Here is a 144,179-nt window from a genome sequence, read left to right as displayed (position 1 = left end):
GCGACTGACAGTAATTCATACTTACATTCACCGACCAGCACGTCAGGAGCAGTTTGGGGTTCTGCTTGCCCAAGGACACTTTGACATGCAGACCGGGGGAATCGATTTCCGATAACAAGATGCTGGCTCTACCCCTGAGCCACAGCCGCCCAAATATGCTGCTTGCTCAGGGTTAGATTATATTTTTCCTACCTCTCTTGTGTTTGTAATCTTAACAAAGCTTGCAAAGTAAAACGTAATATTTGTAATATAATATACGTAATGTTTTTGGGATTTTATTATATGGGACTACTTCTCATATAGGAACCTCTTGTAGCAGGTCCGCTCTGGATGGAAAGGCTCGCTTTTTTTCCCCTTTTTTTCCAAGTTCAGAGTTTAGTGTGCAGACAAGAGGGTTCTATCTCAACGCTTTCTCGTCACGTCTTCTCATCCAAAGTGGGCAAACATCTTTCTCAAAATGTCAACTGTTCCTTACAACATAGTGTATATTGTCCATGAAAGCAGCATGTAAGATTTGCAAAAAAATGTTACATTAGCCTTTATTTAGAAAGAGGCTGCTTATAAAGCTTGAGCGAGAAAGACATTGAAAGGAGAGCTCTCCAGTGAAATAGTTCGAGCTGGATTTTATACATTTACTTCTACTAACATGTCTACGTAATACAACAGTTCTCTCTATTTCAATAGGAGCATAGCTATTACAAATAGTGGATGAACTGACAGACTCAGTAAACTGAAACGAATGGTTTTAGTTGATCCTATTTACTATGTAAAATCATCATTTTTGCTCATTTGTGTATGTACAGTCTGGTTTGGTTTTGATAAACTCAGAGATGTCTCACCTTCTCCCTCTGTTCTATTTCTATGTATCCGCTCTACAAACTCACTGACCTCCTAGCCCATATATCCCATTTAAGTTGTTTACGCAGTAATGAAATAAGGCCCCTGCCTGTATTTAATAAGGTTAGAATAAAATTACGTCGTCTCACTGCATTGATCAGTAATGTCTCTCGAAAACGTGCGGGCAGCCGGGCAGTGAACAGCATCTGGAGGAGGGTCTGAAAATGTGACCTGGTGCTGTGAGACAAAGACACGTGTGGGATCCTTTGAGTATATCTGTGTTAGTAGAATCTCCCAAAAAATGAATGAAGTTTGGTGTATTTTTCGCTCGATTTTGATATCAGTCAAAGTCAGATGCTTTATCAGAGAATTCATAAATGATGCTGCTGTCAATGCTCAGCTCTGTGTTTTACGTTCAAACTAGCAAAGAAATCATGATTGCTGCTGATTGTTTTGATCTGGATTTGTTTTAAGGTCTTAACTGCATTTTCATATTCAGTCAGGGTCCAGTGGTTTAGTTACTGTTTGACTCGACATAAGAAAGTGAAACTCACGGTGACGGATGAACGACGTCCTTGCTCCTGGGATTCAACTTACTAAAATGGTGTCACAAACACCTCTGGGGAAGGTGGGAGGAAGTAAAAACAGCTTCTTGTTTGTGTTTGGACTCGATGACGGCAGGTTAAAACTCTGGTTAGACAGCAGTGCGATGACGTGACGGCTGGTTTCTCGCCCTGAGGCTTGTTGTTCACAGAGGGTGAACTATTGCTGCTGACCACAGCATCTATTTTTTTCAACGGGTGAAGGAGATGTTACAACACACTTTTCACTGGTTATGAAACAGTTTCAATTCATCACTGATGGACCTTTATGATGTATATGTCAACAGGACCATCAGAGAGAAGATTGTCCATTTCTATGCAGTTATTTTAATGCCTGTCACCAGGTTGGCTTATATATTATGAAAATGTAAAGTTTTTTATGGTGGAGTATTGAGGATGAATTGAGGAGTCTCCGCCTGGGGAAGGGAACTGCTCTGTAGTCTGGTGATACAGCAGTGGGTACTTCTGTATTGCCGGACAGCAGCAGAACAACTGGTTTATAATATATCACTTTGCACTTGGGTCGCTAACGAGCTCTATCTTGCTGTTGCTGTTGCGTCCTCCCCTCTCTTATTGATAACGATTATCTGATGTTTTATCGTGATGTATTATGGATTCTGTATAGTAACCTCTTTTATCTGAGTATGTTTTTAAGATTATATTTTATTCAGAGGATATTTATGTACTATGTGCGCTGATATCTTTGATATCTGAGGATTGATGTGCAAGCGGATGTTTAGTGTATCTGTGGCTTTAGAGACATGAAAGTAAACAGTGCAACCAATCTTCATATTTTTTTCTTCCATGGAGAATAAACAGCATGATGAACGATTTCTGAATTCTCTGATGAAGCAGCTGCTTGTGCCGCTTTGGTATTCAAATCTAGTGAAAATACACCAAACCTCATTCATTTTTTGGGAGATTTATTTATGTTGTTTATTTCGGGCATGTCAATTCATAAGCATCACATTTCATCATTGTTCAAATAATACAACACACATGGCCGAAAGGGAAAAGCGGGAGAAGCCAAAGCTTATCAAGTCCCGCCCCCATTACCCACAGGATAAAATCTTCATCCTGATCTTTTCTTGTCTTTTGCAATTTACTTTTTTCTTTTCTTCTCTTTTTTTCTTTTGTTATGACCTTTGACAAAACATATTACAGCAGTAGCATACAGAGCTGAATTCAAGCTCTAGACAGTACATACAGATTACATGTGTGTCTGCACATGTGTCCATATTAGTCCATCATGAGTGAACAACAGTCTCATCTTATGGCTTATTTATAATACTTACTGGCATTCTATAAATTCTAATTTTGCACTGTGGTGAACTGTATTACCCTCTTCTTTTTTTAATATTTTTTTGGCCTTATTGATAGAACAGCTGAAGATATGACAGGAAACAGGGAGAGAGAGAGGGGGAGTAACACCCAGCAAAGGGACCCAGGCCGGGAGTCGACCCTGGGTCCGCTGCAGAGCCTCAGAACATGGGACGCACACTCTATCCACTGAGCTAAATGGCACCTCAGAATTACCCTCTTCTATTTAAATGTTTTCTACTGGTTTGATGTACTTTGACTGGTTCCACCAGACTTTGAATTCTGATGTAAAACATTTTTGGGGATCTCACTGTCTCGTTCAAAATGCTAATGTAAGATTATAGTTTTGTACAGTGGAATTGTCTTTTTTTTTAAGTTGACTTGTATTGGTGAATGTAAGAGAGTCTGATGAGGCTACATGGGAAATCGAAGTGTGCGCGGGAATATTGATTTCTTTATGGACATACTGTATATCGAAGTGAGTCACACATAACCCCGGCAAGGTGCAGAAGAAGATTGGCTGGGTGGATGTAATAGATGTGTGAGATATGATGTGAGAGGCTTTGAAGTTTGGAGTGTAGAGCGCACTGATATTTCACTGGATGGGTTTATACGTGAAACTAATGTTTAGATTTTTATGGGGCTTCGAGTGTCACGTGTGCTGTACCGTTAATCAATCCATGCAGCCTGTGCTGTAATACAGAGGATGAGCAGCACTCGCCGAGAATATTGTAGAATTTATTGTGAGATGAGATGAGATGCATTTTCTCAGCACCTCATCATAGATTAAATGTGTTTAATGATGTGAAGTGCTTCACTGCTGAGCTTTTGCAGCTTTTTACCGAATGCAAAATGGCAAATTGCCTGATTACTTCTGCTAAGAAGCGTTTCTGGCAACATTGGAGTGCATCAAAGTGTCATGAAAGTAAAGAATATCTTTTGTGGCACAGAAGTGTCAGATAAATGTGTTTAATTTCAAGGGTTAAGATGCTAATTAAGATGCCAATGCTTTATTTTAATTACATGATAATCGTTCCAAATGCATCTTCGCACACTGAGTGGCACGAAAGGCTAATTATAAGCTCAATTCTGAAACATTCTGAAAGACGTGGTTTTCCAAATGTCACAGGTTCGTAGTTTAGTGCAGAGATCTTCGCTGTGAGTGTCAGTTTCGTTTTGGCAGCACACCGAGACACATCATTTCAGCTCCAGTGGAGCTGGAGGCAGCTCTCGCAGGTGAAACATCTTTGTCAGGTTTTTTTTTTTTTCTTTTTATCTGGGATCCCGTTGTGAAGCGACCCGGAGAGGTCAGAGACTGTGACAAGAACCTGCAGGGGCCAGACTGTCTTTGTCCCAGTCGTACTTTGTTAACCTCCACCTTGATCCTGTCAGATTCCTCATCCAAAAGAATAGAAGAGAGGGGGACTTGGCACCAGCTTACCTGCCATTTGCCCTCCCGCGCTATTACGTTAACAACCGCAAAGGTGAACATCTTCCTAAAGGACGGGGCCCAAAGGGGAGGACTAGATGAATAAATGTCTCTGCTGCCAAACATTGGGGGGGGGGGGGGGGGGGTCAGAACAAGTTTACTGGGGCGGGCCGGCGACAAATTAGAGGAATTTTTTCAGGGGGAATGGTCTCCTAGTTTCAGAGAGGAATTCCCAGACCAGGTTTCATCTGGTATTTTTCTGTTTTACAATATCATCAGTGTGAACAATTCTTATCAAGTTTTTTGCTATCAAAATGCTATTTTAACATTTTAAAAATGTTTCATACAACTAATTTCACTCCTATTACAAAAAATTTCCTGTTAACAACTATCTGCACCCACAGGTCTTGCAGACACGTGTAATTGCTGTGAGAAGAGCATTTTTACTGTGATAAAAGCAGTTTTTTTTTTAAAATGTGACAGCTGGAGTTCAGCGTCAGGACGGACACAGCACCGCTCTCGGGATGAGAGGAGGCGGATCCACTGAAGGTTTTCTGGCTGATTTAAAAGTCTGAGCGGAATCATTTCCACATACTCGCACAAATGTTGGCCAGATTTTCCAAATATATGAGTCAGTACTTGGTCCCGTGGTATTATGCTGGAAGGAAGTCTATATTTACGATCCAATCCAATCCAGTCCAATCTAAAGTGCATTTGCTTGAGGGAACATGGACGCCCACAGAAAAACGGACATTTGTAAGGCAAGTGTGTGAACCAACAACAGCAGGTCATTAATAGATAAGGCCACTTAGGAGAGGATGGGAGGAAGAAGGCTCAGACTGCATGTCAACTGAACAGAAATAACAATGGCAACTTCAAAGTTGTTACAGCCCGTTTCACATAATGCAAAAAGTGATGAAAAAGTAAAAGGTCACTGCGTGCACTGACATGTTGCCGTGATGTCATGTGTGTTCGTGTCAGCCTTTCTGCATCTTGCCCGACTTTCAGACTTAGATTTCCAACTTGGGTGAGCGTTCCATCTCACCTGCACGTCAGATTTCGTTTTGTTGCGAGTGCCATGGATTGCAGCGTTGGATCACAAGATCTGATTTTACGTTCCAATTGCGATACGGAAAGTTGAAGGCATTTCAGCAACTCCGACCTTAAAAATTCAAGCTGGCTTCTTTTGAAATCAACAGCTGTGAAATACACCATTTACAGTGCAGAAAAAAAGCACCTGCAAATCAGAAGTGAGTACAAGTAACGATATCATGCTAAGATATCAATTAAACGTACTGTCTGGACGACTGTTGTGTCCGATATTCAGTGTTTGTTTTCTCTTCATTGCTGGAAATCAAATGTTTGTCTTTTGAAGAATCAACAGGAATGAAAGACACACTTTGGTCAACATTTTATGCTTTATTTAAGTCCTCGTCGGCAATAAAACATGGTTCAGACAAACAACACCAAAAGTACATGAGCCATGATCAAGTAATTAGATGTGAGGGGGCTCAAAAATATATATGTATATATATATTATATATATATATATATATATATATATATATATATATATATATATATATTATATATATATATGTATATATATATACATATATATATATATATATATACATATATATATATATATATATACATTATATATATATATATCTATCATATATATATATATACATATATATATATATATATATACCATATTATATATATATATATATATATATATATATATATATATATATATATATATATTAAAACACTCAGTTTGTTCATTTTTACAGTGTTTAGACTTGAATAAATACAAATATGTAGGTTTTACTCTCCAGGAATAGATGCACTTGATTGGGCAGGACACTCTTCAGTCACTTTTTCCAGCAGTAGAAAAGTTTCTTTTTGTTTTTGGATGTTATCTTTGGTCATCAACGTAAGTGAAGGCACAGTTAATTTGTGCATAGAATTTCTTTCAATCTGACGCCACGGCTGGTTTATTAAACATCGTCTCATCAGTCTCGTGCGGCTTGAAGTGCTGTCACCAGAAAACACCTGTAACCTCTGTGACATTGGCTGTCTTCATCTTTTCTCGGGCTTTGTTTTCTTCCCTGAGTCTTTTCATGCTTCTTAGAGAAACACAGCTCCCGTCTCTGCAGCGTCTCGGCCTCAAGAGACTTCCCTGTTACCTCTAGTGACACATTCGGCAGACCGTGACATCCACCCAGTCAAACAAGCGTAATGTGTGACCTCTCTTCTGCTGATTCATAGAAGTCTCCCTCCTCCTCTGTCGTGGTTTCTGCTAAAAGGAGTCTGTCCGTCTCCTTGCGAACACCGCGGACATGCTCTTCACAATGCCCCTGAAGCCCAGAGGCCTCTTCATCGTCAGCTTGGCGTCCTTCATCCTGTCCACCAGCCCGTGAAACACCATGAGCACGCTGTGGTAGTTCTCGGCCGCCGACACCTCGTAGAAGTGGCAGTCTGTCTTGAGAGCCAGCATCCAGCCCTCCTCGCTCAGCACCGTCCGCCTGTGGTGGAGGTCCCGCTTGTTGCCCACGATCACTATGGGCGTCTTGTCTGTGCTCAGGTAGTCTTTGGTGGACTTGATGAACTGAATGAGCCTGCTGACGGTGTTGAAACTGGCCCTGTCGCAGATGCTGTAGACCAGAACGTAGCCGTCTGCCCACTGGACCTTCTTCTTCTCGAGGAGTGACGCCTCCACTGACAAGTCCTGTCAAATCAGAGATCCAAGTTGAGCAGCCAGTGGTGGAAAGTAACAGAATACATTTACTCAAGTACAAAGAGACCCACTGGAGTTTTACAGTTTAATGTCACTTTATATTACTGTGCTTTTGCTGACAGCTGTTGTTCGGTCACTCTGTTGTTGCTTACTGCAATGATCAATTTGTTCATTTCGAGGTGCTCGATGTTACTTTTTTAGTGAAAATGTGGGTTTTAAAGTCGTACGCCCTCGAACCGCAGAACTTCTAGGTGAGAAATGGACTGTTTTTGTACTTATATCTCAAAATACATGCCTGTTTCGCTCTAATGTTTTCAAATTAAAATGTCAACATACATGCATCTTAAAGGTGTCAAAAGTTGCACAGTTCACCTTTAAACTAAACGTTCCTCCTTTTCCCACTTTTATTAAAGTAACAATTTTACATGAAATCTTTACTTTTATACAAGTAATTCTACGTTTGGGTACTTTTTACAACACTGATAGAAATGCATTATTGAAAAAATGGAGGAAAAAGGAAGTCACCTATATGAATAACACTTGAGTAAAAGTCTTAAAGTTACTGATATTAAATGTACTTTAGTATCAAAAGTACAAGTAAAGGGGGTAAAAACATATATTTACATCTACTCAGCATTTTTCTGATTATCAAAATCAGCATTTTTTTATTTGCTGGCCCATAAAATAATTCCATTTTAGAATTAAGCACATATTGCTGAACTTCCACTGAATTTTAAATGAAGTTCTTTTGTCATTTAAGTATTTTTTTACTTGTACTTTATTTGAGATTTGAGGACTACTTATTTTACCACCGTAGACACTGACAGGTAGTGATTAACGCCTCCTCACCTCTGTATAAGGTGAATCCCAGATGTTGAGAGTGAGTTCTCTCCCATCCACCATGAAACTGTGACTGTAGATGGACTCTGCGGAACAAAGAATTAAAGTTAAGTGAAAGTTAACGGAGGCTGAAAAAGGGCTGTGTTGCATCGATGTGAATGAATAACAGGGTGGCGGACACTCACCAATGTCTCCGTACTCTCCGATGAACCTCCGAGTCAAGAGGCGCACAGTCAGAGCTGAAACACAGACACACACTCTTTAACACACTGTGCGGAACAGGAACAAATACATTTAAGTGTTTTCACAGCAGAAGACGTGTTTTCACCAGATTTCCCGACGCTTTCAGTCCCCATGACGACAATGTTGGCATCCATTCTCAGTGAAACAGCTGTGTGGAGCCGCTCTGCTCCATGTGAGGAGGAGGTGAAGGAGGAGGGGGAGAAGCTGCTGCTGCTGCTGCTGGCTCAGAGCGGCTCTTATAGGACAGAGCAGTGGGCGGAGGAAACAAACCACTCACCACCTCCTCCTCCTCTTCATCACCTCGACAACATCAACAACAGCAGTAATTGAATGTGTCTCGCGCACGTGGTTTCAGCTCCTCGCGCCACACGCCCCGGGGTCTCGCTCCAGTGAGCAGGTGAATGAAGTGTCCATTTACCTCTTTTACCTCTGAGCTCCGGTGTTCATCCGCTCTGAGTTGACACAGGACGGATACGTCTACTTCCGGGTGGAAAAGTAACTGAGTACATTTACTCAAGTACTGCACGCAAGTATGCATACGTCAGCATTTCCATTTACTTCTACTAAACTGCAGCTCTTTAGACATCTACATCTTTTTTTTTTTTTTTTTTTTTTTTTTTTTAATCCCACTACATGTGTTTGGCATTTTTACTCGTTACTTTGTCGTGCCCTCCCAGTCCAGAGAAAAAACATGAATCTCCAAATGTAAATGTTTTATTCAAAGTTCTCCTTCTTTATCAGCAAAAAAATATGTACATTAAAGGAACAGTTCACCAAAAAATTCAAATTCAGTGATTACTAGATAGATAGATAGATAGATAGATAGATAGATAGATAGATAGATAGACAGATAACTTTATTTATCCCTGAGGGGAAATTATGTCATCGCTGCAGTGGTACAAATACAATAAAAAATACATCAAGAGGTAAGGGCAAATATTGATATTAAAAACAGTACAGTACACAACATGCAAACACTATACAACATATACAGTGAGATGCTTATCAGTTCCAAGAATAAGATTAATTACTGAGCAAAGTGGAACTTAGTGGATTTTTAAGGTGCAAGACAAAGAGAGATAAGGTGCAGTTTTAATCACAGTGATAAAATTTAAATAATAAGTCATTCGAATTGTGTGTGTGTGTGTGTGTATTGCGTGTGCGTTGCTGTGAAACGTTGTACAGTCTAATGGCACCAGGTAGGAGTTCCTGTGCCGTTCTTTAAGGCAGCGGGGTTGAATGAGTCTGTTGCTGAAGCTGCTCGTAAGCTTGTCCATAGTTTCGTGGAGGGGGTGAGACTCTACTGTGATAATTTTATTTTTATAACACTTATCTAAACAAGGTTATAAAGTGTTATTACATGAGCTTCATAGAAGAAGAGAAAGGCTGATGTTTTTATGCCTAAACAAACTAAATAAAGTTTTTTTTGTTTTCATTACTGAATAAACTGAATAAGCAAACTGCTTTACTGGACAACACGGTTTCACACTGTTTTGCCAATATGTGGCGGACCCTGCCACCTTCATAGCTTCAAACAGTGTCCCGGACCTTATTTTCCTCAGAGAACAGCTTGTTTCTTCAGATATGGAAAAGTAAATATTCCTGAGTTTGTATTTTTACCTCATTAAGGTTGTAAATGCATCTCCAAAACTACACAGTGCCTCTTTCAGGCTTTCTGTTGCACCAGTTTTTGTTCTTTTCTTAATCATCAACTTTAATCCCATGAGACAAAGTGAGTCTCTCCCTCTCTCTGTAATATTAACTGTAAAATTCGCAGCCACCACAAGGGGGGAGTAGACTTCAATAAATGTCACCCACAACAGGCGACTTTATTTTGCTTCCTGGTGCCAGAAAAGGCAGTGGGGAAGCAGAGCGGGCTCTGATTGGCTGAACAGAGACGGACCCTCAGATAAATGGCTTTTGGTTTTTGTGTGTGTGTGTGTGTGTGTGTGTGTGTGTGTGTGTGTGTGTGTGTGTGTGTGTGTGTGTGTGTGTGATTTGTCTTTATCACTTCCAGCTTTACTTACTCCTCTGTGGGCAACAATTTCCTGCTTTAAATCTGATTTCTCGCAGTAACCTGGTTTCTTGTTTGCACGTAAACAAGCAAATGCAGAGACGTGTAAATCACATAGGAATCACATCAGGTATCATTTTCAGATGCACCTTTACTGAAGCATGTTCTCCTGCATCACCCTTTGATTATTTAATCCACATTTCACGGTCGCCCTGCAGTAAGACGAGCTCAGTAGCAGCTTTTTGTTTTAAAACCAGATCACAGAAAAACCCTCATATCATCTGTGATATCACATCCGCTCTCTTATACATCTTGGAAATAAGATTATTCCGAGGCTGGAAGCTCCGTGGAAGATTCAAATATGTCTATATGACGGTTGTGACTGATTCTCTGTCATAAAGTTTGCGCACCATATGTAGAAACCTTCAGAGTTTTTTACCCTTGAGGGGGTTTTGGTTGAGAACACTGCCAACACTGTAATGTTTTCGCGTGTGACAAGATAAATGTGTTCATTACTTATTTAGTGCATGTGTAAGTTGCAGTAATTGTTTATCCTTGCTTATGGGTGCGTTAACTGTGAGTGTACTTATTATAGGGAACAAAAATGAGTCCCGGTTTAAAGGAGAGGGTACTTAAGATGGTTTTTTAAATGACTATATTCATCATTTCTGAGAGGTTTCGGCACATGCGGCGCTGACTCATTGAAATTTAGAGATATATAAGCCCATGATGTACGCAATTATGTAGCCCATGTGGGTTATATTACAACCGAATGCATATTACAACCTAACCCATCATTAACGTCATGTCCATATGATAAAAAAAAAAAAACCCTGTTAATTAATGTGTGTAAAACCACTCGAGAGTATGAATGTGCATCATCGAGTCGAGGAGCTCCTTTAAATGTTTGCATGAGCCCGTCGTCACGTCTCCAGAGCTGTCAGCGTCCGTCAGCTGTATCATTACGACGCGTCTGTGTGAAATTCGTCAGATATCAGCGGCACATTAAGTTTCCTGGCCCAACCAAGGTGCCACATTCATGAAAATTCATCCTGCACAGCTGCAGAGATACAAACAGTGGTGAGAAATGTTTTCTGGTCCCGAAGGCAAAACAATCACCAAACATATTGTATTATATGTGTTTTGACGATGAGACCAAAAAAAATACATCCGTCTGTGATTGATTTTTGCCCGTCTTACAGCACTTTTGCTAATGTCCTTCACTGGAGAGAATACTCGCCTCATGACAGCCTGTTTAACTGCAAGTCCTCTGTGTCCCAATAAAACTTTATTTGTCTTAACAGATGCTTAACGACACAGTTTGAGCTCCAGCTGATTGCATTATTTCCTTTATAGTTCTCTGAATCTCTATTGTTTGTTGCCGCTATTGTCTTTTCCCACATCATTCAAGATAACTGAATTCCTCCAAAGGGAAGAAGATCGAGCTGAATGACAAACTTAACAGCAAACAAATTGAATCCAGTCACTTGTAATTAAATAAGTTATGCAAATGACCCCTCAGTGCCGAAGGTTTGTGAGGACGCTGTCAACCGTCAAACTGGACAGCTAAAGGACGTTCGACTGGTTCCTCCATGTGATGGATGCTTGAATATATTAAAAGTGGAATCTTGGGGCTTTTACAAAGCCAAACATTTTTATCTCGCATGCTCTACATTTAATTTCTCAGCGCCTTAATGCCCAACAAGAGACAGTTTTGGGTTGATCGTTTCAAAAGACCCAGGTGTTGCTGCGGGTATTACGTTAATACCAGCCATTTTTATTAGCACATTAAAATTCACAATTTTTCATAATGATTTGGAGGAATAAAGACTCAAAATCTCTGCAACATTCAGAGGTATAGTAGTTATGGACCCCCCAACAAGGTGTTTTCACATCCAGAGCTGTTTCACAGGAAGCTGCTGCAGCGGCAGCAGCTGTGTGCTTATGCAAATAAATCTTCTTATGGACTTAACTTAAACTCACTCTATGTATGTGATAATTCCACTTTTCCTGTTTCAGGGCTGCGATAAAGAAAAATAAACTGCAAACCATCCTTCAGATAAAAGACGTCCGATTGGCAGGACTTATTTAAATTGACTCTTAATTTGCAATTCCAATTGAAACGGGCCAGAAGGATGAAACTGAACTGATGCGAGGCAGCAGTGTGAGATGTGTACACATTTAATTTAGAGCCACGTTCAGCTCATTTTAAAAACTATTAAGCGACGTAAGTGTGTTATAGGTTGTCGGTTAGGAAGATGTTCACATACCGCATGTTGAAAGAGATGGTTCATACCCATTGAAAATATGTTTCACCTCTCTGAGAACAGACTGCAGTGAGAAACATGGAGGGATGTACAAAGTCTCTGTTAACAGTCAAGCAGCTGCGCATTTTCTTCTCTTCACAAACAGCCTTTCTTTTTTTTTGCAGCCGAGAGACGATTTCTTCTGTCGTACAGAGAACATGAAGAGAGTTTCCTTACAGTGTTCTTTGCTCAAAGCCGTGTTGTTTGTCTGCTTTCGGCTGCTCGGGGGCAGCAGAACCAGCTTTTAACAAAACATTGACAGATTATCACTTTATAAATGTTTCCCGTGTGTCAGCAAACAGTCGCCTGTGTACACATCCAGCAGAGCAACATTTGCATTCATCTGGAGTTGTGTTTCGGGCGACCTGCCGACCTTGCAGCAACCTAAAAAAGGATCAAGTTGAGGGCCTTAAAACCAAAACCAGAAGCTGAAAGATTCTAAAACGTTTTGTAGCGCTGGCCTCACACACAAAGGTGTTGAGCTGTAAACTGGTTCTTAGTTAATGTAAGCTCTGTGGACTCTCTAAACTAACTTTAGCTACTGTTACACACCAACTGTAACAACTCGCAATACTGGTGAACCTGTCGTTTGTCATCACCTTGTATTATATAACAAAGGACACACAATTACAAAGACAATGTGACAAAGATGACTTAGGGTGCGCAGACAGACCGCTATACATGCAGGTTTTACCGACATCGAACTGAAGCTGTTTTATCTCATTAAAATCTGCCAAAAAAAGGCCTTTTTCCCTTTAGACCACCAGTATGAAGCAGACATCTGTAAAACTATTGGCAGGAAATCAAGGACTAAAACTTATAAATACATTTTTGATCCATTGAGTCTTTATATTTGTCCAACTTCCAATAAGCTGAGAATAGAGATTTAAAAACCGGTGACATCATCACGATGTAATGTCTATGGGCCTGGCAGGAACTGGTGGGCGGGGCCAAGCAAGGGAAACTCCAATGTGCATCTTCAATGGGCCACACAGCCAGAAAGCCAGAAAGCCAGAAAAGGGTTTGGAGGTATGAGCTAGATGAACAATTCTCATTGGTTTGAATGGGAGCCATTTTTCCTAATGCTAATGTTAATGTTAATGCTAATACTTTGGATTTATTGGGTGTAATGTTTAACATGTCCACCATCTTAGTTAAGCGTGTTAGTATGCTAACATTTGCTAATTAGCACTAAACACAGAGTACGAATGAGATTGACGGGGATGATATTGGGTTTGGAAACAAGCTGTGATGATTCTTCCTGGAGGGAACATGAATGTATAACGAATTTCATCGCAATCTATCCTGTAGATGTTCAAAACCTAAAATGTAAACCTCGTGGTGGCGCTAGAGGAAAGTTGAGGGTCACCAAAATCTGTAGACTTCATCTTCTGGAGACCACAAATGTCTCTACAAAATAGTTGTTGAGATATTTTAGTCTGGACCAAAGTAATGGAACGACCAACCAGCTATTTCCATCTCTAATGCCACACGGCTAGCGCGGCTTAAAACATTTGATCAAAGCAGCTTGAAATACCGGCCTTATCTGAGCAGCAATGTCTAGACTGGAAGTGCTTATTTAGTCTGCGTTTTGTACAACAATGAGCTATTAAATGGAATATTTGTATCAGCGGAGGATGCAGAACAGAAATCTATATTTGGACGTCTGCAGGCAAAGATGGATTGAGATTTCAGTCCAAAGCAAATGGATAATTTCTTCAGGACTAATCAGTTGCTTGCAGCTGATAAAAGTGGAAGCATCCATCATCAGCGGCCACTTATACTCTGATGCTTTCATTAGACAGCTGCAGTACAGGACTGGAGAAGGGGGGGAAGAGCAGGCCATTAGCATGTCATTTCCCAGGCAGGAAGGAAGCTTTCAGACTCGCACTGTCAGAATTACAGGATGAGGAAAAAAGGACCAGGGCACACCACCTTTTATATACAGAGACTGAAATAAGTCCTCCACTAACCCTGCCAGCATCGGCAGGGGAGGAGGAGGAAAGAGACCGCTCCAAACAGAGCTAGCAAATATATAAAGTGGTTAATAAACAACTGTAGTTCAACCAAATCCTGTTTTTATCTTACATCCGATCGAAGATATGAGTTTGAGTTGTTGTTCCTGCAGATACAACAACATTTAATCCCTCCACATCTCATTAAACACGTGACTTAATGACTTAAACACAGCGCTGACGCCACTTTGCCAACGTCCTCAATGAAAACGCAGCTCTTCCGGGCTGCTTGTCCCACCGCAGCCCACCGAGTATGTCAGGCAACCAAATGTTCAGGTGTTGCTTTTAGTTTGGTTGCATTTGACTCTACGAATGGTTATGTGCATACTGGGAAAAGTGCTGCCTGAATATTTCATGGTATAAATATGGTAAGTGGTTCGTAATGGTCCCCGGAGGCTCTTCAGAATTTCACATAATGTCCTCTCCATCATTTCCTACTCGGTTTTGTGCCCCTGGGCAGGAGAGCCACTGACATGTTTCACCACACCTAACCCACTTTTTTTAGGAAAATAATCATAGATAGAAGAGCGTGTCAGTCATCAACACAAAGAAATTTAACAAAGAATGACCTTTTAGGGAAATGAGGTTTTGATTGTGTGTATAAAGGACTGAAGAAGAAAGCAAAAAAATAAATAAAAAATCAGATAAACACATGATAAAAAGCACCGTGAACTGATATTCTGAAGCTATTCTGAAGAGTTTAAAAACGTGAGCGTGTTTTGCAAGTCTTATCTGAGGTGTGCTTCTTAAGCACACAGGATAATATTTACTCACCCATCTTTAGATTGGCTGCAGACGAGAGGAGAATTAGATCCGTCCTGTGATGCAGGAAGGTCAGGGAGAGGCACTGAGTAGCTTCCTGCTTATTTGCATATATTCAGTGGATGCAAATGTGATCGAGGCAGACCGGGACAACAATACCGGGAATTAACAGCTCGAGAGAGATCATACGCAGCTAACCTGCTCGCTCCTGGTGTTTCTTTTTGGTCCATGTTTTGACATTTCTAGCTAGTCTTCTTAGAAATACTTTAAAAGGTGCGCCTATACTCGTGTTCTTATGAGAGCAAATGTGGCGATAACGATATTTAATGTGGCGTTGCTTGATGTATGGTCTTTACTGTGACTAGGAGCACCGCTGATGCCAGAGAAGTCACATGGGTATCTTGTGCTGTGCTGAGCAAAAAGTGAATTATCTCCTCAGTTGCATGAAATCATCTTAACTCTGGACAGCCTCCAGTGACAGAGAGCCTTTTGGATGTGGCGCCCAATTAGTCAGCTTTTCAACGTGAATTATCAGCCCACCACATGCCAAACATTGACAATCAAAATGTCAGCGACTAAAATATCTCTCTTGCAAAAAAGGGAGCGATTGAAAACTGCTGAGTGAGGGGATGAAGCCTAAGAAAATGCTTTGCTGTTACAGCGTACTGTTTCATGTTTGAAGCCCGTGCTGCAGAGGTAGTGCCGGTTACTGTTTCTCATGAGGGTGGCTGCCAAAATCCCACCCTGTGGATAACCCCACCCGTCCTAAACAAAGCTTTGCTTTAACTTCGCCTTTAAAGTCCAGCACGGCGACGTTTGAATTATGAGCCTTTTCCTCCGTGGTTGCCAGTTGCAGCTGAGCCATAGCAAGAAGGCTTTAATTAAAGGGATTATAGGCCTGTGGTAAACTCACATCTTAAGAAAAAACAGGTCGCATGACAAAACATATACTTCTGTCGCTAAAAGCTTTCCACTTGTACCCTGCAGCTGCTGGCGCTGTGTTTCTCCAGTATTTCAGCCTCAGGTGTTTATTTTCAGTCAGATAACTTTCACCTGCGATAACTGATGTTTTTCATCAACACAATGCTGATATTGCAACATGTTCTCACTCCCAACTCATCAAGTCTGGCAGCTTTGGCAGTGTACTTCTCACAGTGATGCACTACCTACACCCATAGCGTCAGTTTTGCACATAAATGGGTCCTCGGTCAAATTTGGCAATAAAACATATCCAGCTACCTTTCACAATAAAGTTTGTTGACAGATGGTTCACATGTTGGGACGTTTGCACTGTTATTGACGGGGTGCAATGGTCAACGTTTGGTTGGGCCTCATACAGACGTACAAAAGGTACTTCTAGTGTCTGTAACTCACTGACAGTCTTCCCGCCGGACGCTAAACGGCACCTTGTGCATCTGTACGAGAAGCCAAAGGGACGTGACAAAACACTGGTACCTGATGACCTGGGAATAAGAATGGTCTGAAAACGCCAGCCTCATCGCTAGGATGAACTATGAGCAGTTAATGTTGACAGATACATTGTCATTTATATGTGTCAGGAGATACCTAGCATATTGACGTGTCTACAAAAACCTGTGATATCAAGTTCACATTACATGTTTAAGGCCTGACTTTCAGCGGGGATGGTGGTGGAGTTACAGGATGGAAGGCTGCCAGGCCAGCGACCACAGTGGCCACAGCTGGAGACCGCTTCAACAAACGTAAGTGTGACAAGGAAATCTCAGTGCATCTCCAGCTGTGTTTGCGGCAGACATAGCAGGTATTTCAAGCGAAAATGTGATCTTTTTCAAATGCTTACCAAGTGGTTTTTGTGCCTAAACCTAACGAGCATAAAAACAGCATAAAAATAAAATTGAACCTAAAGAAAAAGTTGCAATATATCCGTGGTTTGTCGAATTGCACATTGCCCAAATGTAGTCTGATCATAGGGAAATCCATGTGCTACCTTCTAAAACACAAACATAGAATCAAATCAATTCAGCGTGTGATTTGCAAAATAAAATACCTGCCATGTCATGAAGCAGGCAAATCTTGCAGTCATCAAGATCAAGTTATTTGGGGTCATATTCTGCCTGAATGATGTGACACATCCAAACCAAGCCAAGAAAGAATGTTAGCGTTATTTGTACCTCCAGACATGTGATCAATGTTTTTGAACAAACATAAGGATCTCCTGAGGGCAGACCACATTAGTTTGGGCCCAGCTGTAGCATGTGACTGCTGCTGTTTGAGGTTATATAAGGTTTATTTCTTAAACTTCTTACCATGAGATGCACAGTATACTGTACAGTCTTATTTTAAGCCGTTTAACTAAGTCTGAATTTCCCTGCTCAGATCTGTTTGCCTCCAGCCTTGGAACACTTCAATTTGTACAGCAAACATGGGATTATCCCGCGACAGGGGTATTTTCAGGAGACATTGGTACATATTTCTGGTTTCATACATTCGTTATGAAAGCTATAAAAAGAGGCCCAAAAGGTCATAAAAGCTTGAACATGAGTCAACGCTGTGCAGTCGCTCCAGGTTGGACGTGTTGATGACATCAGGGTGCCTCAGCTCTGTGGTTTTCTCGCTTTGGGAGCGAGTTGTTCAGGTTTGCAAATATTGTTTTGACAGACAAAAAAAAAACAACAACTGTGACTCGACGAAGTCTGACTTAAACGTCCTCTCCGCGGTTCCCTGGGGCCATCTATTCTGTCCTGCCGTTGTTTTCATCTCACCCCACGTGTAACTCAAAACGTATTCCCTTTTTTCTTTCCCATGCTCAGCTGGCACACAGCGCTCCCTCTTCTCTGCCGGCCCTTTGTGTGCATGCCATCCGACTCGTCTTTCTGGTTTTAGCTTCATTTTTTCCCCCCCCCCTCCCTGTTCCTGCGTTCATGTTGCACTTCAAACTTTGTGTCTCATTCCCCCGGTGAAGCAGGTTGGGCTGGGTGTCTAAAATGACCGCACAGAGATGACAACAATATTTGCGGGTTTTTTTCCAGAACGCCCGACTCTGCTGGGTGGAGTAGCTTTTTTGATATCGCACGTTCCAGGAAAGATAGGTTGGATTAAAGCTGAGTGAGCAGCAGCTTCTCTAGGCGTGGTTGTGTCTGGATAGAAGCACATGGCATCTTCAGGCTTTATTTACCCCGGGGGGAGGGAAGTGGACCACGTTGCTTTCTACGTGCTATGTTTAAAAACTACTTCTCCCCAGCAGCGCAGACAATATTACTCTATTTTAAAACCACACGCTGGCCCCTCTGTTGATACCGGTGGTAAAAATAGACGGCAGAGCGGCGGCATGAAATGGTTTTAAAATGTGGAACAGACAGCAGCCAGCTATATTTAGACAGGACGCAATAAAAAAAAAAATAAAAAAAAAAAGTGCCTGGTGACATTTTAGTAACTCCACATTGAAGCTGCAAATGCCTTTTGACTGTCCTAACATTCATGCAGTATTCATGCGGCCTGAAGATCCGCTGATGTCTGAGGAGACACTTCACTCCCGGTAACTGTGATCAAAACGGACTATGGCGGTGAATGTCGGTGCACTGTTTGAGCCTGACCTCTCAATTACTCTGCCTCTCCTCAGTGTTGTTACGAAGGCAGTATAAAAACTCGACAGTCACAGTTGATTATAAAGCAAAGTGCCGGTTAAAAATAAATCAGACACTTAACGCAGATGGCTTCTAATTACGTGGCTTTGCTCCAGCAGGCAGAGCGGTGTCTTAAAATCCGTGTCTTTGTTTTGCTCACCACATGATGAGACTGAATATGGTCCAAGCGCTCAGGGGTGACGAAGTTATGTGAGGGAGACTTGACCACGCAGGCACCGCGCTGGGCATTTTTCACAATATTCCCGCAGTATCTGTGAGTTTTAGGCGAGCGGCGTCCTCTGCAGAGGCTGCCAGGTGACATTCCAGCTCAGCAGCACTGCACGGCTGAGTGATGCAGCGCCTGAGGCCGGAGCGACGGATCATTGGTCTGAGGCAGAAAGCTTTGGGTTCGGTGTGAATGAGGAATTTGGCACTGTCTGTACATGCAGGGGAATTATTGGAGAACTGGCTTTAGTCAGACGCTGTTACAAATGAGGAAACTGCTCAAACATGTGTCTATTTTCAGACTGCACGTGTTAGGTGATTCTTCAGGCTTCATAAAAATGAGTGTTGGAGGTGATCATTATCAGTAATACCAGGTTGTCTTGATGTAAGAATATTTTTGCGCTTTCTTGCTGAGAGTTAGATGAGAAGAACAACACCCCTCTCACCAGGCATTCGCTGAAGCCAGAGGGCAATCAGGCGAGCCTAAAGTCTAGAAACAGGCAGAAGCAGCTAGCCTCTGTCCAAAGTGAGAAAATCTGCCTACCAAAACATCCAAAGCTCAGAAAAACCCTTAATATCTTGTTTGTTGACTCCGTACAAGGAACACTTAGAGGCACGCTTGGCAGCCTAACAATGACGGTAAGACTCCAGGAAGACACCGCCCTTAGCCAATGTTTGCCAAATAGAAGCGGCGCGTAAATCCCCTGAAAAAAACCTGCTTCTCATTTTAACGTCTTGATTTTTTTTCTAAATTAAGCCAGTGAGACACACCGTTCATCAGCGAGCTTCAAATGTGCTGTCAGCCGGGGTTTTATGCATTGAAGAGAGTCAGGCTAGCTGCTTCCCACGCTTCCAGTCCAAAGCTAACAGCTATGCTAACTGTCATTTAGTCCTCCCAAAGCGCTTGTACTATCTTAAAGGTACACTTATGTGTTACAAATGATTTTTGTTTCAAATTAAACATCCACAGAGGTTGTAGGAAGGTGCAGAATAAAAAATCTCTTTTCCTTAAAAACATGATTACGATCTATTATTATCTGTGTTTCGTTTGTTGGGGGAAAAAAGTTTAAAAAGGACATTTCTACAGGATGAACCCAGAATACTCTACTGCTCTAATGTTAGCTAGCTGGCATTAGCAATGTTAAAGTTAGCGAGCATTACAGATGCTAAAATTACAAAGCTACCGTTTGCGATGCTCGTGTTAACGTCGGCAAGCTAGCGTTAGCAATGTAAGGTTATGCAGCAAACTGGAGAAACACATTTAGCAGCTGGATGTTATCAATAACACCTTTAAGACATCTGAACAACAACTGTAATCCCAAATCTGTGCGACCACTGGCATAACGCCATGTCCTGTTGTAGGTCTCACCAGAAAAAACAGAAAAGGGCTTTCATAAAGTTTGAGTAGCCTTTCAGTCATAATACTTCAGGATTCATATTGTTTCCAACACACCCAGTGACAGTGGCACTTCCATTTTGGCACGCATTTTCCCATCCTTATTTAGAACTAATAACAAAGCCATTCTTCAGTTTGGATGGTTCTGTTACTCTGAAATTGCTATCCAAAGATGGGACGTTTTTGTCGTAAGTGCAGTTACGGAAACATGTTTCTGCAATACTGAACATCTGATATGTCCTCCTAAACTGAGATAAATACCGACTGTGTTTTTACGCTAACTCACACAGTGTCACTCACAAAATCAATAAGTCCATAAGTTCAAAACATAGGCAGAAAGTCCTTTTGCACTGTGCCTCTCCTATCCTCCCGAAAACTGTTTCCATGGCAACCGCTGTGGCGTAAGGGATTTTTGGGACGGATGCCGAGATGTAATGACAGACGAGTGCTGTGAAACCGTCGTTTGACTTTTCTTTTAAACAACCACGGCACCGGTGTGTGTTCGCTGTGGAGGCATCCAGAGTGACTGAATCCGATGTTTCCACTGCAGCTCAGGTCTGAATTGGATTGGGGTTTTTTTTGTGGGAGCACAGAAAAAAAAAAAAAAAAAACTGTTCTCCTGAGACCCTTAAAGTGCAGTAGACCGTTAAAGTCAGAAACACTGTTGGGTTGTGGAAGTAACGAGTTATGTCTCGTTGTGTGTAAGAAAAAATACAGTTAATAAACAGAAACGATCAGATCAGAAGTATTATTTTGACTGGGCTGAGACGTAAGCTTCACCTGATGTGCTTTCTGCATGACGCAATGAATACAAGTAAAAAAGTGTGAGAAAAAGTACTGCATGTGCTGCTAAAAGAATAACCTCGCTTTTGTAAACACTGTGAATAACAGGTAGTGCAGGCGTGCTCTCCTCAAAGGTTTAAACAGGAAAAGTTTCTGTAAAGCAGCATTGTTTGTGCTCCCAGTTGTCCCTCAAACTTCTCCCATTTCCCAGTATCTCCCAGCAGACGGGCTGGGCTTCGTTTTTTTCCACAATCCGCCCTTTTCCAAATCCTATAAATAGCAGCTGTTTCACAGGGCCGAAACAATAGTCTGCAGGCTTTTCCATTCATACATTCCTGGCACTGGACCGAGCCATCTCCGCCCACCACTTGTTACTACCTGACTCATGTCCCTGCACGTCTACTGTATGTAAACAGTGCTGCACACACACACAAACACTGTTGGATTTATGATCTCACACACACACACACATACACACACACACACTCACACACACACACATTTTTCGGCATTATGTTTCAACCCTGCTCTTTTTTGTTAAACTCAGAAACTGATCCAAGTAAAGAACCACTCGACATTAAAAGATCTACACAGAGAAACATGGGAGCAAGAGAGAGAGGGGTATGATATATGACATGGATGAAATGTCCCAGACTGGAATAGAACTGGGAACGCTGCAATGGTACGGCATGTCTCTCTCCCCTATAGGCAACCAGGAGCCCTCTTCAACACGTATAGTTAACCTGCTCATGACCCAGATTCACACATTACATCGATTCATTTTTAAGCTCCTACACACCTGAAGTCCACCAACCGGGTGTGTTCTTCAAGGCTGAGTTTCACCCACATGTCCAGGACTGTCCTGACTTCAGTTTTTAAAGCAAGGTTCAGACCCTGAGCCTAAACCAAACCCCTGTCTGTCGACAAGAGGTCAAATCAGGAAGAGTAACTGAAACCACCTGTGTAGGTGTGCAGGGGCCTTAAGGGACGGGGTATATTTAAGAGCAACGAGTTAGTACGTGTTGTTCGACCACACAGGACGTAGTTTAGTTAGCTTTAGTAGTTTCTGACCTCTATTCAGCGGATCAATCACTACCCGAAGTGGGTATAAATATTGTATCATTTACATTTAGGGCATTTACCGCCATACACTAATGGCATTGGCTACCATGCAAGGTGCAGATCAGGAGCAGGCTGGGGTTGAGTTCATTTCAACATGCAGACCAGGGGAATCAAACCAGCAGTGATGGATGAACTATAACTATGCTCAGTAAAACACAACACAAAACACAAATGCAGACACGCAGCTTTTTAACAGGCTTTCAACCATTAATCTGCTTGATTTCAAACAATCCCTCTGAAACCAACACGTGGCCCCAAACAACACTACATCAGATTTACATGGCTCATTACGCTGTTCGTTAGCTTCCAGTGTTTACATACTTATGTCTCCGTTTTGGCACGTCAGCGCTCGGTGGGATTTTAACACTGCAACACACACACAGCTCGTGTGAATCGATGCTTCTGACTGCCAGCTTGACAGTCTCTACGTTTTGTTTTTTTTTCCGCTTCTCCCGGCAGGCCGGACGTAGGAAGCAACATGCAGAAGTGTGGGAAGGATCTTCTTGTGTGGGAGTGTGCTGGTCAAGAGCGAGAGAGCGTCTGTGATTAATGATCAGTTTGCATTGGACACCTGCCACGACTCCAGTCTGAGAGTCAGGGTGCTGACCTGAATCACAGCCGACTGTTAAATCATGCAGCGATCGATAATCGGCCTCATTGTGGAGCGGTTCATCTGTAGTTTTAAGGGAAGTGAGACAGAGTTTGTTTCAGGTCCTCTGAGTTTACTATGGTTATGGAACTATGGGTCAGGTGGACAAATCTGAATAGAAAATATCTGGCAAACAATAATTCCTCTTTCATTTCACTGTGGGGTTACGACAAGTTTTTAAAATCTTCAGTGTGATTCAAAAACATATTCCACAGTTCATCAGACTACTAGTTCATCTCCTTGACCTTTACGCGTCCTCGTGCCGCCGCCGCCGCTCATAAAACCCTTGCAGCCTCTACTCAACATTTGTTTATCATCCTGTTTAGTTCCACCCCATCATCATCACATTATGTGGTCACATTACATCATAGCCACTGCAGTACCTCATTCCAGACATGCTGACAACATTATAATCCAATAATAAGTGTTGGAAACATGACAGCTCCTGCTTTAACCTCACCGAAGCATGACAGAGCAGGAGCTGCAACGATTGGTGGATTAGTCGATAAGTCGATGAGCTGAGTGACAGATTTTATCGATAAGTATTCTGATATTTGATTGAGTGTTTTAAGGAATTGTTTTGGGACAGTTAGATGACAACATTGTTGTCTCCTGTTTGCTGCGATGAATATAAAGCTACAGCTGGTTGGCTTATCTTAGCATAAAGACTGGAAACAGAGGGGAAATGGCTAGCCTCACTCATTAGCATCCATGGACCTGGAAAGTTAAATAATTAACACACTATATCTGGTTTATTTCATCCGTACAGACACCAATATGTTAAGAAAACATATTTTGGTGACACAGGCGGGTACGTGCCTTATTATGAATGTGATAATTTCAGAAACATTTTGATGTTATGACTTCTGTGTATTATTCTGAAGAGGTATCTACTGAGGTTGGCATGCTAACCAGCTAGCCCTTGTGCTAACGACGTAAACGCCTAGTTCCCGATCTGAACCGCTGCATGGAAAACTGAGCTAACTTGTTAACAGCAGTTGCAGTTAGCAGCAGTTAGCGGTTACTCTAGTGATGTGTTATTTGTTTTGAGTATGAATTCAAAGATGGTCAATTCTTACATATTGCACCTTTAAATCAAATGTAATTCATGAATGAATTGTTTAGTCTATGAGGGCCGAGTAAACCTAGTAAATACGAGGGGTGTAACAATACATCGATCAGGTTCAATATATCGATTCAACGATCAACAATCCAACAGCATACATGAAAAGTGAAAACAATGTTAGGATACACCATTTTGAAAATCCCATGGCACCTGTCCGTTTATTCGCAACTCCTTTCTGAACAGAGCTCCTTTTTCATTAAAAATAATAGATTGTTTTCCATTTAATTGTCTGGAACCACTGATACAATAAGATTTTCCACTGAAGACTTCAGTGATAAAATTGTCAAATCATATTTAAGTTGCTTTTTGTGAGTTGATACATATGTGATTGTGTTAAATGGGCAATGATATAATCTCACATCGATCACAGGCTGCTGTATCGTATCAAATCAAATCAAAATCGCATTGTGGAATACTTTGTGATATCGGCACATATCGTATCGCGATCCAAAGATTCGATATGATATCGTATCGTGATGAAAGTTGCGGTTTACATCTCAGATCCAAAACATATATCAGACTGTAAAAATCCAATGATATTCTGTGTGCAATGACATAAAACACAGAAAAGCATCACATTCTCACAGTGAAGAGGCCTGAACAGGAACATGTTTAACATATTTCCCTAGTAAACAACTTAAAAGCGATTCATTGATGATCAAAATAGCTGAGAGATATTGTCTGTCGATTGATTTCATGACGTATGGGGCCCAGCTCCAGCTCTAAAATAATCCCCACGCAGCCCTGAGACTCCACAGACAATAATCCCTGTAGATTTATTGTGTTTTGTGGGGGGGGGGGGAGACATGATCAGACAAAAAAAAAAAAAAAACAGCAAATCACTTTAAAACTCGCTGTGAATCTCGGCAACACACGCACACACCGCGTCCCGCAGGACTAGTGGAGTGATTTATTTATTTTTTTTCAGAGGGAAGCTGAGCAGACTTGCGAAGCTGCTGCACAGCGCCTCTAGGGCCGCGAGGAGGAGGAGGAGGTGGAGAGGAGTGGAGAGGAGAGGTGGCAGGCAGCGCACAGACAGAGAGCGAGTCATTGTGCGTGAAGGAGCGTGACAGTCCGGAGCGGCAGGAGTTAGAAGAGAAGGCAGAAGAAGAAGAAGAAGAGAAGGAAGACCAGACCTCTTCACCTGCTGCTCCAAACACATACACACGCGACAAGACATGCGATGTGACAGAGGTCCGCGCGCCCGTGCTTCACTTACACCTTCGGGGAGTTCACATGTTCCTGCTCGTCGACGGGGAAGCGATGTTTAGGCGCGGACGAAGCCGGCGCAGCCCCGCGGAGAGTTTGGATGCGTGTTTCGTAGCTTGTCACATGTAAAAGAAAATACAAAATTCTAGAAAAAAAAGAAACCCCGAGAGAAGGAGGAGCGCTCCTCGCGCATGTAGCCTTCAGGCGCGGGAGGGAGGAGAGTTACCAGCCAGTGTCTTCATGCGGTCATCCTGCTCTCGTGTGTTTCGGTTTCTCGCAGTGCTGTGTGGGTAACAAAAAAAAGTGAGCGAGGATGCAGGTGAAGAAGCACCGGGACTCGGACCGGAGCGGCGGGAACATGCTGGAAGGAGACGGCCTCCGGAAAAACTCCTCCTGCTTCTCAAATATCAAGATATTTTTGATATCGGAATGCGCCCTCATGTTGGCACAGGGCACCGTCGGAGCGTACCTGGTGAGTGCAACACACGGCAGGCAGGTGTCTGATCTGAGACCTGCTGTAGTCACAGTCACACTTGTGTTTTGGGTTCTGCTGCTCAATGAAACACAGACACAGAATAGCAAAGTTCAGCTCGTAGGACACATTTCATGCTGCTGTTTGTTGTAGTTGTGAGCAAACTGTGCCGCTGAATGTCTGATAATCTGTCTTAATTCATCTTTTTAATGGATTTGATTAAAACTGAGTCACACTTATAGCTTTAAGCTCTGGTTAGTATAGTAATAAGAGTCGTATTATGTTCGAGAAGGCTAGTTTCTACCAAAAATGTCATTCAAGGTCAAGGACCCCTCTTCTAGCTTTCTTATCTCCTGCTTTTTTTTTCCCCTAATCACTCTAATCACTCTTTCACTTTTACTATTATTCTGCAGGGTTTAAAACAGGACTCATCTTCTTCTAAAACCTCTAAATGTGAGATTTATGTGATAAAAACACCAAAACACAGTAAACGCCACTCGTGTAGACGCTCTAATACAGACTTTGTGGGATAAAAGCTCCCAGAAGCGCTCCAAAATATTCCTCAGAGCGTCCCAGAGGAGCACTCCGCAGCCTCGGGCAGCTCCCCCCCTGTGAACTTTTAGTTTCGACATTAGTGATGTTTGTTCTCCAAGAAACACTCAACAATTAATAGACTAAACCCTCTCCGAATGCCTTGGCCATATTTGGAGTGGAACATCTTATCTTCTCTGTGAGTGGACCTGCTGAGCATCAAGCAATCCCGCCAGCGGTCCGAGCACGGCGGTTCAAGCCACCACGGAGGATACTATTCCTCTTTTGTGGTTGCAATTCTGATAAAACAGGTAGTGCACTTTGGTTCTGCTTTTGTGCACGTTGGTTCAGGACACCTGTTCAAACAGCTCGAACAATAAAAACCAGGAGTTTCAGGTGAGCTTTGGAATTGAAGCGCGCAAACACACAAAGGCTTTCCGGTCGGTTTCTGTCGGACAAACACAACAGAGCCAATTTACATGGAGCTTAATTTACATGGGCAGGACATGAGGTGCCGGGGTCGGTGACAATCTGATGAACTGGTCTCGACCTGCGTGAGCTACTCTGCCCCTGATTGGATGATGGAGCTTAAGAGTGTTTGCTGGCAGCGGAGGGACAAAAGTGAACTATCATGGTCGTCTTGCTTTCTGTGAGCTGCTTACAGTACAAGACACTTAGCAGCGTGCTGGGTCGTCCTGATTTAGCAGCCTGGCCGCAAGTGAACAGACGAGAGACAGACAACCTGCACAGGAACACACCACAGAGGTGCAGATTTGAGTCTGTTCCCTGATTTATTCGGGGGGTTTTCTCAGTTCTCTTAAAGTCACTTTGATATTTTATTGTTTTTCGGGTCAAAACAAAGGCAGACCTGATAGACATCTGAAGTAAAGAGTTAAATTAATTGGCTTACAGGAGGTTAAGGCTGCACTAAATACCATATTTACAATTATTAACAATCTGGAGACTACTGTGATAGATCATTTCATCTATAAATGTCATAAAAAATAGTGAGAAGAGTCCGAGATGACATCTTGAAGTGTTTTTATTTCTGACTTGGGTCTTTTAAACAAAGAAGTATTCAGTTTACTACGATTTGTTACACAACAAAGCAGCAAATCTCCAATTAGAAGCTGGAAACTGAGAAACTGTAGCTTTTCTCCCCTCAGTTTTCACTTGACGACAGGTTTAAATGACTAAATTATCGAAAATAGTCGTATTATTAGAGGCTTTAACACAACAGATCAATACAATCCCATATCTACAAACGATAACATTGATAAACTGGCTATATGCTGTAGTTTTAAAGCTGTATAGTTCTAGAAAATGTGACTGCTCTGATAATTTGTTTTTTGACTTCCCCAAACAGCAAACGTTCTTTTTCACTGATTTCTGACATGAGAAAATCGCTATCGATAGAGTGAATAATCGTTGGTTGGAGTCCGAGCGCTGCTGGATCAAACAGGAAATAATGTTGAGCTGAAGAGTGAGAGGTTCACTGATCCCAAATCCATTATGTGATTGATTAGATCTGGTTCAAATGGTCTCATTTTCAGATGTGTTTTGCACCTGTGAATATTTCCTTTTGACGTACGACTCAATGATGTTTCAAAACACGATGACCGACTCACATTTCTCTGATGTAATTTCATCCGACTTTAATTGCAGGAGCTGACATTCACATTGTTAAGTACTCGGAAGCTCTTTTTGTGACTTCTGTGTTTGCAGCTCCTGAGTGTCGGTGCTCTGCTGGTGATAGTAACACCTCGCTGATAAGAACCAAATCTGACACTTCAGAGCTCGGGCTGAAAAAGACGCCTGAACCTGAACTGTGCTCGTCTCAGCTCAAATATCAGATGTTATGCCTATTTAGTTTTTTTCATCCATTTGTTAATCAAATGTATGAGGAGACGTCAAACACTTCAGTTGTATTTCAGGTTAAAATACAGCCGATAAATCAAAACCAACATACTTTATTATTGGTGCGTCTGGCCTTGTTCATTACATAATGCACAGGTGTGACCATTAACAGATCCACTGCCTTCAGGTGACTTGAGAAAGTGTAAAAGTTTAAAAATGAGCATGTTTATGATTAATAAACAAGTGAAAGTAAAAAAAAAGGAAATAGGTAGTTTTTTTTAAAATCCTCTGTACTGTATGTGAAAAGCTCTCTGAAGCACGTGCATGAACTGGAAAAACAAAAATGCACGTGTCCAAACTTCGCTCATGTGCTCGAAACAGTCTAGAACACGCCACATCCACACGACTAATACTGGAGATGTAGCTTCTTTTAGACGCCCATAAAAGAACAATTTAAAATAGCTCTTTGAAACCTCTTATTCGGAGCAGTGAGCAGCACCTTTAGCTAACCTTTAGTCAACCTTCAGCAGGTTACACCCCATAAAACTGAGTGGAAATGTTTCCAAATAGCCGCAGCTTCAGTTATTAACAGCCGCTGTGCCTTTGCAAATAGCCCCATTTCAGCACTTTCACGTCAGCGCTAAAACTTAATGTGCTGAAGTAAATGTCAGCATCGAGCTGATAATACTGACTCTGAGTACCTCCTGAAAACTCTGTGGAAGTTGGGATTCCATGTGTTCAGACGTTTTTTCGGACGACAGCAGCGTGACGTGGTTTGTTTTGTTGCCATGCAACAGATTAAATATTTCCACCGTTTGAGTCAGTGTGGCTGTGACCACTGACCAGTAAGAACTCGATTTTTCCTATATAATTTATCCCTGGTATAATCCTCCTGGAAAGGCTGCCTGTTTTAAGTCAGAGTGGACAAAACACGTTGAAAGTGGCTTAACTCATCCAGAGTGTTTCCACCGCCGGTCACGTCGCTCACTTGGGCCGCCCGTGATGGGATGGGGGGGTGACTGGATTGGATCATGGCTCCTCTGCTTTGTCCTGTGGTGTAGCTAAAGCCACAGCATCAGCAGGTTGTTGGGGCTCGGCTAGGCGTCGTTTTCTGAGGACTGGATGAGAGCTGAACGCTGCGATCCAGACCTCAGCCGGGCGGAGCCAGCCAGGCGTAAATGCTGCCCGTCCAGTGTGTTCGCATTTGTGAGAAAAGAGCCACCCAAGGGGCAGAGTCGTCATGACTCATTGTGAAGTTTTCTATCTACTCAACTCCACCAAAGGCACTCCGGCATGACAACTCCCAACAATCATCCTCCCCGTGCTTTGATCTGGAGTGAAGGAGTCTCTGCAGTTGTGTTGAGAGCAGCTGCAGGAGCGACCTGCTGTCACTTCTGCTTCTTAAAAGTCACAGAGGACAATGTTTTCTCAACCCTAATGACAAGGCAAACTGGCTGTATACTGTTTGTTCATGTTGACAGTGTTGCCTGGTCATCTGCTGTTCGCCTGTTGTGCATTAAATATGGCCTCAAAGGGGACAGTACAGAACAGAATAGAGAGGAGAGTTGTTACTACAGCAAGCGAGGGCGTGATCAGGTGGCATTGTTAGAAACAGGTGACAGAACTGAAGCGTTGATGGTTTCTTCTCTGAGAGATCAGCAAAACTGCTCCAGCGAGTCACACTGCTTCATGCCACAGAATCAAGTCACAGCTAAAACTTTTAAGGTCTTAAATGTCAATTTCATGGTCATGACTGATTCAGCGGCAAGAACTGGAGTGTTGATTGCAGCTGCTCACAGACATACTGGAGGAAACAAAGAAGACCCAGTGCTGAAAATGTCACTGAGGTCAAAGGCTGATGAGGCATGCTGAATTTAACACAAGTAAATGTTTAAAGGACAAGTTCACCCCGAGAAAAGTTGTCCACAAAACATTTCGGATTTGATTTGAAAAGATGTTATTTATACCGATTTTAAAGCCACATTCCTCACTGTGCATCTGAAGTGGGTGCACAAGCTCGACAACGTGTCAAGGATGTAAAGATGATCTCTTCAAATCAATTTGGGGTCTCGGGGCTTCTGGAGATTTGGACGGGGTTGTGTAGTTTTTTGGTCCCCATCTACTTCAGCTGTGTAGGAGAAAGCTGCAACGCTATTTGGCTGTGACTCTCCAGACATGTTTTGTGGACTCTGAAACTTCACATGACTTTCCGTCAGCACGAGGCTGAGAAGATAATGATTTTTTTTTTGTTTGGGTGAACTTATCCTTTAAGAACACTGTGGTGCAGGCAGTGAGCAGTGTTTGAGCTAGATCAGAGTTGCAGTGATTTGTCAGTCCGCCAATAGAAAAGAAAATTAGTCGCCAACTTTTTTGATAACCGATTAATTGTTTCCGTCGTTTTACAAGTAGAAGTGTCAAACGTCTGCCAGCTTGGACCTTTAAAACGTAAGGATCTTCTGCCTTTCTTTGTCATTTGTAACAGTAAACAAAGAGTCTTTGGGTTTTAGGCTGCTGGCTGGACAAAAGAAGCAATTTGCGGACGTCACTTTGGGATATGGGAAATTGTGATGATAGCAAAGTATCTCACTTAATGTCAAGTTAAAGGTGAAACTCAAGTGCATGGAAAAAAAAAGAGTACACTTCCACATTTTTCCTTGAAGTGCCGTGTTCAAACATAGCTCCATCCAATCCCTAATCAACTGTGTACATCAAGCTGGCATAATTGAGCATTTGATGGAAAAAATGTTCCAGCGGCAAAAAACGCGAGTCGATTCATCTTTCAGTGAAGTCACTCTGTTCAGATGGAGATGTTTGTGTTGGCAGGAGGCTTTTATTTTTTTTTCTAGAGCTCAATCAAAACTCTTTAACGGAACCATGTGGGAAATGGAAAATTGTGATGCCTTCTCGAGGACAGTTTGGGACAGCTCTGAAAATAGCTTGACAACCGTTTAAATGTGACTCTGCGGTTCACATGGCACAAAGGCTGTTCCCACGTTGCTCCGCCTCACAACAGATTTGTTATAAAGTCTTTAAAATACAGTGCAAATAAACATTTTAACAGTAATTAATCTCTGACAACTGCGGTTAACACACAAAAACCTGATTGGCGCTAAACAACCGTTTTCGCTGTGTTTGCTTCAGCTGGAAGTTACTGGTCGGCTCGAGCTCGTGTGTGGCTGACAGCTGGTGAGAGAGAGACAGAGAGAGAGAGAGAGAGAGAGGGAGAGAGAAGCTTGTGATGAGCTGTTCTCACTGAAGACATGGAAGAAAAAAGATGCAGTGCCCAGCTAATCAGAAACAGAGGCCTGTTTCCAGGGAGAAGCCGCAGCCTGTTATTCCAATGGAAACGGCATGGTTGTAATGTCTGATGACGAAAAAACACACACTTTCTTCCAAGAGCCTGTCCAAAAGAATCAAAATACAGTACAGGCCCCATTTAGTAGTGTGTGTGAACTGTATCTGGGTATAATATCTGTATAAGGGCACCTGATCCGTGTGCTTAAACCTGGTATTGTTGAGTGTTTCTGTTCTCTCCAAACTGTGATCAGATCTAAATATAGAAATTAGTGGAGCTGGCAGACTTATCGGCAAAACATCGTTCAAGTCAACCATAAATGGGAGTCGTGCTTTCACTAGCTTTGGCTGTGCTTACGGAAAAGAAAAGAGTTACTTAAAGGAAAATTCAGTCATTGTGTACTCGGCACTAGATGGCGAGTCAGGTGAAGTTTTAGTGGTAGTCCACAAAACATTTCTCGGAGCTTCACGGCGAAAAGGTGTTGCAGCATTCTCCAAAACAACTGAAGTATGTGGGGACATGTTTCAGAACGCTGTAAACATTTTTGAGTGAACTTGTCCTTTAAGCTAGCAGGAAGTGGTAGTTTGGTGACGACTGAACATATTTCACAGCTTTTTTTTCTTCCTTAGATTGTGGTCACGCTGTGCTTTCACACTTAGTTTAGATACGAGCACAATGTGAGACAGACCACCTTTGTGAGCCGTCTGATTGCGAGACAGTCTGTGTGTATTAATACCACGCCATTTGTAAAGGGTACAGAGTAAATTCTTATGACACTGTTCATATGAATCATATGATGAATATTCTCATTCATTTGATGGGATTAGATTCCCTCGTTTATGGTTTTGTATGTGTTTGCACAGAAACTTTTTTTTTGCCTCCTTCAGCATCGTTCCCATGATCCTGGTTTGATTTTGTGTCTCTGTCTTGTTTTCAGGTGAGTGTGCTGACCACCCTGGAGCGGCGGTTCAACCTGCAAAGTGCTGACGTAGGAGTGATAGCCAGCAGCTTCGAGATAGGCAACCTGGCACTGATCCTGTTTGTCAGCTACTTTGGGGCCAAAGCACATCGACCCCGTCTGATTGGCTGTGGGGGCATCGTCATGGCGCTCGGCGCCCTTCTATCAGCTCTTCCTGAGTTTCTGACTAATCAATATGAGATAGGGGAAACGTGGAGGACTGACTTAGGTCGGGATGCTTGCTCCAACAACACCATCAACGAGGCGGAGGACAGTGTGTGCGCCAACAAGGCCAACACTAACATGATGTACCTGCTGCTGATTGGAGCCCAGGTCCTGCTGGGGATTGGAGCCACGCCGGTGCAGCCCCTTGGGGTGTCCTACATTGATGATCATGTGAAGAAGAAAGACTCTTCACTCTATATAGGTGAGCCATGTTCAGAAAACTGTACGAAACACAATGTTACCAGTCTACTTTCTGCTTTCTGCCTACTTTGTTGGGGGGGGGAAAAAGGTTTCCGAAGGCCACAGCTGTTGAGAAACATTAGCAGAGTGAAATTACTGTTCAAGAAAAAAAAGATGATTATCTCGCTGGAAATTAATAATCTGTGTAGCAGCACACTGATTTCCCAAGGCAACTAAAACTGGTGCAGCACAAAGTCAACCGTGAACGTGTTTGTTCATCACCTTCAGGTGCAATGTTTGCACAGTTTGAGTCAACACAGTATATATGGTATGTGTGCTCTTCTGCTGCACACCATCTCCCTTTGTTCCATGCATGGGCTGGTTCACATGAGCGCCAGGTGAGCAGATCTTGGAGCTTTTTAATCTCCATTACAGCGGCTTCAGTGGCGAAGAGGCCAGATGCGGGTTAAATGCGTCTGCTTCGCTCAATCCTCTCTCAAAGGCAAGATGCTGCTGATGCGGCTCTTCGCGGTTTAAAGGTGCATTCAAAGTGCTTTCTGTGCAAAGTTCTGAACACACAATGGCTGTTCAGGGATATGTATTTGCTGTGATGTGTATATTTTGCTATTTTGGCACACAGAAGGTAGCTTTACTTTGCCCATTAAGCCATGCAGGGTTTTTTTACTCCTCTTGCTGTTTTCTGTGAATCCACGGCAGAAATTTAACACCAGTGAGATATGTTACTGTGCTAATACACACAACAGTGTATTAAAGAAGACTGCTTAAAGAAGACTGACAGATGTTTGATATTTTGGGAAATATGCTCATTTGCTTTTCTAGAGAGTTAGATGAGAAGGTTGATACAACTCTTGGCTGTATGCTAAAGCTAAGAGTTAGCTTAGCTTCGCACAGAGACTGGCAATAAAGGAGAGTTAAAGAGTTAGCTTTGCTCTGTCCAGCACAGTTAATGTGATTAATCAATATTAAAAAAAAAAAAAACTATGAATTTGCAGTTTTATGGAGGGTTATGAGCTGGTTATGCTAAGCTAACTGGCTGCTGGCTCTTGCTCCATATTTATCATACACACTTGAGAGCGTTATCAACTTTCTGATGTAAGGCAATGAAAGCAAATAAGTATTTTTCTCAAATGTCAAAATGTTCCTTTAAGTCTGAGGCTTACACTTTTAGCTTTAAATCTGTTGCTCATGGGAGCAGAGGAGTTGCCCCACGAACCACAGCCACAGATCCATTTAATAGCATGTTTCCTTGTTTTGACGCGGACCTGCCCGCTTGTTGTCCAGACTGCCACATCAGCCTTTGATGGAGTGGATGAGATGCGTCTGCATAGTGTTTGCTGTTTGTTATCAGTGTGGAGCAGAGACAATGAGGGGCTGAATGGAGCATGAGTTCAGGCTGGCACTCGCCCTCTTCTGATACATTCGCACAGCAGCATGCTGTGTGGCGACCTTTTGTCACTCAAATACAGATGTGACCCGCGAACAAAGGCCGCAGTGTGTTCTGTAATCTCAAGCCCAAAGCTGGTTTTCTTAATTGCCTTTTGTTGTGTTTATTTGTCCAGAACATGAGCGCGTTTTTTTTTTACTCACACACAAAAAAAAAGCACCTCGAGCTTTGTTTGAAACAATAAAGCGGCCGGAAAAAAAAGTACCACAAAAGGGCTTTGACGTCTTGGCACCGGCGTCGTGGCTTGTTTGCGGGAGGGAAGTGGACTGCGATTGATTGAAGTTTGGCAGGCGTGCATGAGGGGAGATTTGGTTCTGTCCTCCTCTGATAAGCTGCAAGGAGAGCTGGAGGAAAAACAAGCGGTGAGCAGCGAGGAACAATGTGGTATTGAGTCGCGCTCAGCTGATCGTCCTAATCCTTCTGCTGCAGGCGTGTCATGTGCCCCCAGCTGCATGAATGGAGTAGATTGTGTGAAATTTCTCTGAGATTTCCTTTCACATACTGATAATGTATTTGGATTATTCATCAGTTTACGTTAACAAGTTCACATTGTTGTCGCAGTGGCGCAAAGTTTTGTCTCGAAACACAAAGTATTTGCCTATTTCCTGCAGGTTTTGGAACAGGGTCTGTCGGCCTCCAGTCTCATATTCTAGTTTGGTTTCACTGCAAACACACCTGGATTTAAGTCCCGCAACATGTAATTCAGGAGATAAACGTCGTCTCATTGTGGAGAGGATCTATCATCTTCAAATTCGTGTTATTTTGTGTCTGCAAACAGGTTGTTTTTTTTCTCAGAAGGTATGAGGGGGAATTTAGGAGTCTTTTGAAGCAGCCGCTAGAAAGAAAAACACCTCTCAAATGTGAGACCAGAAACTTGACACGTGTCTCTCATAACAGCAGGAGACAGATGTGCCTTATGCACACGTACAGTAAAACTTCCTCTGCTGCGACTGTATGTGATTACCAGTGTGTGTCTGCGTGCTTATGTGCATGTGAAGACTCTTTCACAACTTTGAGAGTTGAACCTGCTTCACACACACACACACAATTGGAGGACGGAGGATTCACCGCTCACTGTAATTCTTTTAATTCACTTTAATTACGTGCTATCACATAATTTTAAGTTCAGCGCGAGGTTAAAAACATCCTGATTAACCCTGATTCACGACACATGACACCAAGCGTAATAGAGGCAGGTTTTTTTTCCCCTCTCGCCCCGCCTGCCGCTGTTGTCGGTGCACATTTTCGCCGGGTGATGTGTTATTGTTAAAATTAGAGCCTGAGCTAAATGGCCAGGTGAGGAAGGCGCGTGTTCGACGGAGGCGAGTCCCCGCCCCTTTAACAGCGCGGCGGTGTGAGGCAGAGCAGAGCCGAGAGCCCTGGAGAAGAGCCATAATTACAGAGCGAGGCAGGAATGCCAACCAGCCAGCAATGAGGTGGGTCTGAGTGGGCCGGGACGCACACGCATACCACACAGGCCTGTGAAAAACAACTCCTCCAGAGGCTCCGGCTGCCTGCTCTTACTGTGTATACTGCAGCAGACACGGCTTACTGCTGTTTAAACAGCTGTAAAACACACTGAAGTAAAGTCTGCTGTGACTTTGGAGCGAGCATTTTGTCTCTGTCAGGCTGAGATATGATCACCGTCACTGTTTAGATTTTAGTTTAGTTTTTTGGAGGACTGTGCCGCCAAGTGGTGGACGTTCTTCTTAAAAGGAAACACTTCACCGTCGAATGCCACCAGCATCAGAGTCACACTTAAACTCGCATACTTTATAGGGTGGTGTTGTTTTGGTTTATTTCCCATGTCTAGACGTAGGCACTCGTCTCTGGCCAAAGGAAATAAATATGATTGGACAGATTGCGTCAACAGGATCTCTGTTCCCACTGCTCCATGACCTTTCACTATCCACTGCTAATTCTGGCTCTTCCCACAGGACCCCTGCCTGCATAAATATACTGTACAGGACACACAGAGAAGGGCTTCGGGCTGACGTTGTGTGTCACACAGCACAAACTCCACCCTGGCTGCCGCTACAGGTTTCCCTTTAAAAGAGCCTGGATTTGGTCATTAAACTGTAATGTGCAGTACGTCACGCCTGTGATACACTGTAGGAGAGGACATTAATTAATTCATCAGCATCATAGCTTTTTTTATGTAGAATCCCACAGATTTGGACATATAAACGTTGGCTCGTTGCATAATACATATAAGAAATGTATGATCAGATTTAAAAGTGCTGATGGAGGAGAGGCTTAAAGTGCAATTTACCAAAGCAGCTTCATCTACTGCGTGGAGAGGAAGCCGCAAGTGACAGTCTTGCTAAAGTTGTCGAAAAATATGTTCAAAGTGAAAATGTCTTACAACATATAGACGTGTACAGTGGCAGACTCGAAGATGTTTGAGGGGCAGGGGATGGCATAAAATAAAAAGGGCATCATGCAGGGGGGCACCAGCATGCAGAGAGTCAGGATGTATTTATGGTAAAAACGACCTCACCACATTTTCTCCTTTGGAAGGGAACGTCAGAGGGACCCTTTATTGTGTTTTATCTAAGTTGATGTCTAATGTTGGCCATTGTAGCAAGATTTGCTAGCATTAAAACACAATGAATTTGCATATATTTGGCGAAAAATCACAGTTTTATTCAACATGTCACGATATTCAAAACGGTAGACTGACCGACCAATACTGCCGTGCCAACAGATGTAAAAAAAAAACACATATTTACACAAAGTATTATATTTATTGGTTTCATGACACGCCCCCATCTTTGCATTTTGACTGTCACTGTTTCTCCATCTATGTAACTGAATGTTGACTCTATATGGAGGCGGCTGGATTTCTGTAATTCAATTTGGGGACATCCAGTTCGGTGGTCAGTAGATCATTTAAATATCCAATTCCATTATCTCTGAAAACGGAGAAGACAGGCAAGCCACACAACAAAACACTCCACAGGCACACTGTGATTACAGAAACACTTTAGATAAGACATTATTACTCCTCGACTATCCTTAAAGGTGGGTCGAGTGATTCTGAGGAAAGATAGTTAATTGTCTGGTCATTAACTGTCTTTCTCCAGAATCCATCTTTACGTAAGGTGGGGCAGTGGTTTGCATAGTTGCCTCTCAGCAAGAAGTCCCTGTGTTCAAATGGCCTTGTAGTTTGCTCTCCCCATTCTTGCGTGCCGAGCTTAAACGCATGGTTGTGGTGATTTTGTTGATTCACTCAACACTTCCTGGATTTTGGAGGGGAAGAAGAAGAGTATTGGACCCCTGTGTTGGCAAAAAGAAACACAACACATTTAAACTTAAAACAGGTGGGATCTGTGGCCCGGTCTTTATTGCAACAAGAAATATTACTTCACTTTGTGGTCTGTTTTTAAACACTTATGCCCCTAAAAACAAGGACATTTCCAGGGACAGGCAACCAAAAATGGGCACTATCCCTTTAAGAGAGGGATGTATGGTTGCTTTACACTATACAGAGCATACCCAACAAAATTAGCTTATTTTAAACTGCACAAAGCAATAACATCACTGCTCTGTCTCTTTTTAGCTGATGTCTCCTTCCATTCTACAAATAAAGACATGTCGATTGCGACACTTTGGCTGCCACGACATCTACTTAAAATAGGTGTTTAATGTCAGTTTGGTTAGGTAGTTAGCTCATGAGCTCACTGAGCATCTCAAAACATAACCTGCTAATGTTAACAGTGGTTAGTGTCGAGGTTGATTGTTACGCTCCTCACTCTTCAGTACCACTGCTAAATAAAAAAAAACGGCCTCTGACTCGTAAACTGTGGTTTGTTTACATTTGGTCTCCGAGCCTCGCCGGCTTAGCTGTCAATCAAACACACACACAAACACACACCAATCCACCCACTCAGAGTCTTGAATGCTAAGCGAGCATTTCTGAAATGTCCAAAGACCTTTTTTTTTTCCTTTTCCTCATTTCGTTATTGAATAAATTAACAGTGAGAAGGATGACTCCGTGCACCGACGGCAGACAGCAGTCACAGGATGCAGCCGCTCCAACAGCCGAGAGCGTGCTTCTGAGTTTTACTGGCAAACACCAGCCTTCCGGAGCGTCTGTGGCCGACATGCTCTCTCTCTCTCTTTCTCTCTTTCTCTGTGTGTGTCTCTCTCTCTCTCTCTCTCTCTCTCTCTCTCTCTCTCTCTCTCTCTCTCTCTCTCTCTCTCTTTCTCTCTCTCTCACAAACTACCAAACTAGGAATGACAGACGAGCTGTGGGGGAACACAGAGGTCCCTTTTTTCCGTTGTGGCCTGAGAAAAGATAACCGCTTCTACCTGGAGAGCAAAAAGCCATAAAAGAAAAATTTGCCTTTCATATCTTTGTATTATTGCCTCCAACCACTGGTTTGTGTTTTATTTCCAGGCTGTATCTCAGTCTTTCATCACGGCTACCGTGCGTTATTTCAAACCTACACATTCTGGCAAATTAGCTTGAGATAAACTTCACGATGCTGCTTTCACTTCGGCTCTGCGGGGATACATTTAGTTTCAGGTTTGATAGGGAAAAAAACGATAGCGGCAGCACGAAGTGACAAAGGTCCCAGAGGGATCCTCGAGAGACTTGTCAACATTCCTGCTAAAATGCTCTGACTCCAAACAGTTGCTGCAGCAGGGCGTTTATATAAGCTACTTAAACTCAGCGCATGTTAATGTCATCTTGAAGGATTAGATTCTAAATGGGTTTTTCCGTCCCTGCCATAAGCTGCACGCTGAGTTTGCCTAGCAACACAGTTTGTTTTATCTCAAGATGATAAACGGCGTTGTGGCGAGCGTTCATCAGCCAGCCGCTGCTTTCTCTGCATCCCTGTAATGAACCGTGTGCACCATGTGTGACAGAGCGCTCCCTCGTCTGCCGTGCCGAGAGCTAAATTACCCAGACGGCCTTGGTTCTAGAGAGGGTAATGAATATGAGATTAACTTGTGTCCAACTGGTCAACAGCATGTTGCCGTTGTTTCAAAGCTAATCAGCAATTATCCACAAATAGTATCATTTAAAGGAGTCAGACAGAAAGTGGGCGAACATGATGCTGAGCAGAAGGAGACCTCACCCTGCACAGCGCTCCTGTTTTGATAAACGGGAAGTCATTGCGATTGATTTACGACCGCCTCAAGTTAAATTTTAATTGAATTTGAGCAGAGGAATATCTTTCTGTCCTGTTCTGGTGGAACAAACTTTGCAAAATGTGTTCACTGTTAGTAATTTTAGATTTTTCAGTAGCCGCCTCCTGTTTGTTTACACATGGTTCTGATATGAATCGGCCGGGGCGGGTGTGTGCGAAGCTATCTGTACGTGTTAAATGAGCCTCAGAGGGGTGTGGACTTGGCGCGAGGTTTTTCACATTCCCAGATATGTGCAGTGTGTCAGGCCGTGTAGTAGCCTCACGAGGACTTGTCATCTGGCCGCTCGTCTGAAGTGAATCATCTCCCACACTCTGTTCTGTGGGGTAGTATCGCAGTGACACCACGATTGTGCCGCTGCATGTGCTGCTACGATCTGCACAGTCCTGTCTGTCGGGTGCTTGGCTGGTCAGATCAGATGTAAACATCCCCGAGGTTTGACTTAATCCCCCATTTTGTTATTTTTGGGGCAGCTTACACACAAAATAGAGGAAAGCAGCTAAACATATGTCAACAGATGAAGCCTCCATGAAGCAAAGACACAGGAGATACTGGGGTGGGACAAAATATCTGTACAAAAATATAAAATACACTGGCGCCAAAGAACTGTATTTTTATTTAGACATGGAGGCGCACTAAACGAATTCCCCTGACAGTTTGACATTTACCAGTCGTCACTGTAAACTAAACTTAATATACAGAGATTTTAGTGATCCATAGTATCTTCCTTCTAACTCCAGAGCTGTTCTGTCAGTGTGTGTGATAAAAAGTGACTCAGCTCAGACTGCATGCACTTTTTTTTTTATACATTATGTTTATGTCAGATTCTGTGAAACTGACACCACGATGCAGTGAATAAATACACTTTTACATTTTAGGCTTATTTTGTGTTCTTCAGTTCAGTGTTGTCACGGCACTGACATTTCTAACTTTGATACAATACCTTGAAAAATACGTATTTTTCAATGCTATTTTCAATACCTAGGGAAAAAGAAGGCAGGACATATACAACAGAAAGACTGTAGTAAACATTAAATTGCACTTTGTTTGAAACATGAGTTTTTTCTCTTTAGATCAGGCCTTTAGATATAATATATGTGTCCCCAAAGTGCAAACGGGGCTGGCGGGACAGGTGCAATGATACTGCAGAAATGTGTTTTTAAATATTCTGAATTAGATCGTCGGCAACATATCGTGAATCAAACCTTGTAGATACAAACTTGTAGAATTAAGAAATTTGGCTCTTGTTTCTGAGTTAAGTTGGCGTAGCACGACTTACCTTTTAGACTAAGATTAGTCTAAAAGGTAAGTCCTGTCGAACTCTACAGACCGGTCCAACAGATCACTTTTGCAGTTCCACTGATGAACTTCTCTGGCCTGGTGAACTTTTTATTCCTAAACCGGGCCCTGACAGATCTGAGAAAGTCAGAGTTTGGAAGCCAGTAAATGGGTCAGACCTCTGTAGGAAGTGGATCAGTGTTGGATAAAAGATATGACACCCTGAGGCCGTCTCACCAGAGCCCGCAGAGCCGTTTGTTGAATCCTCTCGCTATCGCTATGAGCCATGTTTTTTTTTCCCCCTGTCAGATCGCCATCTGCAACAGTGGAGACAAGGCTCGGCAGCCTGAAAGGTGCTCCGTGTGGCATCCTGCTGCATCGTGTTTGGGGCCTAATCGTGCTTGTGGCACCTTTTTTTTTTTTCCCTTCTTCCCATCATGTTTCCCTGGGGCCTCAGTAAACCTCACCAGGCCACCATGCTGCCTTCTCAAGGCAATCTGGGTCAGGCTCTGTCACTGCTGATTAAAAAGGGGATTTTTTTTTTTTTTTGTCATCCATTGGGGGGGAGGAGCGTGGGGATAAGAGGTGGGAGGAGACGGATCATAAACACAGCAGCATCAGCAAGCCGTTGCCACAGAAACGGCCAGTTGTTATGCTGTTTTGTTTTTTTTCTTCTACTATTGGATTGAGATGCTCAGTCCTTCCTCCGCTCCTGCTGTGGAGGATGCAGCTGTCACTGCGCTCTGCCAGATCTTCAAAACCACAGCTAGTTTAAAAAAAAACAAAAAAAAACACACACGAATGGGGAAGCAAGCTGCTGGTCAGCTCCCGTCTTGGACCCGCTCTCCTCGTTTTTCATTCTGGAAAACGAGCAGTGAAGTTAATTTTTCATTCAAAAAAAAAAAAAAAAGAGCAGTAAAGAGTAGGACAAGTTCTGCCCTTGGTGAAGGACTTTGCTCAGGAAATAACAGATTCATGCTGCGCTAGTGGCTTTACCACAAATCCCAAGCCTCATTGATTGAGTGGTGTGTAAGTGGTTGCTCTCTGGGCTCCTAGGATTACTCAGAAGCATGTTCAGCACTTAATCCCCATATCACTGATGGCGGAGGGTGAGGGATAACAGTGCCTAATTAAATGGACTCTGATCAATAGGGTGGGCAGTAATTATAATTAACTGTTTGATTCGGTCAACTTTTATTTGCTCGACGTGTAAACAGAGGCGAGTCTGTCCCGGTTTCTGGCTTCATCCCTGATCCAGCGTGTTCTGCATGTGTAGTTTTTCATTCTCCGCAGTGCTGTTTGATTTACAGCCTCAAGTTATAAATCAAACTGTTGTCCAGGAAACATTTTTTCTTTTACAAATTAGATCTGTTTGAATAGTTAAGTCTCATCTGCTGGTTCTTGGTTTGGTTGTTTTGGATCTGGTTCCTTGTCGTCAACAAACCAGGATTCAGTGACTCAACAAGTCTTTTATCCACACATTTTTGGCCATTACTCAGCAATTCATATAACGATTATAACAAAATATTACACCAACGTCTAATAGGATAAAATGATTGATTGTGATTGCACAGTGACCTCATAACATTCTGCAAATAATACTCTGGTTGTTATTCACCGCCACGGCTCTGGAACAGCAACTGTTGGAACGGAGGCAAACAACCACGAGGCGTTTATTCTAGTTAACTGTTGTCGTTATCTATTGATCAGCTGTAACTAATGGAGTCTGCATTCTGTCCAAGATGGTTTGTTGGACATAGAAAGCACCACTCTTTAATCCCCAATGGACTCCTCTTTAGAGGTTCAGTAAGGGTGAGAAGAAGAACTGATGCATAATCAAAATAGTTTAGGTTTATGAGCTTAAATGTTCAAGTAGTAGGGCTGGGAAATATATGTATATATCATTGTCCTGATTAGACTAAATATAATCTTAGATTCTGAATACCTTTATTACGTGATATTGCATAAGTGTTGTATTTTCATGAATTTTCTGAACTTACCAGGCTGTTCTTGTTCTAATACTTGTTTTGATACTTGTGTTTACCCATTTAATCATTATATCCACATTACTGATAATTAGAACCAATAGTCAAGCATCAAATAATCAATATTCAGGTATTTGATAGGTGAATGTAGTGAGGTGCTTTTTGAGGCGATTTCAAAATAGAGATATCTATCGTGCATCGTGATATAGCCTTAAAATATTGCAATGTTACGTTAAGGTCGTATCGACCAACCCTACGAAGTTAGAAGGTTGAAACTGGATTATTTAGTGACTTCATTCTCCTCAAAACGCCTCTCACATCTGGCCTTCCCCCATCAATTCTCCTCTTCCTCAGGATGTGGCACAATAAGCCCATCGTTATAATTGGTGGCAGACACAGCGCCGCACAATCGTCCGAATATCGTGTTCCTGGTTCTCACATGTTCTCAGAGAAAAGGGGAAACAAGCTTGTTGGCATCTCTACCTTGATAATTAGGCCACGCCACCTGCTGAAGAAGCTGTAACCAGCTGCTGTCAATGAGGCCCAGACCTCTCTGTGCTGCTCGTCTTCAATAGAGCAGCTGCGACTCTCCAGCAGAGAGACGTACGCTCTCTGGTCTTGTGCCCTTTTCTCCTCCATGCCTTCATCCTACCACCCGACTGCCCAACAATGGAGCCCGTGGGTTCGCTCCGTCTCAGCTCCAAGAAAACATCTGACGCAAGATTACAAACAGATCACTGTGACGGGGCAGAACGACAAGGCTTTGGTCTGTTACATTAACTCCTACACGCCGTCTATCAGCCGCGCTCTCCCTCATTCTCCCTCCTCTGCTGACCCGGTGTTCACAGAGCTGGCCGACTCCTCTGAGCTTCCAGCATCACATCAGTGCCCTGTTTGAAAACACGCCTGGTCCTGTTTATGTAATCTTATGGCACAGAAACTGTCATTATTATTGTAACAGCAGTGGAAGCCTCGCATTACTGTAATATTTTAAAAACAACCCTGGCAGCGTCAATTCACAGGAACAGTTAATTAAAATGGCGATAATTATAATGATTCATTTTCGGTCCAAACAAAGGGGATCATTCCATTAATTAGCATCGTGGATTTTAAATCCATAGGACGTAAAACAAATGGACTTCAGTTAGAGCTAACTAATACTGGTGCCATTTAGGTTAATGAGGGCTTTCACTGCTTCCTGGAATAGTTGGTGAGTGATGACACAAGGTTAATTGGACTCAAAGATTAAGTTGCTGCATGTCAGGTCAAAGTAGCCTAATGGTATTGACCCACGAGGTGGAACAATGAACCTGGCAGACAACTGTGTACAAGACAGTGCTCATCACATGTTCAGACGTGGTATGTTTACTTTTTCTAGGGCTGCACAATTACTCGAAATAATGGCAAAATTGCATTATGGCTAAGTGCAATATCCAAGTCACAAGAGGCTGCAGTTTTGGATGGAGGTACAATGTGTCACAAAAACAGGATTATCGTGAAGCTGCAGAGATGTCCTGACCTACAAGTTCTTGCTTTCCAGATGCGAAATAACATGTTTGTTTGGTACAAATCCAATTTGATGTCATCAGCATCGGGACTCTTCATGCAAAAATGATCATTCCCACTTTTGTGCATGATATCGCAATATATGTCAAAATAATCGCATTATAAGTTGATACAAGCTTGTAATCAAGTGATGCAGAAAGTCTCTTTTCTCACAATAATGGGAACGTTTAAAGGGCTCATTCGGGATGTATCCATATATCAGCTGAACATTGGTATCAGTCAATATTTCACCTTGTTGATTGCCATCGACTGACGGCAGATGCAACGACATTCACCAATGGCAGTAGCCGATGATTGTTGATCTGTTGTCCCACATCAATTTTGCAGTGGCACACTCAAGAGCTTCTTGCTGGTGATGTTCATCCATTACTAGTAGTTTTGTAACTACTGAAACAATAATTTAATTGATTAGGTAGCCTATAGTGGGCTTAAAAGGCTCTTTGAAGCACTTATCTAAAAAAAAGGACATTTTTAATGTGAAAAAAGGTTTTATTAATGGTTGTCTTACTGATTTGTATAATGAAATTTGTGCTCTTTCAATGATAGCAAACCGAGTAAGTAAAGTTGATTAAATATAGCATCTTTCACAGAGTACGATCACAAGGGCTGAAAGTCACAAAAAGTCACTTCAAATCAGCTCAGCTCACTTTGATCAACCTGTTGTACAGTTTTTGATACACACAGATTTGTTTTCCACATCAGACATTTTGATTCGTCACTGCTGGACAAGCTCAGGCGTTACTAATAACATTAACAATAGCTCTGCTCTACTGTATTGTGCATGCTGACAGTGAGCCAGTAGTACCGGGACCCTGAAACTGAAGCAGCTCAATTTAACATATTTTCCAGCTGTGACTTGTAAACCATGAAAAACAGTGTGGGTGCGTGCTGGCTGTTTTTGATTGACATTTTCTTGACTCTCCTGTCAGCTTTGTTGCACCTTTAAGGTTGAGACTGATGACAGATTTCTCATCATTACTGGGCGCCTTTATAATTCCAGCATCAAGCTCCGCCCACCTTCAAACTAATAACTGAATACGCCCGTATGAGTGTGCAAGGCCTTTAACACGACGGATGATACTGAGGGTTTAAATCCCTTTTGACTGAGTATGGGCCAGACAAAGAGAAAAAGCTAATCTAAAGGTTAATGTTGAGCAACAACTTTGGCTAACTCAAGCAGATATTTAAGTATATTTTCAGTGATTAGGGTTAAAATGATACACTCTACCACTCTGCTGTGCTGAGCTTGACGAAGTATAACAAATGAAGTAGTTTGACACCAGACCAGGGGAGGCAGGACCACCTCCGTGTTTTTGTGAACCTCTCGTGTCCTTTGTAAAAGTGTTTACACTAAATGCGATAGCTGCTTTTTAAACAGTCGTCCCATTTTTTTATTTCCCTCGCGTCTGTTTGTTGATATTCATCTGCTTTTATAATCAACAATGTTTCCTTCCAATATTTATCCGAGAGGAGACCCACCAAGGATGTGAACGCACTCTTACAGGCTCTGTCTTATATAACGCAGGAGAGTCGGATTTCGATCTATTTTTGTTATTTTTTTAGATTAGAAAAAGCGTTTATTTCTATGACAGGGCTTCACTGTTCAAGCTCTGCCGTGTATCTCACCCGATAAAACCTTTTTTTCTCTCTCTCTCTCTTTCTGTCCTGCTGCAGTGTGTTTTACTTAAGTGATTTTTCTCTGTATTGTCATCCAAAGAGTGATGGGATGTGGCAGCTCGGTCGTCGCAGCCGCTGAATTATAAAACAGGACAGAGATCTGTCGGGCACAGAAGATCTTCAGTCGGCATTTGCTGTTTGTTTTTTTCCTACCTCTGATACAAAACAGTTGGTACAAATATAATAAAAAACTAAGTGAATCACAAGAAGCAACAGCAGGACTGGACAAATTGGGTTATCATCTATGAAATACAGTGAAATAAAAGTCCAAGGTAACTTTTAAAATGTCTTGTTTGGTCTGACTATCAGTCTCAACACAAAGATATTAAATTAACACAGAGAAAAGCAGCGAATCCTCATATTTAAGAAGCTGGAATCAGAAAATGATGGAAATATTTGCTTAGTTTCTGTCGATAGATTCATTTAATAACTTAAATAAAGGGTTAATTGTGTTTCAGCTCTGATAAACTGATAGATGTTGTAAACTAATGAAACATACATTTGTTGTTTTTTTGTTAATCCGTGAAGGTTCAGAAAATATGAGACAAGTTTAAGAATCGAAATGTTCTGTCGTGTCTGAAAGGATTACATATTTATACTGTAAATGTTAACTTCAGGTGGCATTCACGAAATCATTTGTACTCATAACAAGCCTTGTGTATCTAACATCAGGAAGTGAAAGAGTGGAAGTGGAAGTCCTGGCTGTTTGTTTTGTTTAATTAAAGAAGATAATGTGGTAAAACACTGTGCAATATGTACAGTCGTCTCGGTAGAAGCCACCTGAAGGCTAAAATGAATCTTGTTATCGGTAGTCTAGACTCATATCAGGAGTCTGTTCCAACAGGGAGGAAGTGAAGCTTTCAGCCAGGCCCGGCGTTCACCTCCCATTTCAGGCCGTGACCCCTCGGAGGCTTAGATTGAGCCAGAGCTCAGCTTAACATGACAGGGTGTCGAGGGGAAGAGAGCCGCTGAGAAGCCGGTGTGTCGGCCCGGGTGGCCGGAGCTCCGCAGTAGCCCCGCCGGTCATCCTCAGGGTCAAAATGCTAATAGTTTTAAACGTGTCCTTAAGCTGCACTTTTTATAAAGCAGCCATATGGCCTCAGTAAAACCGTCCCAACGCTCGTCCGCTCCGGTGTGAGTTAGAAGTCAACCGGACCAGAAGACGCTGTTTTGGTGTCAGATCGCAGCCGGACGCGTGCCGGAAGGGTCGTTTTGAATTTTGGGTGTTTTGACGTAAGCGGACGTTAAAGCGGGATGATCCTGATGTAATGGCATTTGAATGTGAGTTGAGAGCCTACTTTAAGCTTTGGCTTGTTATTTAGGTCATGGCTGTGCAGAGCCAACAGGGTTACTGTCGGGTACAGCTGACCAACAGGCCGTCTCAGCCCCGCCCCCCCACCTCCTTCACTCAACAGTGACTTGATAATTAATTAGTTGAACAACAGGGACATTATCAGGAAATATCTTTAGATTTTCCGCATTTTGTAGCATCGCAAAGACTAGAACTGCAAGTTTAATACCTGATGATTGGCTGGGGAAAGATTATAACAGGCATTTTTCTTGCCTTTTATAGGGAAAATTAAAAAAAATAAAAATCAATAAACCACAAGATAAACCAAAATAAAACACCTCTTCCTCTTGGATCGTCTGAAAATCATCCCAAAGGTGTCCAAAGGGCCGAAAATACATATACATGTATCTAATTTAATGTAAAATACTGGCTCTATAGGATTCTTGAGATCGCTTCTGAAATGCCTCGTAAGACTTCCTGTCTTCAGTGTGATTAATATTTTTCTTGACAACTGATGTTGACGTTGATACTAAAAGCCACTCAGGTGGGCCGAGGCTTGACTTCCTGGGGTGAAAGCTGCTGTCTAATGCTGTTAGTTCTTACTTATGGATCACTGAAGATTTGGTAGCCTTAATATCCTCTGTACCTCATCAAAATAGACCTCACCTCAGAGGCGACCTTTGCACAACTTTTACGTGTTTGTTATTAATCCTGTCGGCGTCACGTCGGCTGAGTTTACATAACAGCTATCTGCATAAACTGGTGTCTAACCGCGATCATGTCCGACACTCGGATTTTGTGTCAAACCAAATGTTTAAAGAATTCACAGTCAATCGTATTTAATCTCAGTAAGGGGATTTACTCATTTACATTGGCTCATTTCCTGTCAGCAAGTTTGTTTTTGTTGTTGTTGTTCACAGGTTCACATGTTGGGTGTCACCCAAGTGTTAGGGTGTCACTGAGCATGAGTCTGCAGGATTAGCGCGTTGGTAGTACCGTCCAAAGATAGGAGAGGAAGTGGTGCTTCGGTTAGATTCTCTTTGACAAATGTAAGATACGGATTTCGTCAGTTCCTCCTCAGAGTGCCTGAAAACAAATGACTTTGAGATTGAGATCAGATGTGACAGCGCAAAGAAGTACGAGAGAGAAACGGGAGGAGACAAAACTTTACAGAGACGGAACAAGCCGCTCTGTGGTAATACAAGTTTCATGTCATCCATTCACTTTTCCTGACATACATGTGATTAACGTTTACAGAACTGATATAGATAAATCGATTTACTGTGATCGAAGCTGATTACATCATGCAGGTTTTAGTGTGAGTAGAGGTTAAAGCAGAGTCTCGCTGTGTTATTAGCAGATATAGGAGGATCAGGGTTCGTACGGGTGCTTGAAATCCTTGAAAGTGCTTGAATTTCAATGTTGTGTTTTCAAGGTCTGAAAAGTGCTTGGATTTTAGTTTAAGTGCTTGAAAGTGCTTGACATTATAACTCTGTGTCTTTTACAAAATTGGGATTAGACTGGATAATTAATTTCTAAAGTTTTTGCTATTATAGAATATAATTTTAGATGTTTACAGCATAATACAATGTACATAATTGTGATAAAAAGTGAAGAAAAAAATCACAAGTATATATATTCCTTTAGATATGTATTTTACCCCAGCAGTAAGGTGCTGGAAAATCTTAAAAATGACCCTTAAAAGTGCTTGAAAAGTGCTTGAATTTGACCTTGAAAAATGTGTACGAACCCTGGAGGATGTAATTTGAGAGCCACAGACTGTGTCAGGAGCCTCTCACTCGTGAATCACGTACCAAGACCTGACGTCTAAATGTGCTGTACATTTTAATGACAGGCTACGTAAAAAAAAAAAAAACTGCAGCAGGTTTTTCGAAATGGTTGAAAGTGGATCACATGTTGACTTCAGCCTTTTTAAACAGGTGTAGGTGGAAAGTATTGACCTGTTAAATAAACCCACAGGCCTGTAGTGCAATCTGGTCCCAGTCATTTGGTTTGTCTTTTGAACAGCTGTGGTTAATTACATGGTGATACATCGATGTGACGTGAAAGAAGCCAAAAGAAGTGTTTTTTTTTCTAGTACATGTGTAGCAGATCGACACGTTGACAACCACTCTGCCTGCATGTAGAAACTAGCACATGTAAGATGAACACTGAAGGTTTTCTTTCACATTGTTGCTCATTTAAAGTCATGCAGGAAATGACATCAGCAGATTGTGGCCCGGCCACAATAGATTTCCCCCTCAAGCTTGTGAAGTTAACACCCATTATTATTCTACACCAATAACTATCTGTCGTGTTTGAGTCACCATTTTGTCAAAATGCAGAGATCTGCACGTTTGCTCCCCAGCTTGTAGTCAGTAGCCTGGCTACGATAGCAAAGCAAGAAAATAACGGATACTAACGGATGTCTAACACATCAGCTAAAACTGCATCCAGAAATAAGTGGCTAAGACCATCAGGTAACACCGTAGAAGCTAACAAAAACCAGCTATGGCGTCAGCAAACAACACACTAGCTAAGATAACTAACACATCAGCTATCAACATGATATCAATTGTTAACCAGGTAGTACCATCATTAGACAAAATGCTAGCTAAAGAAATAACTAACACTGTCGTCTGACAACAAGCTGGCTAACATAAACATCGTACACCATCAGCAAACAGGGTTATTGTTAGCCAACAGCATTAGCTACCATATCATCTAGAGACGGTTTTATGCTAACTGGTTTTTGTAAGATAGCATATTGTTTTTTTGATTTAGCTAGTTATTGTAAGCTATCATTGCTTACAACACCTAGCTAACACTATCAGCTAACAACTATGTATGTATTGAGAAATTGATACATGGATCCATAAAGACTATTGGCCATTACCTTTTCATTAAAAATAATAAACCCTAATTTTCTATATTAATCTGTACCAGTTGACAGATCAAATGGCTTCCAAACCACAGATACAGAGCGGTGAAGCGTGTGCTTTTGAACCAATAAAGCTCAGTCACAGATCACAACAGGCGCTGGTCATACCTGAAAACAGCTGCATGCTGTTTCTGCACAGCTGATGAGTGTAAAGGAAGCGATGCCAGGAAGCAGATGTTTCTTAGGTGTGGTGTGTGTGAGTGAACAGCTCTTGTCTGAACCTTTTGTGTAACTGTCGGTGTGAATGATTACTTCTTTGGACAGGCAGAAAATGGCCTTTTGCTCAGTCTTGACTTCTCTGAGTGTTTCTCCTGAGTGTCTTCAATCTGAAAAGCTGTCTTCACACTTCTACACAGAGGATGTTATGAGCTGATGTACGGCAGAAGAGGAAGCCTGGGCTTTTGTTTGAAAGCTCTTTAAATCGCAGGGTCTTAAACTTTATAGTCACTGTAAATGTCACCTTGAAAACCTGTGTGTGCTTGTGCAGTCCTTATACGTCTCGAGACACTTTCAGATGACCTTATGACACAAACTAATGTTTGCTGGAGAGTGGAGACACTCCGGCTCTTTGCCTTATCTTTAGTGATCATTCAGCTCACTCTCGGTTTCAGTCTGGCCCCCTCGTGAAAGTGGCACAAGCTGTTGTTTGGCCTCCCGCGTCGCCCTGTCCCTGTGCTCTTATTGAGCTCGGGGGATTACTGAGCCAACTTGAGCAGGATTAATGGAGGAGAAGGAATTCCTTTTGTACAGTGAGAGAGCAGGAAATAAACTGAGGACGGTGCAGGCGTGATGCATCTGACATTTTTCGATGACCACGAGTGTTTTAACCTCAAGCTGTGTTTGGTTTGAAATCTAAACCTCCTGGTTCAGATGGTGTGAAGAAACAAAATTTTGGCAGCTATAGATTGCCATTATCTTTGTGGTGGGCCTCTCGCTGTGTTTCACCTGGCTCCACGTTAATCTGTTATCATCTCCTCCGCATATTATGATTTAATCTTTGCACAGTGTTCTTCACAAAGGCACATAAGATGGACATGCTTGTACGGGGTCATGCACTGTGCTTCTGTGGAAATGCTCTCCAAGTGTGAAGATAAATAGCTTGATGTCAGCGACCTTAACCACAAGTGCTTCGTGCGAATCACCCACTGAGGTTTTCACAAGAAACCTAACAAATGTGTCAGTGTTCAAGGGAACGCGTGGGTCAAAACTTTTTTCTTCCCAAATGTAGCGCGAGAGGATATTGGATGCATCTGTGGGTTAATTAATATCCGGAACAGGACACAAGCCTCGTGCACAGTAGCGTTTCCCAGCCCCTTTTTCTATTGCTCTCTAAACAAATTAGAACGAGACAAAAACACTAGAGCCGAGCTTCGTTATTGAATTACGTCTGACAAGCTCCCCTGAGAGTGTAATTCACAGGATACTAAAAGGCTCGGGCGAAACTACAACATGAACAAATTAGTTTGTTTTGTACTTATCTCGTAACAGGCCCGCTGGAAGGGAAAAAGGGGATTTGGAGGCAGTTTTTGGAGAAGTAGTGTGTTGCAAAGATTACCCACGGCTGTGGTCGTGCATTGTCCTTCATGGAGATTTAATGTGCTCAGCTTAGGTTTTTCCTTTTTTTTCTTTTTCCCTTCGGCTTAACCTTGTCCGTGATGAACATGAAATATGTCCCCTGACAGCCTGTACGAGCACAGTTGTCTTTTTTATCTTTGACCTGAGAGCCGGAGTCACTTATTTTAAATACAAAACAATTACTGTAGCACAGAGATGGATGTGGAGGAGAAGTCTTTAAACGTCTGTCAGTATGTGCCCCGGGGAAACTGAACAAATCAACTTATTTATGGTCAAATGCAAGTTATCGCTTCTGCTCTGCTCCTGTCTCTACGAAGAATTTAACTTAAAGAAATAGTTTGTCATTTTTTTTTCCGGATATATCCTTATTCACTTCAAAAATTAAATAGGAAGATTGATACCACGTCTACATGTACCGTACAGAACTGGGGTCAGGAGGCAATTAGCTTAGCTTAGCTTAGCATGAAGATTGGAAGCAGAGGCAAACAGGTAGCCTTAATGACAGATATTTTTGTTTTAAGATGTTATTTTTGTTCAGAAAAATCTTTAGTAGACTTCACACTAAGACAAACTAACTTGCTGCCCACTGTTGCTGCGTTACCGGGCCGATAGCTAGATTAGGAAGCTTCGTGTCTGTATGGAAAATGGAAAGCTAACCTGGCTCAGTGTAAAACCTTCAGGCTGTGGTTTTATTTGCCCGACTACTTCCCAGCCAGAAACCTTGACTTCCTCGTGTCTCCTCTGGTAGCCTGGCTATCCATTTCCCCTGCTTCCACCTCTCGTGCTAAGCTAGGCTAACCACCTCCTGGCTCTTGCTCAATACTTAATGGATTTAAGGATTTCATTTTTTTTTTTTTAAAGAATAATTTGTTCAAAAGTTCTATAAAACAGCAGAAGCCAAAGAATTGTTAACTAATGGGAAATACACTATAAACGTTTAGCAACGTTTATTAGATGATAGATGTGAAGAGCATATACTGCAAAATCCTCATGTAATACACTGGAGGGACTGATTATCCAGCTAGCTTACAGTGCTAGCATGTCTGGCCTAGCTCGTCGAAGCAGTTTCTAGCATCTGTGCTGCCTTAAAATCGTTATAGACTACTTTTCAAAACAAAGCGACACCCTTGGAGAGTGGTGTCGACATTCTCACCTCTCTCACAGAAAATGAAAATATTTTACAAAATGTTGAACTACTCCTTAAAGGCCAAACTGAAGATCTGACCACGTTTTCCAAGTAGCAGCTCACAAAGAGGTAGAAATAGTGTAGTTATTAAGTTAAGGTAGTTTTTATCTTGAACAAAATGGAGGCAAAAAGACGGGGAGGACTGCAGCGGTGTTGGACAAAACACTTTGCTTATGTTTTGACTGCGAGCTCCAGTTCATGTTCATGCTGGCTTAATCCCACTGTGACAGAGCCCAGGTTGCTGCATGCTTCCCCCTCCACCGGCTTCAAGCTTAAGTTTTGAGTCAATCTTTCATGTGAAGATTATCATCAAATTCAAAATTGCGTTCCCCCTTGTTTCCTTTGCAGTAGGAGCAGATTGATAAGGAGGCATGCTCCCTCATAGATTACTGATCTGTTCCACATGCGAGGCTCACGCTGTGGCGCCGTGTTATCATCAAGGAGGCAGCGCTTCTTAAAGCGACCAGGGGTGCTGGCGCGGATCTCTGAGGAAACATGTATCTCTCCGTGGTTGTGGACTCGTGGGGTTAGCTGAGGCGTCATCTCCTGGAAGGTGATTTCGCTAACTGAATTTCCTCTTTGAGGTCGCCTGTGGTGAAAGCAATTGTGATGTTGTTGCTATGAGAAGACAACACTCAGTTTCTAAGGAAACACTCGAAATAGAGAGTGCACCGGCCTCATTTGCAACACCACAGGCAAATTTGCGAGCCTTGCAGCCCTCCGTCATGAAAGTGCTGTTAAACTGCACAGTTTCACCGGTAAGTAGCCACAAGCACCTCTTTCCTGTGTGCCTGCGTGTGTTTGCGGGTGTGTATCCCACCGTTTGTCAGTGTGTGTCGCTGGAGCTTAATTGTTTTAAACTTCGATATCAGATATGAAAGTCTTAAATTCAGGCAGGAAGATAACTTGGCCTGTCCTCTGCCTTCTCTTCTTACTACCAAAACTCAGAGTTTAGCAGTAGGACAAGGGACAACCTGTCAAGCTCTGGCGCCTCATGAACACACTCTGCTCATTTCCGTGGTCAGAGTGTCAACCGCAAAGATGTTTCAGTTGATGCTTGTGAGAAAAAAAAAAAAAGGCAGCATGTTCCCATCATATCATGCATAAATCCCTTTTTCTTTCGTTTCACCCCCTCGCCTTCACCTAAATGAGTCAATTCATGTCACAAGTATAGGTAGCGGGCCACGCCTAAAGAATCTGTGAACCATTTCCTTTCATGTGAAGAATAAACTATTCATGAGAACGAGGCTACAGTAATGTCAGTGTGTTGACTCCCTTCCTATGTGGGTGGTCAAGGCAGGAAGCAGACTTTCACATTCACTCTAAACACTAGCAGAGATGTACAAAGCTTAGTCACAGTTTCCACGCTTGTCCATTAAGTGGCTGCTCCTGGCATCCAAACAGCATCTTACTGGAGACGGCGTGCTGATAGCAGCGATGTGCCGGCCAACCTGCAGCCAATAAAGGGGATGTTTCTGTTGCCACAGGGGCCGGAGGAGGAACGGGAATGGCAGAGATGATTTTTATCTTACTTTTGAATGTAATTTGAAGCTAGCATGGCCGTTTTCTTGTGAGCAGCGGTGGTCAAACTCAGATCTGGTTTGTGGCTGTGTCTCCCAACATGCTGCAGTCTAATAATACCACAGATCACAGGACTTACAGTCAGGGAGAAATTTGTCTCCCAAATTGGGCTTTGAGTCTTCATTATCTGCCTGCAGTCTGAGTCACAGTGCCAGACCCTCACCCCGCTGACAGAGCTCTAATGAGGATTTTTGGAGCAGGCTCCACATTTTATCTCCAGCTGCCCACTAGAGCAGGCTGGGGGACGAGAGAGCTGGTGTCTGTAGTCAGGTGTCGTCCTGACAGTGTGTGTTTGTATCTGTTTGTTCGGCGCGTTGCTCTGTGAGGATGAGAAGCCCATGTGATTGTAACGAGCGCACTGACTGCTGCACTCGCCTTGTGGTTTTAGCTGGCTGATTTGATCTTTCATGACAACCAAAATGTTTTCCACGTTTGCTCTTGTGCTTTGTGCTGCACCGCCCGGGAAAAGACACACACACACACACACACACACACACACACACACACACACACACACAGCAAAGACGCAGAGCTGGAGTGGAGCAGAAATGGCTTGTCAAATGTGAAGATTTGCAGCTTTTAGGATTGTTTGTTGGACACAGAATAACATTTGGAGGATTTTTTTTTTTTATTTGTCTCCACTTTGTCAACTAAGGCATTTATTTATTCATTCATTTTCATCCTAAATTAGTCATTATGTAAGTGACTTCAAACATGAACTAACTCTCTACGTACCCAGTTGGCTTTGGTGCTCTCGTACAACCAGTGAAAGTGTCTTGTAGCACTTGACATATTTGTGGGTGTATGTGTGACCAAAACAGTCGCACCCTGGAGCCCTGTGATAATAAAACAATATATGAACACAGGCTTTACATTGTTGAAGACCTGTATATAATATGTAAGACCGTCTATAAGACACTGTACGTAGACATTACTATATCTCCTGAGTAAGGACGGGGTTCATCATGAGCTATATAGGCGTGTTTTTTTTTTTATCTCTCTGACACATCGTTGTTTTTTTTTCTGTGTTTAACAAATGAAAACAATAAAACCGAAGTTTGAAAATAATATTAGTAATATTTTTTTCTTTGAGGCTGTGGAGCTCATCCACAGTTTCACATAGCCTCCTTTACTGCTTTGCATTCATTTTCACTCATCAATCTGCTGACTTTGTAGCATGCTGCACATGATAAACTAAAGAGAGGACACGTCATCACACCATCACATCATGGTCAGAAGTTGATGCCTGTTATTGAAATCATGGGGGACATTGTTTGCACCTGGTACAGAGGATCCCTCATACATTTTTTGTTTACAGGACAGGTTTTGTGGCGTCATCCAGGAAGCATTAACAGAATTATTCAGAGCATCTCAGGATTTTTTTTGTCTGTGACCTGCTGTACAGTGTTCATGCCTGTTCTAACCAATACGTTTTTTGGCTCGTCTTTTCTGAAAGTGGTCAGGCAAATGAAATCAAAAGCAAACTTTAAACTTTGATATTTGTTCCTGTGCAGCAATCCTCTTCTCCACTCTGGTGTTCGGGCCGGCCTGCGGCTTCATCCTCGGCTCCCTCTGCACTAAGTTCTACGTGGACGCCATCTTCATCGACACCAGTGAGTTCAATACCTCCCCTGTGTTCTTGTAAATGTGTTCCCCCCCGCGGTCTGTGTATTGACTTCTGCCCTGCCTCTCCACAGGTAAGCTGCCCATCACTCCAGACGACCCGCGGTGGATCGGCGCCTGGTGGGCCGGCTTCCTCCTGTGCGGTGCCTTACTCTTCTGCTCGGCTCTCTTCATGTTCGGCTTCCCTCAGTCGCTGCCGACCAAGGAGAGAGAGGAGGGGGTGGACAGCGAGCAGGTTATGCTTCCTCCCTCTCTCAGTTCAGAATATGAGACTCCAAAGTCGAGTAATGGGGTCGTACGCAACCACGAGGCTGCCAACGGCGCCACCTGCTGTCAGCAGCTCAGGGGTGAGTGTGCACTAGAAATGTTCTGTTAATGTTTAAACATTTAAAGCAAATGCGTACATGACATATAATGATTTATTTTATATTTGTATATATTTCTTGATAATTTAGATTTTAAATTTGATTTGATTTAAAAGGAGTTCAAACCTGCTCAGTGTAAGAGAAGTATTCAGCTCCTTTTAATTTAGTAATAGTGATGCAAAGTGTCTAAGTACATTTACTCAAGTAATGTACAGTTTTAAGTAAAAGAATACAACAAAGAGGTAATGTAGCTGTAAATGTTAATTTGTAAAGGTACTATTAGTAAAATGTACTTTTTAGTATAAACATTATAAGCACGTGTAATGCAGATTGTCCCCAGTCAGAGCTGTACTATTTTATGTATCACTGTGGAAGTAAGAAATTACAGCTACTCAATATATTGTAGATAAGTAATTATTTGGGGTGCTTTTAGTTTTTTCTTGTATTTTTTCAAGTCTGTAATTTTAGTCCCACTTAAGTTTGAATTGAATTGAATTGTTATAGAAACCCTTCTGACTGAACGCCTGCAACTGATAATGTATTAAACATCAATGGTTAAAAAGCAACTAATACCCTGAGTGGTGTTTGAGAATACTACAATTACTAAAGTATTTTTTGAGAAATAATTCAGGATTGTATAACTGAATTTGTATTTGAGTACAGAATTGCTCTTTCCACCACTGTATGTCATATTATTGCAGGATTATTATTACTGATGCTTAAACCTGTGAGCAGCATTTTTATGTTTTACCTGGTGAAGGGATAAAAAATGTGCAGTTGCTTCTTCATCCACCTAAATACTTTTTTTCCATAGTAAACTATTGATACTAGTCAATCAAACAAATTTGATCAAGTGCTAAAAAAGACATAAAGGTGACAAGAGAATCTTGTCTGTCCTGCTAACCAACACGCTGATATTAACGGTTTTCCTCTCTAATTTCTTTCTTTCTTTCTTATGTCCAGTGATCCCCAAGGTGACCAAGCACCTCCTGTCGAACCCCGTGTTCACCTGCATCATCCTGGCGGCCTGCATGGAGATCGCAGTCGTGGCCGGCTTCGCAGCCTTTCTGGGGAAATACCTCGAGCAGCAGTTCAACCTCACCACCACCTCTGCTAACCAGCTGCTAGGTCTGTCTCCACAGCAAGCCTTGCACATGCAAACACATGCACGGTCGCACATTTGTATACCGGTATAATAAACACTATTGGTACAAATTTATCATCAAGGTATGACCGCCATTCCATGTGCGTGTCTGGGGATCTTCATGGGCGGTCTGCTGGTGAAGAAGCTCAACCTGTCGGCGCTGGGAGCCATCCGCATGGCCATGCTCGTCAACCTGATCTCCACCGCCTGCTACGTCTCCTTCCTGTTCCTGGGCTGTGACACGGGCCCGGTCGCAGGAGTGACAGTCAGTTATGGCAACAGGTAAGATAGATCGTGAAAGTATGGCCGCCATTTGTATGAATAAATCATATTACTTGGACTTAATCACACCACAAATGTTAGTTTTTTTGTTTTTATTTTAATCTAGTGGATATGTTTGACTTACTTTGAGCTCTTAAACATTAAACAAGGAAATAAAATCCGCCTTTAACTGGTGACCGGTACGTAGACATACAATATTAACAGGTGACAAGCGCTCATAAGTAGACATTTCTTTGTTTACAAGCCAAAACATTTGTGAACGACTGGGTTTAAAAAACTATATATTCTGATATCTGAATATATATGTAGGTAACACCTTGAGGTGCGTGCAGCATGGTCACACTGTATGCAAGTTGTCTGGTTTAACTTCCTGGATAAAGTGGTCATATGACACGCTCGACATAACTGAACTTTTTTCCAGTTTAGCGAAGAGTCACACTCAACTTCAGCAGATCAGGAACCGAGTATTGTGTTAAAGATGAGATTGAAATACCTTATCTAGATATAATACAGTACATTGTATACAATAAATACTGACAAAAGGTTAATGCATAAATATATTACTGTATGTTCCTTGATGTGAGAGAGTGAGTGACTGTGGGATTTTTTTTAACATTTCTATCCAATCACAGGGTCCCAGTACTTCTAATAAATAAATATGAGCTGTGAAAAGCTTCTGCCAAGGCCAGAGGACTTTATTGGAGGTGAACCGTTGAGGGCTTCATGTGTAAATGAAAATTCTTATCACTGCTGCTCATTGGTGCACAGTGGGCTTTACTTTTTATTCAAACTACTTTGTGTCGTTTTTATGGAGTCCATAAAAAGAATTCTCTATTCAGATTGTGACCTCGTGTTGCTCAGGGCCGCACAGACTGAATACGAATACAGCCGACTGAAACCGGTCTCCAGCCCTGTGACCGTGTTTCAGAGCAAAGTTATTATTCAACAAGACTTTTCTGTCACTCTTATATTGATAAACCTGTCAACTGTGTCTGCTGAGCGCCTGTAATGGCCCTTTTACTTAAAGATTGAGGCATGCATTCATTTATTGTTTGATTAGGCTTGATGAATGGAAGTATACGGGCAATGCAACACCTTAGTTGTGACTCTGATACCAAAAAGCTTTTGCGAACTATGAACATGTTTGAGCTTTTCAAATGTATGAAATGTTCCCGCAAACAAAAGCTCACAAAACATCGACTCCAAATGAAAAAAAAACTTTAGATATGACACAATTAGGATTTGAATAGTTAGTATCTGACCTAGAACGAGGGCACCCATTAAAAATGTGTGATAGAACTGAAGCCATTGTTTGAAAGCACCTCCTGAAGCCTGAGGGTTTTCTGAAAAACATGACAGGATTGTCAACGCTGACTGAAACCTTGTATTTCTCCGCCTCTGGAGCAGATAGACACTTGAAATAAAAACCGTTTAAAGGGGAACAGCTCCAGCTTCCTAAATGTAAGGTTTCTTTTTTGGTCTATTGTTCCTCTGTGATTGCAGACTGAACATCTTTTTAGGATTTGGGCTGTTTGTTGAATAAAAAAAAATACATTTTGGAACCTGTGATGCGCATTCTTCAGTTTTACAGATCAAATGCTTAATCCGTTAATTAAGAAAAGAGATTAGAAGATTAGACGAGACTGATTAATGATTAAAAATGTTGCAGCCCTAATCACAGATACACTCAACACAACACAATATCAAAACACCAGAGGCCACAGATGGAGGAGGAGGAGGAGGGGGAGAAGAGAAATAGAATTAAGGCCGGGAGGATAATTGATCCTTCTCACAGTCAATATCTTAAAAAGCTCGCTCGTGTACACAATACAATTTACTGTTGTTTACAAGCGAATCCATGTGATGTGTAACACGGTCATGTCAGGGCCAGTGTGCCCACCCCTTTGGGATAAGACTACGTATCGCCTCGAGACCATTGTGTCGGATGTTTCCATGGATCCAGTCGAACAATGTGCATTTTCATCCTGGAAAGATATTTACTCCTACAGTTTAGCTCAGCATGTGTCCCAGGTGTCTTGACTTGACTCGACTGGTTTGGAAACTTTGTACTACAGACACATTTTAGTGTTGAATGTTTGTTTGTTTGGAGGTCCTGTAGAAGTGCTGACGCCTCTTTGAGTCGGTGCTCTGAACCCAGCTGGCTCCAGAACAGGTTTAGAGAAGTTTCCATGGAGACTCTAAAATTAGACCAAAGCGCCTGTAGTATCACCGATTAAGGGCTGAGAGGGCTCCTTTGATTTTGTTTGTGTCTCACTCAGGTATAGTCGGTACTTACAGTGGGTAAGGATGCTCAGCTCTCTCTCTCTCTATCTATCTATCTCTGTGTTCAGGACCCTGCGAGTGGGCGAGAAACCCGACGCTCAGTGCATCAGCCACTGCAACTGCCTCACCTCCTCCATCAGCCCCGTGTGCGGCTCCAACGGCGTCACCTACCTGTCCGCCTGCTTCGCCGGCTGCACCCGGACGCGAGGCACTCGGACCACGTCGAGCATCTCTCAGGTCTTTAACCCAAGTTGTTGATAGTGGCAGTAAAGAGAATCGGGGCATATGAGACAGATGATGCAAACTTTTTTCCTTGAACTTATTAGAAATGTTTTCTATTCTTTGATATGAGAGTTCAAAGTGAAAGAGTCCCAGTATTTCACAGTTCTGTCGTCAGCTATCGCACGCCGGGCAATCAAGTTTAGCCGCGATTTGTTTCGAAGATCAGATGCCGACTGCAGATTAGTGTCTTCTATATTCAAATCACATGCCGAGAGAATTTATCTCAGCTCAGCAGCACAAAAATGTCACTTTCGCTGCCGTCTCACTGCAGTTACAGCAGTTTATTTTATTTCTCAAAGTACAGACCACCGAGTGCCATCATGGCCTCCCTTCACATGTGAAAATAGGAAAATAGCACGTGTTTGCTGTAATTGGTTTTACTCGTTTGCTCAACTGGTTCTTGAATCCTCCTTTTTTTTTTTTCTCCTCACAGAACCTGACTGGATGTGGTTGTATATCCGCTGAGAGTGAATTCGCCACAGCGGTTCCGGGGAAATGTCCGACACCAGGCTGCCAAGAGTCTTTCCTCATCTTTCTGTGTGTGATCTGTGCTTGCAGCCTGGTCGGAGCCATGGCCCAGACTCCCTCTGTTATCATCCTAATCAGGTATGCCTGTGGAAATTACCGCATGAGTGTGTGTGTGTGTGTGTGTGTGTGTGTGTGTGTGTGTGTGTGTGTGTGTGCGTGCTGTGCGTGCGTGCGTGTGTGTGTGTGTGTGTGTGTGTGTGTGTGTGTGTGTGTGTAAAAAAATATAATTGCTTCTCTTCTCTTGAAGGACTGTGAGCCCTGAACTGAAGTCGTACGCACTCGGAGTGCTGTTCCTGTTGCTGCGACTTCTCGGTAAGAGCTTTTTATCAGATGACACGTTCATTTTTAGAAGTCTGGGTCCGTGTCATTTGACAGTCTCATCGCACATGCAAATACGTGACTCAGTCGACCTGAGATGCTTCTGTTTGTTTGTATTTATTTAAAAATGGAGAACAACCACAGAGCTTCACTGTTTGGAAAAGCTAATGGAGTGGGAGTAATAAGGGGATTAAGAAAGTCTCTAAATCGGATTTTTGAGACACACGCAGGTCAGAATTTCCGTTTGGTGCCGGTGCTGGAAGATTTGTCCTGGACAAGGGGGAGAAATCCAATCAAACATTATCCACGTTAACAAGCTGAAGAAGACACAGTGTGCCCAAAGCGTCAGTGTTTGACAACCTGAGAATAAAACTCCATCATCTATAGTTGATTGTAGGTGTAAATAGATGGATAGATATTGTTAATGTCTAACAGGATAAAATCAGGAAGTTATGACATTTGATATCCCAAAGGTCAGAGGTTAAATGCTCTGTGACATCACAATACTCTGCAAAAAATGCTCTGGTCATTGTTGAAGGCTGCAGCTCTGGAACAGCAGCTTGACTGGTGCGTGGAGACACAGAACTGCAATGCGATATTTCTCATCTTGTCAGAGAAATCGCTCGAGATTTAGAGAAATAAGATGATTCACTGTCTTGCTCAGAGATGGATAAGAAGATTGATTTACATTCACACAGCAACGCCAGTTTTTCCCCATTTCCAGGCTGTATACTAAGCTAAGTTTGCCAGCCGCTGACTGCAGCTACATTTTTACTTTACATGGATGAGAGTGATACTGAACTTACCGTCTGACTCTCTGCAAGAAATGTCTAATGTCACACTGTTCCTTTAAGAATGATCTGAAAATTGCTGTTCTGAAGTCAGTGTGTCTCGTCGGTGTCTCTTCTATAAGAGAGAGCAGAGAGAAGGAAACCCAAATCTAACCAGGCATAACAAAAAAGAGTATAGATAGGAAGTTTAAACTGAGCTGAGGTTACAGTGTACTGATGTCACATAAAGAAAAGAACAGTGAAAGAAAAAGGCCTAATGAACTGTTATTATGCATATAAAGTAGTATTTCTCATGTTTGAAGTGGTTTTTAGCGGGATCAGAAAGAGTTTGTGCACTCAGTCTGTGTTTCTGCCTCACAGGATTCATCCCCCCTCCTCTGATCTTCGGTGCTGGGATCGACTCCACTTGCCTTTTCTGGAGTGACGACTGCGGCGATAAGGGTGCTTGCCTGCTGTACGACAACGTCAAATACAGGCATCTGTACGTGAGCCTGGCCATCATCCTCAAGGGCGTCGCCTTCCTCCTCTACAGCACCACGTGGTACTGCCTACGCAGGAACTACAAGAAGTACATCAAAGGTCACGAGGGCTACATGACGCCAGCCGAGTTCTACCCCTCTCTAACAGACGGCCCCAAACTAGTCGACAGGACAAAGTTTATATATAACCTAGAGGACCATGAGTTTTGTGAAAATATGGAGTCAGTTTTATAGTTTATGCCAGAAAGAAAGGACAATGTGGACATTCACATTCTCTCAAAAGGACTTTTTTTTATGATTTTATTCCTCTTTTCTTGAAAAGGATGAAATAAAGTTTTTGATAAAAAGGCAATCTATTTAATGGCCCGTTCAGGTCTCAGGACACGTGGCGTCTCCACTGCGCGCCACGTCCCTCGGTAAACTTTCAGAAAGGGTCCATTTTTTAGCCGTTTACGTATCAGCGAGGTGTTTGTCCAGTGAATTCCTGTGTTGACTTGGTGGTAGACGACGACTACAGTACTGTCCGGCTCAGTCCTAGTTGATTATTAGTCGGTGGACATGATGCTACTACGACTAGAGTTGCCATATTGTTTTTAGGGGTCTGTCATGATCCCAGTGATCCGTGTGAAGAATGACAGCTTCCTTTACAGTCAGCGCACCGTGTGTTCTGTCTGTCACTCGCTCTCAAAAATGAGATTTTTACGAGACAAGCTTGGGTGGCTCTTCAGTTATTCATTTCTTTTTTTTTTTTTCTTTTTTTTTAAAGTTGCCAAGTGTTTACAAACTAATAGTTGATCAGTTTTAATGCATTTGATTTTTAATGCAGGAAGGTTTTCTTATGAAACGAGGACAGAAAACGCCCTCACTGGGTTGTTATAGTGGCCTATTAGATGTTTTAACTTGTCACAAATCAAGTCTAATACCTTTAAAACAAGCTAGTGTTTTCACGTCACCATGCACTGTTCGGTTTCTCGTTCTCTTGCTGGATCACAGGCCCTGGTTTTGATACTGTAGACTAGACTGTGAAGTCTTGTCTCTTAGGTGCAATTCATGTCACATAGGTCCGTGTTTATTACTAGTTCTGTGTCGGGCTGCAGGTTTGTTTTTCATTATAGAAGTTTGTTTTTCATTTCCACGTTTGTACATCTGCAGAGTTTATTCAGCCTAATATGTCTTAATAAGGGATTTATTCAACGAGAATGTTAATTATATATATATTTTTTTCTTCTGACGTTTGCGCCTAGTGGAAAAAAAGAAGAAAAACCAAGAGAGCTATTCCTTTGTGTTTGGATATTCAAGTAAAAGAGATGGGGAGTATTAATATATTTGTTTCGTTAGGCCCAGAATGTTTATTAGATTGTATCTGAGAGGAAAAGTATAAATTAAATATAATCTAATTAATTGTCTGAGAGGTTTAAGATGCCACAGAAGATTTGGGACTATTCATAGTGATGAAATGTTGCGTTGTTGTGGGGAAAAAAAATATAATCAGTACCTTCAAACCTGTATTATTTGGGATAAAAGTTACAGAAATGCTTCAGGAGGCCGTGTGTGTGTGCGAGGTCAAACAAAGCGAAGAGCACACTGAATTTATTCCTGGACATTTGAGCGGTTCTTCAGCCCAGTGCGACCTGTTGCTCTACCGATCTCTCTGCAGTTAAAGTTTTGGCATCGCCCCTTTTCTTACACTTTTTGTATGGCAACATATCATTTATTTTACTCTGGAAATAAATTATTTTTCAGAAAATACGTTCAGTGGTGTGTGTTTTTGCGTCCCTCTTTCACAGACTTTGTCATTTTAGAGAGATGCTTTTGTCCAGTGTGTTCATTTTGTGTTTGGTGTGGTTTGGTTTCATGTTAAACAACCTAAACAAAACCACTAAAAGTACTTAAAAGTCGTACCTGAGTCAAAGTAAAGATATCATGCTAAAATATTACTTTGGGCAAATTGAAAGTAAACGGTGCGATTAGTAATGGAGTAAAAGTGTTCAAGTATCTCGTCTTAAACGTTCTTAAATAAAAGTTTAAAAAGTTGTTTTTGGCAATAAATGTACTTTAAAAAGTAATTTATACATCTATTTGAATGTATACTATATATATACTCTAGAGCCATTTTGGGGCTTGGTCGATTTATTGGATCAGATATTCAGCATTTTTCTGATTATTTGACTTTTAAAATGTGCTTCTTTGGGTCTGATGCAGCGTACAATCTGCAAACTAACTAAAGCTATCAAATGCATCTTGTGAGTAAAAAGTACAACATTTGCCTCCAAACTGTAGTGGAGTGGAAGTACTGTATAAAGTACCTCACAGTTCATGATTAGGTGTACTTGGTTACATTCCATCGCTACATGTAACAAACGTCTCCAAACATCCACATTCGACGTGAATTCAAATAAAGAGAAAACATAAAATTGACACGCTAAAAACAAAGAGAGTTCATGTAACTTGTTTTCACTTGATGACCAAATCGTGACTCACTTGTTTTTAGATATAGTAACTGATCTCGCCTTACCTGGTAAACTGTTCCTGTATCTGTTCGCCACATGTCTGTTAAGTTTTAAGACCCAGACACACCAAACTGACATCAGAGAACTAGAGGAGATGAAGGCTGGCTGTTGCGTCGCCTGTGTCTCGGCCAAGAAGCTGCGTTTGAACTCACCTCGAAAGACTGAAGCTGACGGCCAGCCAGCCTGTGCGCCCGTGTGAGAGGTGGCGTTGGTCTGTATTTGTCATTTGAAGAGGGGAAATGGAAGACTGGGGACTACGGATATGCAAACCTGTGTTATGAAAGGGCTCTCCCTTAGCTGAACAACCAAGTAGAGTGATTTCTCTCACAGATCAGCTCTACCGCCTGTTCTACGCGCTCGGTCGATCAAAAAGCCGCCAACAAGGGGCCGACTAGTGCCAATGGTGGACGACACACTTGCAACAACCAGGTCGACGGGTGCTCTCCGACCGCCCGGTAATGCAAACATTTCATGATGAACGCTCTGCTTGATAGTCAGCTAATGTTAAGTAATGATAAAGTTATTTCAGCCTCAACTTTACAGGCGCTAAATGGAACAGCTTTTGGACTGTCGGCGTCCATTCATGGCTCATCACCTACACCTGTAAGTGCTCACTTAGTTAGATGTGAAGTATTGAACCGGGAAATTAATGGAGCACACAGGCACAGGGTGTTCTCATATTTTGAAGCGCACAGCAGAGTCAAAGCGCCGAGTTTAGCTTTTCAGATTTTAGCATTCTAACTTCTTGAAAAAAGCCACCGGGAAGCTGTGAAGAACGACACTGGAAATGAAACACTTTAGGAAACGTTCTCAGGTTAATTAAGGAGGTAGGCGTGGGTGATTCGTGTCATCCACCAGCCTGGTTTGTGATTCTGTTTCAGACTCTGTGTCGGCTCTGTGATTTATTTTCTTTTTTAAAAAAGCTTCCTAGGATGGTTGATACGGTATCTATCTAATGCGTGTCGGGCGGTGAGGTGAGTCGAGGTTATCACTGCATTAATTTGCTCATTTTAAGACCCCGGCCTCTAATCACAGGTGTCTGATTGTGACCTCAGACAGAAGGTTATCTGTTCCATCTCATACTGCCTCAGATCTTTTGGGTCCACAGGCGGTGTTTTGGCGGTTATCGCTGCAGTAAGATCTACACCATGAGTCTTGTTGAGGGATGCATGAAGACGTGGAAGCGACTGGTTGCGTTAACATGTGTCGGGCTCATCTGCCTTCATCTGTAGCGTTTGAAAACCTCAGACAATAAATTTCCATGTGTTCGGGTGTCAGGGTTGATCTCCCAGTCCTCCCTTGGTATTTCTTGTTGCATCTCAGCCTCCTGTGCTTCTTTAAAAGGGGGGCCTCTGTGTAACTATTAGTAATCTGGATGTGTTAATCACTTCTTTATTGGCCATCTGTGAAAAATGAGACCCTCCCCGTCCCTCTCGGCCGCCTATGCAAGCCTGTTGACGATTTGCTGAAGTTGTTTAGCGTAAGAGGTAAAAGAACATGAGAGGAAACTGAATAAGATATATTTAGAAAATAAGGTAAGTGGAAAAGAGAAACATGTCGGAGCGGATCTCTAGCTTTCGGGGAGTTTCTTCCAGATATGTGAAAAATAAAAACTTGATGCTGCTCCTCTTGGTTTTATGACTGGGGACAGTACCGATCCAGAGGTCACAGTCCATTAATGTATTTTGAGTCTTTATAGACCAAAAAAATCAATTCTCAGACATACAAGAAGCCAGTGTGACGATGTGACAGCTGGACTGATGCGATCCGCTCCCCCCGGTGTTCTGATTCAGCTTCCAGCCGTCCTGTTGACCTTTTCACAGAGACCTGTAAAAACCCCACAACAGCAGAAAGATCAAAGTGTGGACAGGGTTTTTTTTTTCCTCTCGCTGAGATTTTAAATCATTTATCTCTTGATGGATTCTTAAACTGACATTTTCGTGGATTTTGCAGTTGTCCTCAAGTAGATTTACCATCATCGTCAAGTGATTTGGACTATTTTTATTCCACTGTGAGGAAACATCAGTCGTGAAAAGGATCCGTCTGCATTCTGTAAATATACAGTGAAAAGACACAAAGCAGCCAAGATAAGAACACATAATGTCTCGTTTTTGAAGAGCGATGACCCGTTTTAGGCAAAAAAAACCCCAAAAGCAAATCCCTTTTTTATCTGTTATTTTCAGCCACTACATGATGTGAAAACACTGTGACTGTGCTCAGTAATTAACCATTCTAGGAGCTCTCGAGATTATTTGTGCCTTTTTTTTTTTTGCTTGAATCACACGTGTCATCCAAAAAACGAGGCAAATCCCAGCAGACAAGGGAGGAAGTGTTTTAAAAGCCAACATGTTTCCATCATTAGGTCTCAGAATGTGTTTTTTTACTGAAAATATGTCAGATGTGTACAGAGACATTTGAACGCATCCGGTCCGTGGAATATTTCGGTCAGGCTTCCCTCCACTGACCAAAGGTTTGATGTGCTCAGTGCCCCCTACGCGCAGTAATGATCCATTTGCCATCCAACCGATCGTGATGGCCTCTAAAGTGTCGAGCCATCGGGGAGCCGCGATCGAGTCATTATAATAAAAGCTTTTTAACATTTCCTTCCTCCTTCCTTCCCTTTTTGTTGGTTATTATCTACATTATATAACATGACATTTTGGGATACTGTGTTTGAGCAATACTTTGAATTGAACGCAACATTATGTAACTTTCACCTTAAAGACGTTTAGTTGCTAAAGTGTCAGTGTCTCCGAGACGGAGGGGCTGAGGCACTCTTCACCCGTAGCATCACACGACACTGTAGCATCAAAATGATCTTCAATCAATGATTTTTAATCACTTAAGTCACTTGTTTCGACACATAACATCAAGTACGCAACACAGATCTGGGATTTGTATTCACGACAGCGGTGTTCCACTCCGACACCTGCGGGGGGCGCCAAATCTCACAAAAGTCCATTTTCTACATAATGTTGCTTTAAATATATAAACATTGAAATTAAGTTTTTTGTCTAAGATACTTTTTTAAATGATTTCAATGGCAGCGGTTGATGTTGTTGTCCCCTCTGCGGCGCCCCCTGGTGGCCAGGAGGGCCGGAGGCGCGCGCCCCCTTGGATCCCCGCTCTCTCGCATCTGCCGACATTTCGGGCCTGGACTGTACGCGCGCGACACTTCTACTTTAAGTGGGTAGAAACTCGAAATAATAGATGACATTTCTTTGTAGCCAACAATCATATCCCGAAATACTTTCAAAAGGTCGCCCTCCGCGTTCCAAACGAGCGGCTGTCACAGCTGCACACAGCCAATTAGAGGGTGACCTGAGTGTGTCACAGCGGCACAGAGTCAGCGGGGGGTTTTCGGTTTAGTACCTTTAGGCGTGTTGCCTTGACAGAGGGCACGTTTTTTTTTTAATTTGAAGACTGAACAGAGTTCGGAGCTTGGATTTTTTTTTTTTTTTTAATGAATCAAAAATAATTACTTCGCAGTCCCTCTGCAGTCGATAAAACGACAGAGCCAAAAGTCCCACGGGAGACATTCATCCGTTTCCTTGTTATCTTTATCAAGTACAACAAAACACGGTCTGGTGGACTGGAATGAATCAGATTCATTAAATCATAAATCTCACTGGGATTACATAAATTACTGATACCACGTGAACAACAAATAATAAATCTGAATTTTATAGAAAATGTTTGGCTCGTGCGCCCAAGAACGCCACAGAAACTGGCTTTTTACGAAAACATGTCGTAGTTGATATTACTTGATATCAGTGAGTGTGGTATGTTTCTGTGTGTGTGTGGTTGTCAGGTGGTTGTAAAGGTCTAATAATAGCACAGTGACACGCTTCAGCAAGACAAAAAGCCCGCGTGTGACAACAGCGGCAGCGGTATCAGCAGCATCTTGCCTCGGTTAACAACGCGCTCTCTGATACACACCTCACTGCCGATGCTCGTCACATCAAAGACACACAAAACACAACCAAGAGTTTGCGGGAAAGTGTCCTCGCAAAGTGGAAGTCAAAACACAAGAAGAAGAAGAAAATCACCTGGAAATAGAAGCTGCTACGAGCAAGGGTTTTCTCTTTTAATCAAGAGGCTGCAATTAGCCTAATGGGTGCGTTAGTGAGACGAACTGTTACACAACAGCTCCGGCAGGAGAAATAAAGCAATAAATCCTCAGTGGAGAGCTTTGATTTATGCCTTTTCTCCCCATATTGTCGAGGGATACGCTGAATATCAATCTAGCGGAGTGAGGTCAGCCTGCTGACATTTTTCGATTTTCGTGCTCGGTTTTCTCGCTATAAGCTCACAAACTGCAGAAGAAGACGGAGGTTCATGTGAGAATTTTAGGATATGCATGAAGCGTCAGACATACAGTTTAAATACTGACTCAGCATTAGAGAGCGTAGTGCTGCCAGGGTAAACACGGTTCAGTCTCGTCTTTATGCGCTCTCAGGGCTCCAGCTGCACTTTTCACTTTATGTAAATCAGCCCTTTATCCACGTCTGTGAAACACAATTGTGCGGATAATACATGAACACAGCCTCTTTACATATTAACAGTGTGGTCGGCTATCCTGTGGTTAAATGTATGATAACAAGATGAGTGTTTTTTTTTAAGGCAATGCAAGTGTATGTAGTGTATTTAGCACCATTGGCTTTACACGAGCATTGAAATCCTTCAAATATGAGACATTAAAGGTGCAATATGTAAGAATTCAGTCGAAAACATAAGCTTAAAAATAACAGTTTTTGACATTATGACATTTATGTATTGTGTTGCAGAATAACGAAAGTTATCTTAAGTTAGCATGCTAACCACCTAGCCCCGTCACTCTCCTCAGCGCTACAGCAGCTCCTGCGCTGCTAGCAGTGTATCCAAGTCCAACGCTCCCCTGTGGCTTCGAGCTCCAAGCACAGGCCACTAAGTGCACGGCTAACGGAGCAAACTAGCTGCTGGCATCCACAGCTAGCAGCAGTTAGCGGTTACACTGGTGACATGCTGCCTCCGGTTTGTTTGGAGTAGGAATTCAACAGGTGGCTGATTCTTACATAGCGCAACTTCAAGAAAATGTGAAAATTGCATTTAAGGACAGTTAGCAGCACTAGCAAAAACAGCTGTTTCTTTTATTTCTAAGACATTAAAACTAAACTAAAGCAACCACCTAGATACGATTTAGAAATTAAAAAGAAGCCACAGTAAACGGCAATGTCTTGACTTTTAACAGACCGCAGGCGTTCTGTGTGCTTTGTTCGACAGGTGGGGATCATAAAACGAAACGGGCTTCACCTTACTGAGAAAAACCTAGTCTAGAAGTAAATCACAGATGTCTTTAACACGATCTGACAAGAAAGACTGGACGATGACAATTATGATGATGATCGGATGTCTAATGCAATCTGGCCTGCAGTGCTCTCACATAGCTGTAGTGATAGCTGCAGTTAATGTTAACTTTGAATTAAAATGTAAACATGTGTTTACTCGGTGCTTAATTAGGCAGCAATTTGTGCACTCTGTTGCTCTCAGGGAAATGGGCCTTTGCTGCGGCTCCAACATTAACATTTATGCGCCGAAGGAGTAGCAGGGAAAACTGCGAGAGAGAGCAGCGCCAGCTTCTTTCAGGGATAAAACTCAAGCTTTCAAAAATCTATATTCAAAGACAGAGCAGAGCTGCTGGTGGTAACAAGTAATACAAAGATATACGGTCTGATGCATTTCCTTTCCCATCATCAGCACTCTTGCCATTCTGTACACTGGAGCTCCCCTGAGCGACGCAACAGAAATGAGAAATGTAATCTTCAAAAACATTATTTCGGAAATGAGAGCAGGGTCCAGCATTTATCATTCACGGGGAAATATCTCTCCCGAACATGAAAAAGAGAGAAGCTCGTGTTACTTTCATCTCGGCCTTCCTCCCGAACTCTTGAAGTTAACCATAAATGTTAAACCACAAACCTCGTTCAAGTGGTTTGTAGCCGCAGGATTAAGAAGTATTTGGATCTTTAAATGAAGTAAAAAAATATACACACACTCCCTATTATGTGAAAATCCAGCATTCAGAGTCCTGAAAGTAAATGTATCACCAGCAGAATGTATTTAAAGTACTGCAGTATATGCAGGAATGTATGTATTTAGACCTTTAACACAAAGTGGACCTTTTTAACTACAGTTCCATGGTACACATTCGTCTAATCGTGGCTCTTTTGGGATGTGACTCACAGCTGCTGAATGTCCCATTTTTTGTGTACTTGCTACAGTCAAAAACAAGATTTCCTCACTTATTGTCCTAACAGTCGAGCGTGTCGCCCTGAATCATCCGCTGCAGTGATGACATGCCTTCACAGCAGCCACTTCAAAAGCAGAAAACGGGACATGAAGACGGCCCGATATGATCCAGATCTTGTGTGGTGCCATCACACGGCCTCTTCAGTTTCCTGCTTACAGGTCACTTTGTTAACTCCCCGACTACAGTGACCTTTAATGATCGCAGTGGTTGGAAGAAGTACATTTACACGAGTACTGTGTTTTAGTACAATTTTAAGGTAGTTGTACTTCACTCGAGCATTTCTATTTTATGTTACGTTATTCTTCAAATATTGTTCTTTTTACTCCATCGATAGAAAGTTTCCTTCTGAACTGTAGGGCAGCAGCAGAAAAAAATCCAATACTCAAGTAAAAATTGTAATTAAAGGATAGGTTCACACAAAAATGAAAATGTAGTCATGACCCTCATGCCGATGGAAGTTCAGGTGAGGTTTCACAGTCCACAAAGCATTTCTGGAGCTTCACAGCAAAACAGTGCTGCAGCATCGTCCTAATCAACTGAAGTAGACGGGGACTTCTTCTACTGAAAAACAACACAAATTGGATCCATACAGCTTGTCAGGAAACCCAAATCTCCATAAGACAATAAACCTTTTTGCAGCTGACAGCTGCACGAGCTCGATCGTGGCATTGAAAGTGTGACTATTGTCTTTTTCAAATCAGTTTTGGAAACTTGGATTATGCCGGACAAGCTGTCTGGAGCCATTTCACAATATTGTTTGGTGTTTTTTTTTTTTTTTTTTTACATTTCAAAACACGAGCCCCATCTGCTTCAGTTTTTTAGAGGAAAACACAGTTTTTCTCCCTTGAACATCCTGGAATTACACTGTGGACCTCGAACCTTCCCTCGACTATGGATCTGGATGAGGGCGAGTAGATAATGACTGAATTTACATTTCTGGGTGAACTCTGAAGCTTTGAAGGTGCACTGTGTAGTTTTTGGAGAAGACATTCTTAATGAAAAGGCTGACTGATTTATTTAATGCACAAACTCAACCTCAAACTAAACTCTCTTCATTTTCACGACTGAATAAACAGAATAAACAAACTGACCTTTCAGGAACAACACAGTTTCATACTGTTTTCGTTTATATGTGGCGGACCCTGCCACCTTTCTAGCTTCAAACAGCGTTTCTGGGGACCTTATTTTCCTCTGAGAACAGTTAAGGTTAAAATAAACAAGTCTGAGTTTGTGTTATCATCTCATTAACATTACAAATATCCAAATTCAGGGTTTGGATTTCTTCCCACGAACACACACACACACACACACACACACACACACACACACACACACACACACAGTGCCCCTTTAATGTACTCAGCTAAATAAAGATGTCCCCATTGCCCCCCAGTGTCTCTCCCTCGCTGTTGACCTCCATCTTTTTGAAATGTAGGCTATAAAACACACACCCCAGTTAATGAAACCACCCTGTGCGCTCGGCCTCATACACCTGTCTCCACACTGCGGTCCTCCTCTTCCTCCTCCTCCTCCTCCAACACCTGGAGGAGTGGAGCGGAGCGGACCGGGCTGCCGGTGGAGAGCTGCGTGTCTCTGCGCCTTTAAGGCTGCATGTGGTCCACATCTCTGCTGCTCCCATGGCAGGCTGTGGAGGTGCACGCTTTCAAAGTTTGACTGGGGAATAGAGAGAGAGGTAACACTGGAGACGGAGGCAGCGTCGCCCCGCCGGGGAACACACACACATACACACACACACACCACACACACCAACACCAAAAGGCAAATCTTCATCACCACCATCTGAGGAGCGCAGAGGACAAGACGCGCTGCTCGACTCCGGCGATAAGAAACAATGGTAACAGATGACTGAGCGGATTCTCGATCTCTAAATGGGAAACACAAGAAGGTGAATGTAGCACAGTGTTTGATGAAAGGAGGGACTCCCGGCTGTAGCTCCACCACCACCACCACCTCCAGCTCCACCGGCCCCCCCTCACTCTCAGCCATGCCGCTTGTGTTCCGCTCGCTGCTGTTCGGCTTCGTAACGCTGCTGGTTGTCGTTCTGATCATAGATGATATTGCTGAAGTGGAGGAAGAAACTGCGTAAGTAGCCCACCACAGTAGATCAGTGTTTGCGTCCACATCTTTGTGCGTGTAGTGTGAGTGTGTGTGTGGTGTGTGAGTGTGTGGTGCGCGTCCATTGTTTTCTTGTCCGGCAGGTTTATTTCCTCCAGGCTTCTCCTCCTCATCACACTGAAGCTGTGAAGTGGTGGTGGTGAGAGGAGGAAGAGGAGGAGGAAATAGACTAACTGAGTGAAATTAATGAGGTTTTTTTTGTTGTTGTATTATTATTAAAATGAAGTTTGGAGTTAAAATGTGGAGTCTGTGTGTGTGTGTGTGTGTGTGTGTGTGTGTGTCTGGTTTTGTTTCTACGTTTGTAACACTTGGGTGCAGCAGCGGCAGTAGCAGCTGCTCAGACAGCAGCCTGCCCGAGTCTCCAAGGATTTGGCTATTTGTCTTGCAGCAGCCTGCATGCGGGATAGGATACGTTTACACTGTGGAGTGGAGTGTGTGTGTGTGAGAGCGAGAGAGAGAGACATATAGAGGAGAGAGAGAGGAGATGGAGGGAAAGGGGGGGGCAACAGATTGGAAACAAAAGAGGCTCTCCTCTCTCCTTTCTCTTTTCTCATTTTCACACTTTGAGGTGTTGAGCAGTGCAGCAGAAATCCTCCACAAGTCACACACACACTCCTGCCCCACTTGTGTTTGACCTGCATGAAAAAGATATTCTTGATTTGACAACCTCTTCCTCCTCCTCCTCCTCCTCATTATCACCACAGCCGTAAAGATTCTCCGTTACCTGAATAGCAAAAAAGGACTTTTTTTTGTTTTGCTTTGTTTGTTTTTCGGATTCTCACATTTTCCCCCCTCAGCAAGAACATTTTTTTGTTTGGAATGCAATTACCCGGCTGTGGCTCACGTCGTAATGAGGTCATATTGTGTGTTTTTTGTGTATTTCTTTTTTAATATTCCGCCTTGAGAGAGGAGCCGGAACCAATTCCACTTGTACATAAACTGGCTTAACACTATGATGTATTTAAAGCCACCGGTTATTGAGGAGCAAAGTGCCCACCTGTCTGTCAGAGCAGCTGCTGCCGGCTCGACACGATTTCATCACGTGTGGCCAAGGTCAGGATTGCAGAATGGGCTGAAAAATGTGAATGCACAGACAGCATGTTGACTGTAAATGCATCTTGGCTGAGGTGTTCAACGCCCCCGTTGAAAAAGAAAACCTCCCGTCAGTGTAATGGGGCCCCATTAAGGCCACATTTCTCCTCATTACATCAGCAAATGGGCCCACAGTGGATTGCTCTAAAAATACCTTAATGTGCTTTTCACCTTCATTCTGTCTTAAAAGATAGACGCACAATACGCCTGCCGTGGACGCGCTGCTTCCATTATTGTTACATGATATGATCACAGGAAGGATTCAAAGCGTCTGTCCATTACCAGCTCAGACGTCGGGCAGCAGAATGTGCCTCATAATTCAATATAAATCCCCCCCCACTTTTTTTCTTCTTCTTCTTCTAGAAATAATGGACATTCGAAGAAGATGGCCTTGCATCAACTCATCCCGAAACCGCACAGGTCTGAAATCCAATTATTTCCCACCACACACACACACACACACACACACACACACACACACACACACACACACACACACACACACACACGTATGGATATACTGTAAATGAACACCTCCAGTCTTTCTATATTTCCAGTAGGCACTGGTCATTTGATTCCTTTGCAGCCTTGAACAAAGTGAGTCATTCGCACCGAGTGTCTCATTACTTTTTACAGGGAAAAGGCAGCTGCTATAAATACCTGTCAGTCTGCTGGTATCTACTGTATGTTCTAACACAACCAGCTGCCATAAAAGAAAAGGCTGAATCGAACTTTATTCAACTGTTAACTGTATTGAAATAACGTCATTTCAAGGCAAGTCAATGGGAGTCAGTGGGGAAGTACTCAGGTCTTTTATTTCAGTAAAAGCAGGAGTAGCTTTATGTATAAATACTTCATTAAGAGTAAAAGTCCTTTATAATTGTACTTAATTAAAGCTACATACGTATTAAATGTATTACATACGGCTAAAGTCTAGCAAATGTGCTCACTATGCCAAAAACGGCCACCATGAGTGTTAGATTTTATATATTTTGTCATTAAATAGCTATTTCTGATGCATTAATGCATAAATACACAGTGATTACTATTTAAATTGGCTCTCTGTAACAATTTGATATTCATTAATCACTTTTTTATTAGCCCTATGTGAATGGATTGTAACATGACAATAAAAATAAGACCCCCTCTGTTGCGAATAGACGCTTCTGGACGATTTGTTTAAAGGACACATTTTATGCTAAATTTTGCAGGTTCATCATTTTATTTTGGGTAGCTACTACAACAGGATTATAGTTAAGGCTGCTTAATGGGAAAAAAAAACACACCAGTTTTCTCACACTGTCCAGTTCTGCAGCACTGTGTTTCCCCTCTGTCTAAAACGCCCTGTTTTAGCTCCTGTCCCTTTAAGGCCCCCCCCCCCCCCCAAAACTATCCAGTCTCCTCTGATTGGTCAGCTTGCTCACGCCTGAGTCAGCATTGCCAACGACAGAGCAGCTGTGCCGAAATCATTCTTAGGTGCTAAACAAGCCGCTAGGCAGAATTTATTTAAATGTGTGAAGTGGATAGATGTCACAAAGTCACGGAATTAAAGGCGGGACCACTGACGAGGCGTTTCAGGAGCTGTGTGTTCTTTGGGAAAGCGAAGCCTCTGTTGGTGTAGACATTTACCTTAAAACTTTTAAGACTATTCATATGCACAAGAAGCTCTATAACACACTGAAGGGATGGATGGAAAATGGAGAGTTGATATCTTTGTGAGGGACTCTTGTCGGATTATACGCAACAGTCTAAAGAATGTGATTTTATACACGTTCTCGCTAATTTTAGTTCAGAAATAGAAACATCCGGCTTCCAGCAAAACACAGAAGTTTCATCCAGCACCTTTCACTGCTGTGGTTGGTTGAGCTGGAATACGGTTGGTTTAATCTATAACCTTCCCTGACATTTTATGTTTTCATTGGTACTGACTTTATCTTTGCACGTGAAATCTTCCTACAGACTGTAATCAAGCCAACTGATATATCGTTGGGTATGTTGGCCTATCACAGATATATCGGTTTCGATATATATATACTTTTTTACAAAGCATAATGCAGAAAAAGATGTTTGTGGAAGTGTATAATCATTAAATTGTAAATTATCTGGCCCCTGTTACCTGCCTATGTCTAGGTGTTTGATCATTGCAAAAATGTGCGTTAAAGTTTATATTCAGTGTGTAGAAGAATATCAGCTGATATATCAATACTGGGATTGACTCATTTTGGCATTACACCCCCCCCCCCCCAAAAAAAAAAAGAAAAAACAGTATTAGTTGGGCTCTGCAATGGAATGACAGGAGAAGAATCTTAATCTTAACAATATCTGACACCTTCTAATCTCAGACCCCTGACTCGGATCAAAGAAACTTTAAACAAAACAAACTTTAATTGGGGTTCACACAATGATCCGTGGAGCAAGTAACAAAGCTTCTCTTTTCTTAATGATCAACAATAACGCCTCTTTTTCCTCCCCATTTAGAAAGGCTACAGCTCATGCGGATCCAACCGCTTCGACAAGACGGAACAAAGGAATAAAACGCCACGGCCCGAGCTACAACAACACTGCCAAGCTCTCCTCGAACAACTGGACCTTCAACAAGACCCTCTCCAACCTCATCAGGCAAGATTCACTGCTCTCCACTTCCCCGCTCGATATCGTCACACTAGGCCGCGGCAGAGTCTTTTATAACTTTAGGGTGTGTGTGTGTGTGTGTGTGTGTGTGTGTGTGTGTGTGTGTGTGTGTGTGTGTGTGTGTGTGTGTGTGTGTGTGTGTGTGTGTGTGTTCTTTTTCTGCAGAAAGAATATTCTCAGATTTCTTGATCCGGAGAGAGACATCTCTATCCTGAAGGGCACGCTGAAGCCGGGAGATATCATCCACTATGTGTTTGATCGCCACAGCACCACCAACATCTCTGAGAATCTCTACCGTCTCCTGCCAACTGTGTCCCCCATGAAGAACCAACACCACAGGCGCTGTGCCATTGTGGGAAACTCTGGGATCCTGCTGAACAGCAGCTGTGGACCCGAGATCGACTCCCACGACTTTGTTATCAGGTATTTTTTTTGCCCACAGAAACGGCACAAGTGATTACAGCGCTGGAAGCCTTCCACTTGAAATAAATTATGAAACATTGCGAGTTAAAGTGGACCGTTATTGAAATGGATTAGCACATTAGTTTCAGTTTTAGGTTTATCTCACTTTACTGAGAGCGCAATTCTTTCTCTTTTCTCCCAGCTCTCAGTTTTGAATTCAGGTTCAGAGGCAGCGCTCATACAGCTGGAAATGTATTAATTGCATATTTGAAAAAGCTGTCAAAGCTTTTTTTTTTTTTTTTTCTTCAGCGATTTTAAAGTTGGGAATGAGCCGGCAGACTGCGAGCAATTAAACGCATGATCATACATTAAATTGACATTTTGAAAAAGCGTTTATTTCGCATTCGTCTGAGAAAATGCCGGCTCTCTCAGGGGTCCCACACTCACTTACAGGAAGCTCTGTTACAGGAGGCTCTGTTTTGTGATAGGGCGTAAGCAAAAGGGGGAGTCGCCGAGCGGGTTATTTATCACTATTCATGCTCGTCGTTGGAGGGAAAATAAACCATAAAATGTGGCTGGGGTCATATTACAATGCTAAAAAGAAGCATATTCTTGTTGGGTTTCTCTGTGAACGGCGAGGAGCGATCTGAGCAAACGCGCACTAAATGCTGAGGATCCACTGCGAGACACATCCTCTCATAAATCAATGGCGTTAATGTTGTTGTGTAAATGGAGCAGGAAGCGGCTGTCTGTGGCGGCACCTCATCGAGCTGATTGATTGATAGCTGAATGGGGCCTTTTTTTCTTTTCATTCTGAAGTTGATCCTATTGTGTGTGTGTGTGTGTATGTGTGTGTGTGTGTGTGTGTGTGTGTGTCTTGTCCTTTTCTGAGTGCTGCGATGTAATTGCTGATGAGGAAGAAGAGCTCATGGATTCTAGACTCCGGCAGCATGATAATAACGCCAAGGCAAGGGCCGGTAAATGGCTGGCTGAAGGCAGACAACAGGGAATGTGGCATTTTGAGAAGCTGAGGAATTTGCTCGGGTATTCAATGTATCAGATAGGGAGATAATGTCTCAGCTAAATATAGATCTCTGCCCTACACTCTTGTTTCCATAAAGTAGGTTGTCAGTGTTTGGGGTACTGTTATCAGATGATTTCAGCTCAGTGTTATGATAATGTGACGGAGCTGTCGTAGTGTTGACAGCAACCGCTGAGCTCTGTTCAGTGACAGATGTCTATCATGTTCACACTTTTTCATTTAAAATGAAGAATTAGGATTTATTCTGCTTCTTCAAACCGTTAAAAACAAACATCGGATTATCTGAAAAGTTGGTTTTGTGTGCGTGTGTGTTTATTAGAAAAAAAGCCGTCCTGTATTTCTCTCCCTGCCACATTGTTTAGAAACCAGAGATGCGTCACCGTGAAGATAATTACTGCCTTTTGTGTGTGTTTTTTCTGGCATTCATTTAGAGGCCAGGGATAACACTGATTAGCAAGAATGCCATCCTCTGCTTTTTATCTGCAGAACTCACCTTGTACTTCTGCTTTCTTTAACTCCTGAGAGAACATTCCTGCAGGGAATGTGGTTTGACGAGCTTGAGGACACGGACAGATGGGTGATGAGTTCAAGAAAGAAAACCAAAAAATTTAAAGTGGCTGGCCAACAAGAGCTGCCAGAACAGTTTCAGCGCTCGGTGGAATACAGTCCAGTTATCGTGCCACTGAAAAGTGGTTTGAAAAAGCAGTTGTCTGTTTGGAACATTTAAGGATGCGAGGACAATGAGGAGATGAAAGATTGGTATCAATTGTCACTGCATTCTTTCTAATGGCCAGCAGGGTGCAAATCCACCAGCTGCTAAAAGAAGGTTGATTGTATGTAAGCTTATGAGAAAATGGACTTCTCACTTGATTTATCACCTCAGTTAACAGTATCCCAAAGGGTTCATGGTCTCAGTCGCTGGTTTCAAGTCTTCTTCCACACAGCGTGATGTTACTTTTGGGTGTTATGGTTAAATTTCACATAAAATAGACGTAAAGCAGGGTACGCTTTAGGGTGTGGCTACCTTGTGATTTACAGTCGCTTACAAGGCAACCGTCAATCGAAATAATGATTCCGGTTTAGTTCACGGGACCGTATGTACAGCCAATTGTGCCACAATTGACACATATCATGTTTGTGAATTAAAAAGACGATATTCCAAGTTGCTGTTTGTAGTAAAGATATGAAAAATCATCTAGTTTTGTGTTAGATTTGCTCCATGAACAAGATAGTGACGTCCATAATGCCAGACTAAAAAGCTTCAAAACTAATGGGTGACATCACAGAGTCTACATTGGGTGCTGCCAACAACGATATTAAGTAACTAATAGGCAGAACACTCACAAAGTTTCCTATCAGGTTTTTTTTTTAATTAATTCTTGACAACAGCCCACTGCGTGCAGAGATATTTCGGGTTCTGCCTACCTCAGTGTGTTTAAAAAGAAAAAAGTGAGAAGGGATGTGGGAGATGTCATCGCTTTATTAGTCACTAAATCTAAAAAAGGAAGATGAAAACTTGTGGGAGAATCACGAGTGTTAACTATGTTATGGACCCCTCCAAAGAACTATTTATGTAAAACCCAAAACACTGGATTCAATTTTGTTAATATCGCCAAATATCACACGGTTGATGAAGTTTCTCAGTCATCCAAAGTCATGGATATGACATCTAAGTGCTGTATCGTAGGCAACTGGACTTGTTTCAGTTTCTTGAAGAGATTTCACCTCTTGGATGAGATGTTAAACTTCTTAAGAAACTGAAACAAGTCTAGTTGCCTATGATACAGCACTTAAAATCACAAGGGACTTTAGAATATGACGCCCTGTATCCTTAGACCCTCAATTGAGATGGGGGAAAAAAACCTTCAGGGGAGAAATTCAGAAACTAACACAAAGAAACATATAATTTAAAGAAATGTGTCTATATGAAATTGATCGACCTGTGCCTGTTTGTCCTCAGGTGTAACCTGGCACCAGTGGAGGACTACTACCGTGACGTGGGCTGGCGGACCAACTTGGTGACCATGAACCCTTCGGTGGTACAGCGGGCCTTCCAGGACCTGGTGAACGAGGAGTGGAGGGATCGCTTCTTGCAGCGTCTTCAAAGCCTCAGCGGTAGTGTGCTGTGGATCCCAGCCTTCATGGCCAAGGGGGGAGAGGAGCGTGTGGAATGGGCCCTCCGCCTCATCCTGCTGCACACTGTGGACGTACGCACCGCCTTCCCCTCGCTGCGGCTTCTCCACGCTGTCAGAGGGTAAGATGCAGCTGCTCCTGCTGTGCCGTCTCTCATGAGAACACCTGTGCGCAGCATAATCAAGGGGCTGGCAAACTCTAATCTGCAGCCCAGGTGGCTATTTTTACCCAGAGCATTAAAGCTGATCACCAGTCAGAGCGAGAACGCGACTCTGATCTCGCTTGAGTCAGGGTGCGCCTTCGAGTCGTCTCACCAAATCTGTCTCGATTAAGTCTCAATCCGTCTTCGTTTGTTTGATTCAGTCTATTTTCTCTTTGATTAGTGTGTGAGGATCTCTCTGAGCTGTCTCTGTCTCTCTTAAACAAATACTCAAACATTTTGGGAAATGTAGCGTCTTTGCTTCCTTGCAGAGAGTGAAACGAGAAGATCAATACTACTGCCCAGTGTGTCAATCAAGAGGCAAGAGCCACGAGGCAATTAGCTTCTGAAAAAAGGGGTTCAAAGCCAGCCGCGCTGTGTTCAAGGTTCCAAAATGTACCTCCCAACACCTCTAAAGCCAAATAATTACCACACTTTGTGTAATCCACACTGTAACCATGCCCACAGTCACACAAGGCTGTACTAAAGCTGCTCTATAAAAACAGTGAGGCATTAGACTACAAGCTGGGCCTATGGTATGAAATAGTGTGACTTACGCGATACCGATAGGAAAGGTGTAAATTATTCAACACACATCTCGAACACATGTATCCCAGCATCTGCATGAGCTCTGAGTCTTCATGCCTTAGGTCTAGGTGAACCTAGCCACATGAAAGCCGGTTGGATCAACGACCAACAAGTGGCTCTAACGACTCTGTAAGGACACTCCCACACAGGTTTAAAAGCCTGCAACTCCCCTCCAGTTAGTTCAAACTGAAGAAGCCTCTTGGATGAGAGGTGACACGTCTTCTAGAAACTGAATCAAGTCCAGTTGCCGGAGATACAGCACCTTTATTTAGCTCGATGACTGAGAACCTTCATCAACATCCAGCTAACAGTTAGCTAGCTATCTTTTCTGTCTGGTGTGCTTTGTGCAGAAGAAGAGACGAGACTTCGCTGCTGTACAGTTATATTTCTTAAATGTCTCTGACTAGACTGATGCGCATCTGTGCTTTGAGCTAATTGCCATGCTCACAATGACGATCTAATATCCTAATGTTTTCCAGTATGTTTACCATAATCACCATTTTAGCTTTAGTGTTTTAGCATGCTAACATTTGCTAATTAGCAATAACCACAGGTTACAGCTGATGCTGGTGGGACTATTCTTACTTTTGCAGGTATTTGCTCATAAACTGAAGCACTGGACAAATTAAAATGTTTGCCCTGAATTCATTCAAACAGCAATGTCTGTACCAACTATCATTACAACCTATCCAGTAGCTGGAGAGATGTTTCACTCCAAAACACACAAATGTCAACACCACAGTGATAGAGGTAGAGTCTCATTCAATAGCTGTTGCACCAAAGTGGTGATTTTAGAGCCGGTCGAGTATCTTTTTTTGCTTTTTGTCAAATACAGCCTCCTCTGCCTTCAGGCTTTCATAAAATCCCTCTCTGCAAATTTTTGTGCTGCCGTTGCCTCTCTCTCATCACAACCAGAATCTGCTCTGGGTCTTTCCTGCATTGTTCAAAGCCTAACAGCCACCGCTGGTCAGTGACCAAAAATGTCATTTTGTATGCCCCAACTAACACTCGGTATTGCAGAGGGGTAGAACCGGGCTGTGCAGCTCACAGTCTGTAAGATCAGCGTTTTACAAGAGAAAATAATTAGCCGGAAATCCAGTTGGATAAGAACCGCATACCTCTGTTTTCTCTACAGTGTTGTCTGATAAGTGAACTTCTCTTTTTCTCAGTAAAGGCTGAATCTTAAAATCCCCCATCAGATGCAGCAGAGGACAAGGCTCATACTCATACTCCGAACTAATGCCACATCCGACCGTTTCACTGTTAATTAGACCAGCTCCTCTGCTTATTAAAATGCTTATCACCTGCTGGAGTGTTGAGTCGGACTGTAAACCTTGCCCGCTGTTTGCCCTTCATGGCACATGAACAGCTTTAAATAGTACATCCTCTGCATCTCAACGCAACCTTCCACACTAACCGCAGAGTGCACACCCGCAGGAGGCAACGGTAGCCTCCGGGCTGGAGCAAATGGACTAGTGACTGGAAAGGAAAATTAAGTAAGAGCAAGTGAACATCTGATCAGCCGCTCCTGGGGGGGGGGGATGCAGCATGTGGTATCTCAATGTCATAGCAGCTCGTAGGTCACCTGAAGTTGAAGAATGCTATTGTGCAGAGGGGCCGCCGCTGTTTTGTTAAAAGCCCCACTGCAGCGAAAGAACATACAGTCTGTGCTCAGCGAACACACAAAAGGTAATTTAATCTGACATTTAGACTGCAAGGGGGTAAGAAAGATAAGAGACATGCAGGAAACACTCTGACAGTGTGCCGAGATGAATCCACTTTTTACAGTTTAGTTTCCATTACATCAGAAGTGTCTCTGTTCGAAAACTGGACAGAACAGAAAATCTTTGTTTTCCCCGTTGCAGATGGCAGCGCTGGTATCGAGAGAATGGCACTTAACTCAAGATGTGTGAGCCAGTTGGTTTTTGAATTGGAAATGTGTGGGATAATCTTGTTTTACTGTCCTAACAATGGGGCTGCAAGAAGAAAGAAGTGTCAGAGAATGGTGGAAAAATGCCATTTTCTCGAGCCTGAAGTGGCATCTCAAGGTTGCTTATTATGTCCAGTAAACAGGGCAAAACACGAATATATCATTTTTCAATTATATAGAGGAGCAGCACAGCTTCATATTAGAGGAACCAGAGAGCGCTTCGTGTGTTTGCTTTATAAATGACTTTAACTATTGTTTTTCTGTCAAAATGGACTATAAGTTAATTGACCAGCTGCCTCAGATGTAGTTAAAGAAACACATTTTCAGACTTCTAGACTAAATGGCTTGTTAAGAGGGTGGGGTTTTTCACGGTTCATCCACCGAGCAAGAAGAGGAAGAAAACAAAATGGTCACTTATTGATTTTCTGTGAGCGGAGGGCTCTTAAGGTGCAATTTGGTGGTCCACAACAGAGTAAACATGTCTAGCGAGCTCTACATTTCTACTTGTGTGACTGTTTTAGGATTCAGCCTCTCTCTGTGCGCTCCAGCATGCTGTATATCCGGCTTAATCTAAAAAACCCAGTGGGAGAATGGTCTTAGCGAAGGAGCTTATAAAAGAAACAGACCCAGAGACCTTGAACAGATTCTGCCTGTAGCTGTATTTCTAGTTCAGGAGACAGTAACTGTGTCACCTAAGGCAGCTTAACACACAACATGTGCGTCTTTATTCAACAGGTATTGGCTGACCAACAATGTCCACATCAAGCGCCCGACCACTGGCCTCCTCATGTACACGATGGCCACCCGCTTCTGCGAGGAGATCCACCTCTACGGCTTCTGGCCCTTCCCACTCGACCCGCACGGCAAACCGGTCAAGTACCACTACTACGACACTCTGAAGTACGAGTACACGTCCAGCTCCAGTCCTCACACCATGCCTCTGGAGTTCAGGACCCTGAGCACGTTGCACAGACAGGGGGCGCTCCGGCTCCACACCGGGACCTGCGATGCCGAGAGGAGACCGCAGACGGAGCTCCAGAGCAAATAGCCCGAACTGGAGGGGTGATCTCCATGGAAACCACTGAGCAGACTCTGCACGGACAGTTTTTTCTTGTTACTCTTTTAATGAAACTTGAATTAATTTATTTTCACTGACTAGAATGAACGTTTTTTTTCTATTTCGGGCTCTTTTAGCGGCTCGTTCCACCGGTGTGTTTTAACTTTTAAACGAGATTTCTATGGCAACCTTAAAAAGCAAATAGTGAGACTCATCTAGGTCCTGTCACGTCCATCTGTTGGCCCCCTGTTTCTACTCAAAGAGCTGACTTTGAGCTCTCACACTCCCATCAGGTTCTCCAGTATATGGTTTACAAGTGGAGCATTCAGAACACATATTTGTTTTTATTTTCAATTAATGAGATGACATAAATTAATATTCCCCACCTCACGGCACGAAAAGGGCTCCGTTAATGTCGTTTTAATTCACCCAGCATGTCGAGGCATGAAGAGCTGCTGAATTAATGGCTGCTGTGAGTCACTGTTTGGGCCACAAGATGGAAGCACTTAATAATCAGGGAGAAGGGTGATGAAAGAAAGAATGTAGGTCAGCTGTTCAAATGAGTGTTTAATATGATCAACCTGTTTGATTGGGAGGCTTTTGGTGCGATGCTCGACCCGCGATAACACATTTCCCTTCCGATAGAGAACATTTTCTGCTTTTGTAGCTCCTTTATAAAGCACCTTCACTGCTGTTCACAGTAAAAGGAAAAAAAAAAAACAGGTGATTCACAAGCAAAAATTCACTGACAACTGCCACGTGATGAGGTTAGGTCACCTTGAAGTGGAAGCACTGTTGAATTGTGCCCAGCCTCGGTGAGGATAAAGAAGGAGTGTACCAGCTGTTCACATACGAATGTTTACACTGACTCCGCCGACAGTAAACTCACTCTGCCGACTCAAAGAGCACCAGCCGGGTTTTCTGCGCAGACTGTGGTTACGTAGCGGTAGATAGAAGCTTCTTAACGTTTACTGAATGTATCGGTGATATTCTTACAGGCTCTGTGAGAAATGAGCCCCCCCCCCCCGATGTGCTTTAAAGTAATTCCTCGTCACCGTTGACAACAGCTTCGATTGTACCTAAGCGGATGACTTTGTTGCCTTTATGTACTCGTGTAGGTTGATGCAGATATTTATAGATTTGATTGAAGCTGCCAGTGTTTTGTGCCTAATAATAATAATAATAATAATAATAATAATAATAATAATAATAATAATAATAATAATAATAAACAACACATTAAAAAAAAAATTGGACCTCTTACATGCCAAGACGTAAAAATGTTCAGGGTTTATCCGAGTTTTTTTTCCCTCTCAGGATGAGGAAAATGAAACATTGCACGATTGTTTTAAAAGTGAGACTCACTTCTGTGCTCAAAACATTGATTTGCCTCAAACAATGAAGTACTTCGATCACATCTACATCACATTTTCAGTGTCAGTTTAAGTGTCAAATGTCGTGCAAAGGGTTTTCTGTCATGTTCAGCCAATGTTTATATATGTGATTGATCACTGGAGACAGAATTACACATTTATGGATGATACTTATACCAATAATAAGCACGTGAAGACCAAGTTGTTTAGTTTGTTCACACTGACACAATGTTATAGAAGGAATTATCATTGAATGTAAAATTTTACATTTGAACTTATGTAACAAAATTAGATGGGAAATGTAAAATTTGTGATTAAAATACTGGAAGTCAACGTTTAAGGCAAATCATTTCTTGAATGTGGATGAACTACAATACTTGTAAAAGAAAATGTGTAAAAGAAAAAAAAAACAGATTTTACTGGAGTTTTGTCAGAGAAGTAACTCAATATGTTGTTTTCTTTAACCAGTTTGTCAAACCGAAACATGAGCATAAAGGTGCACTATGTAGTTTTAGGGGATAAATTTGGAAACTCAGAAAATGAGGTAATAATACACACTCAGAAGTATTTTGTATTGTATTTCCAAAACTGACTAAACAAGCTGTTCTCAGAGGAAAATCAGGTCCCCAGAACACAGTTTGAAGCTAGAGAGGGTGGCAGGGTCCGCCACATATAAACAAAGTAAAGCAGTATGAAATTGTGTTATCAGTTTGTTTATTCGGTTTACTCCGGCATGAAAGCAGAGACAGTTTGATTATTCGGTTTATCCAAGCGTGGAAAATCAATCAGTTAAGATTCTTCTCCTCCGATTAAAGTTCGTCTCCAAGAACTACCCAGTGCACCTTCAGTGATCGTCTGGATTATATCTTTTGTACTGCCAAGCTCTAACTCAGTGAAAGTCTTGAAGCCGAAGAGTTTTTTCAGTTTGGTGTTTTTTAACTTGATTCTGGGCGTTCAGTCAAACAGTTTTGTGTATTCCTCTACAAAAAAAAAAAATCGACCGAAGTATTTGAAATATTCAAAGAGGCTCCTGCAGCTAAACAAGCGACCTCTCATGTGCTTCCACTCATTCGTCCATTAAAGTGTTGTTTTGACAGAATGCGCCTGTTGACTTGCGTGTAGCACTACGCTGCCTGTTAAGAATAAACATGAAAGTTGTACCAGAGACGTCAGCAGTCTGCGGCAGTGAAAGGTTTTATTTGTTTGGGGCTCGTCTGCGCTTGGCAAAAATAGCAACATTCTGTGACCAACACAATTACGTTAATTAACCCAGAATCTGGAATTCGCCTCAGTTTAGATAACTTTTCTACCGACATGTAGCTTCTGTGGGGATTGTGCTGTCTAGTTTACCCTCTTTTATCACGTAGACCGTACGTTAACGTCTGTTTGATGCCGACAGATGTTTGCTTTTTTGCATGTTCGTCTCGTCTTGATACATTCAACTTGAGCATATTTCAATCTCTTTGTATTTAAAAAAATATTCAGAATGAGTTAAGGACACTGAAATTGTGTGGCTATGACATAGTGAATGTACTTTCCTGTGGGCAAAAAATAAATAAAATTGACACACAAAAGACCAGAATGGAAAAAACAACACTTCCAGCCTCTCCCTTAAAATGAGTTAACACTTCAAAGGAAGCAATTTTATTTCAGTAGTGTTTTTCAAAGAACATGGAAACAGAGGAAACAGCTGTGGGTACACATAACATCTCTGCGTACAAAAAAGAAAACCAAGCGGGGACTTGTTTTCAATAAACTTTCAAAAACAGTGTGAACATTGAACTTTTTTCTGGTTTAAATGTGGGACAGGGAGGTGATTAATGAGTCCCCGAATAGCTACCACAATGACTTTGATTCATTTTTACGAGAGGAACTTTGCTGCAGCCGATGATTCAGTAAAATAAAAGTCCAGCATTAGCGTCTGTAAATGAGCAGGCTTTTTTCCACAATCTCACACACACACACACACACACACACACACAACTGAAGATAAAAACAGACATTGCCAGGATGAAAGATGTTAACTGTACAACGGGTCAAATGCTCGCTTGTGCAGAGGCACACACAAAAAATGGATCTGTACAATCAGTGAAACATGACAAAACACTGACATGAGCAGAGGTCACGTCGTCTGCAGCCGGCAATTTAAAAACATGCCTGAAAGTTGGATTGAAGACATTCACACGGGCACTCCCACACACCACTTGTAGATCTAACAGCGACGACAAATGTACCCAATCGCCCTGTGAATGGCAGTAACAAAGAAAAATACACAATGTTCTTTCTCCTGGAAAGAAAATGTCGAATAGCTTGTATGCGATTGAATCGTGCAGTTTACTTTTTCTTTTCTGTTGGCTGGAGGCCGTTTGCTGACAGCTGCACCTGCAGGCGGTGGTGCACTATCAAATATCAGTCTGGATTAAAACAGAAGGTCACCTACAACACTCACATTTGGCGCAGGAAAACTAATCTAGGTCTACTCTGCATTGTTGTCAGGTTACTCTGATTTTACATTTAGAGTGAGGACGGAGACGAGGAGGGTTTGAAAACGTCTGCTTTCTCTTTCACTTACTTTAAATCTGACTGTTCTGTATTTGAATTAAAGATATAAGAAATTGAACAGTTTGATGTTTTGTATAAGTACTTTGGGACGTAAGATCTAATGGCCGCCCCTCTCTAAAAGTCATGAGAGGAGTTTTGGAAGAAAGTTAGAAATCAGAGGGGAAAGATTTTCATTGGCTGATGTTTATGCTTGAACAAACTGTCTTCATTTTCATAAACTGACCTTAAAGGACAACACAGTTTCATACTGTTGTACTTTGTTTATATGTGGTGGACCCTGCCACCTTTTCAGCTTCAAACAGAACAGCTTGTTTATTCAGTCACAGAAAAAATATTTTTGTTTATTTGTTTGTATTATTACTTCAATAATATTGGGCCCCTTTTAAACTTGTATGTCAAAACATTTCCATCAAAAGTCAAAGCCAGTAACAACTTTAGTTAACAAATGATACACTGGGCTTCGGTTTGGTTCTGGTTTGTCTCTTTGCACGCTAACACTGCACTCAAAATACCAAAATTGAATTAATTGAGGGCCAAGGAAAATCATATTAAATGAGAAAGGGCATAAATTATGTAACTGATCTCTTTCTAACAGAATCTGTGGCACATAGAAGCAACTATTTAGGAACAATTACTTTTTTACATAATGTGATTTAATTTATAAAACAAGACACTGGGTTTATGTCAAACACTTCAAATACTGTAACTACATCACTGCGAGCTTCAAACCTGTCGCTTAAACATCCTTCAGTCGTTACTCGATCAAAAGCAGTCGTCACATGATTGAAAACACCTGGTCACAACAGATTACAGCATTCACATTCAGAGCCAACGGACATATTCCACAAGCACCTCACAAATACGTCCTGACAATAATTCTTTGAGCTTTTCACCAATATGAACCTTTTGAAAACGTAACATTTTCAGCTGAGATAGCAGCAAAATAGGACTGTCTAAAACAACACACGGTAAAAAAATATACGCTTACTCCATACATGAGGACAGAAAGCCTTCAGTATATATGCACAATAAAGTGGTTAGTAGATAGAAATATATTTGGTATGAAAGTTTAGTTTAAAAATATCCATTACTGTATATTACAGATAGATCTTTCAGATTGTGCACATCTTTACATCTGAATAAAGTATCCTCTGCACAATGCTTGTTATTTTATGCGTTAGATGATGGTCTTTAGTGGCCAGCCAGTATGTATTTAAAGATTACATATTCACTCAAATCACAAAGAGTGATTAATCCTGCTTTTAAATATAGACAGTGTAGGCGTTTGCTCCTCCTACGATGAACTCCCCATCCCAACATGCTGTCACTCAAGTGTAAAAACTAAAATGTAGATAACAAAAGTGGTCAGAAAATGTAAAAAAAAACCAACACAAAACATGAGTTGTTATGAAGACAAAGAGTCCCTAACAGCCTGATTACTGAATGACTTCAGAGGAAAGGTCACAGCATGAAGCATCCTGATTAAATATGAGGAAGAATCGGGCAGTTTATTTGGGCCACATGATCGGTAAAAAACGGCAAACAATGATATCTATGCGGCTCCAGTCCTTCAAACACAGATAAAAAAAAAAAAAGCCATGCACGAGCAGCGTGGGAAGTTGCTGATTTGGTCAGACTTGGCAACACAAAAAATAATAATACAGAAAATCACTTGAGTTGTCTCGGGGGCAAAATAGGAGTTCTCAAATATTGATGTCCATGCTGGAATTCACCTGGGAAAAAAGGGGAAAAAAACACGGTTACTTCATTGAATTTTACACAGCGTTACTTTCTACACGGCAACGAGGAAATACACTGGCCTGCCGCAGAGTCCTGTCTTACTTGGAATTCCGGAATGTCAGGTAAACAGGGCGTCATACCTTCCTTTGAGGAAGTGGTTGTATGTTAAAGAACAATAGAAAGGACGGAAGGGTGAAACCTAATGTCAACACTGCCAGAGCTTTTTCACTAAAGTGGTGTTTTTCTCCAAGCAGAGCAAGAAGTTCAAATACCATTTTCAATGCATACTTTCATATAGTTATCCCTGTTATGTCTGTGTGCTTTTGTACTGCGTCTCATTCAAGTGTTCATACAACTGTTCAAGAGTAAATATCAGCACTTTACAAGCAACTTTTAAGTCCCAACATTCTCAAGCCTTTATCAGTTAAATTGTTAAAACTGCGAAAAGTACATTTGCAGAATTCCTTTATACCCACAGCAATCAATGTGTATTGCGTTCACTTAGAGGAGACATCAACAATTTATATAACATATAAAATATCAGAGGAGTTTTGGTTTCTATGAATGATACAACACCAGACTTTCGCTAACCTTGAAAAACATAATGGATAAAATATCTATCTATCTATCTATCTATCTATCTATCTATCTATCTATAAAGGATTTTCAAAACTTTAAAGACTTTTTATGGCCTCTCCTGATTGCTTTATATCAAAGGGAGAATTTTGGTTGAAAACATTTAAAAAGACAGTATGTGAATTAAACCCTGTTTTGACATTATGATGTCTATCTATTTAAGTTAGCATGCTAACCAGTTAGCTGCAGCCTGTTCTGGTGCTAGCGGTGTACACACTAACAATACCAGTCGGAGCCGACAGCTGCACGGCTAATTGAGCTTACTAGCTCAAGGCAGCTACAGTAAGCAGCAGTTAGCGTTTACTCTGGTGATATGCTGCCCCCTATTGGTTTTGAGTATAGACTTGGTGAACAATTTGTACATATTGCACCTTTAAGTAGTAGACATTATATGTTTACTAAAGGAAGAGACTGTTACACCTTCCAGCTAGCTGGTGCCTCCCTGCAAAGATAAGATAGTCAAAATGGAGTCACGGGTTAATTTACTTACAGGGAAATGAAGTTTAAACGGTTAATGACTACATTGGTGACAAGATAAGTTACATAAACATTAAGAGTGCCAAAATCCGGTCATTTTAAAGTACAAAAAATACTATAAAGGGTAGGGATTTCTTTAAATCTGTTTGATAAAGTCAAATTCTTACAAGAAAGACTAAAATTCTCATAGTCATATACTGATAGATAGATTTCTGTCACAATAAAAGGCCATATTGTTCATAATACCCTTATCAAGCTTCACTGTGGTCGGTATCTCCACTGTAATCATTTAGGGAGTTATACATGTAACTACTCTGATATTTGCTAGAACGTTTTCAATGGGACTGAGCCCACAGTTCTTCTCACAAAAGAAAAAGAAGTTTTATTTGGCTTCAAGACACCATGAACATCTGCTGCACGCACCTCCCACTGCTTCAGTGATCAAAAAAAGAAACAAACCTGTATTTGACATCAAAGAGGGTTGAGTCATCGTCTTCATCGTTCTCCTCATTAAGAGGGGCCATCTCCACGCGCTCGGCAGGTGTCGTTATGATGTCATATTTACGTGTTTTCCTGATCCTCCTGCCAGATCTGTGGTGAGAGAGGGGAACGGTGCCAGACATGAGACGACACCGCAAACAGAATCAAATTATTTAGGGCTGACTGACTACACCACAACATCAGCTGTGAAGCCATTTTTAGCTTCTCCAGATGGAGAGGATTAGAAAAAAAACAGAGCTTTTTTCGCAATCATATTAATGCTCAAACTGGCTGTAAGTAGAGTCACGACCGCCCAATGTTTTTACCAAGATTAAATCAGCTCTGAAAGGACAACCATAGTTGTGTGATTACACCTGTTTTGTCTTTTTTCTCCCAGTTTCATTTCATTGTAGGCCGATATGTAGACATCACAGTGGGCTCTGGGGACTTGTGATGGACAAATTTCACACTTTTACAGGCAAAATGATTCACTGACTAATCGAAAACGTGTGCAATCCAGCAATAAATTCATCATGAACTGCTAGCCCTGCTATAAAAGGTGAATGCAAAGATGCTGGTGATTAACTTCACAGTACATATCATCAATTAAATAAGATTAATTGTCTCAAACACATAAGCTAATACTAGATAAAAGCAGGCTGCTCACTCAACTCCCTGTAGGAGCATTATTAATAGGCCCAGACCTCCTCTAAGCAACCACTAGCTCCTAATCGATTCCTCCACCAGGAAAGACTGCTGACATTTAAACGCATCATGACAGACACAATGTAAAATAAAAAATAAAAAAATCTATACAGAGAGGAATCGACCTGTCTTACCTGATCACTTTGATGACCAGGACTGTGATGAGAACAGCTGTTAGCACGCAGATGAAAATAACAATGTTTTTCAGAGTTGGAAGATGCGTCATGAGAGACGAAATCCGGGATCCCACGGCTGCATCTGTCACATTACTCGTCAGTCCATCCTCGCTGATGATGGATGAAGATGATGAGGATGATGATGATGATGTTGAATTGAACTGCGTCGCGGGTGAAGGAAGAGTTTGCGGTTCGCCGCTGACCCGCCAAAGAGCCGCAATAACGAAAGTTAAAATCAGACTGTAGGTCGCCATGGTGCCAGTGTAAAGGAAAACGTAAAGCAGGGGTTTTGCTCCTTCAGTAGTTTTTCTCCAAGCTCGGTGAAAATGCGACAGCAGCTGTCACGTTATACAGAGAAGGATCGGCTTTATCAGACTCTGCTGTTCACACGATGAAGACAATGTGAGACGCAGACATCCATCTCTCTGCCCGTCCGAGCCCTCTCTCCTCTCACTGGACTTCTTGGGGGTCGTCACTCGCGATTTGCCTCCAAAACGTGTTTCCCTTGAGGTGAGCTATGGCAATCCCTTCCTGATTGCATTAGGACTTCGTGTAGAGGGATGGGGATTATCCGCCTCCGGAAGAGCTCTGCAGGCTGGTCCGCTGTTCGCAGTGCTGAAGAGGAGCATTATGTGGGCTGGTGATGCCTTCAGGGAGCCCTCGTACTTCCCGAACACCTACACACCTGATGTCACCGAGGAAAGGACGTGGGCGGCTTCAGATGGAAGACTTGGCAAGCAAAACATTATTTCTTATTTTGTTAAGAATGAATACTAACAAATTACAGTACATTCATTTACTAATGACGTTATATTCAGGACCAAAGCCAAGATTTTTGGAAAATACTGAGAGTCCCTCGTCCCTGGTATCTGTCTTCCCAAGCCCTCATAGGATTTAGAATACATACATACATATATATGTATATATATATATATATATATATATATATATATATATATATATATATATATATATATATATATATAAATATATACACACATATATATATACACATATATATACACACACATATATATATATATATATATATATATATATATATATATATATATATATATATATATAAGCATGGGTAACAGTGCTATATGCTGTTATCATTGTTATTATTAATTTACTCAGGTATTTTTTCATGCATTCAAGCATATTTTGTATTATAAATGACGCCACAACTTTCTTCCAGACTGCCGATAATATAATTCTCATAGGTGTCGTTTACACTTTTTGATATAACAGTTTTGTCCTCATCACTTTTTAAAAAAATAAATAGTTTAAAAATGTGCTAAAAATAGCTTGTGCCAAGAAATGTTACCTTACAAATGAGATAGAATGGAATTTGATGCTACGTTTTGTAATTTTTCAACGACTATAACATATCTACTCTGACCTCATGCTATCCCCCAATTGCCAGTAATTGCATATGTTAAAAAAAAATTTCTTATCAGTATTCTTTTCATCTAAGCTCTTATGTCCCAACCACCTTTCAACACACAGGACAGATCTGGTCAAAAAAGTCTTTATTAACTTGTTTTTTCTTTATTATCAATTCTATTTTTTACTAAAAAAAATCATCAAATTGACATACAGAGAGTCTAAAAATTCTGGTTAGTTTGAACACCTCCAGAATTTAAACGCATCCTCATATAATTTTCAGACAATTTTAAGTAAAACAAAAAAACGGTTCGCAAAAAAGTGCAAGTGGCTCTTTAAAGGCCTGACATTACAGCACCACAGAGGACATGACTTTGCCTTCAGCTCATGTTAGTATGTTCATATATCATGCACGTCACTGCATTGTTCCTGGTATTCTTAGATATCAGACTATTATTTTTGAAAAATGTGCAGCAAAGAGGGAAAAAACACATTTCAGGTGTTCTAGGTATTCTACATTCAAACAAATATTTTTTTTTTAAATTGTGTTAATGGTTAAACAATGTATATGTGGAGACTTTAGTGTCGAAGATCAATCTCACATCTCTCACCACTTTACTGTACATATTATGGTGGTGACTGGCAGTGACTAAATTTCCGACAGCATCTGAAGGCAGCATTTCTCTGTTTACCAATTGGACACAGCAAACCCAATTTTCCAAGGGCAGCAGACTGCAGGTCATGAACGCAGATTCCAAGAAAGTCTTGAACAGACAAGATGGTGAAAAGCATCCGACTGATCCGTGTCGGAGATAACCAATCGTTTCGGCAAAATCTATACACACACAGTCAGTGTCTTTCCTTGTCTTTCTCAGTCAGACACATAGGCAGACACAAATTACCTCAATGTATATTATCACGGGCGGGAACGGGGCATGCAATATGCATAATCCTGATTAAAAAGTAGATCCCCACTTAGATTTACCACTACAAAAAAAATCTCTTTGAGGGCTTGTAGTTAAAAATGCTTTCGACTTATTCATCAGACTAATTTCTCACAGTGTGCAAACCTGAAGGGACTCTCTTTATCTGAAAACAACAACAACACAAAACAACAGCTTGTTTAGCTTTGTCTGGTTTGATGTGTCTTATTTCTGAACACCTACTCCTGGGAGCGAGGGCCCTCAGCTGCTATTTAATTTGATCAAAGCCCAGCAGATGGCAGCACAAAATAACAACAGGGATGGTTGCATTTTCCTTCAACCCATAGGTCCAAATTCAGGAGAGACTGATTTGTAACAGAACTCAGTTTATAAAACATTAAGTAGCTGCCATTTCTTGCTAATAAAATGGGACAGTTATAAGGCATTTAAAGTGAGGAATGCATTGTAATCTAACATGCACGCAAAACATATTTCTATATATCTTGATTATGCATGGAGATTTAATGCTCATTAAGAACATTTTGCTCGGTGAAGCATGATTCAATTGCCACAGGGTGATCTAAATCTCAAGCTGAAGAGGGTTTTCACATTCTGAGACAACCGCCTGAACTTTGCTCAGCAAACGGCTCAGAGTGCGACTGCAGGGATCGTGTTACATTGGCTTAAACTGTGTTACAATCCAGTTTGGTTTGAGTGCTTCAGTTTCAGTTTAGCTACTATTTAACACAAGTAGTTGTTCTCACAAAGCACTGAATTAAGACTGTGGTATAGGCTGAATACACAATCATGGTGTTGGTTTTGGAATTTGCTAAACTTGAGTTCAAAAGCTTGTTTGTTGAGCTACATGACTACTGTAGAGCATACATTATCATTTGTCTCGCTAAGTGAAAAGCAAACCTAAGAGCACAGCCTGTTATGTTAATCGTCAGAGGTGTTTAGCAACATACCAGGAGGTTTTGTTGCGTGTGCTTCCTTCTGAAATAACACACCCATTAGTGCAATCCTGTCTGTTGCTGGTGCTGTTTTGCAACGTGTTACAGCACAACCCTTCTGCAACAGCGCTGTGTGCGTTCATGGCTGCAACACAGACTTCCCATTCTGAAACATAGACAGGCTTCATGGTAAACGTGCTTATTTAATGTACAGTGTTGTCTGGCTTTTAACTGTGACTGAATATGAAAATGAATATTAAAAAAAATATGAATGCATTTTGTTTTCTATATTAATGCAAGCTTGGCTTTTTATATCTATATATATGAATTTCATGTTATTTAAAAGAATGCAACTAGAGGTCATCATGTATGTGATATGTACTGTATGCTAAGAGTTGACCACAGGAAAATTAGCTTATGGCATCAGCTAATAGGGATCCTTTAAATAAACAAATAAACACATTATTTGTCATAGTAACTGGTACCATATCAATGTAAATGTCCCTGCTTACCACTGACCTAAGTCTATACTTCTCTACAAAATGGCCAACAAGATGTTTCTTTTGCAGAAATGTAATTCAATGATAGAATTGGATCAAGCACGTATCTACTTCCTCTTGTTCTTCCTATTCTTTCTTCTCAACAAATTTAACTGAAACCAAATAGGTGCTCTTAACTCAGCTTTGTGGGTACATTTCCAATTCTCAATCTCTAAAAGCAGTTTCACACTGCATCTCAAATGACAACGACAACTGCAAACACATTGATAAAGTTAGAATACTTGGGACTGTTTTGGGGATCTTAATCTTTCTGGTGGGTAAACACTCCCCTATTCAAACCCGTCCAACCAGTCAGTCAATATAAGGCTGTGTTCACTTCACTTGTAGCGTGCAGGGGCACTCTTGTTGCTAGGCTGAGGATCTTTTTAAAGAAATCTTCCACTGCACGGAGCATGCGCTGTGGTCTGAAACACCTCATTGGTTGGTGACGGGGGGTGGAGTGCATACCGCAGGCTCCACGGACTGTCCAATGAAGGCTGCTGCACTGACTGAGTGGCCAAAGTTTTCCAAGTGTGGTTGCCCCCATTGGAGTTCTGATTTTGTTCTTCAACATCTTCTTAGCTAAAATAGATAATATAATAAATGTAATTGATTCTGCTGTTTTGCCACAGGCAGGGCACACTTCTATCAAGATTCAGTTACACTTATTATGTGGGGCCTTTCAATTCTCAATTTCTGAACAGTTTGTTGAATGTTTGTATTATGAAAACACCTCAATTTTTCCTTTATCATTATGAAATGGTGGCAATCAGGCATCAATGCCAGGGGATAAGTCTTAAGTCTGAACTTTGGTGTACACAAACCAGGTAATAAATATGTTATTGTTAATTTATTAGCAGCTCTGCACACACAGTGGACTACATTTCAAGGCTCCCCTGAAGGAAAATGTTCAGAGAAGACCTGTGTTTACTGGTTTAAACACTACTGTGTGATATAACACAACAAATATACTTACTTGTTTTTTGAGCAGTGTTCTTATATAGAAGCACTGGATCACAAGAGGGAATGTGTTTTGTGTCATTAGCAAACATATTAACCCATCTTCATGTTTACAGTAGTAGGCTGTACCACTTCTGTGACACAGAGTATCACTGTTTTTATATTAGATTTAAATATTATTAAAAATCATTCAACTTCATTGCAGTAAATTAGTTCACACCTGTGTGAACGTAAAAAGTTAAGTCAAATTCTAGCTAACTAGCTTGATTTGGTTGGTTTACTCCCGACGTACCTGTGTGTAGCTGTTGCTGTTTGTCACATAAACAACATAAAGTTTGTTTTGTTGACGACACTTGAAAACAAATTTAGTTTTGCTGCCTCGGGTTTATAACAAAAAAAAAAATAAAAAGAGGGTACGCGTTTCAGGACCAGTGGTCTGCTAGCGCTAGCTTGGACGGGGCTGGGGAGGAAGTGAGTTTGGCTTACGTTGAGAGGAAAGTGGGCAGAGCCGCTGAAGGATATCAGCTCAGGCAGCGGCAGAGAGGAGGACACACACAACAGAGGAGCGAGGCGTCGAGAGCGGAGAAGAGGAAGGGCGGAACGATGCGGCCGAAAGACCCACCAAAACGACGAAAATCGCCCCAAAAAGCGACACTGACCAGGGCAGACGACGGCGGATAGACACGGCCTGGAAAATGGGTAAGAAATTACGAGTAATCCAACGTTAAAAGCTGTAGAATGCGAGTCAGGGGTGTCTGGCAATATGGTGGATAGAACGACAGTTAGACGCAGTGTTGTAAAAATGGCCATGGTGTGTTGTCAGCGAAGAATAAAGATAACGACGTAGAGACGGTAAATTGCATGAAATGGTGTTTTGGTTGGTGGATTTTGCATGTTTGGTCGCCCTTTGTCGAGTTAACTTTGTTGATATTTGGACAAGCACATTTGTCCTCGACTTGTTACGAGTTTTTTCAACCTACGCATTTAAAATTTGCTTTGTCCTTGAAAGGGCATATGCCCTTGTTCGAATTTGCTCGACAAAAACAACAAAAATAGGCAAATGTTTCGTTTTTTGAATGTGGTACTGGGACTGAATGACATCAACTCACCGATCTTAAGCAGAATTTTGTTTATTTTCAGCATACTTGTTTTTTGAGGTTTTTCTCCGAATTATAAATCAAAAATACATTTAAAAATCGACAGTTTTTCACACCATCTTACCACAGGGCTGTACACGTGTAGTTTATGCCTAGATTTTAGATGGTGTGAGATGCTTAATTCTTTTTATTTGAAAAATAGTTGAAATAAATTGGGACAAGTTGTCAAAATGCTCTAAATGTGACTATTTGATGAAATTCTTCGACTGTAGACACTCTTCATAAACAATAATTGGATTTGTTTGCCAATTAAAGCTTCTATATGTTTTAAAAGCTTAGATACACTTCGAAATACAAAATAGGGTGTTGGCTTTTAACCCTTTGAGGTACTGAATGGAGAAGTTGTCTAAATATATACATGTATTTTATTTTTCCATCTTACATTACACCTGTGAGACATGTAAAGAAAGATTTTTATGTTAGAAAGCTTCACTACAAGTATGTGAATTGAAGAAAACTCAAAATACTGCATAAAAATTAAATAAAGAAATAAATTCATCTCAATATTACCGTCTCATGGACAAGGTTGTTGGTTTACCTGCATATGAAGGCAAATACCACACATTATAAATAGATGATATACTCTCTTTTGTAATAAATATTTATGCATGTTAAACTATATGGTAAATCCAAAGGATTAGTACCACCCTGCACGAAACAAAATGTCTTCTCATAGCTGTTCTCAATGGGACATTACTGTTGAAGACACATTTAGTTGCATTTTGAGCCACCAAGACATGCTAAGAAGAAGCATATTCCCAATTAAATGTGCAACAACTTATTTATGATTTTCGTAATATATTAATGAGCTGTGAAAACATCCCGAAAAGTATCTTTAAAATACCTTAAAACACTAAAAGCCTATTTATGTCTGTTTTTATGCAAACATATATTGCACATTATAACTACAAAAATGAACAAAAATCATGTTTTGTATGTTGCAGGGATATTGCCGTGATGTTTCACAAAGTGCGTCGACGAAGAAAGGACATCATGTGACTCGCCCTAAATGGTATGTGTTTTTAACCGTTTCAGGCATTTAAATGGTTTTTGCAGTCCTACTCGCTTCATTGTCTTCACTGCTACATACATATAACCAGTAGGGTGTGCTGTTGTCACATTTCTTCTCTGAATCTTATTTTGTCTTTTTTAAGGGTTAACATGTAGCCACCATGAAGACGAAGGATTTGAGTGACCCGTTCAGCAATAGGGAATTGTAAGTATAATTTTTAAGATGGACAAATTGTTCTTAGAGCACTCTGTGCATAGTCTGTACTTCTCTGCACTTAACTCGTCAAATGTATGAAACCAAATTAACTTTTTAAAGGCCCTTAAACATAACTAAGCGAACAGCAGCATAAATAAAGTATATTTTTTTATTTAATGTGTATGTCATTGCTAAATAGTGCAAAGCATATGTAGTTTCTGTTTTTTATAGCATGCATTGGCCTAGTTTTGACTGAAAGGAATAACAATCATGTCTGATGTCAGAAAAGTCACGCCACCTAGTGTATGATTGGCACATCAATCAAAGATACGCATGTTATCAAATGTCCCGGGAGAGACATTTAACTTAACTTCAAATGCTTATAGAAATATATTACACTTAGTATACATTTTAGAGTTGACTATTTAGTGGTTTCAACATATCGCCAAAATAGTTTGACAGTGGAACATACTGGTAAAGACTTAATCAAAATTATAAGATGTGCTCGATTGGGCAGGTGGCGAAAAAGAGTTAAACACATGGTTTTTTTTCGGAGCTGATAATGAAAGTAGCTAAGGAGGGAGCCATCTTGCTTCTCTTATCTGTCAAGAGTTGCACATGTACAGTACCGATTGGTCAGTCGTGGGTAAATGGTGGGGGTCATTTGAAGTTCAATTGGGTGGGGTTAGTGGATGTGGGCAAAACCATGTGGCGCGCGGTTTGCCGCAGGCTGTTGAGCAAGGCGCATAAGATTTAACATAGCAATTATCTTGAGGCATTGTAATTATTTGATAAACCCTTAAAAGATATTAGGACACGTTCAAATTGACTTCGGGCAAGTTGATTTTTGACCAACATGCCAAAAGATGTGGGGGAAAAAATTATTAATGTTGAACCCTGGCAACAAAAATGCAGCTGACAAGTTTGATGTTGCACCCATATTAGTCATATTAACTGACACACCTACTTGAATGAAACTGCCATTCAACAACTATAACTGCGGCGCCAATGCAAGAAGTACATTTGGTGGGTTGGCGATTTTTCAAGATCATGCTTAAGTTAATACGGTTTCACATTCATCGTAACTTTTAGCAATATCATTATTGAGCGGTTTGGAGCTTGTGTGTCCCTCTAAGAGTGATACTCAAAATAGAAAGCTGTATCAAGACTGGTAGTGAAACTAAGCAGGGGTGGATAATGTTTAACATTTCGACGCTGGGTTAGGAATGGGTGATAGTAGATTTTAGATTCCGGTCAATCTTCAAGGCGTACACAATCTACTATTCAGGTTAATCGATGAGATTGCGGTATTGAATGTCCTCTTATGTTGACAAACTTCAGACAACCCATCTATGAGCAGATCTGCTTTGCATGCGCAAGCCACTAGATTGATGTAGCCAACTAGATGGCAGTGTTGAAAAGATGTACAACATCAGTTAGATCTTCCTTCGATGATGTTAAACAACGCAATCTGAGTTATTGCTCACATGGAAGATGAGGAATTTATGCCATGATAGAAATATGTTTAGTGCAAAGGTATGTTTCAAACATACACATTCACGTTTATGTCAGGCTATGGTCTACAGGCCATTTGATCCTTCAGACTGAGAAAAATAATGGCAATTTAGAATGTGGATCATAATTGTGAGTAAATAGCTTTTTTTTTTTTTTTTTTAAAGAGCCAAAACACCCACCTCTAAGTCAGGGTTGCATAGAACATATTTTTCAATTACTGCCATACTAGGCAGTTTGTTGACAACATGTGAAAACACTCTAAATTTGATTATAGATTACATGTTGCTCAGTTTATGAATGTCTGCAAACTGGTGACATTCATATGGCTCATTGTAAAGTAACTATTTGCCACTTTGGCTCAACGGTTGCAATTTTAAAATGCAGTTTAATCATGGCCTGTTGGGCGCATTATGAAGACAGTCAGATTAATTTCATTATCATCCATGTTTTAACCATAGTTTATATATTTGGTGCCATGTGCTGCATTATAGCTTGGTTGTACATTATTTTCTCATGTTACAGCTTTTGGTTTGTGATCTATATTCTCATATAAACTCAAGATATTAGCCAAATAGAAGTATGAACAGTCCCTGTCATTATTGGCAGCTGTGATGTTGTTTGCAACCAAAACAACTTCTTTACGAATACTACCGCACCAAAATATGAATAAATTAAGCCAATCTTGACATATGAGGGATGTCTTGAGACATAACAGCAGCAACAACAACTTAATGACATAACTATCTTGTGATCAATAACAAGTTTGGATAATAAGTAAAATCTAAAATCGTCCACTAAATAGCAATCACTATTAAAAGACAGCTCTTGACCAAATAAAATAGATAAAGCAAGTCACCCTTAACACAGAAATATGCCTTTTTGGCTGCCCCCCTAGATGTATGTATGTATGTATGTATGTATGTATGTATGTATGTATGTATGTATTTCCCTCACAGTAAAAATAAACTTTAGTTCTTTAAAACAAAAACCCTGAGAAATGCCCCCAAAACATCCAGCCATAAGGTTGGCTGTCTGAATTGCTTAGTTTGACAAAAGTAATTTGGTGAACATCCACAGTAATGTAAAAAACAAACAAACGAGGAAAAAAAACAATTCCAGTGTTGCAGTAAATTGACAATTCTGAGGTGCATGAGTTTCTCAAGAGCACATGAATGCACAAAACAGTGCAAGAAATTTCATACTTAGACAGTGTCATGTTTCACTTCTGCACATGGCTTCGTTAAAAATGCAGGGCTCTTCCCTGACCATGCACCACAGGCATTGTTTTTTCTTTTTACCTTGAAAAAAAGACCTGATAAGTTGTAATTACCACTGCAATAAGACATGTAATTAGTATGAATTATTATCCAGTTATGAAACTTTTTTTTCTGTAATTGACCCATCATACATGGTAAACCTTATAAAAATAGCATTTGCAAAAGCTATGCGGTGCAAGACATGAGCTATTTATTTATTTGAAGTAGTTAATACTGGGAAGGTTGGTAAGAATTGTATATTTTCTCTGAGACTAACTCATTCCTAAAATTCAAAAGATTGCTTGTTTAAGTAATTTTAGTCAGTCAATGTTTAAATCAGAAGTCCCAAATGTCCACATTAGTTCAAGCCAGCCACATTGATTTGCCCTCTAGTATACCATTTCTGTGTAAATCTGATTTATGGTAATATGGGTATCATTCATTATTCCTTCTCTTCCACAGTGGAGACCTGTACTGGTGGGAAGAATTTCCAAATTTGAAGAAAAAGAAGACAGCTCTGTAAGTTTTTCATGTTTGAACTGAGTGTCATTCAAATGCCTACTGAATTAATGTAATTCATAGAAAATGTTGTTTCCTAGAGATGACATGTTCTCTACAATCATATTTGGATAGGTTAAGGATGCTGTTCTGCTATTTTAAGCATACCTCCCCACATTTATCAGGAACATTTGTTACTGCCTTTCAGAGTTAATTCTAAAGGCTAGCAAAAGACCTAGATGTTAGCATGTAGCGTCTATAATGAAATGTTAAGTTTATAAATGTAAGTTTGTGTTAGAACATGTACAGATTTTTTTTTTTCCGCATGGTTTAATTGATTATTAATAATATGCTATTTTTTTTTACTGTGGCTTTATGTGGACATGTGCTGTGTTGCGTTCTGTTGTTACATTACAAAAAGGCCACAGTACTACAAGAGTTGATGTATTCTTCGTTTTTGCTACAATGCTTGATAGGTTTTTTGCTTAAAAAATCGTGCTCAAATGTCTAGGTCACATTAGTTACATTTAACTGACATATTTAGGATAGAATAGTAGAATAGATGTTTATTGTCATTGTTTAAAAAAACGAAATATGGATGGCAGCTCTTAGTTGACAAATATCAAATATAAACATCAATATCACATAAACATTCAAAGAGCAGTATGGGAACATTTTTTTCTGATTTTGAACAATGGATATCATAAAACATTGTTTCAATGGTTACTTTAACATTACTTCAACAATTGATGCTATTATATTGTCAAACTGTTGGTCAGTCATGTATCTGCTTTGGTGACTTGTAAACATTTAATTAAATAGTCAAGGAATCCTATTTTGCATACAGCATTGTTTGCTCACATGCCAATGTTTTGTGTTTTAAATCGTAATTTGTTTGAGCATCAATGTTGCATAAATCATAAATGTTTTATGCAGGATGTGAATTTGGCTAACTGTCGACTCACCATACCCCTGGTGGTCAGCTGATGAACTCATAATTATAACTTGCGAAATAGTGGAGCCTTTACTCAACTCGGACTTCATGGTGCAGGTTACTTTAAACTCACCAAACCATATATTCGTTTGAAGCCAAGTCAAATGTTAATTTTGATTAGGTCTGTCGGCATTGTTGCACTTCTCGCTGTATAACTAAATACCAAGAATTCCCTTGTGCCAGATCTACAAATGCGTTTCGCGCAACGTATTAAAAGTCGGATTTCATTTCGTATAGGAATTTAAAAAAAAAAACACAAGTGTTGGCTGTAAAACAAAAGTTCAACAACTTTGATCGTAAAACACACTAAAATCTGTAGCTTGCATTCCATACATCATGTCAGTATGATGACTTTTAATCCCAGTTTGAGAAGAGCAACTTTGTTAAATATTTAAAAACAAATGGGTATTCTTACAAATGCTCATGTTTGCGCAATGCTAGCTAACGCAACTGACGGCTAGCTGTGACTATTCTGTTTTGATTTTAGTTACGGTTAGCAAGCCTCGTTATCTTCTGGACAAGTGAATCATTGCTCATTTCAGTTGCACTGTGGGCTTACAACTTTTCCTTCTTTTTTTATCCTATCAAGACCCCATTCAACTGGATATTGCTGAGGTGGAGACAGCGTTGTTTAACGTGAAGAATGCAAGCGATTTGGCAGTTAGCCAAATTTTGACAAGATGAAACTGTTTTTTCTGACTGGACATTGACGATTGGATTTTTATTTTTTTTACGACAACATGGACACTGGAACACTGTTGCTGGCTGTATAGTGGACTTGTTGAAAAATGAAACACGAAATCCGCCTGTGTACATTTGATATTCAAATGTTGTTTTAATAAAGTGTATGTCCACGTATATTTCCTGGCTTTGTTTCATTAGCTAATTAACCAGAAAACCACAAGAGGATATTTGGCGTAATATTTTTTATAGTGTTAGTCCATTATCTCCGCTGTATGTTTTTAATGTTTCAGCTAATTCATTCAACAAATTAACTAGGTTTGCATTGACGTTATGTCACTTCCCATCAAGGTTTGCCCAGTTAATTTACAAGCTAGCCAAGTGCTAAAGCTACGCACTAGGTTAATGAATCTCCTTAAATAATGCTCTCTTTTCGAGTGTTTTTATACAAAAGGAAATGATCACTCGATTGATGAGACGAATGAAAAGGGGTTAACGAAAGTGCACACTTGTGCTTTGATGAATCCTGATTAATGAAAATAGTTGAATACATTCATAAATTATAAAGTAGTTTTTAAAAAGGTTTTAGTCTGAACAGAAATGGTCTCCAAAGGCTCCCTAAAATGGCTCCTGATCGTCCTTCTTCCTGTCTGAGCAGGAAGTGATGCAATTGGTGCAAAAGAATTATACACTTAAGCAGCCTCTCAATATTCTTACCTTTTTTATGTTGTGGAAAAGAAAAGGTGTTCAGTTTTAAAGATTGTTGTCCTTGGGCTGAAATAAGCATGCAAGTTTATATAAAAGTACATTTTAAAACATAATAAAAGGGGTGGGACTTAAACATCACCTGAGTGTGGTGTAAATGGAAATAACGTCAATCAAAGGCAAAGCTTTCAGAGCTAGGAAGGAGCTCTAGATGGCGGCTGAGCCTTGGGAAGGGTGCCATGGGCTTTCGTTAGACCGTTTCTGTTGCCTGTTTTTCGGCCGAAACCGCTCGATTCTGATGAAAATCAAGGGATATAAACGTACGATCGGTGTTTTTACGGGAATTTAGGCGTTTTGTGTGTTTTTTGGGCCGGTTTTTCGAGCCGAATGAGCCGTCTGTGCGAGGGGAGTGCTTGTCGTTGTTTTCCATACTGGGCTCTGGCAGCCATGGCGCGCCTCCATTTTTAGTGTGCTGCTCGCGTCTGTCTCTCTGAGTCTGACTGCTAGATGAAGACTGTAAAGGCCTGCGAGCTTTACAAAACGAGGCTCTTTATGTAATTTATTGTTAAGTTATTATTTTTACAGCTTGTTTGTTTTTATCCGACTCGGATAAAAACCCGTTGTGATACAGCGAAGTTGAATCTAATAGTTCATTTATAGGTTACCACCTTTTCCTTCACTTTGAATTGGTCTGTTTACATTGTGTAGTGCATAATTTACTGGTTTTCTCACCTTTAAATCTTATTTTTGTTACCCTTCATCTGATGACGCAGTTAGAATTAATTGCATGCGGCTTCATCCGTGGACTATATGACAAGATTTAAGTTGGATATTCTCCCTTTATTTTGTATCGGCACCTGTCATTTTCCTTCGCTTTTATTTACATTAGCGATGTAAATAATGGTCCTCGGATCGGTCGGATTTAATGCCTTTTTTCCTGACTCGTGTCGCACCGCCTGGGTTTTAACTGCCACCTGAGCAGAAGGCAGTCTTATGGGACTTGTATGATAGTTCATGCTTCCCTTCAACTTTTTGACAGTAAATACCAGGAGACAAAAAAAGATCACCCATCAAAAGACTTTCAGGATAATACGATGATGAAGAATAAAAGTAAAAAACAAGAGGATGAAGGATCGACTCAGAGCAATGCATCAAGGTATGATCCTTATACTTTTTCCCCCTTTTTCCCATATCTGCCTTGATTGTTTACCTTGTCAAGCATGGTTGATCACCTGTGTGTACATGTGCGACGTGGTTTTTGTTGAAGTGCACCACTGTCATGAATGACCTTGCTATTGTTTAATAGCCACACCCTGATTTTCCTACCATTTCTTACACTCAATACTGAGGTTTCAGGGCCCTGTGTTTAGAGATCATTGCCCACAAGATGTGTGTGTTAGACCACAGGAAAAAGTAATCTGTCCTATTATGTTGCACATGATTTGTCACATATGTTTGATGTCAAACGCTATAAAGTAACATGACCTTGTCTTACTAGTTGGTACTGCATTGCACCATTTTTTTAAACAACGTTGATGTTTGGTTTTTATTTATTTCAGAAACAATGTATTGCTTTGGTTGTTTATTATGGTTGGTAATGTAATCCAGTATGTTACAGGGGGGTTATATATGACATACTTTGTCTCTAGTTCTTTGACCTTTTAGTACAGTTTACTTGTGGCTACATTTTGAGTTTTTATATCAATCTGTAACCTTTCATCTGGATCTGTGCTTTATAGTTTTGACACAGTTTTCATGCTTAGTTATTTCTACTCATTAACCCTTCATCTAAAAGATTTTGATATCTTGTTAATCATTTTGTCTTGTTTCAAGATGGATAGTACAACTTAAAACTACTCCACTACTGACAGTTATGTCAGTGGCCACCTGCTTATGTAACATAACCTTTTAACCTCCCAGCTTTATATTTGTATCCAGGAGAAGCTTGTTTTACTTTCTGTTCCGGGGCCTTCTTGCAATGGACAGTTTCATTTCAAATATTTCTCTTGACACATAATGATTTTCTGTCTTATTACAGGTTTTGAATGATATTGTTGCCTTATTACAGGTATTCTAATGATTGTTTTCACTTGTCATACAATATAATATATCTGTTGATATCCTATCACATAAATTTACTGTCATATTTAAGTATCTGACAAGTTTAAAAGGTACTTTTTGTATTACTGAATTTTGGTTATATGGAGATTGAGGTGTTGATTGAAGTATTTGATTTGAACTGTCTGATTTATGTGAATGTTACAGCAAAAACAAAATATTTTCTATTCAAATCTGGCTTTATTTTTCTTGCTTCCGAGGTAGATTATATTTGAAGGCCTGTGGCCATGAGTCTTGACACTAATGTATAATATTTTTTTCACAATATTGTCTGATTTTCTTTTTTATAAAGACGGTAAATGTATAATGAGAGCAATCGGGCAAGTGTGTTTACATCATCCGCAGGTATCTGATTCTTCAAATACCAAAACGAGTGGAAACACCAGTCTATTTTGATCAATAAAGATTGTTTTAAAACTAATACCAGGTCATTTGCATGGTGTCAGAATAATGCAGGAATTCAGAAACAACACAAGTAGCAAGAAATGTTTGTTTATTTATTAAAAAAATTATCTTTTCTTTTGCATAAAAAGCTATGGCCCCAATCAAGTTCTCACTATAATAACTGCTGCCATATTTTCACAACAAATAATGCGGCCTTATTGGACTGTTTTTAGACGAAGGCACAGGGGAGTTTGGATGCTAAATGCAGGTAATCTCCTTCAGCATTTTACAGACTGTTCACTGCAGCAGGTTACATCACACTTGTAGTTTTTCTGTGTGATCTTGTGGCAGCCATTTTAGTGTTTTCAGCTGTGACTGAAATATACCCTTTGCTGCTGATGAAGGCCTAACTTTGTCGTAGTGATAGATGACTACTGTGGGCATGCAGAGCAGCAGAATGAGCAACAGAAAACATGGTGATTTCCTATAAAATCTCACAAAAGTGCCACACAGTGTTCATGCTCCTCTGAGCCACAAAATGGCCCTTGCTTTGTGTGCCCAGCTTGCTCACTTATCTGTATTAAAACTCAGCTCAGAACTACATGGAGGAGGACCAGGAAGAGTTCAGACCCTGGAAAAGCCTGCACGCTGCGCTGCCATAGGCCAGAATTCCACATAGCAACATGGCAGCCAATGACAATTCGAGTTTATTTTCACGCCCCGCCCACTTTTGACCTCACTTAAAGCGGAAGGAGCCATGCACATCCGAGTTAGGTCACTGAGACAGCTGAAAGTACAGGCTGTAATATCGACTTACACAGTCGTTATATGCGTTTTAACACCAGCTAAATTGTAAGTTTTTATTCTAAAAGAATAAATTAATGTTCCTCTTTAGTATTATTCTCATAGTTGAATATATAAATAGCAGGATACAGTAAGACAAATATAAATAGTAGGAGCGTTGTTCTTAATGAAATCCAATATATGAAATAAGATTATTTGGTCAAGCTATTTATTTTAACGTTGTTGACACGGATGTTTGTGTCTTCTGCAAAGTGATCCATATAAGGCAGTGAACCCTGTAGATTTATTGTGAATGGGTGTAGCGCCCCCATGCGTCCAGACAAGTTATTGAATGGAGAGAAAGTCAGACAGAAAGGTCATCATACTCAACTTGACGTTTAATGCACTGATGGCCCCTTATCACATCGACGTGACGTCACAAGTGTCAGATAAGTTATTTAATTCATACAAAACTGAAGCATTTGTAGATCATTTGAATTTATCATCATGTGAGATGTACCAGCTTTTTTTGAAAAGGGGTCCCAAAAACATATGAGGCTCCTAGTGTACAGTGGTACTGAGTGATTTTTTTTTTTTTATTATCTTTTGTCTAAAATCCTTGAAATGTTCGGGTTGGACACAAGCAAAAGAAACATGTCTGTGACACCAAATAATGTTTAGTTTTTGAACATTTTGACTAATATTTTCTTTTTTACTGAAAATGTTCCAACTCTTCAGTGTTCTAGAATCCTTCCAGTGCAATAATATGAGAAAAGAAATTACATTTTTTGTTAAACTCCTCATAACTCATGCTCAAATAAGGTTCTTAAAGATTCACATTCCTCCACAAAAAGAATGGAGTTTAATGAGCATGAATTAGCCCACTTACAGTGGGAGAACTGCACATTTTACTGTCTTGTTCATTTATTCATGACCATTGTATCACTGTCTGATTATATTACTGCCATGTCACAAGAAATTGCAAGTAATTGAGTAGCAGGGACGAATGATTTCGATACTTACTTAATTACCGTTAAGCTCGGTTTTATTTAGTAGTGAAAGCTGATCTTAGGCTTTTCAAAATGCCTGTAAGAGGATTTGTGTGCCCTAGAGAGAATGAGGTTATTATAAGACTGTTCGCTAAGTAAGGAACACGCTGCACGATGTAATGAGGTATCTGTTCCACTCGGCTGACAATCACAACTTACTCATGCTGTCAAGTGCTTTGTTTCTCCTTGTCCCAGTGACGGTGTGTGCACTTCGAGGTCGATTTTTAAGTTACATTTTGCCATGTTGTTGTCGGGTGCACAGAGTTATGTAACCACATATGTATGCACTGCAAAATCGAAAAAAAACAATGAACATGTTCTTGTTCCTGTAGCAATTCAGCTTCAGAGGAGTCCAATCGCTCTGCATCGGAGTCGGGAAGTCAGTCAGAGAGCGAGCATGGCAGCGAGAGGAGGAGATCCCACAACTCTGAGTCAAACAGCTCCTCGGAGTCAGAGAGTCACTCAGAATCAGGGAGCGAGTCCACTGGGTCCAAGTCACAGCAAACCACATCAGAAGTCAAAGACAAGCCAGTTAGAAAGAAGGAGCGCCTGGCGGATGTGAAGAAGGTAAAGGTGACTGAGCTTTGGAGAGGAACTTCTGTGGTGACTTACTGTTTATGAAGCAGATTAAGGTTCCTGTTCTCTGATAATGGAGATTGAGTTAACTTTGTTTCTCTAATCAGGCTGTAAATGTGTATATATATGTATGTGTACACATACATATACACATGCATGCATATATATATATATATATATATATATATATATATATATATATATATAATGACAGAGAGAGAGAATGTCATTTTTGACAACATTAACGCGAAACCAGCTTTTAGTTACTAAGTAGTAATGAACTGGGGCACAACTTTTGTCTAACGTGGGCAAAAACGACAATAAGGCTAAAAACTTCACTGAGGATGAACAACTGTCCTGCATGTCAAACCCCCTGTAATTACATTTAGGGCCTGATTAGAGAAACAAAGTTAACTCAGTCTCCATTATCAGAGAACAGGAACCTTAATCTGCTTTATATATATATATATATATATATATATATATATATATATATATATATATATATATATATATATATATATATATAATATATATATATATATATATATATATATATATATATATATATATATATATATATATATATATATATATTCCCAATATTTGAAACATTTTGAATACCTGTTCCCCACAGTAGTGATACAGCTGCACCAGCTACACTTTCTCGCTCCCTCTTCTCTCTGACAGCAGTTGGCACACACTAATTCCCACTCTTTTGATTATGTTCAGACGTAAACTGATTTAGATGCGGTTGTAGTTAGCACACAAGCCATTTCAACACTGTATGCCCTCGTTGCCCCCACTGTTTCCAGTATCATGACAGCACTCATTCACATTGAAAAAGTGATAAAAAGTATACTCAACATAGTGAGTACGTATACTAGAAAACACCCTTAAAGGTGCTGCTGATGTACACTATTGTACCACAATGATATACACAAAGGATACAGAGGCACTAGCAGGCTAAGACAAGGTGGTGGTACAATTGTATAAAACAGAACACAACATGCGAAGAGCAAAAACAGTATAGTATGAGGACTACTATGTAGCCCAATAGAGCGCAAGCAGTTGGTGAAATATCGAATAACCCCATAAACCAACAATTTTAACATTTAATATTATGTAATATTGATGAAATTTAAAATCTTTGGACAAAGTAAGCCATTAAAAAATGGCGACTTCAGCAGCAGGTCATGGCTAATGAAATAATTACAAGTTGCTGTCCAATAGCTGGTGTACACATTTAAATGTATGATTGAATTGGGGCACACTATATTTATATATTGGTTCAGATAATCAGTGGCTCTCTAATAGCAGTCGGTGTCTGTCTACAGATGTGGGAAGAACATCCAGATGTGTACGGGGTCAGGAGGTCAAATCGCAGCAGACAGGAGCCGGCTCGTTTGAACATCGGAGCTGGGGTAAGCAGACGGACAAAGAAACCATAAAAGACCAGCGACACACATATGCGGCATGGCCTCGCTCTGCGGTTATCGCTACTGACATGAGCACATTTAAACAAGCCAATTGTGCCATCTAGTGGACGCTATACAGAAGTGCTGCTGCGTTTCCTGTGACAGGGTTCGTACGGGTGCTTGAAATCCTTGAAAGTGCTTGCATTTCAATGTTGTGTTTTCAAGGTCTGAAAAGTGCTTGGATTTTAGTTCAAGTGCTTAAAAGTGCTTGACATTATAACTCTGTATCTTGGCAAAAGTGGGATCAGACTGGATAGTTTGCTTAGAAGGAAGGAGAAAAAAACCAGCGTGTGTGTGTATCGTCACACCTGCAGCCTGCTAGCAATACAGAAGGATGGCTGAGGAGAAGGTGAATTTGATTCAATTTGGACTGATGACACATTCAGTATTAATAAACTTTGATGAATAAGTGAACAGCTTAAAAAAGTTTATGTCAAAAAAGAAAATTACAGGGTGCTCTCAGGTCTCTCTTTGTCCCGGTGCAAATGTACCTTAAGAACACTAAGTGGCTTCCCTTTTTTTGGATAAAACATTGTGTTTTCCTTTAATTTCTAAAGTTTTTGCTATTATGAAACATCATTTTAGATGTTTACAGCATAATTCAATGTACATAATTGTGATAAAAAGTGAAAAAAATTTGAATTTGACCTTGAAAAATGTGTACGAACTCTGCTGTGAAAACAAAGCTCCTACTGAAATGTGTGTTGGCTGTGCTGATTGTATTAGCAGGGTAGCAGTGACTCTGAGAGTGAAAGTCCGAAGAGGAAAACCTCACGATCCAAGAAAAAAGAGTAAGTATGATGATTGTTAAACAAATCTTCTGTATAATTATTAATTTTCTATTTATTTGAGCACTTTTGATAGCAAGACATTTATGATTTAAGACTCGATCCATACTGTAGTTCTGCACAGTTCATGTCTGTTTTTGTCATTGTGGTGCCAGTCTGTGATCATATTGTGACTCTTATCATTTTGTGTAACTGGGTATCTGTTTGCTCTAATTGGGGCTCAGTTAGCTTCAGTCAGCCAGGTGATATTCTACATTTAAATCAAATTTGATTGGTCTGATCAGCGGCTTATCCCTGATCAAACTGAGTTTTGGTGAACACCCCTATGGCCAGCATTTGATGAAATTTTAAATTGGTTATAGCATTGGTTGGCCTTGAGGGTGAACTTGTGGCATTTCTTTGTTGTAAGAAATATCTGGAATGATGATGACTCAAATGATGAAGAGGAGGAGGAGGAGGAGGAGGAGGAGGAAGCTTCCGACAATACAGACAGTGAGCAGGAAGAGAAAAAAGTTAGATCCAGACGACTTCCTGCTAGAAGGTAAGAGTGTAGCGAAGCCTGGCCATCAGACAGCTACCCACTGGTCATCCGAAAATCATTCCATGTTGTGTAAACAGTTGTTTGATTACATTTTGTCTCTCTTACTTTGGTGTGAAGTATAGACATGATGTACGTGCTGTAATCTGAAAGTTTAGACAATAAAACATCTTAAGTGTTTAATTTAATCTAATCTTAATACATGCAACTGATACTCATCAATTTTTTTTTTTAAATGGGGCCGTTTGCTGCAGTTTGTCAATCAGCCAGAGACTAAAGTTAGTTGCTTCCTTAAAGGTGCAATATGTAAGAGTTTAGAATTAGTGTAAAACATTTAAAAAAAGGAATAAATTATCAATCAGAATGTAGAGAAAAAAAGTATTTTATATTAAACACATCTAGTTATTATTGTAGAGATATCTACTGAAGAAGCAATAGTCTGATAGTATAGCTGAGGACATCTAGAGGTGGGCACTGATGATGCAACACTTGGCTGATGTACCTGACTTCTTGCTCCACTCCTGCCTCATGGCTCTCCTACGCCTGCCTTTTCTGCAGTCAGAGTCCTGGTCGGAGCCGTTTTAAATCTCTCCAGTACTAAGCGTGGGAATCTCTTGGCACCTCACAATCGGAGGGCTGAGATGGACTTACAAAACGACCGTCAATGCACCTTGATGCATCAATATAGTGCCGCTTTTTATCAATTATTGTTGTACTTTGTTACGTGCGCTAGTTTCGTCGCGCACAGGAAATATCACCTATTGCATCAGTCTAATCGTTTCCCTAGTGACCTCCCCAGGAATCGCGTGGAAACATGTTGTATTTTTTCTCAGTGTGTTAAAACACAGTATATCTGTAATGATCCACGATTTAGATAAACAGATGAATTTTAAGTCTGTTATCTTTGCTCTCACTGAGACATCCTTATCAAAACTCTAGAAGCAGCCTAGCACAGAACAAAAACACGCCGTACATGTAACATGTCCGTTACATTTCACCATCCAATTGATTTAGCTGTAAGGAAATTACATAATGATCTTACAAAATTGTTACAGGTGATCATAATTTTGAGAATTGGGTTTTAAATGTCTGATTCTTCACTTTTCTGTTTAAAGACGTGATCTTTAAAGTGAGAATCTTGGATGCATCTAAGAATCGATCAAAAGCCTTCAAAACTTTTTGAGTTTTTTTTTTTTTTTTTTCTTCAGTTTTTGTGCTTTACTGTGTGTTTTACAGACCTCAAACCAAATCAACAGCCAAAAAGCAGCTGGCACAAAAAGGAAGGAAGTCCAGGAAACCAGACTCATCTGGTGAAGAAGATGATGAGGAGGAGGAGGAAGACGACGATGATGAGGATGATGAGGAAGACACTCCAAAGAGACAGACCAGAAGAAGGGGTGCAACAAAAGTCAAAAGGTGCATTTCTGGACATTGAGATTATGAACTTAGGACTGTTTTCCATAATAAAAAAGTGACTTTTGTAAATGCACGGTTTTCATATTGATACTACGTGTTTGCACTTCTTTCGTTTCACAGTTACAAAGAGGACCAACATGACTTTGAAACAGACTCTGATGACCTGATTGAAATGACAGGGGATGCAGGCGAGGAGCAGCAGGATGATGACAGTGAAACCATCGAGAGGGTCATGGAAACCAGGACAGCCAAAAAAGGAGGTAATGCATTTTCACCTGTGTCCTGCTGTTTTTGAAAACCAAGTTGCTTCTCATCGAAATATTTGCCCTGCGCATGAAGTCTAAAAGTTGTTTATCTTGCTTTTCTAGCCACCGGTGCTTCCACCACTGTGTATACCGTGGAGGAAAACGGGGACCCGAACGAAGGCTTCAACCCCGAGAGCGATGAAGGCGAGGTTCAGTACCTGATCAAGTGGAAGGGCTGGTCCTACATCCACAACACGTGGGAGAGCATGGACTCTCTGACGCAGCAAAAGGTCAAGGGACTAAAGAAACTGGACAATTACAAAAGGAAGCAGGAAGAGCTGAATTCATGGTGAGAATCTTTTGTCTTTTTATCAAAAGTGTTTTTGCAATTAGACACTTCTTTCCGAGCATTTTCACAGTTAATTCCGTCCTTGTTTGTAGGTTGAGGAGGGCTTCCCCCGAGGACGTAGAGTTTCATAACTGCCAACAGGAGCTCACTTTTGACCTGAGCAAGCAGTTTCAGTTTGTAGAGCGTGTTATCGGTAAGAATTCATCATTAAATGCAGCTGCTTTTGTCTGGTTGTGCAGCGGATATTTTATTTAAATATATATTGCACTTGTACTAAAAGGGAATCTTATTATTTTCAGCTACAAGAACAGGAAAGACACAAGGGCCCTCTGACTTCCCCTGTAAGTCCTTTATTTTAATGGTCTCCTGTGTTGTACATCTTCATTCAGTATAAAGTTGTGTAATAAATGTCCTGCTTTTTTCAAACAGCTCATAGTCACAAGACACCCTCCTCTAATGAGCCAGAGTATCTATGCAAGTGGATGGGCTTACCCTACTCGGAGTGCAGCTGGGAGGACGGAGCTTTGGTTAGGAAGAAGTTTCAGTCCTGCATCAACAGCTTCACGAACCGAAGCACCTGTAAAACGGTCCCCTCCAAAGACTGTAAGGTAAGAGTTCAATCCGGGCTCTACACTAACTGTTTCTACGAATGGAAATGGGGCTGCTTACTGAACTTAGAAGTAATTTAGGAGCGCCACTAAAATTGGCATGCTAAGCAATACTTGTTTTTGTAATAAATACAGTGAAATACAGTGAACAGAAAAAACAATAAGCTGTTTTTAGTGCTTTAAGAGAAAATAGTTTTCCAAAGGAGGCTACAGCCTCTTCTGAAACCAGATGTATTTTAAAACCATCCATTGATAACAAAAGACTTAAACTGTGCTCAAATAGTGTTAAAACTATAATGTTCTTCCTTTCTCACTGGGATGTATTAGTTGTCGGAAAGAGGATTTGCATTTGTATAGAGAAGATGGAATGTTTTTGTTTTGTAATTATTGCTGTGGTGGCCATGGGAAAACGTTATCATGAGAAATGTTGTTCTTCCACATGAATATGTGTTGATGATTTTCAAAATCAAAACCACGAGGGGGTATATTTGCAAGTGGATGCTCCTGGTTATAAAATGTAGTCTGGTTGCCTCCACATTTGGTTATAAATGCAGCTTCATGTTTGCAGTCTGGTTCTCTGCAAATAGAAATGATGTGGTTTTGTCTTCAGATTTATTTTTTAATTGCTTTTTCAAACTATATTTCAGATGGTTGTTTTTCTCCACGTTATTAAAGAAACGTGTTCCAAACTATCATTTCAGGTGTTAAAGCAAAGACCCAGGTTTGCTGCTCTGAAGAAACAGCCATCGTATATTGGAGACGAGAGCCTTCAGCTGAGAGATTATCAGCTGGATGGGTTGAACTGGTTGGCTCACTCCTGGTGCAGGTACTTTGCAGATAAATAAATGGATTAATGTTGGTTTTGATTTGATTCAATTAAAAAAATACACATAGAAAGTGGCCTAAACCAAAGTGTTTTCTTATTCTTCGTCCTTAGGTGCAACAGTGTTATCCTCGCTGATGAGATGGGGCTCGGAAAGACGATCCAGACCATCTCCTTCCTGTCCTACCTGTTTCACCAGCATCAGCTGTACGGGCCCTTCATAGTGGTGGTGCCACTATCAACTCTCACCTCCTGGCAGAGGGAGTTTGAGACCTGGGCCCCAGACATGAACGTGGTCGTCTACCTCGGTGACGTCATGAGCAGGAAAACGGTAGGTCGAATCTGCAGGTGTTTTCTCTTTACTGAGTTGGTGACGTAAACTGACATCGATGCTTTTGTTTTTACGTAGATCCGCGACTACGAGTGGGTGAACCATCAGACGAAAAGAATCCGTTTCAATGCATTATTAACCACTTACGAAATTCTACTTAAAGACAAGGTAGGTGTAATTAACAGAATTTCTCATGTTTCTGTTTGGGTTTTATTCCACAGTTTGTCGGTGCACGAAAAGAATCAATCACTCACTTTGGTTTACAAGGACTTAACATTTATCTCCAGGGGGTGCTTGGGAACATCAACTGGGCCTTCCTGGGTGTCGATGAAGCTCACAGGCTGAAGAATGATGATTCCCTGCTGTATAAAACATTGATGGAGTTTAGGTCCAACCACAGACTCCTTATTACTGGCACTCCGCTGCAGAACTCCCTCAAAGAGCTCTGGTCACTGCTGCACTTCCTCATGCCTGACAAGTATGTCCTGGTTTAGACGCTTAATATGATGCTGAGCACAAAAAAGTGGAAAATGCCATCAGTTTCAGATTCGAGAGCCTTTTTTTTTATCTTCGTTGTGAACAGCAGGTTTCATTCCTGGGAGGATTTTGAGGATGAACACGGGAAAGGAAGGGAAAATGGTTATCAGAGTCTTCACAAAGTCCTCGAGCCCTTCCTCCTGCGACGTGTCAAGAAAGATGTGGAAAAATCTCTCCCTGCCAAGGTGGAACAGATCCTCCGTGTTGACATGACTGCACAGCAGAAACAATTCTACAAGTACGGTTTTATTTCTGTCTTTCGTAGCCTTTTTTATTGCTCCTTTGTTTCACACAAACCTCTCGTACAGTAGCTGCACTCCTCCTCTGCATTAACCTAATCTGTTCCTAAATATTTCCAGGTGGATTTTAACGAGGAATTACAAAGCTCTCTCCAAAGGCACCCGAGGCAGCTCCTCCGGCTTCCTGAACATCGTTATGGAGCTCAAAAAGTGCTGCAACCACAGTTTCCTCATTAAACAGCCCGAGGATGGAGAATGTGAAACACAAGCGGAACACCTGCAGGTGAGTCTTCTCCTGAACTCTTCTTTGGCTCCCAGCAACACCTCAGGATAGCTGTGCTCTGCAGAGGAAACGAGTTGTGACATAGCAAAGATGAAAACAAGAGTTGCAACAGATGGCCCAGTGCTTTTTTATTATTCATGAACCCTCGTGTTCAAACCCCTAACTCTTGTATGTTTTAGGGTGTAGTGAGGGGCAGCGGGAAGCTGGTGCTGCTGGACAAGCTGCTGACCAGACTGAGAGAACGAGGCAACCGGGTGCTGATCTTCTCCCAAATGGTCCGGATGTTGGACATCCTGGCTGAATACCTCACCAAGAATCGCTACCCTTTCCAGGTAAGATTGCAAATGTTAGGTTCTGCTAACCCTTTACATTTAAAACAACCTACTGTGTCGGAGCAACAAATATTAGTTATGTACCATAACTCTCCAAGGCTGACACTAATGGGTTCATCCCTTGCTACAACTTCAGCCAGTTAAATGAACCAGTTGGGCCCACAGCTGAGAGAGAGCTGTCTCTGCACTGATGGAGCCACGAGTTACAGTGTATAACTAATATTCTATTTCATATTCACTTCTCCCTTTTAATGCTCATGGTGAATCAGAATGTGGGACTGTCTGGCACCGGTATCCTCATTTGTACTTAATTGTCTCCTGTTTTTGTTGTACTGTTGTTCTTATGTGTTGTGTCCTTGAGTGCTTTGAAAGGCGCCTTTAAATAAAATGTATTATTACTATTATTATTATTATTACTTGGACAACTACAGAAAATTGCAGATTTAATATTTAGGAATGCACATTAGAGACAGGGATGAGCCATATATCACTATTGTACCTCGTCTTGTTTATTATTTGCAGAACTACTCTTTATTTTTGATCCATATATCAGTTTTTACTGTTGTTTTTTCATTGTTGTTTACAGTGACGGGGCGTTTTGAGGTCCTTGCATTGGGCGGGTTAGACTCTTATCAGGCTCAGATGTCACTTGTTGTTGCAAACATACTTGGACAGGCTCAGACTTCATGTGGTTATTTATATCAACAAGTTATTTGCTGCTGCAGACCAGCCCGAACTCCTGCAAGTCACTCGACCTGGGTTTTTGCTGACTTGTTCTGTGGTGCGGACTGTTGTGATCTGTCTGAGCATATAGACTGGGGGGGTGCTTTGGCATGTATAGCAGAGTGATGCCAAGGTTACAGCAGACGGCTGCCAAGGAAATCTTCAGAGGTTGATAATCGTTTCTGTTTGGCTTTCTCCTCTTCAGCGGCTGGATGGTTCCATAAAGGGAGAAATCCGAAAGCAGGCGCTTGACCACTTCAATGCAGAAGGCTCAGAGGTGTGTGAACAAATGACGTAATGCTGCTAACAAACAGACAGGGAGATTTCAAGTCTGTCAGTTTATGATAAAGGTGCTGTAAATAAATCTTTTAGTTTATTGTTAGTTTGTTTAAGTAAAGCATTTACTGTCAAATGCACATATTGGGATAATGACTTTTTTAAACACACATATTGTAAATTTACTGCTTGTTTTTTGGACTACTTTAAGAGCAAAGTTAGAAGAATATTGATCAAATATATATATGATTACTTGGAAAAAAGTTTATTTCAAATTCAATTAATCTCCTTTCTTTGTTTGTACTTGTCTTAACGCAAGCCACATTTACAAATGTTAGTGTGTGAATAGTTGGATCAGATCTGTATTAAGACTTTCATCTGTTTTCTAGGACTTCTGCTTCCTGCTCTCCACCAGAGCTGGAGGTTTAGGGATCAACTTGGCCTCGGCAGACACTGTAGTCATCTTCGACTCCGACTGGAACCCTCAGAACGACCTGCAGGCCCAAGCCAGGGCTCACAGGATCGGCCAGAAGAAACAGGTAACTCTCGTTTCAAACAGAATACCTTCATCCGGTACAGATAATTGTAAGAGCGCAAGAATATTAACATCAGCACGTTGTCTTCTTAGGTGAATATTTATCGACTGGTCACCAAGGGAACGGTGGAGGAGGACATCATTGAGAGGGCGAAGAAGAAGATGGTTCTGGACCATCTCGTCATCCAGAGAATGGACACCACTGGTCGAACTGTACTGGACAGCAACTCAAGGAACACAAAGTAAGATCAGAAAGTCAAAAATAAGCTGTGGGATTTTTTTTTTCCTGATAGATTCCGTTCAATTTTTAGACAGTGAAACATTCTCTGTGTTTAACGCTGACTTTTGTTTCAGTTCAAACCCTTTCAATAAAGAAGAACTGACCGCCATCCTCAAGTTTGGTGCAGAGGAGCTTTTCAAAGAGCCAGAAGGAGAAGAGTCTGAACCACAGGTACCACAACAGCTGATTATCTGCTGTGCATCAAAAATACATGCCTTACATATTTGTAAAATTAAACCAAAATGTCTTTGCTTCTGCAGGAGATGGACATTGAGGAGATCCTGAGGTTGGCTGAAACAAGAGAAAGTGATCAGGGCTCAAGTGCTACAGATGAACTTCTGTCTCAGTTTAAGGTACTTTTAAGCTGTGACTGTTTTGCACTGCACCACAGTCAGCTGTCTGCCTCTTTCAGCATCGAATGATTTCCCTTCTTTCTCTTCTCTGCGTGTTGCTGCAGGTGGCCAATTTCTCCAGCATGGAAGAGAGCACTCCGGAGCTTGAGGGGAAGTCTATTCGCGAATGGGACAACATCATCCCTGAAGAGCAGCGCAAAAAAATTGAGGAGGAGGAGAAGCAGCGGGAAATGGAGGACATCTTCATGCTGCCCAGAAGCAGGAGCTCTAACAAGAGGGTAAGAGGAGAGGGGAAAAACAGTAGTTTGGATCCTCTGTTAACTGTTGCATATCAGAAACATACTCTAAGATGCTTTTTGTCTTCAAGCAGCTCCTTAGCTTTAGAATCCGGTGATAAAGTGTCGCTCTTTTTCAGGCTCAGGCCAACGACAGTGATAGTGACGTGGGCTCCAAGCTGAAGAACCGCTCCTCGGGCTCTGACAGCGAGACCGATGATAGCGACGATGACAAGAAGCCAAAAAAGAGAGGCAGGCCGAGAGCCCGCAAAAACAACGTAGAGGGTTTCACTGATGCTGAAATACGCAGGTAACACATTTAGTGCGCGGTTGTTTTCTGTTTAGTTTTTTTTGTGATTCTTGTCATGAAAACGAGTTAAATGTGTTCGTTTTAATATCTAAAACAGGTTCATTAAGGCCTACAAGAAATTTGGATCTCCACTTGAAAGGTAGGCAGAGTAACTGATATCACAGTCTATACACTGTATGTCTGCGTCATGAACTTAGTAAAGTTTGAGCAGTCAAGTTCTCAAACACACAGTGCAGTCAGGTGCTCTGTTCTGTATCCAGGTTGGAGGGCATCGCCCGCGACTCCGAGCTGGTTGACAAATCCATCGCGGACCTGAAGAGACTCGGTGAACTGATTCATACTAGCTGTGTGGCTGCAGTGCAGGAACACGAGGAGCACCTTAAAGAGAACCCAGTTGAAGGTACTGTTGGTTTTTTATGTCTTTAGAGTTCCTTGAAATCAAATCATTTTCCAGGCCCTAGAAATTGACCCATGTTAATATTCCAGCCAAAGGTCCTGGGAAACGGCGAGGAATCAACATCAAGATCTCGGGAGTGCAGGTCAACGCCAAGTCCATCATCCAGCATGAGGAAGAGTTTGAGCCTCTGCACAAAGCAGTGCCCGCCAACCCTGCCGAGAGAAATAAGTAAGATCCCACTGCTGATGTAAGAGGGAGCCCAGGCTTAGTGTTGTGTTCAAGATAAGATGTGTCGAAAGTGCATCTGTGCAGCAGATCAAAAATGGCGAGTCTCTGTTTCCCGCAGGTTCAATCTGACGTGCAGGGTCAAGGTAGCCCACTTTGATGTCGACTGGGACCTGCAGGATGACATTCAGCTCTTGCTTGGTATTTATGAGCACGGCTTTGGCAACTGGGATCTGATCAAGACGGATCCTGACCTTAAACTCGCTGATAAGGTAAATGTCAACCTTTGGCACTAAGTTGAAGAGGGTACTTGTATAAATAAAAAGGCATGTATTTGGACTAAAACTCGTCTGTTCAGATATTGTAAGAGCTTTGAAAAATACCTTTACAAGTCAGGAGTGTAACATCGATTCCTTCTCTACAGATTCTCCCAGACGATCCAAGCAAGAAGCCCCAGGGCAAGCAACTACAGGCGAGAGCTGAATACCTCCTCAAGCTGCTGAAAAAAGAACAAGACAGTAGCGATGTGTCTAAAACCGGGGAAGAGGTATGCTGCTGTTTATCACTGAGTAACTCGTCCTCACTGTTTTCACCGCATGAGGTTTGCTTTTGATCTGCTCAAAGCACCCGCCGGCCACACGGCTCACCCGGTCTCTCCCTCTAAAGGTCAAAGTGAAGAAGAGGAAGCCGCGGGCGAAGAAGGAGAACAAGATCCTCAAGGACGAGCAGGGCAACGACATCTCCTCTCCCCGCCTGTCAGACAACCCGTCGGAGGAGGGCGAGGTCAAGGTGAGTCATGAGATCGCCAGCTGTTAGTCTGCAGGGTGCAGGTTATGCTTCAGTGTCGAGGTGTCTTGCTGCCCACATTATGTTTTTATGTGCAGCGTGTTGTTGTAGCTGATAAGAGCCTTTTCTACAAATAGTGACTATACTTTGTTTTGTCTCCAAGTGTTTGTTCACAAATTAGATTTTGCAGCCTGGCAAACACGACAAACCTCTTCCTTAATGCCATTACTGAATTGGACCTGTTGACAGAATATAGACAGAGTTACTGCTGATACATTAAATGTACTCGTGCACTGTCAGCGTGCCAAATTTCCATCTCGTAAACCCTCAGTGTAACAAAGAGATGTACTTCAGCTCTTTGTTTTAGATGATCACAGTCACGGTGCATTTGATTAGAGTGCACAACACTTGTCCTCTACTGCTGTTTGACCTTCTGTTGTTTAATTTGCATTGTCTTTTCTCGTGTTCGAGCAGGACGATGGAACGGAGAAGTCCCCCGCCAAGAAAAGACAAAAGAAAAAGGACAACAAAGAGAACAAAGAAAAACAGGGAACCCCTAAAAAGGAGAAAGACGGGGACAAAGAAAAGAAGGGTGCCAAGCCCAGAAAAGAAAAGGTATTTCAGCAAAATATTCTTAAAGTCTTATTTTATTATCTATCCTTTACAGACTCACATTTAAACCCTAAAATGCAAAATGTGGCTACAAGAAAGCAGCTAGAATATCATGGCTTTTCCCCCCATCCTGTAAATAATCTCTTAAATGTTTGTGAATGAGGGTTAATTGTCTTGATTTCTGTCTTTCAGCCTAAAGGAGCCAAAGGGAAGAAGACTCAAGGTCCAGTCCACATCACAGCTGGATCTGATCCCGTCCCCATCGAAGGAAAGGAGGACGATGAACTCGACCAGGAGACTTTCAGTATTGTGAGTTTCTTCTTCTTCAGCTCTCCTGCAAAGATAATGCAGTTTACTTTAATAAGTGTCAGTGTCAGATAATTGCAATAATATTGGTCATTTGTTCGCGTGTGCAGTGTAAGGAGCGCATGAGGCCGGTGAAAAAGGCCCTGAAGCAGCTGGACAAGCCAGATGAGGGTCTGTCCGACCAGGAGCAGCTCCAGCACACTCGCACATGCCTACTGAAGATTGGAGACCGAATCACAGAGTGCCTTAAAGCTTACAGTGACCCGGAACATGTCAAAATATGGCGACGGTAAGATGATTAGATATAACTATAGATATAATTTGTCATCATGCTCACCTGTTCCACTCAGCTAATGGGATTATTTTGTGCCCTTTCCCCACAGAAACCTCTGGATATTTGTGTCTAAGTTTACAGAGTTTGGTGCCAGGAAGCTTCACAAGCTTTACAAAATGGCACAGAAGAAGCGATCGCATGAAGAGGAGGCAAGTGTTCCTGTTTCTAGCTGTTGACACTCTGCTTTTCCAAGTCTTAGGAATCACCAATGCTAAAAAAAACAATATCCTGTGATTTCCAGAAGGAGCAGAAAAAGAAGGAGGATCCTGCAGGGAGGGCCAAAACCTTCAGACCTGAGCCGTCCGGTTCTAGTCGAGACTCCACGGGTACTCAGCCGTCCTCCAAATCTGGACCTCACTCGAACCAGCCGGGCTCCCACGGTCACCACAGAGAACAGTACAACCCAGCTAACAAGCGGCACTTTGGCAACGATGGTACGTGCTGAAAAGGGTTATTTTAGTATAAAGCGCAGGCAATGTGAGCATTAGTGAGCTTTGTCCACATGTATATAGATATTGTGCAAAATTATTTTCCCTTTACAGACAAGAGCACCTTGGCCTTTCATTCAATGCAGATTTTTTTTTAAATCCCGCTTTTGTGTACCTATACATTCACTTCAGGCATGCTCATCGATGTGTTGTGTAATGATCCTGCACCTGAAACAACAACAGTGGCAGACTACTGTACTAAGGTGTGGTTAGCGCTGCAAGGTCTAATTACACGTTCACAACTAAACTTAAAACCCACATTTTCAGAATGTTCTTCTCTAGTGTTTGACGTAACTTTGACTAAGACTTTATCACCACCTGCTGGTCAGGCATGCTTGTTTGAGCACTTGGTACAGAGAGATTGTGTTAAATGAAGGTGTAAAATGGTGGAGCAAAATGTGTTCGGACAAGGCCTGAGATGCTATGCTATGCTATGCTATGCTAAGCTAACTGTGTCCTGCCTGTACTTTTTACCATGGGGACATGAGAGTTCTAAATTGTGTAATAATGTCTCTCCAGGCACATAAATGATTTTGTCCCCAATATATTCATCTATTCCTTTAATTGAAGTTACTTAATTCCGCTCTTTCACAATAACAGAACATCTTTTAATATCAGTTTGTCATGTTTGATCACAGACAGGGGAGACTGGCAGAGGGACCGCAAATACAATTACCCAGGTAACAGCAACCAGTCGTGGCAGGGAGACCGACATCACCCCTATGACCCACACCGCTACAAGGAGCACTACAACGATCGGCGCTCACACGGCGACCCGTACCGCAGCTCCGGCAGTTACCGCAACAACAGCTCCCCTCGCAAAAGGTCGTACGACCAGTACAGCAACGACCGGGACCACAGGGGTCACAGACCCTACTACGACAGGTGAGTCATTCAAACCCGATCACTTGTTTTAGTATATTTTAGTTTAAATACCAGGTACATATATATAAATGTGAAATACGAATGATATTTCAGGCATCCAGACCCCAAAAGAAGACGCGGTGATGAGTTCCATCCCAACTACCACCAGGGAAGAGACGGCCCCCTTCAGGACTTCAGGAGGATGCCGGATCACAGGCCAGCAGGTCCAGCCGGGCCCGAGCACTACAGCCGGCCCTTCCACCCTGACAAACCTCCCCCGCTGCTGGACCCTCGCTCCCCGCAGGCCCAGAAGTCTCCCCAGGACTCTCGCTCTCCCCCCGAGCGGCCGGCGGATCCGAATGCCGCTGCGGATCCGAACTGGAACAACAGGAAAACATAAAGGACGCCAGTGCTGGCTCAGAAAACTGATCCGTGTATTTTGTCCAGGGTCAAAGCCACATGCTGCTGATGGACAAATGTGGACTCACCAATCATAAGCTCACAGTTGGAAAGGGAATCAACCTGTACCTTCTTTACCAGCAAATTTGTTTTGCTCTTTTCCCCCCCTTGACTGTGGCTGTGAATGATTCGTGCCCTGAAGGAAGGAGTTGGTTTCCTCCTGTCATCTCTACGATGAACACAAACAAAAACTAAAATACGCATCTTTATTTAAAAAGAATTGACTCGATCAGTGACTAAGACTGAGTGGAGCGCTGATGGATGCTTAGTCCCATGGACTATTATCTGAAGTGACTTTAGGATACATGAACTGATGACTGATCGCAGTCCTAGAAGTGCCTGAAGGTTTTGGCCTTTCTGAATGGTAAATGTATGGGATCATTCCTAGAGGACGCATGTCATGGACTTTATTATTTTTTTGTGTTTAGCTTTAAAATGATGTCATTTAGAACATGTCAGTACAAAAGAATGTGTTATGTGTTATCATGTGCACCTTTCAAAATGTTTAATCTTGAACATGTAGCTGAAGCTGAATCATGGAGTATCGCCGCGTGGCATGACGGGGGGGGGGGGCAGGCCTATATCTTTTTGATTGTGAACGATCAATGAAGCCAGTATGCTTCCTCCAAGCACTCGACACACAGTTAGAGAAGGTTTTTAGCTGATTCAGTTTTTCCTCCACGTTGTACAGATAATCACGACTTCTGTAATTGTGTAGCGACATAAATCATTGCAGTCCTCTTGCTCTGTTCACTTTAACCACTGTCTTCGTAGGTGATGAATTGGAAGCTTCTTAAGCAGTATTTATTGCGACAACTTGTGCAAAAAGGTTCATAACACTATGACGTAGAGAAATATCCTTTATTTTTGGCCTCTCAGTATTATGCTGGACAAGAATGGTACTTCAGTGTAGTTTCAGTAATTCACCCATCTTTTCCACCTCCTGTCTGTAAGTACTCAATTATGTCCGGAAATACGATGTGTTAAAAAAAAAAAAAAAGTTTTCTTTCCTATGCTATGGTTTGGCAGTATGTCTGACCCACAGACTGGTAGGTTGTTAAAGGGTTATCAGGAAGTTGCTAATGCCATTTTATTGTGTTTATTACCTTTGGTCACTTCTTTTCCTGTGCCAAATCTGGTTCCGCTCTGGCCCTCAATTGTTTTGTTTTTTTTAAAATGCTTCTCCATTTGTGCCTTATTTATGTGTGTATTATCATGCTGTACTTTGGTCCATGGACAGTACTGGGGCTGAACAACAGGCGGGACGTGTAGTATTACAGCCACATTTTAAGGAAAAAGAAAAGAAAAACAATGAAGGGACCATGTATTCTGGTGATCATCGTGGGTTTTTTCCAAAAAGAGTTGATGATTTGAGGGGAAAATATAAAACATTAATATACAGAAAGGATTGTGTGTTGGGGTTTCGTCTGGGGCACTTAACCGACCTGTTACAGTGAACAGCCAGCACATCTTTTCTTCCAAGTTAAGCAAGCTACGGTTCCTGTATCATATGTTCTTTAAGAAAAGTCTAAATAATTTATATTTGTGACAAAAACCACTCTTCATGAGAAACGTGCTGTACATATGTTTGGACATATGTAATAAACTTTGTTACACAATGAAATGTGTCCTCATTCATCTCCTGATGGAGGCTGACTTGATTAAAATAAACCTGATCAATGCATTTTGCTGTCTCAATTACGTCATATGTTCTCGGGAAAGATGCTCAAAATCATACGAATTCTTACAAATAATAAGAGGTACATTCATAAATGCTCCCACTGGAAGTGACATCTCGGTTAGAAGTGACTAGAACCCCGTTTTTCATATTTTGGATCAACTCCCGTCTACCTGCGTGCTGTAATCGATTATGACGAAGCATAAATGGAAAATGATTTAAGAGACGCTGCTGTATCTAAACGTACCATCTGTGTATTAAATATTCTGTATTTAAATATGATTATTGTCAGTATTGGTACATGATGACTCCCCTCTATCAGACACTTCCTTTTATTGCTTTTTATGACCTAATCTTCAAACAAATTTAAGATTTTTGGGCTAATCATTTTCTCATTGGAGCACTGCAGGTGATATAAAGGTGTGCAGTGTGTTTGGTCCTGTGCATAAGGAGAGACAAGTTTTATGTAGGAATATGGTGATAATAGATTCAGAAATGAATTTTCACACAATGAGTTTGGCTCATTTTGACAAAAATAAAGGATGCTTTATTAAATCAGACAAAAATGTACAGCAAAAAGTAATATTTTATGACTTGTATTGCCTCATTTAATGAAATAGTTCATCACATCATGAATTCTTTGCAGTGGCTGAGGTACAGGAGGTAGAGCAGGTTATCCAGTAAGCTGAAGGAAGCTGGTTCGATTCCCCAGCAAACACCGGCTGCATGTCAAGCTTCCGTGAGCAAGACAGAAAACAGGAAAAGCGTCACAGAAACATACATCCAACATGAATGCAATCAAATGTTATATTAGTGTGATTCTTCCTGATGTCCACATTTGGCACATCTATATTGATTTTACAATATGTCACCTCTCATGTATTCTACAATTTACTGAACCATACTTTATATAATCCTGTCTTCATCATGACAAGGTGAGCATGAAGTTGTAAAAACATGGCGCCTTTGAAGGTTGCGTTGATTCAGTATAAAGCAGCTCAATCCTCACATGCTCTACTACATTTTGACGGCAAGGGGGCAGTCAAACATCACTTTTGTTATGGTGAGAAGTCACAGGTTGTGATTTTCAAAAAAAAAGCTCTAACAGCAACAGTAAATGAGACAAGAGGACACCTGATTAACAAGACATTTTCTTTTATTCAATAAATAATTTACATTATAAACAGCTGGCGTGTGGCACAACATTTGCTTTACATACAAACACAGTTTGATCTTTCTGGCATTTTTCCCCATTCAGCTATTTTTTATTTTTTTTCTCAGTCTTTTGAACCAGTACAAGTCTGACAGAATTTCAAACCAACATAAGAGCTAAATGAAAAAAGAAAAACATAAAGTGCTTTAAACTCAAAAACATGAACACCCCACAACACGTTCCTACATTCCCTTTCTGGATGAGGTGGGCTGCATTTAGGAAGTTTGATTTGATCACACAACAAAATGAGCTTTTTGTTTTTTAACACTTCCTCCACAAAAACTGGCTGAGTATACTGTATTTAGTAAAGAAGATTTTGTTCTGTGGTGTTCATGTTTTTGCAAAAATCCCTTTTCAAAATAAGAAAAAAAAAGGTTCACATTCACCAAAACATTTGATGTACAAAAAACTGGAGTGATAAATTCAAAAACACAACTGGTAATATACAAATTTAAACTCAACAAACTCACAAAACATATGTACAATCTCACATTAAACGTGTAGAACCATATACTGCAAAACTCACAATACAAATTACATCTATTAACACAAGATTCAACATTACAATCATTTTGTTTGTATGCATTTTTTTTTTGTTGCTGTTGCACCAATACATGTTCCAAATAGCAGTAGTAAGGATCTGCCAAATACTTCAGTGTAAAGGATAAATGAGCGTTAAAACTGTGCCCGAAGAACAACAGTATCTACAGGGATGACTTACACGTTACCAGATACTGCAGCTGCAGAGAGTTCAAATGTAAAACCTCTCGTAGCGGGGAGTGCTATCATGAAACACAAGAAAAAGCAAAAGGTGAGACTGCAAAAACCAGAAACTAAATGCTGCTTTTATAGTATGTCAGCTGTCATTTTTCTGCAAAACCGCAAATTCCACCACAAACACAAGTTATATACAGTTAAGAATACCCCCGAATGTGAACTGTTTTAACACTGAGAGATGGAAATTCAGCTGTTGGGGGAAATGTTGGCACGTGGGCTTGTTCTTTGGCAATGACTTAAGCCATGAAATCACGTCTACAGACATATGCTTATCATTTAAGCCACAGTCGGGTCAGCACACTGGTAGTCTAGAAATTGCTAAAAACCGACTGGAAATGATGTCTTAACGCTCTGTTCTTACAGTTACTACGGCAATATTGAGGCCCGAAACTGCCAACATCTTAAATACAAATAAAAAGGAATGAGTAAATGTGTCAATAAATATGCCATTAAATGTAGCAAAAGTATTTAAAATGCATGAAAGCATTAATCAGATTATGAAAATGTATATTTATATTTTATTTGGTTTTGTATCAATTGCAATTTATGTTTGCATTTATACATTTTTAAATGTTGTTATACATTTTTAAATGTAATTCTCCATTTATGTCTGTGTTATACTATACTTTTTGTTGCAATTCTGATTCATACCACCAGCCTATGCAGCAGCTCTTTCCTCAGGGCTGAGAGACTCCTGTCTACAAAGCTGGTGTTGTAAAATGACTTATTTTTGATCCCTTTAATGGCATATTTATTCATTTATTGAGTCATTTATTCATGTCTTGATTTTGGCAGATTCAGTCCTCCATACACCACTGCTAGCGATAACTGAGACTTAAAATGAGTTGAAATTCACAAGATGCTATCAAAGACGTGTCGTAGTTTGATTGGTTTTGATCTAAATTCTGTAAACACTCCGAGTGCCCTAAACTAAGGTTGTTCTTTTGCTTTCTTGTTAGCTACATTCACATTACAGACTTAAAATACAAACGCTGTCCGATCGACATGTCAGCTCGAACAATGGAGAGAGGAAGGCTGGAGGACAATGAAAATGACATACTGATGAAACGAGATTATTTTTATCGGTTCCCTTTTGGGGATTCACTACTTGGCTGGTAGAGTCTGTTCTAGCAGACTGGAGAGCGCCTTGTCTTTTCTATTTCTGAAGATTTGGGTGCAACATAAAGACATGGGAAAGATTTCTCCCACTGGAGGTTTGTTATCTCACTTCTGGGAACTCCTGCACCCACAAACACACAAAATTAACCACAGACGCTGAATTCTGCACACATACTGTACTAACTCATGCACACACACACTCACTTACACACACACACCCTAACAATATGACCCATTAATCTCCACAGCAGACAACTGGAGACGCTGCTCTGACATCCTTTTGGCTGAGTGCTTCCTCCAAAAAGGCTCAGGCTTTTCCAAAGCTGGAAACTAATCAAACATAGAGCTGCTTCTGGCCTTAGGTTAACAAAAGCCCCTGTCAGGTCCTCTCGCTTCGCCACATGAGCCACAGAGAGCTTCACTGGCTTGGCACCAATGAGGGGATCAGGGGAGGGGAGGATCAGCAAACTCCTCTTTCTGCAAAAGATCATCTTGTCCGGCTTCCCATAGGCATGCAGCCCCGGTGAGAATGTGGGATTTAATCCCAGGTGGATATCCTGAGCTCCGGAGTGGCTGGGCTCTCTCACCGCTGCTCTCTTCAAAGACCAGTCCTACGAAGCAGCTAAATACATGTGATGAGAGGTGGAGAGCACAGTGAAACTCGCCCTGTCATTCGGCTGAAGTCAAGACATGACAAAACAACTAAAATGAGACTCTCGGCTTGGATGAGCCTACTGGCAAGCCACCGGTCGCGTCACAGAACCAGAGCAGAAGACAGCAGCCAATGAACGACACAGCGACAACACTCACTGACAGATACACCATGAGGATACTGTTGTAAAGGGACTATAGATGAGCTGTGCAGCACTGAATCCACAATACGACAGCGAGGAGGTTGAGGAAGAACAGTGAAAGTAAATCTTTGCCTTTCTGTGCTGCGTTGTTGCGGATAACATTTTCAAAGATGTGGTGTCTCTTGCTGTTTGAGTGGAGCATTTTTACATCCTCAAAGGCGTAGTAGGCTGCCATGGTGAAGTTTATGTCTCCAGAGGAGAGCAGATCAAACACGCAGGACTGAAAGTAAAGATCCTCCACTGGGAGCCGATCTTTGCACTTGTCCTTGGCAGACTGGTAGGTGAAGCCTTGAGCCCTGGTCCTGCTAGTGCTGTGGGCCTCGGCTGCTCGAGCCCTGAAGTTCCTGAAATCGATGCGCTGGTTGACAGGACAGCCGTGAAGACACAGGTACAAGTCCTGGACGTCACCTTCCTCCACAGAGTTCACAACTTCCTCCGGCATCCGCACAGCGAAGGTCAGGTAGCGGCCTACCTGCCTCACCACTATTGTTGTTCCAATATATCTGGCCTGGATCTCCACGTGCTGCCCGGGAACCTTCTCCACCACGCGCAGAGTGTTCGCTCCGTGCCGATCCCCTCCGTTCTTGGATCCGTCTGCGAATGCAGCTGGCAACTCATCTGTCTCTGCGTGGTACATCTTCTGGTCCACACATTCCTGGAAATTCTTAAAGATGATTGTCAGCTGCAGGACAGAAAACAAGAGAAATCTCATTAACGTTAAGCAGAAATGATCCTTTAATATGCTCACATATACAAGCACGCAGTCATGAGCCGCTGTGTTTTCCTGGTCACATACAGAATTCCTTGTAAAATGCGGTAAATGTAAACATCAGATTTAAAAAAGGGAAGTGCTTATACTTTCGCGTTAGGAACAAGTTTGTGCAATATGTGCCATCTACCCCACCACCCCAGTTAAGTGTCACATTTCAGCACTGGCTCAACATGGGGGAGGCCAAGGTAAACGCCCTCAAAAAACACGAGTCTCGGCCATGTAAAATCAGGCCTCAGTTTGCAGACACAAAGACGATCCATTCATGGCGCTGAAAAACCTGCCTGTGAACCCCAGAACTATGCTCCAGGGAGTGGCGTCAGGCCAGGACAGAGCGATATACTCTGCAGCTAATTAAGTGAGACTGGTCAGGACTCTGCAAGCTTGGTTTCATCAGGACACCAATGAGCCATTGTCAGAGCAGCGATACCAGGACAGCCTAGGGACTCTGATGTCTGCTCGCTCGGGACAGAGGACAGGGAGAGTCTACAGAATACTAATAGCTCGACAATTCATCTGTTGCACCAGTTCTGTCTCAGCCCCCCCCCTCCACTCAGCCAACATTCCCACCTACATTAACTTCTGTTTTCGGCCTGCTTCGTTTCTAAAGCTCTTAATGAAAACAAACAAAAGAAGAAATGCCTCCATTATCCCTCTCTCAGAATGAAGATGGAAATAACCAGACAGTTTTATTTGTTCTAGCGAGAGCAATGTACCAAGCACAGAGCTCTGCTAATGCAGATCTTTTACCAGAGGGGCCTTGTTTGCACAGGTGGCATTGGCTGCTGCCTTGTTTTCCCTTTGTCCAGAATCAAGATCTTAAAAAAGCTGTCTCATTTGCTTCCAAGAACAGCAACATAAAAATGTCATTACTTTTAAAAGCTTAAAAAAACCCACAAATGCTTAATAGGGTATCATTAAGAAACCTTGATTGCAGAAAATTATACTTTCTACAAATGTGATTACGGACAAAGTGCTCTTATACCTCAGTTATGATACTCAACAAAGTGGCTCTGGTCCACAATCATTGATGTCAAAACTTTGCTAAATTTGGAACAACTCAAAGTAAATTTCGCCAACTACAAATACTCCTACCTCTTTGTTCTACTCAGCGCTATTTCAGGCATAGCTGTCCAAACTAACCATTAAACAAAACAACAACACTGAGGAATGCACTGCTGATACAGATATAATAGAAAATATCTCAATCTACACACAACATCTACAGCTTTTAATTCAGTGTGCTTCAGCATGGACTAAACTCTTAAGAAGGCCAAACACCAGCCTGAGCTGTCCACCGTGAAAAGGGAAAATGCAGCCCCATGTTAACATCTGACAAAGCACAGCTGTTATAATACTAACATATCATTTATAATGCTTATCAAGATCTTTGCAATTGAGCTGGGTTTGGCTTCTTTATCTGTTATCGTGGAGCTCATCCAAACACTAACCAGAGTCCACAGTTTGACAGGGGACCAGAAGCCCTCACAATCAGACCACATGCAAGTAGAGACTCACACACACAAACAAAACTATCAAGAGCAAGATGTTCTGATGCAGCACTGACTTCTGTGGACACCAAGAAAATGTTGTGATAACTTGCGTCATCCACATTGAACATGTAATGTCAATGCAGCATGGGGCAACTAATAATCATCTTAATTGTAGATGTATTTATTGATAATTATTTTAGCAATTTTGGCAATAACAAATGACAGAAAATGACAAAAAACTATATTTTTTTTCACAATTTCTTGTCTGATTTTATCGTCTGACCAGTCCAGTACCAATTTCCATACAATCTTTCTTCATAAAAAGGACTTCAATGCTTAATTGATTATCGCAAAGACGTTTTTGATTGATTCATTTATTATTTAAAGCATTTCGGACAAAAATGCCAAATTTATTTTCTGATGTGAGAGGAAACTGAATGTTTTCGGGTTTTGGACTGCCGGTCGGACAAAACAAGATTAAAATGTCTCCAGTTTTCTGAAAAAAAATAGCAGATGAATTAACTTAAAAACAATTGTTAGCTGCAGACTTAATTGATTTACTGTCTGATGAAGAGTTATTGGCCCAAATAGAGAATGTTATCATGCATACCAGAGCTGCAATGACTAGTCCAATTCTTTGAGTCTATCCAAAGAAAATCAACTGCCAACTACAGTATTTTTATAATTAATCATTTCAGTCATTTTTCAAACAGAAATGTCAAACATTTGCTGGTTCCAGCTTCTTGAGCGTCAGGATTTGCTGTTTATTTTGTGTTCAATTATGACATTTAATGAAGAATCTTTGGGTTTTAGACTGTTGGTCGGACAAAAGAAGCTATTTGAAGACGTCACTTTGATTTTTCCAAGTTTCTGATATTCGACTAAATGATAAATCACGAAAATAACCCGCAGATTAAATCGATGATGAAAAAAGTCATTAGTTGCTGTCTGAAATTGAAAAGGATGAAGAGAAAGGAGCCTCACCTTGCTTGTGGCAGTGGCCGGAGAACCTGGCACTACAGGAGTGTTGGTCACCTGGACAGACAGGTATTTGTTGTGGATAAGCGGCCAGGCTCCTTCCACCTTACATGTCTGGAAGTCATCACCAAAAGTCCGGAGGTGTGGATCTCCGAAGAAGCCACAGTGGGTGTAGTTGGGCGGCGCTGTGTTGCGTGGAAGACTGCGCTCATAATGGCACACTTCCGGTCCATCGGAGCGTTCCTGGCTGTCAGGCAGGAGCGGAGGGGAAGGAGGAGGAACCGGGGTGCGGGCACGTGGTTGGGATGTCGGCCCCTCCTTGGAGCAGTTGTGCTGGCTCATTAGATCTTCTATGCCATGCTGGGCGGAGTGGTACGCCAAGTCACCCCTGCAGGTACGCGCAGTCCGGCGTACGCAGCTGTTGTACGCTCGCAGTGCCGTGCAAAACTCCTCCTCTGGCCCAGAGTTTGAGGTGGATGCCCAAAATTCGGAGTTACACTTGAGGATCTTGCACTGCAGACTCACTGTGAGGGAGGAACAAGATATGAGTTGAACAAGAGGAAGCAAATCAGAGGCCAACACGTCATTCAGAAACATGATACTGACACAAATAATGTGACTCTTTTTGATGATAACTTAAAACCACAGATTTAAATAATACTGAATCTACAAATACTGAATACCCACAAAGCCACTGGTGTTAGACTGCTTTTCTCACATAGGGCTACTACACATCAAATTATACTCATCATGATAATAAACATTAATTCACGTTTTTGCCAAACACTTGATTTTGTCTTTTTTCAAGTTGGCATTCAGTCAGCATCTTAAAAAACACCTTACAGTTAGAGAAAAGAAAAGGGAAAGCTCCATTTTGTGTAACTGCTGGCTTTAGTTTCAGCACCATAAAAAACAAATAAGATCCAATTCTATACAAATCTTTACATGTTTATAGCACAAAACATTGTACTTTTGAGCAAACAGTGAAAAAAAGCTGAAAAAAGGAGGTCTGAACCTTCCTAAAGTCAACCTGGGTACAAGATAACTCTGCTGTTTATTGTAGAAAGAAGTGCACTTCCATTTTACACCCAGTGGCTTTTGCTTTATGTACAAATAAAAAAAAAAAGCCATTCAGGATCCTAATCTACACCTTTGATGATAATAAACGCTGCTCGGCTGTTGATTGTTGTTCACAGCTTTATTTCCACATCCGGCAAACTCTTTGCACAAATGCTCTTCAAACATTTCCCAGGATGCCCTGTTGCGACACCATGTTTGCCTAGCATTACCTTTGACTAATAAAGCATTTATCTGAATGGGCTTGTGAGAAGTTTCACCCAGTGTCTCGAGGGGGGAGCCATATCGACACTTTGAAGTCCCACTTAAAACAATATCCCTCCTGAAAGCTTCACCACAGCTCCTTCCAACCCCCACACCACCTCTCCATTTACCAACCATTTGATAGATGGCAATAAAACTTATCTCGATCTCAACTCAGTGCATTATCACCTTGTTGTTGGATGGTAAGTGACTTAAGAGGGAAACTGATAAGGGTTTTGGCAAAGGAGCAAGGTGAGCTAAATGAGGTGTCCCGCTGCAAAAAGTCAATCCTATTGTCAAGTCACAAGGATATAAAGTCTATTCAAATGCAAAAAAACATGTGGGGTTTGAATGTGAGATCACCCCTCTGATGTCATGAGACATTTTTCTGGCAGTGCTTTTGATAAATCTTCTCATCAGTAACTTAGTTTTGTGGGCTTAAAAAACAACTCCAACAGGCACATTCTGGACACAATCGCTAGGACATAGCCTAGTTATTGAAAGTCAAGGGCAATATTTAAAAACATCTCAAAATGCCATTCCTTGCTAAATCAAAACCCAAGGTTGGTAAAAAAAAAACTAAACTATTGGGAGCTGATGATGTGAAATACTGAGACATGCCCCATCCCCCAAACAAAACAAGGGGTTGAGGGGCTGCAGCAGCTCCACACGGACCTCTCACTTTGTTCCGTCTTTCTCTAATAACGTAAAAGTCAAATAAAAACAGACTTACAACTACTTGAATGAGTCATAATTGGCGCTGTAAGCTTGTTGTAATATTTTCCAAACCTTCAGCAATTTTTTCGCGCGTCTGCACGTACGCACTTTGCCCTAAATCGTTGTAGTCTAGAAGAATCTAATAGTTTTTGAATTGAGTTCGATTGGGTTCCAATTGATTTGCTGCGGCGAATTGCGAATATTTTACTATTTTTATCACAATTAGCGGTCTTCAGCAAAAACCACAATTATTTTACATGTATTGAGAAACTATACTTCAATTGTAACATCACTTAAGTAATTCGGCTAATAAATAAAGAGCGAAACTGGAAAGTTTGCCGCACAACGTGATAAAGTAGTGAGTTAACGCTTCAGACGAGCGTTAGCCAACGCTGCGATTTACATAGTTCAACATGTGTCGTTTAGTTAACAGCATTTGGTACACATACTTGATACTCTCCGTTTAAAAAACAAAACAAAACTGTTTTTGACAAGTAAAAAGTAGCTTCTTACCGGCGGGGAAGAGTGAGAGAAACACGGCGAGGACTCTGCACACGTCAAGCGCCGAGGGTCTTCCTCTTTTCCCCATAACCATCCATCCAGCTCGGGGTCGCACTTCACTCCTCTCCCTGCTCAAACCGGATTAAGGAAGGACAGAGGAGAAGAGTTAGAGCCACCCAAGTCCTCGGTGACAGAACACAAAAAAGTCCACAGACAGAGGTCTGAAGCCGGTCCCCGTCTTCTCATCACTATGGGGTAAGAAGTTGTTATTCTTTCCTTCTGTGCGAGAGTTAAACCGAGCGGCTACATCAGAGTTAGCTAGCTAACAGCCAGTGCGGGGCCAACGGCTGAGCGCAGCCCGGCGAGCTCTCTTCCTTTTAGGGAGTGTCGACAAGGTGCAGCCCCTGAGGCCCAGCGGACACACTGAACCAATCACGGCCGTCCGTGGTGCCCTTAAAACCCCCCTCTGAAAAGTTTCGAATTACACCTCGACGTGCAGACTTGTTCGACGACGACCGAGTCTCCACGACCCTCAAAGTTGTGACTACACAGCAAGCATGTAACGTTAGGAGAGAGAGGACACAACCATGAGGAGGGAGTCGAGCCTCCACAGAGCCTGTGTGCTGAGGAAACTGGAGGACAAACCCCACAGTGTCAACAAAAATCACATTATTCTTTAATATCTTCAGCTACAGATCTGGTTTCCCTTCTTCGCTGACTGTTTTGCAAACTGCTATGAAATAAAATGGTGGCTACAGGCCAAGTCAAGCTCTTCACACCATGACAGGCTCGATCTGACAGACAGATGTCTATAAAATGAGGCACATCACATCAGGGATATTTCCATTTGATGAGTCTTGTGTTTTATTATTTAACTCGATGACATCATAAGATTTAGAGCTGCGGAAATGAATCAATCAGCTAATCGATTACTCCGTTTAAGTGATTTCTTTTTTCTTTTTTCTTTTTTTGAGAAAAAGTCTAATTTCCCTAATTACAGCTTCGTAAATATTAATGTCTTCTTGTTTCTTTACTCCCTTGTCACAATAAACTACATATTTTGGGGGTTGTGGACATTTGGGGACGCCATCTTGGTCCTAAGGAAACACTGATTGAAAGTTTTCACCATTTTTTGACATTTTAACAACTAATTGGCTAATCTATAAAATAGAGGTCGACCGATAACGATTATTGGAAATCAATCAAGGAGACTAAAAACTAATATTTGCGACTGACATTCATTTGCAGTAAAAAATGAAAATCTCGAACGACCAGTGATGGAATAAACAATAAGTACAATTTACTCAAGTCCTCTTCTTAGTACAATTTTGAGTATTCTGCGACTTCATCCTTCCAAGCCACTACAATTGTTTATTTACTTTAGTTACTTTGCTGATTTTGATTATTCAGTGTTCATAGGCTATTAATTGTGACGAGTAACCAATCAGAGATTGTTGTAAGCCAGGACACTGAGTGAGAGGATGATGCATCAGAGCCAAAGTAGCACATTTTGAAATTAGCTAATTTTATCGGCAATCTGACAGAAAAATCACCAATACCTGATAAATAGCAAATAATCGCCAGATCCAGAGTGCTGTCATAACCACAGCCTGACTGATACTGGATTTATTGGGCCAAAGCCATTAAGGGAACGTAAAAAAAAACAATATAGATATATCAGCTGATATTCTTATATACACAGAATATATACACAACAACAACACATTTTTTTGCAGTGATCCACTGACACAAACACTTTTGATGAAGATATGTATGTAACAGAGGCAGGATATTTGACTATATAACACTAATCTATCTATCTATCTATCTATCTATCTATCTATCTATCTATCTATCTATCTATCTATCTAGTGCAATGAAACAATAAACCTCACTAAGGATTTAATAATTATAATTGTCACAAGAGTCTTTTTCTACATTATGTTCTGTAAAATAATCAAGTTTTCATATTGGCGCATATCAGACAACTAATATGCCAACACCAGTGTATCTGTGATGGACCAGTATCAGATGATAATATCAGTCGACTTATATATCGGTCAGGCTCTAGTCATGGGGAACATTAGGCTAAGATGAGAAAACCAAATTGGTTGTTTTATCCAACCAGCAGTCTAAAACCTAAAGATATTTAGTTTGCTCTCATACATTACAAAGACAAGCATAAAACTTTGCGCTTGGCAAGGTGAGCTTTTCCACAAAAAAAGGCCTGGAATGATAAACCAATCATCAAAATAATATTTTTTAAAATTTTCTGTTGATTCACAAATTGATTGATCGCATGATTTTGTTTATGTCTTTATAAGATACATGTGTGTAAGATCTATGTAAGATACTCTTAATCACACTGACAGCAAGGTAAGAGGGGGTATTAAAAGGGAGGAACTGGGCTTTAAAGGGTTTTAAGGGGAATTTAACTCCCTAAACGCAACTTATTAAATCAAATTGAATTTGACAGGGTGGAAGTAAAGAAAGCACATTTAGAATCAGCACTCAAAAAAACCCACTTTGTGTAACACGCCTGTGATTTATATGATGTAAACTCAATCCTCAGGTTGGTAAATGACCCAAAAATTCCCAGCAGAAACGAAAGAGAACACAAGCTGTGTGTTCTCAATGACACCTGCAGCGCTGGACAGTCGTATTGATCAGCAGACAACAAGCCAAGGGCTCATGATTAAACATGAGGCCTCAGCAGTAGGTTAACACATGCACATTTTTGGCACGTTGCGAGACTTTGACATGTCGGGGTTTTTTTTTGCATGTTGGCATAAAGCATCTGAGTCATTTGTGAGCCCTTCCTCTCAGAGCCACAACACCACCTTTTACTTCTACAAATGACACATGACTGGTGTCCTTTTAAACCAGAAAACGAGCAGGCAGACGTCTACGTGCTCATGTTAAGGCTGGCTTGTACAGTATTTTTCCACAGCGCGGCCGTTGAACGTCTTTGTGATTGCTGTCCCTCTTGTGGATGATGGATACGCTGGTGTACAATGAGGTCTGAGCCTATACATGTTTTCATCAGGGGTGGCCCCGTGCGCACTGATTTCCAGCTCTTATGTATACCAGGCACCCACATCTGAAATGAATGGCTGCAGCTGAAAGGAAGCCTAGAAGCAGCTCGGTGAAGTCTTTTGATGGATTGTGGAACATTTTTTGGCTTCTTTAGCGGTGACACTGTGGATGTAGAAGACAAAACCGTCCTCTATCACTGTGAGGGCTTTGCTGCAGGTGATTTCAGTGTTACTCATTTTGGAAATAAAAGCTCTGATTCCTTGTTTCTCTTCACCTGTTGCAGTGACTTTGCGGTGTAGGCGCATCATGACTGCACATTGTGTTATATTAAGATGTTAACAGGCTGTGTTGTGACATGGTCTGCCCCTGCTCACACAATTAGTCTATTAATCATGTCATCACTGTCTTGATTGAATAAGTACTCTTTTGCTAATAATTGATTTTTTTAATGAACAATGAGCTAAGATCATTAAAAGATAATTATGGCATCAAGTAAGCTTTGCTCTTCGATAGTAGAGATACAGTTAGTGCAAGACTACATTCATCTGCATTCTAACAAAGACACTGGAGAAATTAATTATTTCACTGATTTTAAAGATGTATCAGTGGATTTTAGAGTCCACATCATCAAGACGGGAGAATTAGGTCCATATTCTGAATCAGAAATATCAAATTATTGCAATAAGCCTGTAAATAAGTTATAATAATAACTATATTGTCTAAAATGACATCTGTGCAATGAAACAATACATTTCACTGCAGATTTAATAATTATAAATCTTCTCATTAATCTTTTTCTGCATTATAATCTCTAAAAAGGAATCATTTTCACATTAACAGGGCGTGTAGGACACCATAACGCTGATACCGATATACCCGTGATAGGCCGATATCAGCCAATAATATGGACCAAGTGATGTATCGGTCTGGCTCGAGAAGTGTCCTCATGGTCCCAGCGTCTCATTTGCAAGGATTCATGTTGATGTAAAATGATTTTTGGGAGTTATTCGGGCTGTTTGAGGGCAAAATTAGCAATTTGAAGCAATTTTATTGATCTCTTAAGAAATTGTGATGGCCATTTTAGATTTCACATTTAATGCCAGAGCCCTTAATTCTCATCATAAAGGCTCCTTTTTATAATTTGAGTTACACAACCGGTCAAAATCATGTTGTGGCGTATTCTCAACAGCCTTAACTCATCAAGTGTTTGCTATCAGCTCTATTTTGGGCTTTCAGATGACTGCTTCAGTCATTTTATCAACTGTTTTGACTATTTGACGCTTTTAATCAAATGAATCTGGGGTTTAACATCTCCTTGTAGTGAAATAAAAAAAAAAGCAGTTGTAAATTAAGACTTATCTGCACAGAGACACCAGACAGATCATGAGCTCCACGTGCTGTAACAGGTAAAGGTGACATCACTTAACAATAAAACACCCCCATAAATCCCAGTGAGTATCATCCAATCACGTTTTTATGGTGTGCTGCTGCCCAGCCTCTGATGTCACCTGTCAAAGCAGACACACTTTTGACATTTTTATATAAGGTAAATGATATCTCTCTCTCTCTCTCTCTCTCTTTTGTGCAGTGTCACATCTCGTGCACTACCCTCCTTTTTTTGGTATCCGTGCGTCTTGACGCACAGAGGACTGATCATCTTTTCCCAACAGATGGCGCATGTTGGGAGCTCTGATAATGAAACCTCAAATCATGACACACAAACGCACATGGCAGTACGAGGACAACCAAACCTGTCATTAAACGTGAGCTTTGTGGGCAGCTCGCTTATTGCTCTAATTACAGCTGTCATGCAATTAGGGATTGCATTTAAAAGGGAAGGTGGAAATCTGCAGCCGGCAGGCGCGTTTTGTCCTGATCATCCCGTACACCTTGTCAGATACAAGTAACCAACCCTGACAGTATGGTAATTAAAAACCAGTTTGTGCAATATAGATGGGAATAAAGGTGTTCGATTTCAAGCGGATGCAGCATTTTGCAAAACGTCTCTGACAGGAATGGATCAAGTTTTTGCAGAAACGCAGCTCCCCTGGCTGGAAATCAGGCACACAGACAGATATAGTTTGAACGCGAAAAAGCAAGAGACAAGACACCTGCGTTTTTAAAATAAATAAACTCAAACATGTTAAAAAAATAAAAACAAGCTCACTTATAATAACAGACAAACCGACCTTGGCGACTGCATGAGCTCTGCGCGGCTCTGGAGTCCTGCAGGAACCCGGAGGACAGCGAACAGGAGCGAGAGGAAGCCGACTCCTCCAACAGAAAAAAAAAAAAAAAAAAAAAAAAAAAATCTCTCCCCCCTTTTTCAAACAAGTCGTCACAGTAATCCGAAATCAAACGCACCCAGCGGCTCTCTGAGCGTAAAACCCGCCGATGTGTTCATGATGTCCACCGATGAGCCTCCCAGGGAAATCAAAGTGCTGTTTGGGGGAGTTAGGCTTGATGAGAGGAGAGGAGAGAGGAGAGGAGAGGAGAGGAGAGAGGGGGGACTCAGATCTCTCCAGCCATTGCTGAACTCATTTGACTATCAAGTCGATCGGGAAAAGGAGACATTATGATAGATTAAGTCCAGTAATTGCCCTCATCCTGCGCGGTGGATCCAAATTGCTGGTTATGGTCGACGGGTCGGGGGAGGAAAAGAAAAAAGCCCCGGGGGCAAAAAGAACCGCCGCCGCTGCTGCTGCTGCTGCTGCTGCCGCTCTGTACGGCCGATCCGCTGTGTGGATGTTGTGAAATGGCTAGTTAGAAAGTGTGAGAGAGACAATGATCGACTCTGCATGACGCCGCTGGGAGCCCCACATCTCAGCTGTGTGTGAACCCCCTCTGCTGCACACACACACACAACTTCTCTCTCTCTCTCTCAGAGGCTTTAGGAGACAGGAGTCCTCAAATTGGAGGCGCAGCTGCATTGGAAAAACAAGCCAACAAAAAAAAAATTGAGTCGTGCAATGTCATTTTGTGTTAAAGCAAGTGAGACTAGAACCCATGTTGTGTCAAATGTAATTCTCGTGATAGGTGGAGAGAAGACTCTTGCTGGGTTTTTCTGGATCGTTTCAGAACAAGCAGCCCGGTTGCTATGATAAGATGATAGTTGAAGTGTTTTGCAAAAAGAAACAATAAAAAACACAGTTGCGTCCAGATTTGTGCATGTCACTGGCTAGAGGCCTGAACATATTGATACCGTCTTCACAAAACGTGTCAAATCATGTTCACGGTACATGTTTTTCGGCCAAAAAGCCGGTAACCGCAGCTCGAGAAGGTGTTCCAGCATTTGTAAGAGTCACACCACGGGATATTTTTGAGGTCTGTCAATTTCTAGCCTTGTTTGTGGCGACCGACCCAGATACTTTTTGAGTGGAAGTGAGGCGATCTGTTTGTGGCGAAGCCAACTGATATTTTGACTTGAAGTTGGACCATCTTTATCCATGTTTGTGGCGAGAAAATATTTTATATTTTATTTTATTTTTATACTTTTATTTTAAGGGGAACGCAGGATGTCTTTGGCCGAGATTGTGGCGAGGAAAAAAAAAATATTTTTGACATGTTTGTGGCCACAAAACATTTATTTTTGACCGGATGTCAGGACATCTGCTGTTTCTGTGGCTACAAAAATCTGATATTTTTGACGGGAAGTTGGGACATCTTCAGCCATGCTTGTGGCAAGAAAGAATTGATGTTTTCGATAGCAAGTCACGACATCTCCAGCCATGTTTGTAGCAAATTTTTACAAATATATTTGACAGCTGATTTTGTCGCTAAAAAAATAAGATTTTCTTAGAATAGGAAGTCGGGACATCTCCTGCAGTGTTTGTAGTGACCAAAACAAATTTCTTAAACCAAAAACATGATGTTTTCCTGACCCTAACCAAGTGTTTTTTGTGCCTAAATCTAACAAGAGCATTGTGACAAGAGAACAATTGAAATGACTAAATAACTTGTAATGTACCTTTTAATAATTGTCTCTTCTGCAGAATTTTAGTATGAGTATCTGCACCTTTGGCAACAGAAATACGAGTTTAAACATGAGCTGCTAAGCTTTACTTCATTAATTCTGAACGTTTTCAACAAACAGCTCCATTGTCAGATCTGCACCCTTGTCGGGCAACCTTTAGCAGTCCCTCATC

General features: G+C 41.4%; 6 protein-coding genes across 14 annotated transcripts; 3 read left to right on the top strand and 3 right to left on the bottom strand.

Moving 5' to 3' along the window:
- Nucleotides 1-5,978: 5,978 nt before the first annotated feature.
- Nucleotides 5,979-8,585, bottom strand: LOC115586222 (ras-related and estrogen-regulated growth inhibitor-like protein). Its single transcript, XM_030425059.1, has 4 exons — nucleotides 8,106-8,585; nucleotides 7,963-8,016; nucleotides 7,787-7,863; nucleotides 5,979-6,928 (listed from the first exon to the last, which is right to left on the bottom strand). Exons 1-4 carry the CDS (start codon nucleotides 8,152-8,154, stop codon nucleotides 6,500-6,502), a joined length of 609 nt encoding a protein of 202 aa, XP_030280919.1. The 5' UTR covers nucleotides 8,155-8,585; the 3' UTR covers nucleotides 5,979-6,499.
- A 16,415-nt stretch (nucleotides 8,586-25,000) lies between these two features.
- slco3a1a (solute carrier organic anion transporter family member 3A1a) lies at nucleotides 25,001-64,293 on the top strand. Its single transcript, XM_030426639.1, has 10 exons — nucleotides 25,001-25,701; nucleotides 32,322-32,769; nucleotides 55,964-56,062; nucleotides 56,147-56,419; nucleotides 57,401-57,565; nucleotides 57,665-57,863; nucleotides 60,215-60,383; nucleotides 60,862-61,034; nucleotides 61,204-61,268; nucleotides 62,426-64,293. The coding sequence occupies exons 1-10, from the start codon at nucleotides 25,543-25,545 to the stop codon at nucleotides 62,776-62,778; spliced, it is 2,103 nt and encodes a 700-aa protein (XP_030282499.1). The 5' UTR covers nucleotides 25,001-25,542; the 3' UTR covers nucleotides 62,779-64,293.
- Nucleotides 64,294-72,872: 8,579 nt separating this feature from the next.
- On the top strand, nucleotides 72,873-86,266 carry st8sia2 (ST8 alpha-N-acetyl-neuraminide alpha-2,8-sialyltransferase 2). The gene is made up of 6 exons (XM_030425011.1): nucleotides 72,873-73,446; nucleotides 74,935-74,991; nucleotides 77,050-77,190; nucleotides 77,368-77,625; nucleotides 80,607-80,900; nucleotides 84,232-86,266. Exons 1-6 carry the CDS (start codon nucleotides 73,271-73,273, stop codon nucleotides 84,542-84,544), a joined length of 1,239 nt encoding a protein of 412 aa, XP_030280871.1. The 5' UTR covers nucleotides 72,873-73,270; the 3' UTR covers nucleotides 84,545-86,266.
- Nucleotides 86,267-87,537: 1,271 nt separating this feature from the next.
- Nucleotides 87,538-93,409, bottom strand: fam174b (family with sequence similarity 174 member B). The gene is made up of 3 exons (XM_030425013.1): nucleotides 92,661-93,409; nucleotides 91,801-91,932; nucleotides 87,538-90,221 (listed from the first exon to the last, which is right to left on the bottom strand). The coding sequence occupies exons 1-3, from the start codon at nucleotides 92,954-92,956 to the stop codon at nucleotides 90,218-90,220; spliced, it is 432 nt and encodes a 143-aa protein (XP_030280873.1). The 5' UTR covers nucleotides 92,957-93,409; the 3' UTR covers nucleotides 87,538-90,217.
- A 4,378-nt stretch (nucleotides 93,410-97,787) lies between these two features.
- On the top strand, nucleotides 97,788-127,263 carry chd2 (chromodomain helicase DNA binding protein 2). Of its 9 annotated transcripts, none has more exons than XM_030425005.1 (42): nucleotides 97,788-98,165; nucleotides 99,568-99,635; nucleotides 99,778-99,839; nucleotides 103,064-103,120; nucleotides 104,683-106,635; nucleotides 110,146-110,386; nucleotides 111,727-111,813; nucleotides 112,597-112,658; nucleotides 113,065-113,196; nucleotides 114,430-114,609; nucleotides 114,730-114,869; nucleotides 114,978-115,203; nucleotides 115,296-115,396; nucleotides 115,503-115,544; nucleotides 115,633-115,811; nucleotides 116,513-116,637; nucleotides 116,749-116,965; nucleotides 117,044-117,133; nucleotides 117,253-117,443; nucleotides 117,552-117,740; nucleotides 117,862-118,024; nucleotides 118,204-118,356; nucleotides 119,285-119,356; nucleotides 119,745-119,894; nucleotides 119,984-120,132; nucleotides 120,245-120,341; nucleotides 120,431-120,523; nucleotides 120,628-120,801; nucleotides 120,939-121,108; nucleotides 121,206-121,247; nucleotides 121,369-121,508; nucleotides 121,595-121,733; nucleotides 121,852-122,002; nucleotides 122,155-122,277; nucleotides 122,397-122,519; nucleotides 122,991-123,131; nucleotides 123,321-123,437; nucleotides 123,545-123,723; nucleotides 123,818-123,917; nucleotides 124,010-124,202; nucleotides 124,895-125,141; nucleotides 125,235-127,263. In XM_030425005.1, the coding sequence occupies exons 5-42, from the start codon at nucleotides 106,484-106,486 to the stop codon at nucleotides 125,518-125,520; spliced, it is 5,556 nt and encodes a 1,851-aa protein (XP_030280865.1). In that variant the 5' UTR covers nucleotides 97,788-98,165; nucleotides 99,568-99,635; nucleotides 99,778-99,839; nucleotides 103,064-103,120; nucleotides 104,683-106,483; the 3' UTR covers nucleotides 125,521-127,263. The 9 variants fall into 9 exon arrangements, with proteins under 9 accessions (XP_030280865.1, XP_030280863.1, XP_030280861.1 ...); XM_030425003.1 differs by having other exon boundaries at nucleotides 112,594-112,658; XM_030425001.1 differs by having other exon boundaries at nucleotides 97,789-98,165; nucleotides 117,549-117,740.
- A 1,132-nt stretch (nucleotides 127,264-128,395) lies between these two features.
- Nucleotides 128,396-142,919, bottom strand: rgma (repulsive guidance molecule BMP co-receptor a). Its single transcript, XM_030425010.1, has 4 exons — nucleotides 142,224-142,919; nucleotides 137,011-137,126; nucleotides 134,467-134,984; nucleotides 128,396-131,902 (listed from the first exon to the last, which is right to left on the bottom strand). Exons 1-4 carry the CDS (start codon nucleotides 142,235-142,237, stop codon nucleotides 131,213-131,215), a joined length of 1,338 nt encoding a protein of 445 aa, XP_030280870.1. The 5' UTR covers nucleotides 142,238-142,919; the 3' UTR covers nucleotides 128,396-131,212.
- Between the last annotated feature and the right edge of the window lie 1,260 nt (nucleotides 142,920-144,179).

Source organism: Sparus aurata, chromosome 8 (assembly GCF_900880675.1).
Source record: "Sparus aurata chromosome 8, fSpaAur1.1, whole genome shotgun sequence".
Taxonomy (NCBI): domain Eukaryota; kingdom Metazoa; phylum Chordata; class Actinopteri; order Spariformes; family Sparidae; genus Sparus; species Sparus aurata.
Note: the sequence above shows the minus strand (reverse complement) of the source record. Positions and strands in the feature narration are given on the sequence as shown.

Coding starts and splice junctions, on each gene's coding strand:
- st8sia2 (XM_030425011.1), top strand. CDS start 73,271: ATGAAAGGAGGGACTCCCGGCTGTAGCTCCACCACCACCACCACCTCC. Junction 77,191..77,367: donor ACCCTCTCCAACCTCATCAG/GCAAGATTCACT, acceptor CTTTTTCTGCAG/AAAGAATATTCTCAGATTTC. Junction 80,901..84,231: donor CTTCTCCACGCTGTCAGAGG/GTAAGATGCAGC, acceptor TTTATTCAACAG/GTATTGGCTGACCAACAATG.
- slco3a1a (XM_030426639.1), top strand. CDS start 25,543: ATGCAGGTGAAGAAGCACCGGGACTCGGACCGGAGCGGCGGGAACATG. Junction 56,420..57,400: donor CTGCTGTCAGCAGCTCAGGG/GTGAGTGTGCAC, acceptor TCTTATGTCCAG/TGATCCCCAAGGTGACCAAG. Junction 57,566..57,664: donor CTCTGCTAACCAGCTGCTAG/GTCTGTCTCCAC, acceptor TTTATCATCAAG/GTATGACCGCCATTCCATGT.
- chd2 (XM_030425000.1), top strand. CDS start 106,484: ATGATAGTTCATGCTTCCCTTCAACTTTTTGACAGTAAATACCAGGAG. Junction 111,814..112,593: donor GTTTGAACATCGGAGCTGGG/GTAAGCAGACGG, acceptor TGATTGTATTAG/CAGGGTAGCAGTGACTCTGA. Junction 125,142..125,234: donor CACAGACCCTACTACGACAG/GTGAGTCATTCA, acceptor ATGATATTTCAG/GCATCCAGACCCCAAAAGAA.
- rgma (XM_030425010.1), bottom strand. Junction 134,985..137,010: donor TCTCTCACTCTTCCCCGCCG/GTAAGAAGCTAC, acceptor CCTCCCTCACAG/TGAGTCTGCAGTGCAAGATC. Junction 131,903..134,466: donor CGGCCACTGCCACAAGCAAG/GTGAGGCTCCTT, acceptor TCTGTCCTGCAG/CTGACAATCATCTTTAAGAA.
- LOC115586222 (XM_030425059.1), bottom strand. CDS start 8,154: ATGGATGCCAACATTGTCGTCATGGGGACTGAAAGCGTCGGGAAATCT. Junction 8,017..8,105: donor TGAAAGCGTCGGGAAATCTG/GTGAAAACACGT, acceptor TCTGTGTTTCAG/CTCTGACTGTGCGCCTCTTG. Junction 7,864..7,962: donor CGGAGAGTACGGAGACATTG/GTGAGTGTCCGC, acceptor TTTGTTCCGCAG/AGTCCATCTACAGTCACAGT.
- fam174b (XM_030425013.1), bottom strand. CDS start 92,956: ATGGCGACCTACAGTCTGATTTTAACTTTCGTTATTGCGGCTCTTTGG. Junction 91,933..92,660: donor CTGGTCATCAAAGTGATCAG/GTAAGACAGGTC, acceptor CTCTCACCACAG/ATCTGGCAGGAGGATCAGGA.